General features: G+C 40.3%; 4 protein-coding genes across 12 annotated transcripts; 3 read left to right on the forward strand and 1 right to left on the reverse strand.

Moving 5' to 3' along the window:
- The first annotated feature begins 2,475 nt into the window (after nucleotides 1–2,475).
- On the forward strand, nucleotides 2,476–43,237 carry REL (REL proto-oncogene, NF-kB subunit). 2 transcript variants are annotated; one of them, XM_051612988.1, is made up of 10 exons: nucleotides 2,476–2,494; nucleotides 12,854–12,996; nucleotides 15,844–15,992; nucleotides 20,321–20,412; nucleotides 30,851–30,991; nucleotides 38,440–38,544; nucleotides 38,862–39,074; nucleotides 39,416–39,484; nucleotides 39,598–39,666; nucleotides 40,271–43,237. In XM_051612988.1, the coding sequence occupies exons 2-10, from the start codon at nucleotides 12,904–12,906 to the stop codon at nucleotides 41,020–41,022; spliced, it is 1,683 nt and encodes a 560-aa protein (XP_051468948.1). In that variant the 5' UTR covers nucleotides 2,476–2,494; nucleotides 12,854–12,903; the 3' UTR covers nucleotides 41,023–43,237. The 2 variants fall into 2 exon arrangements, with proteins under 2 accessions (XP_051468948.1, XP_051468947.1); XM_051612987.1 differs by lacking the exon at nucleotides 2,476–2,494 and adding an exon at nucleotides 7,112–7,322.
- Nucleotides 43,238–45,737: 2,500 nt separating this feature from the next.
- Nucleotides 45,738–78,796, reverse strand: PUS10 (pseudouridine synthase 10). Of its 7 annotated transcripts, none has more exons than XM_051612991.1 (19): nucleotides 78,664–78,796; nucleotides 77,701–77,837; nucleotides 76,735–76,877; nucleotides 74,897–75,160; nucleotides 73,108–73,194; nucleotides 66,629–66,663; nucleotides 64,100–64,211; nucleotides 62,322–62,383; nucleotides 59,724–59,769; nucleotides 56,865–56,929; nucleotides 55,745–55,830; nucleotides 52,767–52,892; nucleotides 50,982–51,038; nucleotides 49,981–50,057; nucleotides 49,835–49,890; nucleotides 49,601–49,718; nucleotides 48,328–48,470; nucleotides 47,620–47,719; nucleotides 45,738–45,957 (listed from the first exon to the last, which is right to left on the reverse strand). In XM_051612991.1, the coding sequence occupies exons 3-19, from the start codon at nucleotides 76,858–76,860 to the stop codon at nucleotides 45,919–45,921; spliced, it is 1,599 nt and encodes a 532-aa protein (XP_051468951.1). In that variant the 5' UTR covers nucleotides 76,861–76,877; nucleotides 77,701–77,837; nucleotides 78,664–78,796; the 3' UTR covers nucleotides 45,738–45,918. The 7 variants fall into 7 exon arrangements, with proteins under 7 accessions (XP_051468951.1, XP_051468950.1, XP_051468952.1 ...); XM_051612990.1 differs by having other exon boundaries at nucleotides 77,671–77,837; XM_051612992.1 differs by lacking the exon at nucleotides 78,664–78,796 and adding an exon at nucleotides 78,257–78,456 and having other exon boundaries at nucleotides 77,671–77,837.
- A 143-nt stretch (nucleotides 78,797–78,939) lies between these two features.
- Nucleotides 78,940–85,320, forward strand: PEX13 (peroxisomal biogenesis factor 13). Its single transcript, XM_051612997.1, has 4 exons — nucleotides 78,940–79,110; nucleotides 80,863–81,560; nucleotides 82,001–82,126; nucleotides 82,651–85,320. The coding sequence occupies exons 1-4, from the start codon at nucleotides 79,037–79,039 to the stop codon at nucleotides 82,944–82,946; spliced, it is 1,194 nt and encodes a 397-aa protein (XP_051468957.1). The 5' UTR covers nucleotides 78,940–79,036; the 3' UTR covers nucleotides 82,947–85,320.
- Nucleotides 85,321–88,643: 3,323 nt separating this feature from the next.
- On the forward strand, nucleotides 88,644–113,884 carry SANBR (SANT and BTB domain regulator of CSR). 2 transcript variants are annotated; one of them, XM_051615214.1, is made up of 21 exons: nucleotides 88,644–88,730; nucleotides 91,662–91,827; nucleotides 93,709–93,895; nucleotides 96,950–97,043; nucleotides 98,099–98,337; nucleotides 99,154–99,212; nucleotides 100,027–100,187; nucleotides 101,063–101,149; nucleotides 101,251–101,361; nucleotides 103,334–103,457; nucleotides 103,670–103,822; nucleotides 104,036–104,181; nucleotides 104,536–104,635; nucleotides 105,733–105,765; nucleotides 106,834–106,933; nucleotides 108,623–108,714; nucleotides 108,809–108,837; nucleotides 108,935–109,008; nucleotides 110,045–110,133; nucleotides 110,508–110,599; nucleotides 111,490–113,884. In XM_051615214.1, exons 2-21 carry the CDS (start codon nucleotides 91,678–91,680, stop codon nucleotides 111,524–111,526), a joined length of 2,157 nt encoding a protein of 718 aa, XP_051471174.1. In that variant the 5' UTR covers nucleotides 88,644–88,730; nucleotides 91,662–91,677; the 3' UTR covers nucleotides 111,527–113,884. The 2 variants fall into 2 exon arrangements, with proteins under 2 accessions (XP_051471174.1, XP_051471173.1); XM_051615213.1 differs by having other exon boundaries at nucleotides 88,645–88,730; nucleotides 108,620–108,714.
- Nucleotides 113,885–124,014: the final 10,130 nt, after the last annotated feature.

Here is a 124,014-nt window from a genome sequence, read left to right on the forward strand (position 1 = left end):
CTTGTACCCCAGGGTCTCCTTGGAGACCAAACAAAAGTAGAGCTAGGATATCGGTGGCTTTACTACATATAATTAATCTTTTCTACACCTGCGTGTTAAGGAACCTTTCCAACTTCGTTATCTTTTTTGAATATTCAACTTTATATATGGCATTGCCCTTCTAGCCAACTTTAGTCCTTGTTCTAATAAATTCTTCTTGCCACTGGCTCATTACTGTCATTTCTTTCTTGGGTTAGGCCTTCTCCTTCCTCTAGTTTCTGCACTTACTTGCCAGAATAAGCTTGCGGTGGCAATTTGCTCTTCATGTCCATCTTGTTTCCATTTGACAGGCTATGTGTCTAGATCTGTTTCTTCTGCTGCAGAGGGCAAAGAATCCGTTCAGTTCCTTTCTTTCCCAATGTGTGTATTATGCAATCGCTGTCTTGAAGAATTCTTCTCCCTGGCTTATTGTTTCATTTAATCAAAAATAAAAGCCCAAAGATGGATATGCATATTCTTTACTTGCAGAGAGGAAAGCACTTTTTCCAAGCACCTGAAAGTGTTTTGAGTCTCATGGTGAATGACACACTTACTATACCTAGGGCACAATATTTCAGACTGAAAAGCCAGAGGATTTTGTTTCAATTTTATCAGTGTACAGCATTATGAATGTCAAGTGGAATTTTTAATGAATAATGAATATTTATCAGAAGTATTGTTATAGGAGTGGTTAACCATTATGTTGATTATGAAAAGGATGTTGAACTTTCCCCAAATGTCCTAAAAGCAAAATTGACTGTTCTGTGTGACAAAGCAAGGGGTTTCAACCTTGAAATTAAGAAAGATCAGAATAAAAATTGTAGTCTTACTAGAATGTAAATCTACATTATTTTATTGAAACATAACAGTAAATGGACGCATCTGCACACAAAAAGTCCAAACGGACGCTGTGGAGATTAGCTGTTTGAGTGGGGTGAAGCAGCAGTGTTGATTGTGGGTTACTCACAAGTATTGAGGGTAAAGCTTTTAGTGGTGAGATGGCACTGTGACACACAGCCCCAGGCAATTTGTAAAAAGGGCTAATGTGGGTCCATATAAGGTGAGGAGCTGGCCAGTTTATAAATGGTAGATGTTATTTGCATATGTAGAAGGACTTATGCCTAAACTGGTCCCAACAGGTCTTAAGTTAAAGCTGAAGAGTGGTGTCACTCTGTGAATCCAGGGTGTAATAACTGTACAAGTCAACTACGTGAAATCTTTGGGTTAGAGATTTAAAATTAAGGTGTAAGACTTAAAATTAAAAAGACATATATGTGGTAGAGCTGTACTGAAACAACGTGCCTCTATGTCTTTATTACTGGATGCAGGTATGGTCTTCTGAGACTATTGAAGCTCAAGGTGATGTTAAGTAGCCTAAAATCCTGCAAGCCCTGAGGGAAAAGGGAAGTGTAATAAAAACCCACATGAGCGATTGTTATCCTCTGTAGGTGGATCCAGTGCATAATGGCTGGATGGTATGTGCTGGAGTTTTGGGGAGCAGGAGAATTAATATAAGTGTACATTGCCTGGTTTTTTTCAGTATCCAATTTTCATGTTATGACTAATGGCTTGCTGTTGCCAAAGGGATGAGGGATGATTCCCATGCTTCCTTCTGCCTCCCTATTTTTTTTTTGTTTTGGTTTTTGTTGTTTTGTTTTGTTTTTTTGTGGCTGCACCTAGAGCAATTATATTGCTTCCCTTTGTACCAACAATAGTGATCTGGCTTGGAGAGCTAATCTATTTGAAAAAATCGTTCTGGGCAGAAAAAAAGTTGTTTTCTGCTGATTTTGCTCCTTATGTTCAACCTGAGCTGATCCCTTCCTTACATCCTCTTACTGCAGCACTGCTGCATCAGATGAATCTTCATTGTGCCATAAGGAAGAAGTCTGCAGTTTGTCCATTTCAGGGGTTGCTAGATCAACTTCACTGCAGTATGAAGCTCTTATGTGGAAAAAGGAATCACTCCTCAATTTTTTTCTTTGCCTGCCAACAAACATGCAAGGTTTTTCTCTATTAAAATAATGCAGCAACTCCCAGACTGTGATATGTGTTCATAGGACTGCGATGAGGAGAAGGGAATAGGAAATACTTGAGAGGGCCAAGGGAGAAGGTGCTTGAGAGCTTCTGCTCTGAAAACTAATTCTGGAAGAAAGGATTGTGAATTAGAAATTTCAGAGAGATTTATCAGTTTCTCAAGCTAAAAATCGTGTTATGCTACAGTTCCATGAGGCTAGCCATCTGTTAAGAAGCCAGCACCACTGCCTAAATCAGTCTTCCAGATAGTTGTTTTGGCCTCAGTGCCACCACATTCCTTGCTGTTGGCAGTCATTTCTGTGATTGTACATGGAACTTGGCTCAGTAAAAACTGAACCAGCAGAAAAACCATCTTCTTGTTTCCCACAGGTTACTTTTAAGCAAGCTCCTGTATGGCCAAAGGAGTGCATGAAACAGCATAAGAAGGTGTATGAGTGAGTAGGTAAGAAGTGAAAGGGAAGACTGCCTTTTTCTGACATTACTACAGTCTAAAGTGTTTATGGAACTATCATTTTGTTGTGCTCGGCACTTTCATATAAGGAGCGGTTCATCCCCTGAAGAAGTTGCATCATGAGTGAATAAGGTAGAAGTGTGGGAGCACAGAAGTATCTCCTCTGATTTCTCTTGCGGAAATTGAGGCTCAGAGAATTAAACGACTTGCTTAAGAGTAGAAAGGCTGACTTGCCAACAGCCAAATTCCAGTCTCCTGAGTCACAGCGTTATGCCTTATCCACAAGACCAACCTTTTTCTATTAGCATTTTCTTTCTCTCCGCCCTGTTTTGAGAGGAGGCACGGTGGCATTGTTCTATGTCAAACAAACTCTAAGCTTCCAGCAGAACGGCTTGAACAACCTTTGAGTTTATCATTAATCTGGAAGCCATGACTTTTCTTGTAGTGACTTCTGCATTATAACCTTCCTCAGGACAAATAACCACAAAAGCTTTAACTGTCAGAAGGCCTGGCAGTGTTTAAATAAGATGCCTTTGAGATAAAAAAAATAAACACACTTCAAACAACAAAAGGCTTCTTCAGGCATAGAGGATTGGAAATTACTAATCAGGGAGTGTGTGAGGCTTGAGATACAGTGGGAAAGAAAACAGGACTTCTAACTTAATTCCGTAAGGAGACAAGTAAATTATTTTATAATTATTATATTAATTCCTAGTATGATGTATCTTGTTAGGAGAGCGATATTCTAAAACTACCTCAATGCCTGCTTGGCTGCTTAACCAGGCCAGTGACAAGCGGCTTATCTTTGATCTATGTCAGATAGCTGGGAACAGGAAATCAAGACTTCGCAGTTTGCCTCTGCTGCTTTTGTATCACGGCAGGCTTCAGTAGACTTTATTGGGCAATGCCTCTAAGCTAAGCACCACTAAAGAGCCATCATCCTGGGCTTGACAAATATGTCCTTTTGCTGTAGGAAGTCTTGGTGGTGTGTTTTTACTTTCTTCTGCCACTCTACCTTTTCTCCTCTTTCTTGCGCCATGAAATTCCCTGCTAAAGAGCAGGAAACTGAATTCCTTACAGCAACCTAGGTGTTAACTCTGCTGGTAGAACAGCCAGTGAAAAGCAGGGGTGAGGACCTGTATTTGGACTTGATAACTGGAGAAAAATGGCATCTTAAAACACTTTAACTGGAAGACAGGAAGTGAAGCACTGGATCAAACTGGTCTAAGAATCCTGGTATCTCGCCTCTGGCTATAGTCAAAGTCAGCTGACAAAAATAATAGTGATGCACCTGGCATTCATTATGTAATGCTATGGGAGGGGAATTCCGTCCTGTTTTTTGCAAAGATCTGCATATGCCCAAAGTTATGATATGTTCTTACACTTCATGCCAGCTGCTGACCAGGTTTCTGTAAATACCAGTGCTATGCTGCAATTCTTTAGTTCGCATCACTCTCGAGGCATCATCCTTGTGCCATAGGTTCAAACTGTGGCAAAACAAAATTGCATACAGGGTAGTCACAGGAATAGAGGGAGCTATCTATATGCTTGCATGATTTTGAGTAAGGCCTCATTAATTTGTTTAGGTTTTTGCCTTTTGCTTAGGAAGGCATATTGGTTTCTGTAGAACTTTCCCTTAGTTTAGAAGCATGAATGTATTCTAAACCAGTCACGCTGGGCTTAGACTAAAAGATCACTTTGTCCCACTATTGTGCTTTTCCAGAGGCAACAGCTTATGGATACTGCTGGAGAGAGAAAATATCTCCACTCACATTGTCCTTCCACCAAGAACTGTTCAAGGACTTGCTGAGCCGGACCTGGTCTCTGTGTATTTAGATTATAGGAGTGCATAGATTTTATACAGTGAAACACTTCATAGGGTTGGTTTTCCTCTAGTTTTACTATAGATTGCTTTCATTTTAGGGAAGAGGTAGGGGTAGAGTTGAAGTTTTTGAGGTGCTATAAGAAGTGCAACCCACTCATCTTTTTCTTAAAAAAAAAAATCAAGAGCAGTTTGTACCATAGACCTTGGTGTATATGTGAGATACAATAATATGTAGTCTTAAGGATGATCATCTCTGAGTAGCCTGTTTCTGCAAGCCCTAAGAGTTCAAAAGAGCTGGGAAGAAGTAGGGAATGTTTATTGATGTTTTAGTCATAACATGATATTGGTAGTGCCTGGAATATTGCCCTTAATTTCACATCATTTGAGACTGTATACCCTGCAATAACATTTTCCTTCTGAAGGAATGAGTAGACACTTCTGTTTTGAGCCACAGTTTTCCAGGTTCCTTCATCTGTGCCTATTCAGTAGCATCATGGACTAGAGAAGTCAGTGGGAAACAGGGATATAAACTGCATTTAGGGAAGCACCTAAATTCATTCTTCCTGAAAGGCTACAGTTTACTATCTGAGATTTTGCAAAAGGGTTTGAAGAGAGGAAAAGTGTTTAGTCGCTTCATATGCCTGTACTGACAGCTTGCTTTACATTCAAAACCAAAACTCACATCTACTCTCCAGGGTAATAACTTCCTGAGGCTTCAGCTAGCCAAGAGGCTTTCCCTATTAAAACCCTGTCCAGAGCTCTCCTGTGACCTGCACGGATGCCCACAAATTGGGAGCATTTCTCCAGCTCTTCAGCCTTGTGACTGAAGGCTGTCCAAAACTGTTTGTCACAGCCAGGTAATGAATCAAAAAAAGATGAAGTAGCTTCTAATATTAGATGCTCGTGAGCTAAATGTGTTTGAATGTGGGCACCAAAGGGAGAGAAATCACTTGTGTGTTTTTCGATTTACTGCTTTGATGCTGCCTTTACCAGCAGAAGCAGTGAGATGCTGAGTTCTGAGCACCTTCTGTGTTAACATGCCATCCTCTTGGCTTATTCCAACCCCATCACTGAAAATGCAAGGGAAAAGCATCTACCCTCACCTCATCGCCCAGCTACCATGGTGAGGAATGTTTTGTCTGAGGTCTCTGTCCCTGCATGCTTGGGGGTTCTGTGTGTGTATGTAAAGTCTAGGTTTGATTTAAAATATGAGAACAGCTTTTCTACTCTATTTTACATCATCAGTCATAGGGAATACAAGATATCCCTGAAGACATAAAGATCTACTCCTAATTTCTCACAGTTTTAGGGCACTGCTGATTTGTAACTTTCTTGGGTTTGTTTTTTTTAGTGAGAAAGAAAATGAGAAATCATGTTATTTTGGCAAGAAGCTAACTAACAACTGTACAATTATTTCAGTGTAATATCTAAATAAAATAATTGTTCTTCCCTTTCATCTTCTAGAGCTAATGGCACAGACACCTTGATTATGCTGTGTGCCCTCTAGAATGCTTCTGTTCTGATTTCAATTATAAATTTGACAGGGATGTAACAATCCAACCATATAATGACCCACAAATCTTCAATAAGTAAAGTTTTGCCTGTGGGATAGTGTGGGGAATGGTCCATCTTCTCTCCCCCCACATAAGACTAAAGAAAAAGATAATTTCTGTTTATAGAAAATATTGTAGACTCGTGAATGATGACAGCTGGGCAAAATTAAGATTATAAAGAAAAGTCCTGTTGAGATGGACTACAGAGCAAGAAGAATAACAAGGACTGGGCAGTCTCTTCTGATTAACTACCTGAGTCAGCGTATGGATTTGCAGCTTATAGAATAGTGTTTTCTGCTGTTGTTAGCTCCTATTTGCTTTAAAAAAGAATAGTGAGGAAAAGAAAAGTAAAAAACCTACCAGTTACATACCTTGCTTAAGAGGTTTTTCTTGCTATTTTATTAATGTTTCTTTTTTAAGAACAATAATTCATTTAACTACATTTTCACATGTGACAGTGTATTTTATTCTCAGAGTAAAGATTTAGGAAAAAAAAAAAATTTAAAATGTTGCTAACTGAATGCAGTCTTGTATTACAGCTAGGTGTGGGCTTAGTGTCCCTTTGTGTCCCTCTCTTTACTGGTGTATTTAACCCACCTCCACCTGACCCAAATTTGGGGCTGTGGAGTTGTTCCCACAGCGTTCACCTCCTTCCCTTGATCCAGCTGCAAGATGTGGTTCAGATTCGGGTCTGGAACTCTCTGAAGGTCAAGTAGATTTTAAATTGGCCGTTGTGATTTGGTTGACTTGTTGCTGTTGAGTTTTCCTTACCGTGAATATCAGCCTGTCCTTACTAAGTACAGTTTCAGTCTTCTGTTATTGCTGGCTACTTGCATCCACCAGAAACTATGGAAAACGTGGATAATGAGAGAACCTGGTCTCTTAAGAGGCTTATAGAGAGGGAAAGTGGGGTGTAAGAGGGATGTAGGCTGCTGAAAAGGTGGCGTAGGGGGTATGGGCTAGCCCGCAGAGAGAAGAAAGGACTCTAGGAAATGGAATTAAATATTTTAATTATTTATTTTTTACTTTTTTTTTTTTTTTACTTCTGGCTCCTGAAAAGGAAGGGGGCCTCAGAATAAACCCCTCGCAGCAGGGAGGGGGTAGCTTTCCTCCGCAGGGGCTCCCTGGAGCTGGGGTCTGGGCTGGGCAGGGGTATTCCGGCCCCCGGGCAGGCGGGGCTGGGCCGGGCGGGGCTCGGCGGGGGCGGGCGGAGCCGGGGCGGGGGGCGGCTCCGGGCCTGCCTTCCCGCCCGCTGGCCGGGAAATTCCCCCTGAAAAGGGCGGCGGGCCGGGACCGGCGGTGGAATCAGCCGGGGCGGGCGGCAGGGAGTCGGGCCTGGGGCTTCGTCCATCCGTTCATCTATCTGTCCGTCCGTCCGAGGTGTGCGGGGCCCGGGCGGGGAGCCCCGCGGCGGCAGTGGCCGGAGCTGTCAGCATGGCCGGTGAGCGGCGGGACGGGGTTGCGGGAGGGGTGCGGGAGGGCCGGGGGAGGCGGCCCCGCTGCCGTCCCGCGGGGCTGCTCCAGCCGCCCCGGCCTCGGCGGGGTCCCGGCGGCGGAACGCGGAGCTGCCCCCGCCAGCCTTCCTGCCTGCCCCGCTTGCTTTCGGTATCGAGCTGCGTGGCGGACGGAGGAGGAATCGGTGGCTTAGGGGAAATGCGACGTGTCGGGTGGTGCCTGTTTCTGCGCTCCGAGGGGTGATTTCCTGCTCCTCTTCCACCGTCTGGCCGGGATCGCACGTCTCCTTCTGCTAGGGCCGGATTTTAGGAAACGGCAAGGATCGTAAGGAATTCAGGAGCTCGTGGGGGCGGTGAGACACTGGCGCAGATTACCCGGGGAAGCTGTAGATACCCTTTACCTGGAAGTCTTCAAGGGCAGGTTTGATGGGGCTTGGAGCGAACTGGATGGGCTTTAAGGTTCCTTCCAGCCCGAACCATTCTGTGATCTCCCACGGACTTAAGCAATCGGTGGGAGGTGAGTAACAGTGCGGAAAAGGGTGACGGTGCTCTCGCCCCGTCTGCCCAGCATCTGCTTTTCCACGTTGAATCCAGACCTCGTAGCTTGGTACGGCAGGGAAGAGTTTATGCAGAAGTGTCGTGGGGTTGTTCAGATGAGTTGCGGCAAGACTTTCATGAGGCTGTTAAACGTTTCAGAATGGGTCTTTTAAAGTTGTGTCATTAAAATGTTTAGACTTTAAACAAGCACGTGGGCCTTGTATCTGGGTTCGAGATAGCAGTAGGCCAAAGACTGATGCTCATGAAGATCCTGCTCACATAGGAACTTGCCTGTGAGAATGCAAATTATTAAGAAACAGAGATGTCATAAATGCAAAATAACGTAGATAAGGGGTTGTACACTGAGTAATTACAACACGAGGCACAATTGAGTTTCTTTAGGCTATTATAGTGACTTTGTCGTCCTTTCAGAAGGTGTTTCTCTGGTATCTGAGGGTTTAAAAAAAAAACAAACCACAATAACTTCAGACTTGGTGACCTTAACTACGGTAGCATTCCTAAGGAAAGATGTTCTCCAGCCTCAAAACTTCAGGGGTGTGTGTGTTCAATTGCCACTTACTTAGAGAAGTATGAACTTCCACTCCTGTTAAATACGTGTGTGCTGGGAGAGTGAACAACTGGTTTTGTATGGAGCCATCTTTTAAATGTCATCTTGTATTTTAGAATGGCAAAACTGAAGCAGGAGATAGCTTTTTTTTTTTTTCCCCTTCGTGTATTAATATACTTTCAGTGTAATTAGGAACCAGATAAGGAATTTTTCAGTAGGGGAAGTTCATAACTTCCTGGTACTAGTTAGCTTTTGTAGGTGGTGGTGTGTTGTTTTTTTTTTTTTTTTTTCCTTTTAGTTGCTGTTCTGTAATGTAAGGCCATAGTAAAGAGGAAGTTTGCAAGCAGTTTTGTGTGTCTGTTAGAATCTGTACAGTTTGAAGTCCTAGGTAGATTTCTGCTTTCTAAAATTGTGTTTAGACTTTTTGGTTAGTTTAGATTGAGCCAGAATGTATTGTGAGCAACCGTCCACCATTGTCTCTTTCCCCTGAGCTGTTGCAGGAGGTTATAAGTGTATAGACTGTCTGTTCTTGCTTTTCAGAAACGGCTATTGCCGTGGAGGACGTAGGGTCACCAGTGACCTGTATAGAGCAGTGACATCAAAGTCAAAGGGCAATACTCCTCCCGTCTGTGTCTCACTCTAGTCACCTGGGATCGTTTGGTTTCGGGTGATACTTTCACATCTTCCACAAAGACCCACAGCTACTTTGCTTTCACACACAGATGTTGCTGGAGCCTGTTCATGGGGCGCAGCTAGTTAAGCAAGAAAATTGCAAATTCGGTAATATCTCCAGAGCCTGCTTCTTTTGAGCAAAGGAAAGAGAAAAAACATATGAACCCTTGATGGAGTTGTTGCTTTGCTTGGTGGCAGCGTGTCATGCTTCCTTTCTAATGGCACAGACCAAGAGTGTTAAACTTTAAACCGGCCCAGGTTTCTCATCATGGAGAGGCCTGACAAAAGTATTGTTTTGAGTTTTTGGGGTTGTCCTTTTGTTCCTTATCATATTGCTCAATACAATTGAGAATAAAGCAACCTTCAATTCTAGAATGAGTATAAGCTGGCTGAACTCTTGGAGCTGTTACTGCTTTTACCTCTTTTCCTTGCAGATACAATTGGCACACTTCATCTCCTATGTTCTCTTTTAAATTAGTGTGATGTTCAGGGCATGGGGTGGAGGAATTAATGATTTTGTAACAAAAAGAACAAGAAGCAAGTTGTAATATGTAGCATAAAGTTTCTATTGCTCTGATGTATATAGGCAATTATAATTAATTACAAATACAATTAAACTCTTAAGCACTTAAATGAAGGATTAACTAGATTTTTGCTTTTCTTCCATTTCTAATGCTTTTCTGAATAGTTGTGCGCAGGTAGGTAATATGAGTAGCTGTGAGTTTCTCTTCCAGAATCAGCAAGAGAGTTTGTTTTTTGACATAGCTTCCATTTGTTTGACAAACATAGCAAGACCTGAAGAGGGCAGGTCTTTAGCAACTGTGTGCAAACTGGCAGACCTCTCTGTGTGTGAGAATAGATTGTGAAACAGTTAAGCCGTGCCACCTCATAAGCATGTTGCAGGTTTACAGAAATGGGGAGCACTGAACAGCCCTCTGCTTCGCTGCAGGGTGCTGGTAACACCTTTGGTTTGCGCAAACACTTTTATCTGTTTTCTCTCCACACAAAACATGACACCAATCCTCATGGTAGAGATAATAAAGGGATTCTTAAATAGAGCGAGGGAGAAACAAGGTAAAATGTTGAATCTCTGGAGGCTACCACGTCACTTGGCTTTGCTTTCCCACAAACGCACCTGCTGTGAGCAGTGGGTTTGCCTTCAATGACATTTGTTTCGACCGCAGCCCCGTAAAGATCACTGAGCCCAGAGTTTTGAAATAAAGCACTCAATAGGTGAGAAAAAAAGGCCTCTTAAGCAAGTATTAATAGAGCATTCTTGGTTAAAGCAGAGGGAGTTAAAGACTTGAAGTGATTGTGCTCTATTCTCTAGTAGGTTTGGGCAGCAAGGCTCTAGCTAGGTCTGACAAACACGTAATGTGTGTGGGTGTACTGTGCGGCTGGGTAGCAGCTATGGAAGCACGTACGTATCCAAAGTAAGATGATTAGTAGGCACTTTACTGCAATTTTGTCATTACAACATCTAAAATAGATTTTTAATATAGTATATGGATATGTGTCTGCATTTGTGGCATACGGTGTTACTTGGGAATGGAAAGGTGAGATTCTCTTTTCTCCTTGATTGCGTGATGGAAATGGGAGGCTGACTGATGTGCAGCAGTTGCTCCTTGCTGCTGGCAGAAGTCCTCTGTTACCTGCTTTGCTGGGCTGTCCTGATAAATTTCCTCATGCTCTTGTATTTAAGTGTGAAAGTTAAATTGCCATGCACTGGTGTGTGAGCTTGGTTTTGTAAGAAGCTCAGACCGCTGCTCTCTTTTTGAAATCAGCTTTACATCATTTCTAGACTTTTTTTGTTATCCATGCCTGTTGTCGTCCCGTCCCCTTTGCATGTCTTGCTTATTTTCCATAAAGAGAAAATCTGCAAAGCCTATCTAAAAGAGCATTAGATAAGATCTGGGAAGTATATAGAAAAGTGACCATCATTGTAAGCAGTTGAACCTAGAGTAGTGGCTAATGTGAATTTAATACGATGGTCTATTTTCAGAAAATTATTTGGTCACAGGTGATCAGTTTAGATGTTATATTTTGATAAATTGTTAGACAGGAATACAGACAGTCCTAAACTGTAGTTTTCACAGGTTTGGCACCAAACACATCCTGAAGTTGAAATGCATTTGGCCTTTAAAAAATGCATTCAGGTTTTGAAAACACACATGTTGTTGAGGGCTATTCCAGCATTCTCACGCTGCTATTCTATATTTGTCTGTAGGTGTGTTGCAGTTCAATTGTGCATTCAAGTAAGACCAAGGTGACGTCTCAGAGATGTAGTGCTTGCCATTCCTTCTCTCCTTCTCCTAATTACTTTATCTTTTAGGTTATAACATATTCCTACTTTCAGTAGGAACTGCTGTAGCACTGGAAATATTTTGCAATCAATAAATCCCAGGCATAAAGTTCAAGCCTCGTGTTGGCAGGTATACTTAAGTCCATGTAGGTGCAACCAAAGAGAAGGTTTTATTATGGAGTTAAGACTGGAATCCACTTCTTTGCCAAAACTCGTATGCTATGGACCTGAGGCAGTATAGACCTTGGTCAAAGGGAAGCAGGGGATCTTTTACCCTTTTAGCACTTTCAATATATTTAATAACTATTTTCCTTATTGTGTTGAAGTCCAAGCACTTTTTTTCAGTGTTGTGCCACGGGATATTGCCTGTCATGTTTGTTTGTGATGCTCAGCCTTGCTTGGGTAGGATGCTATTATATGAAGATGACAGAGAGCTCAGTAGACATTTCCATAAGCTATGTTCTTCTGATCATGCAGCACCATGATGATTCAACTTCTACAATATTTACTTACCCTCTGTTATTTGTTTTTCACATGCCATCCCACTGTTGTCACTGTTTGATTGGCTATCCTACTTTATGTTCTCAGCAAGATATATTAAATAGCTGGTTACTGTCTGACAGTAGAACATCACTTGAAAAGTACTTACACTCTTAATAAGTTTACATCTTTTTACTCCCACTCCCCCATTTAAGAGTTCTGTTGCCTCTTACTCTTGTCTATCACTTCTTTTTCCTGAAAGACTTTTTTGAAAGCTGCCAAATAGCTTTTTCTGAGGTTTTGTTGTCTGGGGAGATAATGCAACTGGAAGCTGGCCCTGTGAGAGTTGGGCAGCTGAAGATGTAGAATTCAATACCAGCAATGAGATATTTTCTGAGCCCACTGTGATGGTATTCAACCCAGTAGGGTGTTTTTTGCATAATTTGCATAGTTTCTGCTTCACTATAATAGGAACTAAAGCAATTCTGAGGAAACATCTTTGGTTGTCCTCTCAAAGTACAGGTACTGTCAGTCCTATGGTCTCTTAAATGCCCTCTGAAAGCATTCCTAAGTGTGGAATATGATTAAAAATATCAACCATTCCTTCACAATGATATTTTTTTTTTTTCTCTTGTATAAAATCCTGTTTCATCAGACACATCCTCTCTAGCTAAAAGAAGCTAAGTTGTAGGTGAGATGAAGGGGAGGGCATCCTTTGCTGATTACTTAGAAGGCTTTGGTACCTTAGAAGGCTTTGGTACCTGAGGCTTCATCTTGTCTCTTCCCTTGCTCCCCCCCCTTCAATGTGTGCATGTACATAGAAAGAAGAGTAGATTGTCTGAGAAGGTAGGCCAAGTGGAAAGACGGTGATATCAATCAAAGAGTCTAGATATTCTCATTTCTTACATCTTCTGCTACTTGTCAAGCTGTCCTAAGAGTGAAAATGTTTTGTTTTCAAGGTGGCCCTGAGCCCTACATTGAAATATTTGAACAACCCAGGCAAAGGGGCATGCGTTTCCGATACAAATGTGAGGGAAGATCAGCAGGCAGCATTCCAGGAGAGCACAGTACTGAAAACAATAAGACATTCCCTTCCATACAGGTAAATACTGCTTTTATACATGAATTACTATTGCTCAAAGTAACATTGTGCTGTAGCTATGTGTTGGATTCATTGCAGTAAATAAAATACTTTTCTTTTCATGTTCTGTTATTCTTTCCTTGGCATGCAAATGTTGTTGCAACACAGAGGAAAAAGAGTTCCTTGCTTCTAGTCATTAAAGATTTTGTTTCAAATTTACAACAAAAGAAGTTGTAGAGGTAGTTAGCAAAGTGCTAGTAGAGAGGGAAGTTACTCGTCTGGGAACCATTCATTGTTAGCTTTTTCTGTATGCATATTTGTTCTGGTTTCTTAGTTATGTGACTTGGGTTAGTCTTTACTATGTGAACTGCAGTATGAATTTTGGGAGAGTTTGTGTACAAAATCTGAAAGGGCTTTGAAAAGCTGCTGGGCACAACATGAAAGGTGCTTTGTGCAAGTGAGCAAAGTATGAAAGTGACTTGCAGCCAGTGATTTGGTGATTAGGCTCTGCAAAAGAAACTACCATAAAGCATGTGAAGTCAGAAGGGGATACAGAATTTAAAAATGAGCTGGAAGGGGGGGAATCATGTGGTCAGAGCACCTGCAATGAAGACGTGTTGGGTGGTTGCATTATGGATAGGTTGGGAAATCCAGAATAAAGGGATTCAGAGTAGCCCTAGCAGCTGTGATCAAAGCAGGGGCAAAGATAGATACAGTAGAGGTGAAATGGGAGCACTTTAGCAGTAGCCTTCATATGTGGGACAAGGGAATGTGTCAGAGACCCTGGACAGGTAGGGTTAGGGAGAATATCTGCTCTCCTTTTTGAAGTTTAAGGTGCTAGTGTTTCCTTGACCTCTTCCAATTTGGAGGACATCTTTCAGAGATGGGATTATAAAAGAAAGCTCAAATATAAATGGTAAGTTAGGAGTACTTGCTATCTTGAAGTATGTTACAGTGCCCAGGAACACACAATGTGTATCTATGTTTGTTGTGTGTACAAGTATAAAAAAAGTTGAGTCTCTGGAATCACAGCAGAAAAACAGCAGATACAGAGAATGTGGAATCTGCAAAAATGCAGTGGTTTAGGCTGAATTCTTTAAGAAGAGGGAGAGTCTGAGAAAGATAGCATTGGCAGTCATACGTTGAGCAGCAGAGCGTGAAGCATATAGCAAGTCTGGAAGACACACAAAGCATAAGCAACTGTGGAAGCTGCTCTAGCCCTGAAGCCAAAATTACTAAAGGTAGAAGCAATCAAGGTTTCCCCCTTGACTATCACAGTGCCAGATTTGGTTAAGGAATACAGGAAACTGAGATCTTTCCAGATTGATTTTTTTTTTTTTTAAATTATTATTTTTTTTGTGCTCTACCAATTGAACAAGGAACTAGGCAGGCTGCTGGCAAGAGTAAACACTTTCAAACTCTCAGCCTAAGGCTGTGTCAGGGCACAAGTTGAACTGACAGTATAAACCCTTGGTTCCTCTTAAGCTGGGACTGTGCTGCACATAAAGGCCTGCCAGAATCCAAAGGGAAGATGGGACGTGGTAGGTAACCACACAGTCCTGGCCATAGTTTATTTTTTAAAGGTGACTGTTGATGACAGAACTGATTGTTACCGATAGCAGGTGATTTCTAGGTGAATTCCTGCCTCCCTGAAGCCCGTAGGAGGCTTTGGTGCTGATTAGCTGCTAGGGGAGTCCCCTCTTGAGATGGAAACATCAATGAGGATGAGAACAGAGAGGCCAGGAAGAGATTAAATTTTGTGGTGTGGTTGAGATGAAGACCATCAAGGAGGAACTAGAGCATCAAAAGTGGCTAGATCAGGCTTCAAGTTCAAGGGACTGAGTTTGAAATGAGGGAGAAATTATGTAATAATTGAAGAAGGAGAAGGAGTGGTAGAAGTTTTAAGGGTAAAAAGTAACAGTGGCTTGTATGAAGGTTAAAAAAGAGCCAGATTGGAGACTGCAGAAGCTAACAGATGATGGAAGGTAGAAGAGCACAGTCAAATCAAAGGTTGAGGTGTCAGCCTCAAGGACATATTATCAAAGGATTTTATCAAAGGATATAATGATGGATCCTTGGAGTATTGAGAGGAAGAAGGAAAGGGCTGAAGGAGGAGAGGAACAGTTAGTTATAGGGCAGGGGAAGTGGAGGAGGAGAGCTCGCCTCTGCACAGATGTGTGCCTGAGCAAGTCTTGTACTTGCTTTCAAGTTGTTATGCTTCAAACAATTTAGGCCAAACTGTTCTTCTTTTTTCTTTTCCTTTCCCCCCCCCCCCCCCCATTCACCCACACAACCCTTGGTTACTTTGCTGGTAGCTGTCAGCATGAGGAAGGACTTTTATGCACCTGAGAAATGTGTGTTGAATTAGGCTGATGACTGCTGGGAAGGCTCTAGTAGAACTCCAGTCTCAAAAAAATAAAAATAAAAATAAATTTTAAAAAAAGGGGGGTGGGGGGCGGGAATTCTTTAGAGCCTTTCAGACTTCCTTCACATTTTCATAGCAGGGTGGTTTGAAAACTGAATGGACTGACTGGCACTTACCATTACAAGTAACCAGCTTCTTAAGTAAACCTAGCAGGTGAAGTATGTTGTTTTGCTTTCTGAAATAGATATGAGATATTAAAAAAAAATAAATTCCTTTTTCAAGTATTTTTTTAAAGAGTTATTTTAATTTTGTAAAATGAACTGAAATGGAATGAACAGAACTTCTGAATAGCCCTGGCTTTTATGAAGCAGTAATGCCATTTTCTTAGCTATGGTATTTCTCCCATAGAGTATTTTAGGATAAAACATATTTTCTGTTACATGTAGGGACTTCACTAGCCCCGATATCTAAAAAATCTACAAAATATCCCACATTTCTCATAGATCCTGAACTATTTTGGAAAAGTCAAAATAAGAACAACACTGGTAACGAAGAATGAACCCTACAAGCCACACCCTCACGATCTGGTGGGAAAAGACTGCAGAGATGGCTACTACGAAGCGGAGTTTGGGCCAGAACGGCGAGTCCTGTCGTGAGTAATGGTGTTGCTTAGGATTTCGATTAATTATGCAAGTGATTTGCTAATCTTACGTTTTAAAACTCTTGAGTAGTGACTAAAAGGGCAATTAGTATTCTGTCTTTGCTGAGGTTTGCTAATCCATCTCAGAGACAAGGCAACACCTCTTTGAAGTATTTGATTCTTTTTCAATACTTCGCATGCTGACTTTTGGTCCTGGTTTTTTCCTATTGCCCATTCTTTCCTTTGCTCCTTCTCCCAACATCTGTCTCCTTTTCCTCTCTCCCACTTGTTTGTTTTTTACAGTCTTGTTCAGTAACAGTTACTATTGACTCTGTCCTACATGTGAAAAGGGTGAGTAATAAAATGGGTAGCAACAACATTAGAATTAGTGCTTCATGTTGATAAGAGTAGGGAAGTTCACGTCTTCCATGGGAATTATATTTGGACTTCCTTGAAACTGGTGGAGAAAGTTTGCACTAGCTGAGTATCACATCATTTAGAAGATAAGGGTTGTGACACATCTAGAAAGGCGTTAGTACCTGTCACTGTTGTTGCTATTTGTTTGGATGGGAGGTTGTTTCAGGTTTTTTTTGATGGGAAGATAGATTTTTGCTCATGCCTGGGAAGGATCTACTTGTGGATGTGGTAACAAAAATTCAGGCAGTGTATGAGATGTGTTTTCTCAGTGGTATTCAGAGGTATATTATGAATATCTAAAATACAGTTGTATTTGGTGCCATTTCCTGTAAGTTTACTAAGTCTTATGTATTCAAGTAAAAGCAGAGTAAACTGCAATAAATGTCTAGTGATTCTAGAGGGGAATTTAGAATTGTTAAGCTTTTTTGGTGTCACAGTTTACGATATAGTAAATTTGGAAGTAGGGTATTACTTTGAGGTAAACATAACTGAACTGGGAAGAAAATAAGGTAAATATTTCAGTGTATAAGTAGCTCTTACGCACTGCTCAGGCTGATGTGATTCTGTTGATGTTAGTGAAATTACTCCATATTTATGTGGGTTTAGTCAGTAGAACACCATTAAAGGAGAGAACTGAAGACACAGTCTGTTTGAAGATGATGATTGTCGGATGGTGAAATAAACAGCTGTAATAGTGGAGAAGCTTCTTCAACATATAGCCCTGGCGGAGCGTGCTGCAGTGTGCTCTCGTGGCATGTAGCATGCTGACTGTACCATCTTTTGCTGCAACAGATGCTAACCATTTTGTAAGTTCATTGCAAACAGAGCTAAAAACAATGCTGTTCTTATTGGCAAATGGTAGAAAAGTATTAATAAACGTAATTCTTGTAATTTTTTCCCCACTGTCATACCTCTCTAGAAAGGCAGGGCTGCACTTCATTGTTGTAACCTCATCCTCATTGCCTTCCCTGCAAACAGTTCCCCCTCACCTTGTCTAAAAGGCAGTTGCAAAGATCTTAAACTGTTAAGGGACCTTGCACCTTCCTCTGACCATCCACTCACCAGCTTCTCCTTTTGTCTTCCTAAATAAAAGCTTCTTCACCCGAGGTCAAAGGATGTCTGTTGTTCTAGCCCATCCCACTTCCAGCTCTCAGCTCTGTTCCTTCTGATCCGAAGCAAAAAAGCTGGATTGCTTAACACTTCTTCTGGTTATGTATTACATTCACTGGGTACAGGAAGACACTGATGATGGTTTTTCCTCTTGGCATTTTGTTGCACAAGGTTAAGTGTGTAAGCATGAGGCAGACCTGAAGAGAGGCCTGTACAGGATGCAATGCCAAAAAGCATTGGGATGCTCTGCAAATACTTAGTTGCAAATTTTTATTTCATCTACATTATACCTGTGCATCAAATCCCATTCTTTGATATAGTGCTGGGTCTTCCTTGCATTTAAGGCACTTGTGACTGTTTACTATGTCCATCACTTCTTCTCAGTATCTTTAGGTTATGAGCTTCTCAGTTTGTTACAAAATAGTTAGTGGGCTACTTTCACTTTACTGATAATGAGAAACTGTAAGCTTCAATTGAGCTTGACATGGGAGATGCTGATGGGAGGAGGCTAGAAACATTCTCTTTGAAATGTTTCCAGCATCTGTACACTCATTTTTTTTAATCTTTTTTTTTTTTTTAACAAATCATTGGTTGCTTTGAGATGAAAGAACAGTATGATCCATAATTGGATCTGGATGTTTAAAGTAATTTTCCTTTTTGTGGCTAATGATTCAGTCCTCACATTCTTCTCTTGGAGTCCAGGTTGGAGAAAAACCTCATACAATACTACTGAGTTGATGTCATTTCTTGGTAGTGGTTCTGGCTGTTTGCTCTTGCTGAGCATCCCAAAGATAGCAAAAATCCAATATTTATTTATTTATTTATTCAGTGCAGAAATTACCAATGTCAGATTTTGGGCTGGTCTGAGGAATTAACTCTGCTTTCTGCTTGTTTAAAGTTCCCCATGTATTTCTGGTTGTACAGAGTGTTCTGTTCTGCTTGTGGTATAATAATCTTTGTACTGCCGCCTAAACTTGATCAGAGCCCTCCCTGGCCAAAACATCAAAGCAAAAGTATGAATGTTGGGGTGTGTGTAACTGCCTGTATACTCAGATTTTTACTTCCTAGTTGGTGTCTCTCTAGATGGATGATGTAATAGGTTTTTTTTAAAGTTCTTTCGTTTTTTTTTTCTCTCTTCCTACTTCTCCCTCTCTCTTCTCGGTATCTTGCTTGCTTCCTGTCAGGTAGCATTGATGTGAAACCCCACAGCCTTCCTCAAGTTCTCAGCAAGTTTCTCCTCTGATCTGGTCTTCTATTTAGCTATAGTTAGAGAGAGACTTTCACTGTGACAGCACATCTTTAACTAAATGTTTATAATCTGAGAATTACAGGGTGCTTGAAAGCCCAGTTCCTCTCCATGAGAGGCTTCCTTCTGAATGGTAATGGCTTGTCAGTCCTGGTGGAGCTGTGTAGAGCTGTTCAAGGCTGGTTCTGCAGATGGGCTTGCTAGATACCTGTAACTTATGGTGGATGGCTGGAGAGCCTGGGACTGCTGGATGATGATTTGGGAATATATTATATGGAATCAGGCCTGGTCGTGGACTTGACATGTGCTTCAAACTAAATCTATCAACTACAGTAGGTATTTTTTGGAGAAAAAAAAAAAAAAAAAGTAGTATGTTCTGTGGTCACACCCTAAAAATGGTACTACTTGCAAAGGCAGAAATACAGTTGTTCCTAAATGTGTAGTACACATTTTGAATGTCAGTAGCCACAATACGAAGCCAAATTGCTGTAGTAAGTTATGAGATGCTACTGCATTTTGTTTTCCTCCAGGTCACTGTATCAAGTTCAGGTTCAAAAGGTAGCTTTTGCATTCCTTCAGTGGAAAGGTTCTGGAAGGGGAGCCTGTCTGCAGAGGATTTGGGAACCTCTGAACAGAGATTATTGGGTGCAGGCAAGGGAGTTGGAGGAAATTAAACCTAACAGCATCCTGGGATAGTCTTGTTGAGAGTGGGGAAATGTAGGACTATTCTTGAGGGTGTTGGCAGGAACAAGGAGTATCTTTACGTGCATGAAGGTGTTTTATAGGCATAGCTAAAGCAAATAACTTATGTGAAGTTTCAAAGGAAGGGAAATTGCTGGTACTTCTGGAGAAAGATGCCTGCTGGCATGGCCTGTCTTCTGAGCTTATTGTAACATCATGAAACACGAATTACTTTTTTTTTTTTTTTTTTTTTTTTAAACTTCCTGCTTTACATCCACTCAGCTTTGATGATGTCATGGTTTTTCCATGTGGGAAAGAGTCAGCTCGCCTGGGACTCCCCCCACCTCCTGCATTGGGGTGACCTGTGCTCTTATGCAAATAAGGAAGAGCTGCAGCTCTTCAGAACTTTTCCATAACTACGTGAGATTTGAAAACCTGTTAAGTCTTGTTTAAAAAAAAACATTTAAAATAGTATTTGAAATTTACATTCCCGATAAAAGCAGAAGAGCAAATCCTTAACTAATGCAAATCAGCAAGCTCATTGATAACAAAAATAGTCAACACTTTAAAATACATGAAATTGGCTGTATAACTTCTAATCACTATAGGTTTACTGTGAAGTAACCATTTTTAATATAGAAATATATGTTATTAATGAAGAATATACATTCTTTATACTTTTTTTCTGTATTTTTCACTTCTGTTTCTGCACTTACATTAGACAAAATAGCATTCTTGCTTTTCAGATATTTTACACCCTTCTCAAAATAAGCTTTTTTTTCCCCTTTCTTACACTGCATGTTACCGCACTAGTCAACATAAATTTATTTAATATTTTACACTGAAGACTTTATTAGTTGCTGAAATCCTGCCTCATATGCTTCAGTTTTCAGAATCTGGGCATTCAGTGTGTGAAGAAGAAAGACCTGAAGGAATCTATTTCTTTACGAATCTCAAAGAAGATTAACCCTTTCAATGGTGAGTAGAACTTGGCTAGTTTCGCTTTGGGTGATGGGGGATTGTTTGTCCTGTCTTTGCCTTTGTGGTAGAGCATTATTTTTTCAAAAAAATACTTTTTTTGGGAAACATTCTTCCTCTCCTGTGTCCCTCCTAGCCTTTCCTCACTGTCATCCCACAATTAATCTATTTGGATTATTTCTCCCTTTATTATTACTCTTTTTTTTTAATCTCCAGCAGCAATGTGATTTGCTGCTTGGACAGAAGCAGTGGGGTAGCAGCAGCAACTTCTGCAAGTATCTCAGGAGTCAGATTCCCCACAGTCCACAGCAACACTGACCTCAGTCAAGTCTGAGGCAAGTTGTGCTGCTACAGAACCACACTTGCAAGGGCCTACCCACAGGCCGTAGTTTTTATCACAGATGATCTGACCCAACTGTGGGCTGCTCTTTAGAAGAGTCATCATGCTCTTCCCTCCATCCCTGGTCACACACTCCTACTACTTTTCCTCACACCAGATACCAAAGCTGTGTGGCTGCACAGTGAATGGGCTCAGCAAGTTGCTCCAATGGAAAACCAACCCGCCAATAAAAAAAAAAAAAAGTGGTTTCCCCTCAGATCAACTTGCTAAACCAAATAATCCTGTGGCCATATAATTGCTAAGTTCAATGCACAGAGGGGGTGGGGAACACACAGCAAATTGTAGGGCCAACTGGAGTGGGACCAGCACACTCAGCATGCAGGCACAAGGCAGGGGGATTAGATGAAAAGCATAAACCTTCCTGATCTATTGGCTAAATGTTACTATGAATGCAGTTATGTGTTTAAGTGTGGCAAAAGCTTGGAGACTTTTCAAATACTGTTGTGTTGTTTTTGTTTTTTTTTTAATACCCACAGAAGTCTTGCTAAATGGAGGCAAGATTCTTAGAGAGTCGAGAGCTGGATTTCTGGCTAGCGTCAAAATACCTACTTTGCTTTTTTCCTGAATTGTGACAAAAAGAAGCATGTTGAACTTATTACAGCATTATGAATGTTTTAGATATTTTTCTTAATTTTAGAACAGAAGTTGGGAGTCAGGCTGATGGTCTTAATGGTCCATCTAAACAGTCAACCTGGTTCTGATCATGTGTGCACACAATAGTGTCTGGTTTGACATGAGTTTAGTCCTTCAGCAAAATTTAAAAAGTTTAACTGTTTTAATCATTTTAGCTTCACTCAGCCAGCTCTGTACCTTGATGTCAAACAAAAAAGGGGAACTCCTCTGTCAGCCTTCTTGGCTTGCTTTTACTCAATAAATAAAAAATGAGTTGACGTTTTTCTCTGGGTGTCATGCAGTAAAGGAACATGATAAAATCCCTTATTGTACATGTATTTCACCAAAGAAACATTAGCAAACGCATTGTTAGCTCTGTTCCTAACACTGAGGTGTGTGATAGTGAAGACATGTTTAACTAAAATCCTTCAACAGTAGATTTTTACAGTGGCTGGCACAACTCCAAATTCACTGATGATTTTTGGGAGATTACAACAGGTGGTGCTTGGTAGCATCAGGCCAGGTCCTGGTTTCCACCATTGCAGCAGCAGAGCAGAGCCTTCCTTGGGTGACATACAGGGCAGCACCCTGAGAAGGGGCCGCGGGCAATCCCCAGCCTGCGTAATTGCCTTTCGGCACTTGTTAATGTGTCAGCACAAAGCAGAGCTGCCTGAGAGTGGCCTCCAGCTGCTCCAGGGCAGTCCCACGCTAAGCACAGCCCAGAAAGGCACAGAACCAAGGTCTAATAAAACAGGATGAGTGACAAATATTTTTATATGTGTACTTAGTTGATCAAAACAGGGTTTCATTAGCAGCAGTCACCATAATGTTCACTGCTTGATAAGACTGAAAGTTTTATATGTGAATTTAGTTTGTTTGTTTGCTTTTTAAGGTCAGAAGAGTTATCACTACATTCTCCAAGACTTTTCAGGCCATATTTCATCCATCCTGCATTGTGCTTTATTGATGTGCCTTCAGAAAGGCACCTGCCTTTTCTATTTTTATTGGATGTTTTGGAGTTAGGTGCATCCTCTAAGAAGGCTGCAATTTAGTGTTGCTCATTTCATGTATAAACATCATAAAAGAAATTTCATGCAGCTGAAAACTTGCCTTCAGGGTGTTTGTGAGTTACTTGTTTTTTTTATTGTTTTTTTTTCCTCCACTTTCTTCTGGAACAGTCAAACAGTGCCTGTCCTGAGTCTCCTTTAGGGGCAGAGGTTTGGTATTGACCCTGTTAACAGAGGCAAAATGCCTGCAGTTTATGTATTACCTGTCTTGTCAGTAAGGGATGAAGTAACAGCAAGGCATGGGTCCACAATGTTGCCATCCAGACTTCTTGGTGTAAAGGGGCCATCATCTTCCAGGGTAGCCCAGGAGCCACAAGACGGGAATGGCAAAGGGAGGGTGAACCCTAACACGTGTTCTTTAGTGGCCTTCAAGCACACAGTGTGGATGCACACTGAATAAGGGTGATAATCAGCAACAGTAGAAAGTTGCTTGGTCAAGATTTATGGTTTTTAAAGATAATTTTCTCTAGCAGTCTTGCCTGTACTGTTAAAGCAAGAGATGCCTACCTCCAAATTCTGGGAAGATAAAAATTCAGGGTTTGCAGGTTATGCCCTGTACCTAGCTGGAGCTGCCTGCATCTGAGTCAGTCTGCGAGTGTACCTGCAAGGCTGTTTCACTCCGAGTTCCCCGCTGGTGGCTGGCAGCATTTATCATTTGCTGGGTTCAGTGTGGGCTGTACAAGGGGTGTGCATTCACTGGGGTACACATCTGGTGACTTGCACTCAGGTTGCTCCGCTTGGCTGCTCTGTTTGAGTGAGAATTGCTGTTTCCACACCATCACTAGATGTGTTTATCATCCGCTATGCTCACAAGGGTACCTTCCATGTATTTTTTTGTCCTTTAATAAGCTAAACGATTCTAGAAATCTCTCTTATCCCTGAGCACACCAGGGAAATGGCACTCAGTGGCAGCCTAATGTGTAACTCGGACTCCTTGGCATGATGGTGATATAAATAGCACAGCATCCAAGGAGCAGAGTGACTCCTCCAGTGGAGCTGGTCCATGTCTGCTTTCTAGGGTGTTTGTTTTCTTTTAGTAGCTGTTGAGTTGTGCCATACCCTTGTCTTCCCATGAACTGTCTGATGTACAGCCAACTCAAATTAAAAGAAGAGCCAGTCTTCAGTTAAGAGCTTTTGTGGGTGGGTGTGACTTGACATAGAGACAACAATTGAGTTAATAACAACTCAAGTTAATTATCAATGAGGAAAAGCCCTAAATGTGTTCTTAAAATTTAGGGGGAAACTGTACTTAGCAAAATATTGCTGAGCACTGACCTTTTCCTAGCCGAATGGATGACAGTGTGAAAACCCCTAGACTTAGGAACCCAGAGAACTGCCAAATTTCAAGCCATCGATGAAAAGGGGATTATAAATAACCTTTCCCTGGAGCTTGACACATGCTTAAAGTTCCTGTTCCTTTGTAACTGCTCTCGCTAATAAGCATTTAGCTCATGTTCAGGCTCTCCCCTCCCCGCACCCCGCGACGACTCTCAGCTCCCTTTGCCTCCGCAGTCTGTTCCTGCGCCCTTTCCCCTTTCCGCCCGCCCAGCCGCTGACCCCGCGGTGCCTTCGCACTCGTCACCCTCTCCACGACAGCCCCCGCACGCCCCCACCCCACACCCGGGCTCGTCCCCACGCTGGTCACGCTTGCTTCCTGCCCACGCACGCCCTCAGCCTCTCTCCGCAGCTTCCCTCGCTGCCGGCTGCGCTCCCGAGACGCTTCCCCCCCCCGCCTCTGGCGCGGCTCGCCCACGTCGGCCAAATTCAGCAGGGTCGGCCAAATTCAGCAGGGTCCCCCCTCTCCCCAGCCCCCTCGCTTCGCAGGGGATCTTACCGGGCCGCCGGGTGCTTTGAGTAAACGAGCAAAAAAATGTGATGAACCAGAAGAAGACAGGTTACAAGAATCTGGAAGCTTGAAGGGGTTTGAAGGTGCAGAGCGTCAGTGTCCTCTGTAATGAATGCCTCGGGTGTCAAACCTTAAACTTACTATCCTTAAAACGAATATGCAACCCCCTCCCCCCTCGACTACATTCTCAAGCTGAGAATCTCAGTAAAGCGAGAGTTATCTGCTTTTAAAGAGCAAATCCCCTTGAGGAAAGGTAAAAGTTCTGATCATAACATGACTTTTAGCTTTTATCTTTGGAAAGCCCTTTGTTCTTTCATTCCTCATGCAAATGCTTCTTGCTGTTTTTGCTGAAATTTTTATATTAACCTAAAGGACTACCCCTTTTCAAAATGTTTAAAAATTAAAAAGGAAATTACCAAGCAGAGGCATAAAAAATGCTGAGTTCTTTTTTTGTACTATGAACAGAAACTTCTATAAAATGTCTTGGAAACATACAGGACCTGCTGGATATATTTGCTTAAACCTGTTCAATTTTTGCCTTTTTTTTGTATTGGACTTAAAACAGGAGGAAAACCTAGATTCAGAGAGACATTGTCTAGACAGAGCAAGGACTGAGTTTAGAAAGTTAATTTGCATTCCCAGTTCATCCAGTGGCTTTTGTATCAGGCCATGCCATTCACCTGCCCTGCCTTTCTTTCTTCTGTAAAACAGGGAAATGTAACCGTACTAGTTTGGGCACTTATGACTGTAGGTTAGCATCTGAATTTTACAGTTGTTTGCCCTACTCAACCCCCTGAGTTTTCCTTCTTTAAAGCTGGGTGTTGCTGATGCTGTTGTTCTGTTGATAGGTACATGCAAAGGTTGGTGGTTTTTTTTTTGGTTGTTTTTTTTTGTTTGTTGGTTTGGTTTGGTTTTTTGTTTTTTGATGCAGGATTGATTGAAACTTACCTCTTCCTGGATCATAGAGGTACAGCCAGGCAGGGGTGTATCAGGAGAACAGTACTGCTGCCACGGCCCTTCCCTCCCTTAGTTCCCAGCTTTTGCCACTCAGCAAGTGCTAGTGGATGCTATTTATGCCTCTGCATGTGTAGACAAAAAACCTGGCCCATCATCCAGTACTGTGCATCCAGTTGCTGAAGCCCAGGTAGAAAGAGAGCACAATATTTTGCTTTTGACAGCTAGGGACAAATAGTACACCAGAACTATCTGCTCTTTCCTTTGTACTCGTATGATTGCAATTCACTTAGAAACAGCAAATGTAGCTCTGAACAAGCTGTTGAGGTCCTTTTTAGCTGTATGGAGTTCAGCTACGGGGGACACCAGTCAAACGTGGGCAATTCAGCATGTGCTGTGTTACTTGTCTGCTGTAGCCCTTCCATATAACTATACAGCCACAGCTGTGCCTACAGTGTGGGCATAGACTGGGGGGAGTAAGTTGAATCTGAAATGTGGCACTTAGAGGGACCTGTAACTTGCACCCGATGTCCTTGGCTGGTTGAGCCCACATAAACCAGCACCAGCACTGGAAGAGACAGTCATTCCTTTCACTGCCTGTGTCTGCTTCCACCATTTCCATTGGGCCAGGACTAGTGGTTGAGGGAACTGACTGACCTAGGACAAGCCTTTTCCTCTTTTCTTCTTGCAAGTTATTTTTCAGCCAGACCAGTTGATCTGATTCACCGCATGAGAACTAGTCCCAGCATCAGAGTTGTGCTGGAAATGAAGGTTGGGCAGAACCAGCCTTTTACAGCAAAACGTGTGGCACAGACCAAGTCAAACTGATCGGTCAGTATCAGGACTAAGGGGGGTGTCTTTGTGCTCCAGGAGCAAAATGCTTTGAGGCAAACCACCATTGTGTCATCACTTAAATGAAACTGAGCTCCCAGCATATGCCTAAATTAAACCCCATCATCTGCGTAAGAGAAAAGGCAGAATACACCTCATGGTGGTTATTAATGATGTGTGTTCACCAGCTGTCTCTTTCGTGAAGTGGTTTTTTTTTTGAGAGAGGTCATTCTCTTTGTTGGAGATCTAGTGTGGCCCCTCCTTGAGGAGGGAGGGTCACAAGATGTCCCTTTGCAGGGTAGACTGATACACTCAATGTCACACCACATCATTAGCCCTGGAAGTTTCCATGCAGGTTAAGTTTAGATGCTGAAGTACCTTCAACTCCACCCACTCTAAAGTTTCTGACATCATTTGTCTAGAAGTTGGGTGGAGGGCTGTACGTGAGGAATCTGCTATTTAATCAGGTGTCATGTTGTCAGTCAAAAAACCAAACACTTTATCATTTCTCTTCAGTGTTCAGAATAAACTTTCACTTTCACTGTATGAGTAAATACCAGAGCCCTTAATCCCCCAGTGATTTAATCAGCTAAGTGGAATTTCATTGGCCTTTCTGGATGTTGAAGACTGTTAATATAGTAAAAAAAAAATAAATTATAAATTAATAAACAGGAACAAACAGGAGGCCTGATCTTAATCAGCATCTTTAATTTTATGTGTAAATTTAGAATTGCATTTTGTTTGGGTTGAGCCCAGAAGATCTCCCAAGTTTGTGTAACAGAAGCAAATCCAAGGATTTCTCTGATTCAGTGGAAACCCAGCAAGGCTTCGGTGACATAAATCTCAGACAGGAACAACCCAAACCTGATGCCTGTGGTGCATGAACTGCTCAGATGAGCCAGCTCCAGTTGGAAGGAGTTTGTGGTTTAGCTTGTGTGGGGTGTTTTTGTGCCCACACTGGGATTCTTGTCAGTCTTTTCCCATGAATATCAGTCTCTTCCTGTGATAGTGGATCATGGCTTAGACAATTATTTCAACAGTAACTATTTTTTAAGTTGAGAAATCAACATTTCTTTCAGAAGAGTTGTAAACAGATTTTTAAATAAAAGGTTTACTAGTTATTGTAGCCCTTTTCAGGTTGAATGAGCTAATACTCCCAGTTTTGATTCTAACTCTAGATATTGTTTGTTAAATCCTATTGCTAGAATCTTGGTAAGTGGGGTTAGTTTTCATTTTCCACTATGCTGATGGTGTTTTCTTGCATTTTTTGGCAGCTTGTCCCATAATTAACTTAGAATTTTAATTCTGTTAAAATCTCATGTTGATTTATATGTGTTTGAGTTGCTAAGTGTTACTTTTGAAAGCTCTCCTTCCCCTTGTAAAAGCGCTATGCTTGCAAACATTCTTTCATATGCTCCTCTTTGCACAGATAACTATGGAAAATCAATTTCTAGCAGGTTAAGGCTATTTTTTTTAATTAGATTGGGCCAGCACAGGAACATACCAAGATTGTTGATTGGATTCCAGTTCTTTTGGTTGGCTTCATATGAAGACAGTAAGGCGTGGTGCCACATGGCAAGGAGCAGTCAGAAGGGGAAGGTGAACTCTTGCCAAGAGCAGAGTATGGCTTTCTTTTATTCATGTGTCATGTTCAAGCTTTTTTTACCCTATCTGCTCCCAACATGCTGCATCATGTGATGATTTTTTTTACTCCATGTCTAATGTCTCTGCTTCAGTAGAGCTGCTTGTGTGGAGCTTGCACAGGTCGAGGGAGCAGGCTGCTCGTCTTCAGTCCTTTCTCTTCCCCAAATCTTTAACATCATTTCTTAACTGTAATAACTTCAGGTTTGTCAGGTTTAACCCTGTCTGTTGTCCTTGGGTACAGAAGTCAGTGAAATAACACTGAATGACACGACCATCCTCCACAGGGCCATGCTCCAGGCATGAGTCGGTGTGTTTGTCTGCCCCATTTTTGTTTGCTTTTAATATTCGTAAGATGTAAGCCAGCATCCATTCGAGTTAGTGGCTATTCTCCAGTTGACTTCAGAGGGAGCAAAATTAGATGTTCCTTAAAAATAACAACATTTTATTTTGTTTGGGTGATTATATTTTAGGTGGGAATGAAATATGTTTTGAAATTGTGTGCTTCTTTAGATGACCATGAAATCTAGCCTCTCTATATTTTTGTCATCGCAGGATGGAGTTGCAGCTGCCTTGTTCTCCTTTTTCGCTCTGTTATGTTCTTCTCATCTGATTAAAAATAACGCAACAGGAATCAATCTTGACTGAGCACTTCCTCTTTCAAACTAGAAATTTTTTAAATTGTATTAAATAATTTATAAGAACATGCAAGTTAAGAGCAGTGGTTTTTTGCCTGTAGTACAATGAACCATATACAACAAGTCTGTTTCTTGCCGCTATTGGCATACCCCACCTTTCTTCTGTCAGCTGGTTAAACAGATTTACTGGGAATTTGCAGAAGTTCATAGTATAGGAAATGATGTAATTTAAACATTAGCATTACTAATTTTCTCCGTATCTAGTGTATTTTTGCATTTCTAGAGTTCTCTTGGGCTTTAATTTGGCTGTTATTTGTTTCTGAGGAAGAGGCTGCTGCGCCCATGGAAAATGCAGCCCAGGACGGGTCCTGCTTTAACCAGGGAGAGAGAGACTTGATTGCACAGCCACAAAGTCCTCACTTTTGATTCAGAATCAAAAGCCAGATCCAGATTTTGTGCTTGGCTTCTGCCTAAAATAAGTTGACTTGGACAAAGATATTCAATCTTCGTGCTAAATTTAATTTTTAAGAGGTTTAAAATTTCACTACTGGTCAGGGTCTCTGGCTGGGTCCACAGAGTCACCAATGACTAATACAACACACAAGCATAAGCCTTGATGCCAGAGCATCCTTGGGAGCTAATTGCCTGCTGGCTGTGATGTCAGAGCATGGATTAGAAGAATCAGCTGAGCTACTGGGAGCACAGGAGCATTGCATTATCCCTTCTGCAAGGTGCTATCAAGACAATGCACGTTTCTTATTTTCTGAGTCAGGCTGTATCAAGAAGCAGTTAGGCTGTACAGTCGGTCAAAGCTGAGTTATGATTAACAGCTCTGTGTTCCAAACCTGTTGTCTAAAGATCCTCATTTAAGTTAGCAGGTTAAGTTAGCTAATGAAGTACTTCAAATTACAAAACTTCTCTATATATCTGGTAATACAGTCAGCCACCGTCTTGCAAAGTGCACGCTGGCAGAAATCCCTTGGGCACCAGCATTTCAGATGTTGCATATGTGGTTACTGCTTAGTTTTGTACTCACTGATGTATTTGTCTTGAAATATGGCTGCGCTGGACTTTTAAAAGGGAAGGGTGGTTTGATTTCTTTTTACAGTGGAGACCAGAGAAACAGATATTCAGAACACCAAAAAAAGACATGAAAATGCCAGTGGAAAGTATTCTGAGCTCAGTGTATTTATTATTTCACACTATGAAAAGGTGAAAGGAATAAATCATTCAAGTGGGCATTGTGGGATCCCACTCATGGCAGGGTGGAGACCACCCCTGCAATAAATGTTAAAGGTCAAAGAATTGCAATCTAATCCGTACAGGGTGATCCCCAAACATCTTATCACAGGCACGTTTAATCTTTTATTCTTGCAAGAGGCCTTTGAAAGGGCAGGGGAAAGAGTGAACTTGAGAGGTTGTGATCTGTTGACTTGGCATATGTTCACTTTAGGCAGTGGCAAGGAGTATCTAGTGATGCTGAACTGCTACTTTTAACAGTTTGGAAAAGACAGACATTTTAAAATTACCTTCATTATCACTACTTCTACTTAAATGAAATTAAATAAATTTCTCATTTTTCTAGCACTGAATGTCAACATAATAGTTAATGTTGGACCTTAAAGGAAAGCATGGAATTCAGACAGGGCTACTTTTCCCAGAATCACCTGTTGAGCTAGGAGTACATGAAATGCTCAGAAATTATATCCCAGGCCTGAGGTCTTGAAATTAAAATGAGGCACAGAGGGATCAAAACTGAAATGCTGTGCTTGGTTTATGCATTACACTGGGAGGAATATGTCAGTCCAGCAAGGGTTTTCCTGTTGTATTGCAAAATTGTATCCTAATGGCACCACTACTCACTATTCTCAAAGGTATCCACGTAACGCAGATGTTGATGGGAGGGAAGAGATGGTTTATCTTGTTTTGGCTTAATTCTTGCCCCAAGATCTGCCTTCTCGTAATTTTTCCATCTCAGTTTCTAGGGGAAAATAGAGATACCACATAGCAGAAGTCTGTCAGTGTTGCTGAAAATCTTCATCTATGTCCTAGGGCTTAGCTTGTATTGAAAGATTTCTCTTTGGCAACAGATTCATTTAGTGAATTTTATCATGAGAAACATGTCCAGGGAATGGCTTTGAAACTATAGCTACATGAAAAGTGGTCTGGAAGGCAAGGTGAGGAAACCAGAGGCAAGAAACAGCTGGAGAACTAGGATGGTTTAGCCATGTTTGATGACGGAAAAGCATTAAAGGCTTTTGTATAATTTATTATGTACAAGGAATTAATACATGCAGCCTCTGTAAAGGTAGCAGGAACTATGGGAACATTTTGTTTGCCTTGGCAACACCAACTCTTTTACAAGTGGAGATTCTTCCCTGGTTTGTTAAAGAATTATTGTTGGTTTTGGTGACTAATCCTCAGTCTTGTCTTTCCTTCTGCTGTTCAGTGCCTGAAGAACAGCTGCACAATATCGATGAGTACGACCTCAATGTTGTCCGCCTCTGCTTCCAAGCTTTCCTTCCCGATGAACATGGCAACTACACGTTAGCTCTTCCTCCTTTGATTTCCAACCCCATCTATGATAACAGTAAGTACCACCTCATTCAAATGCATGTGTTTTTTTTTCTCCTTTGCTTTTTCTCTTTTGCTTATGATGAAAAATGCCAGGCCAGTTTCTGAGGTCTGTGCTGGTCTTTTGTGTCACTTCTATGGCTTGGGACTGCTAGATGCATGTCTGACCCATGGCAGGTCAGTGAGCTTAAACCCAAAATATAATCCTGGAGTGAACTGTTGTCCCACAAGAGTAAGAATGGCCCATCACATTTGTGGACTCATGTATTGGTGGTTTCTCAGCCCTTGCTCATGTATCATAGCAATGACTGCAAGGAAATGCTGCTCCTGACGTACCAAGCGATTAAAGTAAATAGCAGTGAGATGGATGGCTGCCATAAGACTGCTCTGTTTTCCAAGAGTGTCCTCTAAAGCCTTTTTGAACCCCTGAGGACTCTTGCCTTTGCCTTGTGAGAGCTCTAGAGCAGGACTTGAGAGAGAAGTTGATACCAGTGACAAACTGTCTTAATGCTTTTATATATGAGCTTTGTATCTCGGTTGCTATTTTCAGTGTATAGGGAGGTAACGGGGGCATGTTTTATCATGCTCTGGAAGGGTGCAGAAGTATGGTCATTACTTTAGGAGAAACTACTGAATGAGGTCTGCATTTTGTAAAGCTGATGTTAGAATTGTGTTGATGTGGCCATAACCCCTATGAAAATGTTGAATATGAACTTGGGTGGTTTTCATATTTTTAGAGCCTCTTCCAGAATTATCTAGAATTTGGAGCTGTGTGCATGGGCTTACTGAGAGCCCTTGTAGTACTAGAGTAATGAGGGTTGAGATAAAACTGATGTACAAGATTTGCAGCTATGTCTCAGATGCCATTTAGAAATGTGCCAAATCATGATTACTCATCTACTTTGATTGACGTCAGTCTTTGCTAAGCTGCTGAAGTGACAGATAGCTGTGTGTGGGGAAGCTTGGCTTTTCAGTGTGGGTGTATGTGGGCAGCTCCTGATATACTGTAGGTATCTCAAATGCTCCATGTAACGTAGCAGCGGTGTAAATAAACCGGTGCATAACTGTAACCACAAATCGTAAAATATTATGCTACTCTTGTCTGGAACAGTGGTTTCAGATCTGAATTTCTTTTTTAAATCTTAGCCTTTTTAAACCTGCTCTGGTTAAACCCAGACAGAACTGGGTAAGGTCAGGTGATGACTTCAAATAAAAGATAAAATTGTAAAGTACAATTGGAGATCCTAGGTTGTTTTGATTTCAAGCTTTCACAGAACTGTCCAGATCAGGAGCAATAAAATTATTCAGAGCTTTTCTGAAGATCAGCTTGCACATTTTAAATCTATTTTCTTCTTTACTTTCTAATACTTTGTAGTCTCTACCTGCTTTGGAGAATAGAAATACACAACAATAATATGAACATAATATTTGGGCAATCACGTTAGCAGAGACCCCAAGCTGATAAAATTCAGTATTCCAGGCAGTTTCTGTTTTCAGTTGTTTATAACATTAACTGTTTTGAACAGAAATTTCCCACGTTGTGAATCATACCATGCTGAAAACTCTTGGGAAGAGTCAGAGCAGCTCACCATTTCTGAGAAATGAGGTTAGGGGAAACATGTTGTTTTGCCCTTGTTGAAAGGGATATGATTTGGGGTAGAAGCTCGTTTTCCTAGGGATTTGTTATCAGAGATGTGCTTCTGGAGAGTGAGGATCAACAGGAACTTGGCAGGAGTTGTGAGGGGCTAACAGGAGAGGGTGGGTCTGCTGGCATCTGTGTTTCTTACCTTCATCCTCCCTTCTAAACTTGCCTTAAAATAAAAGGCAAACCAACAAACTTTGGGCTAGGAGACACTCCCAAAAACCTGTTAAAAGGCCATCGAGTGCCATTCAAGCACAGAGAAGTGAAACAAAGGTAAAATTAGTCTTCTCATTGCAATTCTTAATTTACGCTTCCTGTGAAAAACGCACAATGACACTGTCAATCATATGATCCTGTGCTGTTTCTGGGTTTGTTTTGTTTCCTCTCTCTTCAAAGTTTCTGATTCATTCAGCAAGTGAAGTGGCATGTGTCATGTAGTAAATGAGGCACCCGCTTCTCCTATTAATAATAATAATAGTAATAGCTGCAGATAGTAACTATGTAATTGGGTCTGGCCTCAGGTTACCAGGAGCTCTGTTTTAAGCGTCATGTGTGTTGTGCTACAGCATACCTGTGCAGTACCATGAAAGACTGGGCAGGAATTGACTCAAACTGAGAGTCTAAACTATACATATATAGAGAGAGAGTCTAAAGAGTGTCTAAAGCATGTATGTGTGTGTATATATATATACACATACACTATATATATATACACATGTATATATATATATTTATATACTGGGGGATTGGACTAGATGATCTGATGATATTTTGAGGTCCCTTCCAACTCCTAAGATTCTGTGATTCTGTGATTTATTTATTTATCTTTTTGAGGGTGATACCATGAGTTTTGGTTTTGTATTTCCTCTCAGTGCCTGGATCAGGGAGCCCTTGGTGGTGGGGCCTTGTGTTGCTGTGGCGGTAGAAGGTTCAGTTTTCGAGTAACAAAGCGTCACCAGCCAGGTCTTCCCAGGGGTTTTAAATACATATGGAGTTGATGTAAGAAGATGAGAAAACATCATGGCACAGCATAGTTTTGTTCTGTTAGGATTGGAGAGGTGGAAGAGGGTGCAGTAAACAATGAATATGGTCATAAACAGTAGCAGAGAAATTAGCATCAATTAGTTCATATACTGAGTGAAGACAGGGTCTTGAAATTAGTATATGCTCATGTATTATAGAATCATAGAATGGTTTGGGTTGGAAGGGAATTAAAGATCTTCTAGTTCCAACCCCCCTGCATGGACAGGGACACCTTCCACTAGATCAGGTTGCTCCAAGCCCCATCCAATGACTTTGAACCCTTCCTGGGATGAGGCTTCCACAGCTTCCCTGGGCAACCTGTTCCAGTGTCTCACCACCTTCACACTTGAAGAATTTCTTCCTAATGTCTAACCTAAATCTCCCCTCTTCCAGTTTTAAACCATTACTCTTTGTCCTCTCACTACAAGCCGTTGTAAAAAGTCCCTCCCCAGCTTTCCTGTACCCCTTTCAGGTACTGGAAGGCCGCTATGAAGTCTCTTTGGAGCCTTCTCTTTTCCAGGCTGAACACCCCCAACTCTCTCAGCCTGTCTCCAGAGCAGAGCTGCTCCAGCCTTCTGATAATCTTTGTGGCCCTTCTCTGGACTCTCCAGGAGCTCCCTATCCTTCTTATGTTGGGAGCTCCCGAATTGGACACACTACTCCAAGTGGGGTCTCGTGAGTGCTGAGTAAAGGGGGAGAATCCCCTCCCTTGACCTGCTGGCTATGCTTCTTTTGATGCAGCCCAGGACACGGTTTCTGGTCTCCAGTGCATGTTGCCAGCTCATGTTGAGCTTCTCATCCAACATCACCTCCAAGTCCTTCTCCTCTGGACTGTTTTTGATCCATTCTCCACCCAACCTGTATTTATGCTTGGGATTGCCCCGACCCAGACCGTTACGACAGCAGTGCTCTGAACTCTCAGCACAGCCCCACTTATGTCCCTCCTTTATCCCAGTATCCCATACCCATTGTGTACTGCTCTCCCTCACTTTTCCCTGCCTCCCCCTCCCAGATTTCCCCATTTCACAAAAATACTCCAAATGTCCCCTTCTGATACATACTTTAAAGTATATCTGATGTACTTAAAAGTGTCAACACAGCATATAGGCACAGGAACTGAACTTGAAATTCTAGAGAGTTCTTCCACTCTTTTGTGTTTTTGTTGTTTTTTTGTTCTTTGTTACTTCTGCATCACTATATTGTAGTACAAGTGCCCTTTTAAATAAATTGCAACTATCATGAGTGCTGCCCATGTACAGCCACAGCGTGGAGTTTAATTTTGAGCATTTGAGGATGAAATCTGCTACCCTGAGCAAATGCATGAAGGTTAAACTCCTAGACCTGTTCACAAAGACCTGGAGAAGGAAATAGAGAGGTTTGAAGGCCAAATATGTCTGAGACTCTGAGGGGGGAATTTTCTTGATTTGCTATCTCAGCTTTTTCTAGAGGACCGTGATTGTAACTGGTAATCAGCCCTTCAAAGAACTGCTTTTAATTCTACAGCTCAAAGGGCAGCGTGGTCGAGCAGAATAACATCATCAGGGGAAGTATTTTGAGAACACTCTAGAATCAGGGAGTAAGCGACTTTAAACTAGAGTTGAAAGGGGAAGAGCATGGAGCTTCATGTGCTAAAAAAATGCATAGGTCACTGGTTGGTTAGTTACTGGGGAAGTGCCCGAAAACAGCTAGCTAGGAAATAGGAGTTCTGCTCACAAAGAGAGGGTGGAGTCATCAACCCAACTGAAGTGCATCTACATCAGTGCATGTAGCATGGGCAGCAAACACGAGCAGCTGGAAGCCACTGTGCAGCAGGGTTGCTATGACTTAGTTGCCATCGTGGAAGCATGGTAGGATGACTGTCATGACTGGAATGCTGCAATGGATGGATAGAAGCTCTTCAGAAGGGATAGGCAAGGAAGGAGAGGCAGTGGGTGGCTCTATACATTAGGGAGTGTTTTGATTGATAGAGCTTGACTATAGTGATGATGGAGTTGAGTGTTTATGGGTAAGGATGAAGGGGAAGGTGAGTAAGGCAAATACTGTGCTGGGAGTCTGTTACAGACCACCCAGCCAGGATGAGGAAGCAGATGAAGTATTCTGTAAGTGACTGGCTGAAGTCTCACTATTACCAGCCCTTGTTCTGGCTGGGGACTTCAACCTACCGCACATCTGCTGGAAATGTAACACAGCAGAGAGCAGGCAGGCTGGGAGGTTCCTTGAGTGTGTGGAAGATAACTTCCTGACACAGCTGGTAAGTGAGCCTAGCAGGGGAGGTGCCTTGATGGACCTCCTGTTCACAAACAGAGGAGTGGCAGGAGATGCAGTGGTCGGAGACTGTCTTGGGCTTAGTGGCCACGAAACAGTGAAGTTTTCAATTCTTAGTGATGAAAGGAAGGGGGTTAGCAAAACCTCCACCATGAACTTCCAGAGGACAGACTTTGGCCTGTTCAGGAAATTGGTTGAGAGAGTCCCTTGGGAGACAGTCCTGAAGGTCCAGGAGAGCTGTACACTCTTCAAGAAGAAAATGTAAAGGCCCAGGAGCAGGCTGTCTCCATGTGTGGCAGGATCAACGGGTGGGGAAGATGGCTGGCCTGGCTGAACAGGCAGCTTTTGCTGGGACTTAGGAAAAAAAGGAGGGTTTACCACCTTTGGAAGAAGGGATAGGCAATTCAAGAGGAGTACAGAGATCTCGTTGGTCACACAGGGAGAAAATTAGGAAGGCAAAAGCTCAGCTAGAGTTCAACTTGGCCACCGTCATAGGGGACAACAAAAAAAAGTTTATATAAGTACATGAGCAATAAAAAGAGAGCGAGGGAGAATCTCCATCCTTTACTGGATGTGGGGGGGAACACTGCAACCAAGGATGAGGAAAAATCTGAAATGCTTAATGCCTTCTTTGCCTCCATCTTTAATAGTCAGACCAGCTTCCCTGAAGGTATTCAGCCTCCTGAGCTGGAAGATAAGGATGAAGAGCAGAACAACCCCCCCCACATAATCTGGGAGGAAGTAGTTAATGATCTGCTTCTGCACCTGGACAGGCACAAGTCTATGGGGCTGGATGGGATCCACCCTAGAGTGCTGAGGGAGCTGGCTGGGTAGCTCGCCAAGTCTCTCTCCATCATTTATCAACAGTTCTGGTCAACAGGGAAGGTCCCAGATGACTGGAGGCTGGCTAATGTGACACCCACCTACAGGAAGGGCCGGAAGGAGAATTCGGGAAACTACAGGCCTGTCAGCCTGACCTTGATACTAGGAAAGATCATGGAGAGGCTTGAGTGAGCTCTTGTGGCAAGTACAAGGCAGCCAGGGGATCAGGTCCAGCCAGCATGGGTTTATGAAAGGGAGGTCTTGCTTAACCAACCTCATCTCTTTCTGTGACCATGTGACCTGCCTCTTGAATGAGAGGAAGGCTGTGGATGTTGTCTGCCTAGACTTTGGAAAGGCCTTTGACACCATCTCCCACAGCATTCCCCTGGAGAAGCTGGCAGATCATGGCATAGACAAGTCTACTCTTCACTGGGTAAAAAACTGGCTGGATGACTGGGCCCAGAGAGTTGTGGTAAATGGGGCCAAGTCTAGTTGGCAGCCAGTGACCAGTGGTGTCCTGTCAGGGCTCAGTTTTGGGGCCAGTCGTCTTCAGTATCTTTATCAATTATCTGGATGAAGGGATTTAGTGAACCCTCAGTAAGTTTGAAGACAGCATCAAATTGGGTGGGAGTGTTGATCTGCTCAAGGCTAGGAAGGCTCTGCAGAGGAACCTGGACAGGCTGGATCGATGAGCCAAAGCCAGTTGTATGAGGTTGAACACGGCCAAGTGCCAGGTCCTGCATTTCAGTCACAACCCCAGGCAACGCTACAGGCTTGGGGAAGAGTGGCTGGAAAGCTGCCCAGCAGAAAAGGACTTGAGGGTGCTGGTTGACAGCAGCATGCCCAGGTGGCCAAGAAGGCCAGTAGCCTCCTGGCCTGCATCAGGAACAGCATGGCCAGCAGGAGTAGGGAAGTGATTGTGCCCCTGTACTCCACACTGGTGAAGCTGCACCTCGAGTGCTGTGTGCAGTTCTGGGCCCCCCACTATAAGAAGGCCATTGAGGTGCTGGAGTGTGTTCAGAGAAGAGCTACCAAGCTGGTGAAGGGTCTAGAGAACAAATCATATGAGGAGCGGCTGCAGAAACTAGGGATGTTTAGTCTGAAGAGGAGGCTGAGGGGAGACCTCATTGCCCTCTACAACTACCTGAAAGGAGGTTGTAGTGAGGTGGGTGTTGGCCTCTTTTCCCAAGTGAATAATGACAAGGCCAGAGGAAATGGCCTGAAGTTGCAGGAGGGGAGGTTTAGATTAGATATTAGGCAGAATTTCTATACTGAAAGAGTGGTCAGGCACTGGAACAGCCTGCCCAGGGAGGTGGTTGAGTCACCATCCCTGGGGGTATTCAAAAGCCATGTAGATTTGGTACTTCAGGACATGCTCTAGTGCCCAAGGTTGTGGGGGTTTTTTGTGTTGACAGTTGGACTTGGTGATCTTACAGATCCTTTCCAACCTTAATCATTCTGTGATTTGGTGGCAGAGCTGCACTGGTATGTTGTGCTTGGAGATGAGCAGCCAAGAGCTGATGGGATGATGGAACATCAAGCCTTACTTCTGAATTTCCTGTATGGAGTGACTTGTTTAGTGTGGATTTTGGGGTGTCACACTCCTCCAGCTGTTGCCTTTCCTTCTCATGCCTTAGCTTCCAGCAACTCATCTTCAATAGTGACAAAGTTACAGTAAGTCTTTCTCATAAAATTTTCCTGTTCCTTTTCAGGAGCCCCCAACACGGCAGAATTGAGAATTTGTCGTGTGAACAAGAACTGCGGAAGTGTAAAAGGAGGAGACGAAATATTTCTGCTGTGTGACAAAGTCCAGAAAGGTAACCTTGACTTGTTTTTTAATTTCCCTTCACCCCAGATGGTGGACACTACCACTTTATAGCTGGGGAACTAAAGCCTTTCATCACACTCCTGTGTAAGTGATCTGGTTTGAGAGCTGGGCAGAACAGCTCTCAGGTTCGAGAGCTCTCAGCACCTCTGAATGATACTCAGTACCTTTAAGGTGGAACCACTTGCTTTCCATCTGAATTTTGAGTCCAAGTCCCTTCTTTGTTCCCCCCCCCCTTTTTTTTTTCTGCTGCAAGTTCTCAGTTTTCTTCTTCAGTTTAACAAGCATCTTCTGTTTCTCATGGACTAGATGATATCGAAGTCAGATTTGTCTTGGACAACTGGGAGGCTAAAGGTTCCTTCTCACAAGCTGATGTTCACCGCCAAGTTGCAATTGTGTTCAGAACACCACCATTTCAGAGAGACATCACTGAGCCCATCACGGTGAAGATGCAGCTGAGAAGACCTTCAGACCAGGAAGTCAGTGAACCTATGGATTTCCGATACCTACCAGATGAAAAGGGTATGGCTCCAATTAGCTGAGTTTCTGAAAAGCCATCATTAGTGCAGAACTCGTGTTGATAAGAAACAGTAGTTTAAGTAGTAAAAATTCTACAACACGGCTTCTACAAAATAATTTGTGTTTTTAAAAAGTAACAAGTTAGTTTGATCCCTCTTTCAATGAAAACATCAAGAATCACTGTTAATGACATTGTCTTTGTTAGTGCTGTTACATCTGAAATATTTTCCTTTAAATATATTTTGCTACAATTAGAGGCCACTAGTAGAAGTTCTAGAAACTTCCTTTACTAATTATATCAAAGAGAAATGTAACACTTTTCCCTGCCATGCCTTTCTCTGTAGATCCCTATGGAAACAAAGCAAAAAGGCAAAGATCAACGTTGGCTTGGCAAAAGCTCATACAGGACTGTGGTAAGGAAAATATTTGTCTTCTTCTTGTTTGAGCGGACTTGCATTTAGATGGAGTTACTTTCTATAAAAGCAAACATCCAGTATATGTAGACTCATGCTTGCTTCTGTTGCAGGATCAAATGCAACAGAGAGGCCCAAAGTACCACCATTCCCTGCTCCTGAAGGGAAGCCGATTAAGAAAGGTAGGGTTTTTTTGCATGCAAGTCCCAATCTGACAGCTGTTTGAAATAGTTAATGGCATTTTTCAGGGGGTACTGAAGTTCCCAAGGCAGCTTTTCTTCTTCCTTTTCCTCCAGATGCTTCTCAAAGCCTCAGACATGCTGCAACACCCCCTTTGCACAGGAGGGGGCTACACCTTCTTCATCTTTAAGCACTGTCTGCTTTCAGCCTTAATTTAGATAACTACTGGTTTTCCTCTGTTTTCAGATACTCAGCCCTTCAAACCTTTGCTTGGTTCCTTGGCCTTCCCTCCTCTTTGCTTGAAATTCTAATATTCTTTTCAGGGTTTCTTCCTGAAAGGTACCAGTACTTTTACTGTACAAATGAAAGCAATCAGGTTTATACTTAAATGTAGCTGTCACATTCAGCATTTGCTCTAGAGGTGGATAGCTGTCTTGCTGTTCTCCAGAAATTCAGGGTCCACCCTGGGGAGCAGTTTAGCAAGTGCAAATGCATATATATTCTTAATAAAATAGCACTGTTTCTGCTTTGCATTTTACAGTTTGTAATTGAAAAATAATATTAAAAAATGGCATTAAAATGCAGTCTCCTCTTTCCTTTCCATAGAACCGAAAATGTTTTCATCCCCACTGATGATGCCAGGGTTCCTAACCAACACCAGTCAGATCTACCCTCTCTGCAACCAGATCCAGGCGGCGCCAGGGGGGCCAGGGAAGCCGGACTCACTGTCCTCAAGCTGGCAGCAGATGTTCAGCCCCTCTCCTTCTGCCAGCAGTCTGCTGGGCACCCACCCGCAGAACAGCTTTGGGGCAGACATGTCGCAGTCCAATGTTACTCAGGGCAGCAGCTCTCTCCCAGCTTTCCACGACAACACTCTGACCTGGCCTGATGAGAAAGATTCAGGCTTCTACCAGAATTTCGGCACTGCAAACGGGGTGGGACCGGTGTCGACTACAGATGTGCGGAGCATGCCTAGTAACAGCATTGGGCACCAGGCGCATCCCACCAGCATGGAGACTGATGACATGAACTGCACCAGTATCAACTTTGAGAAGTTTAATCCAGTGTTAAACACGAGCAATCACAGGCAGCAGCTCCAGCAGGTGCCTGCACCTTGCCCGCCTTTTGCAGCCCTGGGCAGTACACCTTTCAACCCACAGTCTAACTTAGCTGATCCGACAGTTTATGGTTATTTAGACCAAGAAGTTTTAAGCCAATCGAGACTATCCACCAACCCCATCCCAACCCATCCAAATAGCATTGCAGATAACCAGTTCTATGACACCGATGGTGTCCACACTGATGAGCTCTATCAGTCTCTGCAGTTGGATAGCATTTTACAAAACTATAACCACTGAGCCAGCAGTGTCAGGCTGGCCGCAGGTACGTAGCGCTTTTCAAGCTGTGTGAAGAGGAGGAACTTACCCTTCTGGAGTCCCTTCTTTCTCTTTCAGAATGTTACTATACAAGTTTCACCTTATAACTTCAGGTTATATATTACAGCCCAAAGACTGGTGCCCATAAAGAAGAGAGGTGGGAGTAGGGTTTAGGGTTCTATACCTTAAAAGTACATTGTGTGCATATTTTTCCGCTGTTGGAAAAGGGAACTGCTAACACTTAAATCTTCCTTACCTGTGAGGACTGTAAATGCTGGCATCTTCAGAAGGGTTAAAATTTCAAATACTTCACAGGTTTAAACTTGTTTGAAAAATAACTATTTTTGCTATGGAAATTAAATTTGATAAGACAGAAATTAGGAAAAAATCCCGGCACGTGGGCACTCTAGTTCAGATGCACTTAACAATGTTAAGGTTTTACTCCACTTACTTGAAAGGTTTAGGTTTCTTATCTTCTTTCATATAAAATATTCTCCTAAAACAAGACCACACATCGATTTTCCGCATTTTTACCACACTCCATTTGCTTTGAAGGCAAATTTACTCTAAAATTTTTTTAATGACTATGTCATTGTTAGATGTATTTTAAAAGACCGGAAGGTTTGAGTTTTTAAATAGTCCAGCTCTGTTGTACATGAATCACTGCACAAAAGGACGAACAGAAAGTGAGGACTTCTCTGCACTGGATCCCAAGAGCACTATATTAAATGACAAACCCCTGTTGCTTTAGGAATGGAGCACACTCTTACTTCTCTGAAAGTTGGGGGTTTTTTGTGTATGTAGCTGTGATGTGTATGTGATTTTGAGCAGCAGAAATATGCTGAGCCGAAGCATCTTCCCACCCTCTCCTCAGGTATCCCAGCAGTTTCCTGCTATGCAAGTGACTGCTCAAAAGGCGGCTCAGATCTTGCCTCCCCACTGTCCCCTCCCAAGAGAGCTTTGGGGCAAACCTGGAGGCAGTTTTAGCACAGGCTCATCTAGATGCACCCTGTTAACAACATAAGGCCTTTTCAGCCAGTACTAACCAAAAATAGCATGCTATAATCTGTACCAGAAACCAGAACTTCCTTCCACTTGCTTCCCAGTCTTTGTTCTTAGCCTGAGTTGCGAGATATTCACAGAATCACAGAATCCTTCTGGTTGGAAACAACCTTTAAGATCATCGAGTCCAACCATAACCTAACTCTACCAAACATTACCAAATCCCATCCTTAAATCGTGTCCCTGAGCACCACATCTACACGTCTTTTAAATGCCTCCAGGGATGGTGGTTCTACCATCTCTCTGGGCAGCCTATTCCAGTGTTTAATTACCCTTTCAGTGAAGAAGTTTCTTCTAATATCCAATCTGAACCTCCCCTGTGACAGCTCGTGACAAAAACCTCCCCAGTGACAGCTCATATGGATGTAACTGGCTGGGTAAGACACTTTACTCTGCGTTATAGGGCTTTGCTATTTTATTATTATTATTATTTTTAAGAAGCAACACAGCAAGAAATAGATGAGTATTTCTTAAGTTTACAGCTGGTGTGTATAGCAGATAAGGCTTAAGAATCTAATAATTACTGTTAGCCAACATAAAACTGCACCATGGAAAGAAGCAACAAAATAACATACTTGTATATATAAAAACCAAAAAAGCACAACCCCAAATAAAAAAAAGCCACGTGAGATGTTTAGTTGTATGGAAGGTAGAAAGGAGCTCCAACAAACCTCCGTGGTTCGTAGGAAAGCAATGACTTTCTAACTGCAGTAATTAACAGGGTTCAAAGCGATAAGGTGGTGCTGCTCTCACGCATTACATGAGTTACCTTCAGCAGCATGTAGGATCTAGGATATTTGAAGTTTGGAAAACTGCTTCCCCTCACTCCAAGTACACAGCGCATTGAATTAACTCGCACCATTTTAAAGTGGTTTTTCCTCACTTCTGTGTAGCTCCTCTGCAGTCTTAAGAAATAGAAGGACGAAAGAAATACAAAGAAAGCTTGAAATGTGTTGTTTATTCAGTTCTTTTTTTTGAAGTTCTCAATTTTCAGTATATTAAATGTAAACATTTTACTCACTTAATCGAAAGCTCTTTATAGTACATGTTTTTACTGTATAATTAAATATTTTCAAAGTTCTGTTTTCCTTTGTAAACAAGTTCGTTTGGTAATTAAAAAAACTGGTTATACTAAGTACTCAGCTTCTGCAACCTTCTCAGAGTCCTGATGTCCCTCACTGCAGGAAAGCCAGATAAATGGAAGAAGGTAGGATATGAGTTGCTTCTCTGGGGGCTTTTTACAGTATTTTCTGCTCAGTTACCACTGGGCACCACAAAACCTGAAGCAACGTGTGCAGTAAGGGTTCACCTGCACACAGCAATTTTTTGTGGCAGAGCAATTGACTATTGAGTCAGGGGGGACAAATTACAGGTGACCAATGGTTTAGAGAAATACTATGGCTTTATTTTGAGTCCTTCCAGTGCAAAGAAGGATGATGCTAAGGAACACAACCTTATTTTTTAGTATTTTTCACATAATATGCTAGAAAATACATACTTTTTCCACACAGACCTTGTGAACGAGATTAAATCTTACTCTCACAAACCATCCTATTTGCGTACTCACAAGCAGGTATTTTCCTTTTAAAAATAAGGTAAAGGCTGAAGTACAAGGTTAATATTGCTGCAATATTAATTACAGATTACGATAGTTCAAAGTGTTACCTTGCATTAGAAACTGCAGACTTTAAACAGAGTTCAAGAAACCAGTTTACATCTCTCACTTTCAAATTTTCACATGATCACTGAACAATAATGAGCTAAAGAGCTGTAGAGATAGTTGCATCATCAGCAACTCACTCCTCACTTGGATACTTCACATTTATGATAAAAATAAGCAATTTGGGATTTTTTTGTGGACCTCTCTACATTGTATGGAGAACAGATTAGATTCGGCACATTTTGTCTAATCCTTGTAGCCTTGTTTAGCTGCACTTCAACTTGTAACGTGCTCTCCACCGTCACCATGATAACGTAGAGCAGAGTGCAGAAAGAGCTGGGGACAGGAGAACCTCGAGTGTCTTTGGCAGGAGCTCTCTCTGATTCTGCTTCCTTAGCTCTACTTCCCCTTGGAACAGCTCCTCTCGTGCCTGGCATGTCCATAGTGCTGTCTTGTTTATGTTTTTTACCTTGTAGTTTGTGGAATTTATAAATCATATTTTGGCTTGCTTTTGAGTTTCAAGAAATCACATCGATACAAGACTGAAATTCTCTTTTGCTTGTTTTCTGAATTCAGTGTCTTAAGTTTTCCATCATTCACGACACTTCCTTCCTGGGTACAGATTATTATCTGAGACGACTACTCCTGGAATCTGTTGCGCATAACAGCTTTCAGATTAAAAAAAAATAATAAATTGCTGTCTGAATCATGTTCCTATTGTTCTTATGTCAGAAAAAACAGGAGCTTCTGAACTACTGCCATACTTAACGTTACAGTGGACTAGGAAAACAACTGATGAGACAAGTTTTGGCAGCTCGTCACAGGCAGTGTGCATAAGAGTTAGACTCATTTTTCAAGATCAGTTTTTAGGACCTCTTTTTAAAAATGTATTTATTAATGCCTTTTTGAGACTTCAGCTGAAGCTGTCACGCAGCTATTATGAGGTCCTGGCACTACTGAAATTAAGGTAAGACATCTCAGTAATCTTTCCTGTCCCCAAGCAGTGGTTTGTCTTAGCAGCTATTGCTCTCTTGATTTCTGAAATGTTAATTAATGAAAAGCCCTTAAATTCCCAACGTTAATTTCTTGTTTATAGTTTAACTCTCTTCTATACTTCAGGTAAGCAGAAGCATCTTCCTAATGGACTAACATGACAGAGGCTTAGAAGTGGCTCTTCCTAAAGATGTAGGGGGATGCTTTGTATGAAACATTTTAAATCACTGGAGCAAAGAGAGAAACTCAGGTGTTCTCTATTCCAGGGAAGTTCCTAGGCAATGTTCAACTCTTCCAGGCATCCATCCAGGGCTCAGTATTACAAAACATGTTTTAATGCTACAAACCAAAGCTTTTTATCTCTTGGTCTCTTAACAACAACATTCTTCGGAACATTTTCTATTTGCCTGCACTTTGAAGTTGTTGGTATTCCTATTGTTCTTCAGATTTCCATCATGCACCACTGCCAGGAGTTCCCAATCTTTTTATACAGTGACTTAACTGGGGAAATCCTATGCCTGAACAGGACTGTAACCAAGCCAGAGAGCTCAAGTGCCTCAACTGTGGTTTCTAGTAAGCATGGCTGATATTTTTAAATGAGAAAAACTTGGTTTGAAATACAAGGTTTCCTCTGAAAACTTTTTCCCTTTGAAAAGTACTTTGGCTGGGAGACATATTTACCAATCTTGAAAACTGACAATAGAAAGCAGTGAGCAGAGAGTGCAGAATTGCCTTTTTCCAGGCACTATCCTACTGGCTTCAGAATCTCCCTGACTTCTGGGATTTCCTGCATGCCCAGAAAAAGTTAGGTTTAATTAAAAAATTCTAAACTACTGCAGAAAACATATTTGATGTAATTGCTCAGTACACCATTTGCACTTTACATCATTTGTGTGTTCCCTAATAGTTATTTTAAAAAAAGACTTAAGAGTCAATACCACAATCTCTTTATGCACAGAAGAAATTAAAAGAAGACTACAAATTGAAGGGATACTACCTGTTCCAGAGTGTTTAAAGTTTATTCAAGTATCAGTATCCTTTGGTGGATCAATATGATCCAAACGTCAACAGAAATACTTCGCAACCAAGCTGCAATACTGTGCAGTGCTCAGTAACCAGCTGCTGATAGAGCTGCTGCTTCTTCCTCGTCCCAACTTGAAAAGTTAATTATCCAGGGCTGGAGGCCAGTCAACATCAACAGACTAGAAGAACAGGGGGGAAAAAAAAGGCAAAAATCAGCAGACTTGGTATTTTACATGTACAGAGAGAGCTGGTATTAGAACTCTGTGCTTGTCAGGCATAGGCTGAGAGTGGAAAGAATAAAGGACACAAAGATAAAAGACATGGGACAAGACAAGCAGGACACAGTGGCATGAAACAGCCACCTGGTCCTAGTGGCTCCACATATGTCTGGGGAGAGCTCTCTGGGAGCTGGGCTTGCTGTATAAAACAGAGCCACAACTCCTTGTACTGTGACTTGCCAGCAGCATTTGATGTTGGGCCACACTTACAGAGTGTCCAGAACTGTCAATTAAAAACATGAACCATCTCCATCTTCTACCCATCCTGCAGGTGGGCCAATACAATGTGAAAAAAAAAAAAAACACCTGTTGGTTGTTGCCACAGAAATATTCAGATATCGGGCAGTGCAGACAAGGCTCAAGTAGAAAACCATGACCTGTCCCCAAATCTGCCTCCTGAGTGCAGCAAACTAGACTAAAAGAATAAGCTGTCAAGCATTATGCACAAGAATTACCTAAGCAACATCAAGAGCAGTCATCCTGACTGTTAGTCAAAAGGACAAAGCATGCCTGACACTTTATTGGAAGCAAACGTTGTAATTAGTACAACTTGGATTACATCTGTCTTTCCCTCCTCCCTGGGGCCACGTCTCTGGTTCCCCTGGGGCATGCACTTGTTGCTTGCCCTCTCCCACAGGCAGCACGCCCTGCGCTGCCGGAGGATCCCCACCTGCAATCACAACGCCGGGATCGCACCGCAGCGCCTTCAATGCCTTGGCTTCAAGACTGCTGACATTAATCATGCCTGCTCCTTGCATCATCTCCAACTTCGTCAAAGGATTAGGCTCTTAGGCTGAGCTAAAATGCATGACTAGCAAGATGACTAATTATTTTTAAGTCCCGACACATCTTTCAGAGTTACATCCAGAAACTGTGGTGACACTGATCCAGCCAAGAGCGATGCCTATCAGCCTGAACTCAGAGCCAGGTGTTCCTGTGTTCAGAAGTTAACTAAAGTACAGTCTGCAAGCTCTCCTTCTGGAGTATCCTACAAAAATTACGCAAAAAAGCTGCAAGGCTCTTCTCCAAAATGTAACAGTTTCCCAGAAATACTTGAGAACAAGCATGCTGATGATTGGCTACTTGAAATGAAACCCCATGTTCTAAATAAACCGTGCCAAAACACTAGGTTAAATGTTAAATTCATATCTTTACATACATTCTTTTAACCAAAACAAATTTTGTTTTTCATCTGACTCCAGCAAGTGAACAGATAAAATTTCTTACTGTGTTTGAACCTGCACTGAAAGAGGAAGTCAAGCACCTCCTATTTTTCACCAAACCCAGTTTTGAAGAGATTATGTGGTAGATGTAACATTGCTAAGCTCTATTCCAGTGGGTGCCAATAATTGTCACCATTTCATTTTATATTCTCCCATCTGTCCCAGAGAAAGCCTGTCACATGTGGCAGCATGGTACAAACCACAGTTTTTGCATTAACATCCATTTTTCTATTTACTGTGGTAAGAAGCGTTAACTGGGTTAGAGCAATTCCACTGAAACCATCTCACAAATGCAACGATGTTACTAATTGCTCAGAAAGATAAATAGCAGACAACTTACTTCTACATCCAACTCCAGAATGTCAGCAGTTCTATTCAGAAGGGAGCCAATATTGGGCTTTGTTCTTCCAAAGTCTCCGTGCACAAACTCTTTAATGTAGCTAGAAATACTGGCTAAGGAAAGGTGTATTTAACCACAAAGAAATCAAAAGGAAATTAAAAGAGTATGGTAAAAAACACTCAAAGCAAAAAAGTGTCTTTTTCTTTTTCTAAGCCAATTTGCAATGCACATCCTGTTAAGCCCGTACCCACCTCTAAAAGACTTCCCAACTCTTGGCTTCTGACTGGAATGCCAAAAACTGCACTATCAACCTGTATGTTCTGTTTTATTCCAAAGTCAGTGTTGACTTTATGGCAAGATTGGTAACTTGCAGTCCACTAAATATTGCGGAAAAGCTTATTTTCTAAGGCGAAAAGTTTTCAGTGTAATTAGAAAGAGCCTAGTGTCTCTTTAACCAATTCCTTTTTAAAGTTATAATTCACCTTAAAACTATCACAGTGGTCATCAGAGAAAAGCAGACATACATGAGCAGCATTTTTGAATGAAAGCCTGAATGTGAAATTCTGACAAAAAAGCAAACATTATGCAGCAACATATGACTGCTGAAGAGCAAGGATTTAGAAACACCGCAGCCATAAAAGAGGGAAACTTCCCATTACCCAAATTACTCTAATCAGCAACCTGCTTTGTAAATGCATCTAAGGATACGTTCCTGCTTGAGTCTTCAGATGCAGGCGAAAATGATGCTCGTCTATGTACTCTGACTTCATGGTGTGAATGATCCGACATCTTACAGCTAGAGGCCTTCTGTGAAGAACCCGCAGAGGTGTCTTCTGGTCAAGTTTCAATTCCTGTTACAAGAGGTAACAAAATAAATGAGGAAGGAAATGTGCAACACACTGCACAGATTTTAAGAGTCGTACGTACTGTAAACCAATCACATCTTTTTTTTGGTACTGTATGATGGTATCCAAGTCATCATGAGGCAAAACTGATTTTTTTCTGTGTTTATGAAAGGAAACAAAGACAGCCATCTCAAAGGCTAAATGAGAAGGCCTCATATGAACACAAACTAATGGAATCACAAATACAAAGGAATAACCTTGAAATCTCCATAGTCCTTTGCTGGAATGACTCCAGGATTTAGAAGCTCACTGAGAGCCTCAGGGCAATCAAAGAAATAAAAAAAATCCCACCCACAAAATGCTTTTTCTAAACTCCAGCCAACCCCCTAGAATGAAAAGTGAGGAAAAAAAAAAACACCAAAATGAGATTAGATCTCATAACAGTCTTCTAAGAAGTTAATTCCCCACCCCCTTCCCCAAATGAGATGCGGCAGTTTGAAAGGCAACTCTTCAGGAAGTGAGTGGCCATGCTAAAACCCAGCTTCACGACACTTGTCTCTCTGAAGGGTAATGGCTCCAGCCCTTGCTTTGAGAATGGCTTCATGGCCAAGGTCTGTAAGAAACAGTACCACACAAAAAAACCTGAACACAGTTCTCCATCAGCAGCATCTTCCTGACCAACATTTGGAGAAAGTTCTCATTAACACAGCATGCTTGTTCTGTCAAGCACTTCATAAGACCTCTTTGCATTATTTTCCATTGATATTTCAAACCCCTGGAGCTGTGGAAGAATGGGTTTAGAGCTTGCCAAACAAAAGACACTATCTAAGGTAAAGAAAAGGGTGCAGGTGCCAGATTTCCTCCTCTCCCATTCCTTACTTTTTATTATTTGGTCTACTAGAAGGTTGGCATCATACAGTAATTTGTTGACTTGGCTAGGAGCCAGCCAGCTATATTGCTAGCATGACAGTGGTGATGCAAGGAAGGGCAGGAAGGGAGGTATGGAACTCCCTGCAGCAAGAGGAACCCCTATCAGAAAAAAATCAAACCTCAGAAAAAGAGTCCATGGCTGTACATATATAAACTGCCCCTAGGACACCAGCACAATATAAATTAGCAGAAAGAGAGACAGATACCTTGATATCATCTAGAAATGCAATATCTTCTTTCTGTATTGCTTTGTCTGTCCATATTAAGGCACTATAGGTCTTTGTCTTTTCCTCTTCTCCTTCCTTCATACGACCAATTGCCTCTCTAAATAAAATAAATTAATTACTCACATAACATAAGCATAATTATATAACGCTGTGAGCCAGAATGCTTCCAAAGCCCCAAAGCATGGCTTTGAAATCCTGATGAGAAATACTGACCTGGTGACAAGCTGTAAATCTCGAACCTGTATTTTGTCTGAAGAGTTATTAATTGTCTGCGATATTTAAAAAAGAATCCGTTAGCAAAACTGCTCACTTAGAGAAGAAACACGTTTTATGAGTTCCATGAGGTGCAAATGATTTACCTGCTGAAGTTCCTTCATTTCCTCAGCAGTAAAACGTATTCTACGAGGATTCACAAGCTCAATTGCAAAGGGCCTTCCTGGCAACATGCACAGTCATAAAACATAAAAACATGTTGTTCTAAATTAACGTTTGAATTTATGCAGTAAGGTTGGAAGGTGTGAAGATTGTCTGCTGTTATGCAAACAGGGACAGGACTTGCGGGTTTAGGGATGTGGCATCAGACGAAAGGAAAGAAACAAGGGACTTTTTTTGGCTACTAAACCCCAGTATCAGCAATAAGTGCAAATTACGACTTCCCAGAAGACATCTTGTACAAGTCTGTGCTAATTAAAAAATAAAATAAGAAAAAAAAAGTTAATTAGCTTATTTTCTGTCACCTACAGCAATGCCCAGGTGCAAGAATGCATGATGTTAAATCCCGCTCCCTCAGCTAAACATCTGTTGCAATAGCTGCACTTTCTGTGCTCAGGGCCGGGGATGATCCCCAGCATAGGCACTGCCAAGAACTACACCACAAATCAGATAGCAACTGGAAGACATCAGTGTTCATTTTTACTTTTTCTTTCCCCTTCTGCTTTGGCTAAATTAGCTTCAGCATACTGGGAAGCAACTGATCTTTTTATAAAAGACCCAAGTTCACAAAGAAGATAAGGCTTCCCCGTTCCTCAGTGACCGTGAAGCAAGGTAGAAGGACCCAAGAGAAAACAGGACAGGAACCAGTGACTAAATGGCTTAAGAAAAGGAAGTGGATTTTAAAAAATGCGGTTCCATGCATCTGGGCAGCCATGGACACTGAAAAGGGGCTGCTCTTTCAGCTGGTTTTATGAAACTGTTTGATCTTTGGGAATAAATACATAAATATCACCAAAATGTTTTAAAGAGAAAACTTCCAAGCACGCCCAATCACACACTGATGCACTTAGCATTCAGCAAGATCTACTAGGGGAGCTTCAGACACACATTTTGTTTGTGCTTCACAAGGGATGTTCCCAAGACTTACCATTGCCTAGTGTTCTTACATCCACATCTTCTCTTCCAGAGGAAGAAAAATTAAAGCCTGTAACAGATTTGAACAAGGGAGGTGAGATTTTATTTTACATTTTTTAATACTCTACAGCTTTTAAAAGTCGAACTATTTTCTTTCTAAACTTGCTTGCAAATACGCTTCAAAGGGCAATCTTTATAAAATGAAGCCTGTGCTACATTTAAACAAATCTGGGATAGTTACTGTTTATTTCATCAAGTTCACAAGTTTTTTTAAAGAGCACTTTTAGTTCTTTGGCCCGAATGAAACCGCTGTAACCCTGAAAACATTAAAAAAAAGTAGTACTGTCCTGAAGGAATTCCACTAATTAATGGTGTTCGTTTCTTAACCAGCTAATTTAACTCTATGAATAAAATCAAAGTGAACTGCCTGCCTCCAAAACACAACTTTTTATCCTAAATGCACTCAATGGTTTCCACACATTTCAGAGAAATTCTGGCTGGTCACACAGGCCTGGACAAAAGAGGAAGAAAATTTGAGTCAAAACTGAAAAGTAACCTCTGTGTATTTGGTGGGTTTTTTTCATCTTTCAGCTACAAAAACGTACTGCTGGGTATTTAGTTTCCTTCATCATACCCTTTCAGTCTTTAAGCTGTGCCTGAAGGAGGAACAGGAGACCAAAACCAGTACTGGAAGTAACTTTGCTGCTCTATTTCAAAGGGCATCTGAAAAACTGATGGTTTCAAAATTTTTCCTCCCTAGGGAACATACAGATTTCCTCCCTTTTTATTATCTCTCATTTCTCTGGTCATATTATGGCATCTACAGAACGATATTCCATGGTCATGACGAAATATTTTGGTCGTACTATCAGAATATTCTCAGTTAGGAATGCTCCAGACCCTTAATCATCTTCACAGCCCTTTGCTGGACTAGTTCTGGTATGTGCATGTCTTTCTTGTACAGGCAAGCCCACAACTGGACCCAGTACTCCAGATGTGCCTTCCCAATGCTGAGAAAAGGGGAAGGATCACCTCCCTTGACCTATTAGCAATGGTCTTTCTATTAGTTTAATATCTCTTCTCAACATTACTGCACAGGCACTTCTGGTAGCCTAATTCTGCAGGCTGAAATAAGGGGTTACATAATTCCTGTCCTAAAGATATGGTTTGAGGATTTTTTTGGTGTTCAGACTAACATATCCACTGGCAGAAGGGAGGAGATGAGGGGAAAGTAGCTGCTTTTTTCCAAACTAATATTTATTGAGATCTTTCCTTGGGCCCTCTACATCTCTAGTTCCATGCCCAGTAGATGACAAATGATTATGTGTGAGTATTTCATCTGGATAATCCCTGGAGAAGCATTTAGCTTGTGGAACTCCATGCACTGAAGAAAATAAATTACTCAAGGTCAGAGACACAAAGGTGTTGGAAAGATCGGCAGATACTATGGAATGCTGATGGCAAAACCCTTCTTGTTACAAGTTGTTTTATGAATGACCAACTGTTAAGAAGTATAGCTAGGCAAAAATACTACCACATAAAACCATAATATTTGCATCATCAGATCAATTCAGGAGGTATTTTAGAAGGATAAAAGATACTGCATAAAACAAACCAGTCATCTAATTACTTGCAGAATATAACTAAAAAAATTTAACAAGCTTTGACTTGGAAGGATAAGAGAGGGGTAAAGCATAATGTTTTCCATTACACTCTGTATTAACTGAGTAGCTACTATGAAACAATATTCTAGTAATGATGAAAAATAAATATGGTAAAAGAACTCCTAGATACTTACTATCTGCTTTGAATCCTGCCATTAGATGCTCTGAAATCAGTTCTTCCACTGAAGATTCCAGCTTCCGCTCCCCATCAATAATCCAGGGAGTCTGAGGTAAATTCCTTGAGTATTTATTGTACCTTCCTGTAAAAAACAACTGTCACCTGTAATAATCCTAAAGCAATGGACAAAAGCTCTATTATTTCACAGCACAACATACTGCACATTCATCAAAGCCTGGCAAAAAAAGATTTACAGGCTTAAACTTGTTTTATGGCAAAAGCATTACAACTGCAGTAGGAAATACATGCTGCTGCACCTACGAGTTTCAGTATCTGAGATGACCAGCTTAAAGGCAGGCTTGGAGAGCCTGTTGTCTCACTCATACCTGCAGGCATTACCATAGAAACAAAACTGCGTATAGCCTGACACACCTAGGAATGAAAACCCAGGGGTTCAAGTGCCTAGTCTGAGTCAACTTAATTTCAAATGGAATTTTTTAATTATTTTTTTTTTAAATCAGACTATAGTCTTTAACCAGCCTCACTGGTGCTATACATATGCCTGCCCAACAATGTATAGATGTCCCAAGTGAAGATGTTTCCACACCCCCTGGATCAAATACTTCAGGTTTCAATCCAAGTTCTGCCGCTGTCTGAAATTTAACATAATAAACCCAAAGTAAAATGCTTTGGCTCATTACAAGGAAAACCATGCGAGCAAAATGTCTCAGTAATAAACTAGTACAAATTTCAAGAACCTTGAAAAGTTGCCATGTGAAGAGATTGCCATCCTCTGACTGACTGCAGTCACAGTCTCGTGATATGTCACACTAGCATGCGTATCCCGTGACACAACCAAAGAACAATTCTGACCTGGATGACCAAGATGAGCTTTCTTATTGACAGGTTTTATAAGAAGTGAAAATATGCACAAACCAAGGAACTCATTAATAAAGAACAACAAATAACTCTCCTGCACAAACAAGTTTCAATCTGAAACCGTGCATATAGACAATAAAAAAGGAGTTCAAAGTAGCTATGCACATTATACTGTGCCTCTCTCATCTCTGATTTTTTGTTTTCAGTATCATATTTTCCTATTTCCAACAACGTTTCCTTCTTGCACTTTGATCTGCAGAAAAACCCACACAAACAAGTGGGGGAACTGACTAATACTGTTTCAGTCAAGCAAATAATGAAAGGACTATGACTAATCATTCAGCAGTCAACTTCACACTGCTAAATTCTCTGTCCATAAAATGGAAAAAGGAAAATTATTTTGTTTTTCCTCTCAACTTTCCATTCTAAAAATTGTAGCTTTTGATCTGAACAAAAGTGGGGTAAAAAAACCCCAACAAAACAAACAGGTGTTTCTTGGTTTGACAGCTTCTCCTGAACGTTTAAAATAAAATTAGGGAGGAAGTGTTCAGTGAACACCAAAGATAGAATCAAGAGGGCAATATCACCTCCAAAACAGTGCTTACAAGTTAAAATCCTGTTTCATTTAAACTGCTGTAGTAACAAAATAACTGCACTCTACTCAATAAATTATTTTACTCTGCATTTAATTATTCAAAAACTAAAGACAACATCCTGCCTCGGATTTTTTTGGTTTTGGCTGTAATAAGTTATGACCTATAAATTGCAAAACCAGTATTAAACCACATGCAGAAAGCTAATCCTCTCTCTCTTTTTCTATACCTATGAATTGTGATAAAGCCATCCAACAAAACAACTTAAAATAAAACACTGTATATGGAAAAGGCTGGATTCAAGAAAATGTCCATCTAACTGTCTAATCAGTAATTAAAAATAAAAAACTGGTATATATAGAACACCAACTAGCTTGCCATGAGAACATTCATTTTTGCATTTTTTATTTTCATTTTATGTTTTCCTTTATTCAGGATTTATACCATCCTTTTAAACTTTGTATCCTGGATTAACATTGTAGTTTTGGTTTGTTTTTTTGTAAATCATAGGTTTTCCTACATTTAAATAAGTGGTTGTTTATACACAGGACTGGGGGAAGGGCAAATCCCCTTGCAGGCAGGCGATTAAAAAGTTGAATCATCGCAGCTCCGGGATGCCAAGTGTTGTTGTCTTGTCTGTCTCACCCAGTTATTTCAGATGCTATCTTGGTTTGGAAGGGGAAACTGGAAAGAGCTAAGCTTTCAAAAATTTATCCTTTATTAATTACATTAAGATTGGCAGTTTTGGATGGAGTCATGCGCTGACAAAACCAGACGGTGAAAACCTCTGGAACCAAATCAAAATCCAAGGAAGAGAACAGCACTGCCAGGAGTTTATTTAGTGCAGAAGTGCCTTTCCCAAACCATGTGCTTATCATGAGGGGACATGATACAACTGCAGGATTTGCAGAGATAAAGGTTTTTCAAAGGAGAGAGCAAGCTTTGGTAACTAGGCAAAATTCTTTGTTTCACCAACTGCTTCTGGATAAGCCCCCTTAATGAGCAGGGGCACAAAGCTGTTTTAAATCTTTACATCACCCTATGCTGTCTCCAGAAGAGAGAATTCTTCTATCTCTCAAAGCAAAACAACAGCAAGGAGAAGCAGTATCTTCCAAAATATCCAGAAGGGAGGTGTGTATGCACACTGGGAGCAGCCAGAGTGACGTGCTCCCCTCCTGCAGCCAGACACAGCTGCCTGCAGATCCCACTCCTCTTCACCCACATTCCACCACACAAGTCTCCAAGTTTAAATTCACCCAATAAAAGTAGGCAAATAGTTTTGAGTTTAGCATGCTGATCTGTAATTTCTAACTTTTGACAAAATCATGTCTTCAGCAAAGGCAAGTTTAATTCCTTCCCTCTTCAAACAAAGTCCACTCTTGGATAGAGCTAGATTTTTTTTTCTTTGCTACTTATACTTAATTACAGGAATCAATAAATAGCAAGCATCTTCTCAGTCTTGCAGCAGTATTAAAAAATTACATTTAAGACAACACAGCAGCAATTAAATGGATCATTTTACCTGCCACAAAAACTGCACCATTATTACATTGAATATCCAGAGCAATACAGAGGTCTTTCGGTGAACTTGGGGGACATGGAAAATGCCTGTATAAAAAAAGATTAAAAAATACTAGTAAAGCCAGAATGTAATAGAGCATCACCATAGCAATGACGGCATGAAAGGTGATGACTTCACTTACACAAAGCACAGCTACAGTATAAACTGAGTAATCACATTAATAAGCTGGAACACCAAGAGATGGATAAACATGAAGCAAATCAAAAACACCCCTAACAATCTGTCATCAAACATGATCAAAGTGTGCTAATACACTCCCAAGTGTGCTAGTAAGATGTACCACACTATAGCTATAATGAAACTAAATACTCCACAAAAACTGTCTTCAGAATCTATTACTAAATTTTTGGTGGGATTCAAAGAAAAGAGCTGTGAAGACTTAGTGCAAATAAGCACAGTGAACTACAGAGAAAGTGTTTATCAGTGTCTTCCCCCTGCTTGTGATTTCTATCATATTACAGCACTTAGTGTTTTCTTAAAACTTAAGACTCCTAACATTTTGGAAAGATGGGAAAAAATATTTCTTGTAAAGAGGTTTGCCTTACAGACTCTAAGGTTCAAAATACAGAAGTTCCGTGATTTCTAAATCTCTTCTGTGTCTTTGGGGATGTACATAAATATTTTTTAATGTAAATGACTGGCAATATGACAACAAACTGTTTTCACTTCTAACTGCTCTCAATCCCATGCCAGCCCAGAGGTTTGCAGTGACGAACTGCTAAAAGCACAGAGCAGAATTGCAGCTCTCTCATCCATGATTTCTCCAGTGTGCAGCTCCTCAGGTGATCAATCCATGAAGCACTCTTACTAATGTGAAAAAGACCATCATTTGTGTCATGTCCAGTTTTCCATCCTCTGTGGCTTAATTAAAGCATTTTAAGATTACTCCTTAAATAACAGATCTGTAATGACATTTTATCACCAAAAGAACTGAAAACACATTTTAAACAATAAACTAGCAGAATTTAAACCACCAATACTTACCCACCTAATATTTTCCTCTCCATCCTAATTCTATACAGAAGCACAATACTAAGAACTAGTTTCAGTATATACTTACTTGAGAAAATCCTCTTCTTTGATCTTCTCTAGGGCTTTTATAACTGCCATTCTAGTGAAAACAGACTGCACAGTGAAATAAAAAAATGAGTCAAGAAGCTAAGATGATATGCCTAATAAGAAAAAGAATCCTAAAATATTTACACCATACACTTCTTCCAGTGTAGTTTTTTCACTTGTTTTGTGTTTTCTTATACCTAAAAGCAACGCTGTATCAGCTAGAACCCACTCTGATCTTAACCCCAACTTTAATAGGGCAGCAAAGAGCAACAAGTAATTTTGCCAAAATCTATTCAAGTAACTTCACTCACAACACGAAAGCAATACTAATAAAGCTAACAGATCAGAACACAACAGTTCTTTAGCTGTAGAACTAGGATTTGCCCTTTTGTTTCTAGAAGACAGGTACCGACAACAGCATATGTTTCCTCACTCTGTTTTTACACAGAAAAAAAAAATAACAATTGCCACTGACTTGCAGAAGGTCTACAGTTACTGTCACAGTTCCAAATAAACCTACTCCAGCTCCTTAGAATATTCAATTGCTAACCCTGCCCTTTGGTTAGCTGAAAGAAATGCTAAGAATACCTTTGGAAATTACCTTATTTCAGATGACATACAAAAGTGTGCAAAAGTAAGAACAAAAAAAAAGTAGTGCTTGGGAGCTCATGTCCACATTTGCAAAAGAGATTAAAAACAGAATCCTAAATCCGTAGGCAGAAATCAAAACCAGGTTCCTTATTTTCAAGAGTAAAGTATACCCAAGCCCCACTTTCATCTCAGTGACAGTAGGCAGGTAGTTCTTCCAAAAATAATACCGTTGAGGAGATACCTGTTTAGAAAGTTCAAAAGTTCATTCATACTCAGACGTAAGGGCTCTGAATGGTTGGGCTTGGCAGTTCCCCACCTGTAGAAGGCAAGCCTCTTGGGCTGCATCAATTCAGAAGGGTGAAGTGATAATAAAAGCTGTAATGATGTTACGATAGTGGCAGGAGCCATGACTACCATCCTCTATGCATAGCCAGGTAGGTATTGCTGCTGCTAACTCAAGTGAGGCTAAGGCAGAAAATGCAGAATTTAGGTTCCTAGAACAGGAGAAACAAGTGTTTTAACAGGTGAGGTGGAATTCTACTTTAGGAAGACTGAGGACAGTAGAAGGTCTCTAAATTAACCTTCTAATCAAAGCCTGGTCAGTTATGAGATCAAGCCATATTGCCCAGGGTTTTATCCAGTCAGGTCCTGAAATTCTCCAAGAATGGAACCTGCACACCCTCTTTGCTTACCCTGCTCCACTGTCTGACTGGTCCTCATGGTAAAAAGATTTTCTTGTATCTACTCTGAAGCTCTCAATTCAACTTACATCTGCTGTCTCTCATCCTTCCACCACAGACCACGATGAACAGCCTGGCTCCCTGTTCTCAGTGACCTCTGTGCTGATACTAAGCGGAGATTCACTTGGGTCCTCCACAAAGACTTCTCTTCTCCAGGCTGAACAAGCCCAGGTTACTCAGCCTCTCCTTCTAGGGCATGTGTTCCGGCCCCCTGACTGTCCTGGTGGCAGTCTGCTGAACTTCCTATTTAATTATGTCTTTTTTGCAAACTGGATTGGGGTTTTGGAAAAAAACAGTGAAAAATACCAAGTCACTGTTTGGGACAATTTGCTCTAACACAGAGTTCCTAGATGCCCTCAAGAAAGCTGTACATCCTCCTTCTGAGCATAAACTAGAGATAATAGCACTTCCCTTCCTCACAGAACAGATGAGCTGGAAAACCCTTAAACTAGCAGCAGGTTTAAATATCTACAGTAGGTAAGTATCTACAGCAGATGACTCAGAATTTTCACTCAGAACCCAGTTTTTATACCACTTCTCTGATTGACACAGCCCTTGGAGCTAGCTTCAAGCACAGCTGCTTTGTAAGGATGAACCTCTGATGGCTCTTCAAAACCAGTATTTTTTCCTTTAGATTCCCCTACATCTTGTTGCCTCTGTGGTTTTAGCAACCAGGCCCTTCTGGTTTAACTCGATATGGGGGATTTCCCCCTTTTAAAGGAAAGGAATGCAGCAAGCAGTGAGTTATTAAAATACAAACCTTCTAAAAAAAGACTTGCATTTATTGGTCAGGTGGAGTAGAGTAGGCAGAATTCCTGGGTGAGCCAAATTTCAGTAAACTCTTCACCAGAAAGAATAAAAGGCCTTGCATAGGCTTCTGATAGACATTACTCATTCTCCTGATCACACCCACTGTGTCCTACTTGTATCAGTTTCTCTCCAACTGTTTTTTTTATTCTTACATGTCCTCTTTTCCATCAATGATTGTGTGTGTGCTCAGGGCCTGCAACAAGTGGCAAAGTCCCTTTTCTTTCCTGCTCCACTCCAGAGGTAGATAGGATAAAACCATCCTGCGTGCATTTTGTCTTTCATTCAGATCAGAGGAGATGAAAAATGCAGTGAGAACGTTCTCTTTTGGCTGCGGAGTCTCATCTTCACAATGTGACTTATCTGAACTGTTTCACCCACAGAGAGCTTGAGGATAATCTTTTATGCTACTTTTAATGCATGACAATCAAATTCCTAGAGTTTAAGAGAGGTATTGACAGACAACATTCCTAAAAATTATGGCCTTCAGGCAGTCTGGGAAAATGAGTGTCCTAAAGAGAAGCTCTAAGTGGTTAGTTTTCCTAAGCACAGAAATGTTAATTGAATAAACGAGATAACTTTATATCCAGACAACTGAAAACTGGAGAGATTTCTGACAAAGGAAAACCAAATTGAAATACTGACTAAATACCCAAATAAGTTCTTCACTGTAGCTATAGTTGTGAAACTCTGAAAAGAAATGCTACAATTTGAGATCCTACCTGTTTGTTCTTCGCTGGTTTGAAACAGTCTGGACAGGCTGTGGCTCTAAATATAGAAATTAAAATTAGCTGCTACTATTACAGGAAAAGAAACAAATAAATAAACAACACAGACTGAATTTAACAACATGACAGTTCAACAGTAAAGCACTCATATATGCCCAATATCTCTTGCCCACAGCTGAGCACAGAGCAGGTTTGAAAATTAACTGTATCCTAACCCACAACTGGTGGAAGGTATGTGTTGCTTGACTTAAAGAGAAATCATGGACAAGTCTGTATAAGCCTTTTTTGCTCTGACCAACGCAAATGTGTCTCAGTGTTGAGATAGGATGAAAATGCACATGAGAAGTTTAGCTTTCTATCCTTTCCAATCCTTCTCAATAAAGGTAATGATTAATGTTTAAGTTCTGTGCAATATTTGGTGACATCTTGATATCTCAACTTGCTGTTCTTAGACAATGCACACTGCAAACTAGAGATTCAAATTGCTGCTTCTCGATAGGAAAAATAAATTTACTAGAGAAAAAGCAACCCCAGGTGTTTGATACCATTTATGCTTTGCCTCTTCAAAAGGAAACTATTGGTTGTTTCATGAAAGTGAAAGCCAAGTCAGTGAGACACTTTTTCTGAGTACTGTAGAGGAAGTTGTTGTTCCTATTAGTGGATTTCTATGTATGCAGTTAGAGGTGATTCCTAGCCTATAACACAATTTATTATTTCATACTGGTGCTTTTCAACACTTCTATAACGACTTCAGACTACAAGGAAGCAGGTTTGACCTCTTGCTGTTTCTACACAAGCAACTTGCCTGGCCAGTTTGTTATAGAAAGCATGAAAACTTCCCTCTTGCAGAATCTAAGTATCACCTTACTTCTAAACATAAATCTCCATATATAAACTAACAAGAGCCAATTCAACCTTCTGTGTCAAACCCAGGGTCATTTTAGCACACCTGCCCACACATAACTGTGTAAGAACAGCCTGAGAGATAAGAAACTGCAGATGCCATACCCAAAAGTATACCTGGAGGAGTTGACACAAGGTCCTACTTTGCTTCCACAAAGTCATTACTAATGCTGTGACAATCATCAAATTTACTGTATTTACATCAAAACCAAACCATTGCCCCAGAATATGCCCCCAGCCAGCCATTCACACGCGCAGAATGCCTTGATGCCTGAGAAACTGCTGTGTCACTTCAGAAAAATGTCTAAAACCTTAATTGCTGTTTAAGAATGCTACAAAGAGAAGGCAAATGAAGGGATATTGTCAAATCACATGGAATAAACCTGAGTAGTTGGAACATGGAATGGAACTTCTTTACACTTTTCACCTCTATAGTTATTCTGCTTGGAGTGCTGACATTGGCACCATAACATGCTTGGCATCGAGATTTTTAAAAGGTCACAGAAAGGATGGAAGGATGAGCTTAAAGTAAGAGCTGCCAGGTTTCACAGAAAGGAAAACTACAGGGAAAAAGAACCCATCAAGTAAAATTAAATAAATAAGCAAGCACAAAAGGTTGCAGGATCCAGAAACTTTTGTGTTTTTACAGGATTAGAGGTAACATTATTTAGAACTGTAGTTTGGCCCTAGTACTTTTTCACCCTTTTGCCCAGCCTTGAAGAAGCTGGACAGGGAAGAAGTTCAGCAAAGACTGGCAATTAGTTCTTCCTAATACCAGGTATGTCACCAAGCATGCACAACCCCCCCTCCAAGACATACGAAGGATGCAGTTGTTGAAAACAAGAAGGTGGCAGATTGGGCATTCAAAGTTCAGAGACTGCCAGAAGGGACAAAAATCAGGGAAATATATAAAAGCTGCAAAGGAAATCTCGTGACTCAAGAGATGAAGTCACCAGGGAACAGGGAAGTCAGAAATTCTATGCTGAGACACCTTCTAGGCTAAGATTTAACTTGCACTAGGAGCACAAGTGATGAAACTAATCGAAACTTAAGCTTAACAGGAAGCATCAGCAAACAGGAAGAGTGAGCCTACTTATCCAGAATATACTACTGCTAGATTTTGAGAAATCAGATTCAATTGTAGCTAAATTCACAGAAATATTTTGCTTCTTTGTGTACAGGACATGCTCTACTGAGCCAGGCCAAAAACTATGTGTAATGGCCAGGAAACTTCTGTTTGTTCCAATCAACCAGTTCAGTTGGATTAGCTTACTTCAAAGCCTTCTGCCCCATCCATGACTCTAATAAGAGCAGTAAAACGAAGGAATGACTTCAAAAGATTCCCCCACCTGCAGATATGTGGTTTTAATATATTTTTAAAAATTATATGGCTACATTGAAGACAGTAATGACTTTGAAAACGGCTGAAATTGAACAACTTACCCGAGTGTTCTTCCAGTACAAATAAAAATTCTGGATTATTTTGTTTATTGGCTTTAAAGCACAGAATTAACCAGACAGAGGTGGTGTAACTTTAAGCTCTGCAACACTCTCTGAATATGAGGAAGTTTAGATGCAGGCCCCATTCTATTTTATAAACACTGCATACTCTCATCCGTAGCAAATCCAAACCAACAATGTTGCACAATGTTTAGATAAAGATCTTTCGTTATTTATATAAAAACTTACAGGAAATGGCACTCCTCCTCTGTTTCTGGGTGCGCAAAGACCACGCTAACTTCAAACAAACTCTAAATTAAAAAAAAAAAAAAAAGAAGAAAAAAAGAAGATAATACTTTGTTAAACAAACAGGCAGGATGTTCTCAAGCATTCTTACTGTAATATTAGGAACCCTGTAAAGAGGTAGACAAAAGAGAAAGTAACTCATTTATTATATAAATCATCTAAAGATACTAAAACGTGTGCCATAATAGCATTCACGTTTCTGAAGTAACCAAAGATGATCTGAGAGCACTTAAAAAATGTGAGTGACCTACACATCATAGACACCAGCCCCACGTTGCACAGGGGGAACTGAGACAGAGACAGTGTATGCTCAAAGCCTATTACGGTCACTAAACTTCACAAACCTCCTGGGAGAGCAGTGAAGAGCATGGAACAAAGACAAAAAACCCCGTAGTAGTCACCACTGTAAAATTTGTCAGGGGCTTAGTTTGCAGAGACTGGATGGCCTTGGGGCAAAGAGAGGCAACATGTCCTAGTGGATTGACAGCTAGACCAGAAACTCTAGTGTAATCTCAATTCTACCCCCAATTCCCTCTTTGGCCTTGGGCAAACAACACTCATTACTTCTGTTATTCAGATACCAGAATACCTCAAGAGGGCTATTCAAAAGATTGGCTAATATTCAAGTGCTTTGCAGATAAAGAGCACTAGACAAGTAACTTTTATAGTACAGTGATGTCTGGAGTGGCTCAGTGCCCAAGTGTTGCAGAGGTTTTGCTAACTTGGTACATCAGAAGTTTGCTGCTTCTTGGATCATCTTCAGAGTAACTGTTTCTTTCTTAACTAAGACAAAAGGGATGCTCTCAATTAGCACTCTTGGGAAAAGACAATCTGTAATTATTATAGAAGCAGAAAAAATCAACATAAAACCTAAGTGGGTCTAGTCCTAGGGTCAGTCCTATGGCTGATGACAAAGAAAAAAGGCAATGCTTTATTCTCAGCAGGAATTTTAGCTATGTTTGCAGAAATTTTAGGTTCAAGATGATCGTGTTTCTGAATTTGCCCAGCAACATCTGAATGTCACGTTCAGTAAATGGATTTCAGAAACATTCTAAGAATGTTAGTCAGAACCTGAAAGTTGAAAACCAGGTTTGCAAAAAACATTTCTATTGCCTACTTACAGGTATTGCAGGTTTCAAGGTGCCTATCTCTAGCATTGGCTAAAGTGAACAAGGACCAGTCTTTCTTCTTTTAGAATGTTTCAGAATTATATTTTATCCATAGAATTTAACATGCTAACAACCTGAACTATTCAACTGACAGAGCAGTAATATTTTTGGCAGTAACTGCAGAGCAAAGAAGGAATGTGTGGGCATTCCTTAGCCTCTGGAAAACACAGATCCTAGAGAATGAGAAAACTGAAAAAGTCTCATTGATAAAGGGAGGATGGCAGCCTAAGAGCAAGACATATGGCAAAAGACTACGATGGTTTCAGAATATGCAATGATCTATGTGTACAAAAATGAACGTTGGACCCCTCAGTATTAAGACTTGGAGATCTTTGGTTAAAATAACTTCCCTCCTCTTTCCCCCTACAGTAAACATAAGAACAGTGCAACTTGTTTATCTGCTAGTGAGGGAAAAAAGGTTTGTATTTTAATTTTTCCCCTCATATATAAGTGTATAAATACACACACACACAAACACATATGAAAAAAATAATAATTAAAAAAAAAAACCAAACCAGAGAGAGAAAAACTGTTTTCTTATTTATACAACACCTTTCCATCAGCAGGAACACCCAACTCTTCTGACAGTTGGGGATGAATGATCCACTTATAAGCTTCTTTTAGCTGAACAATGTCATCCTTTGCCAAGGAAAGGCCCAGTTTTCTGGATCACATACACAAAGAAATAATAACTTGCACAGGAGTCTATCAAAGATCGATACATGGCATACAGTATTTCAGGAAAAACTTAAGTAACTAGTCCCAAGCAAACAAGCAATGCACAAATAGGAAAGGACATAAGCACTAAGCATACAGACCACAGCATGGAAGACTGAAAGGCTGTTCCAAGAGCTCCTACAATGGCACTGAATCTTTGTAGTGAACTAACAAAGTGTTGAGGAAACATTAAGGCCAGACCAGGATTCCAGGTAAGATGCTTCGCAATAAACACAGAACTTTGGGAGGAGTAGCTAAAGGTAGCTACAGTCAGCTCAAGCTACGTCAGGACTAAATTGCCTCCTGCCTGCCTCTGGTCATGCATTCCTGACTGAACTTGCCTGGTGACACTACACAGCATGGTAATACCAGATTTAAAGTAAACCCTAATCCACCAAAAAAAGTCTTGGTTTTCCACCAGATTAGTGAGATGATCAGCTGAGTGGTCACATAAGCACTTACGTTAACACAAGAAAGACAGAAGGCACAGGCAGATAACAGCAAGATCCATCAACATCTAGTTCAGCTAAAGTAAACTGAGTGTCTGGATCCTGCATGGCAGCATCTGTGCTACTTGCTTAGGAGCTTCCAGCCTAATTTTATTTTTTCCATGTTTCTATCTGCTAGTGATTTTTTCACTGACATTTAAAAATAGATTCTTTTTTATTTTTCTCTGTGTAAAAGAACATGCACTGAGGAAACTCATGCCATAGCTTCATGGTAGATCAAAAGTTGCAAAAGTCTGTCCAGAGCATACCTAGAGAAGAGCTGAGAAAGAGACAGACACAAAAATCCTTTGGGCTTTTTGTGTTTTTGTTTGTTTTGTTTTTTTAAAAAGTAAAAAAAAAAAGTTAGACTTATTTTTATTGTCTAAAGGGTGACCTAGTCCTTCATTAAAGGAGAGTATGAACTCCAGTGAGCACAAATTCCTAAAAGGAAAAGACCAGATAACAACCTCAGTTGACCATGTTGGGACAGACTCAACTACCACTCCAGGTACAGTGACCAGGCATTGACTCCTGTATCTGTGCTTGTGGAGACAGAAATTAAAAGGAGCAGATGCCTGTAAGAAAACCAGCATATGATTTCAAACCACTTGTTTAGGAAATAACAAATTTAAAAGCATGTTGTCCTAGACAAACAGCACCCATGGTAGGCTATGTGGGCAATATTTGCCTTACAGGGTCTCATACTCTCTAGAGCACTTTAATGAAACAATTGCTTTTAAATTAGTCTCAAAGTGGAAAGTGATTCATCACCTCTTAATCCGTCTTTCTATGAATATCTTGAAATGGTATTTCCAGCCAAGATGGCTTTCACCAAAGACTAGATCAGCGTCCTCAAGTAACTTTGAGACAATTTGTTTCTTCTCCTTTTGCTCACAAAAGCAATTTATTTGTTCAAAATTACTGTGTTCTCTTTTGGCCAGGAATAGGAGTATGCCGGAGCAGAACAAAGAATCAAGCATTTAAATTTATTTCAAAACACTGAGGTATAAAAAAAGAATAAAAACATACTTGCACCCACTGCACTGATATCTTTCTTGCTACACTACTGATTTTTCACCATTAACTGACTAACAGTTTTCAGTCACTATTAATGTAAGCTAAATCTGAAGAGGTTGTATTTCATTATGTCTTTCAGGTTCAAGAAGATTCTGGCTCAGAGATGGCATCATGACACCTCTCAGGACCATTAAGCTAACTCAAAGCTGTATAGTTGGACAGACAGCCTGCACTCCAAGTTGAAATGCCATGTCCTCGCTATAATCACACTATGAAGCAAAAGAGATAAAAAACCCCAATTAAGGTCAAACCAGGTAAATAAGAACAAAAACAAAACAACCAAAACCAACAAACTATCTGTCATCTTATCCTTAATAAGCATCAAGGCAACTGGACAATAGTATAATAAGACTATAAAATCAGCTTCTTCCCTGCTGATAAACACACAAATGGTGTCTGTAGAAAGGAGTTACTCTCAGACATACAGCAAAAGCTATAACAATTGTAATAGAAAAATAAAATGGCACCACATCCCAATTATTAATTTCCTTATGATTAATTTTGAAGATACCAAGTAAGTTAAAAACTTGGCCAAGGACACAGGGGGTCTACATATTTGACAACTATTAGCCCAAGTACCTTTATATGAAAGCAGCTATCTTGACCTTGAAAATACAGCATTAATTGCTTGGTTAAATTTTTTTCTTAACATACATGTCTCAGTAGGTCCACTGCATTAAATGGTTTCTCACTTCTACTGTGCTGGAAAAAAGTTATAGTAAAAACTTCTCTCCTTTCTCTAAATCTGGAGGACTCTCTAATAGAAGTGGTGTGAGAGTTGCCAAAATAAATTACTCACCCCATTTCCTGTTTTACCAGCAGCCAAGCAGCACGCTATAGGTCCCCAGCCATGCCCAGGAAGAAGAGAGAAAAAAAACAACATTAAAAAAACAAGTGAAATTAAAGCTCAAAACTCCCAACAATTTGAAGGACTGTTAGTAGAAGGAAAAATGTTTCAAAATCTCAGGACAAAAAGGAAGTATTAGGACTTTAATTCAGGTTTTGCTTTAGAAGTGGAAAGATAGAATTGTTGTTTGCTTTTATTTCTAAGACATCACTTTGCAATTCACCTCAAATCCTATCTGGCTTTAAATAGAAAAAGGACCAGGCTGCATTAAACACACTTTGAAACTTGCTATTAACATTGTAACTAGACAGACTCTGACATCCAAGTCAAGTGCAACCAGCAGTTATCTACTGCAGAGAGAAATGGAAAAAAAAATAAAATGTCTAAACGGATGGTATATGAAAACTGATTTACATACAAATTAAAAAAATATATAATCAAATTCAGTTATCATCCCTTATAAAAAAATATGAATAAAAGACTTAGTCTTATGGTACTCATGAACCTTCTCCCTAGAGATTGCCCCCTTATTTAAAGCACACCACTTAGGCTGAATATGAGAAAGCTGACAAACAGAAGCAATAATTCTGTAACTCAGAGGGAGCTTTTTTCAAGCACAAACACTTGAGTTCACTTACAATTATTTATCACACAGCATACGTAGGAATGGCTAGAAGATGTGATTTGAGAATCACGGGCAGATTCAACCCTAAGTTCTACTTTTTCATTTCCCAGTTGCCCCTCCTACTTTATGCAGATCCTCTCTGAATGCCACCTTCAGCAGCTCCTGGCACACTTCTTTGAGCAGAGGTTCCAAGAAGAAACATCTGCTTTACCTTTGTGATCACAGGATAATTCAGGGTCCTCAGGAGCTCTCCACCAATGTTGTGCTTATAGCAGGACTGGCTGGGAAACCAGACAAGGCTGCTCAGGGCTCTATGCAATGAGTTCTTGAAAATCTCTTGAAAATGGAGACGGCAGCACCTCTCTGGACAACTTCTAATGCTTGCTTGCTCTCAATCCATGCACTGAAAATACTTCCTCAAACTCTGTTCCTCACCTCTACCAGCCTTATATATGTAAAGAAACATAATGTAGCAGGCCCTTACACTGCCCAGGAAAGCAGACCATGAACTGTCACTTAGGTGTCACAGTCAACAAATGGAACTCAGCAGAATAGAAATTAATTGTTACAACAAAGGTCAAAAGCAAAATTAAAATTACCAGTGGTATGAAAGGACAATAGAAAAATGCAAAAGTAAACACAGAGGAGCAACAGCCATCAAATCAGTGCAACACTAACCTGCTTGAACAAATTTAAAAATCATGAAGAAATGTAAGACTTCCAAACAACATTGCTTATGCCAAAAGCTTCCAAAAGTACATCTTTCCCAATCTCAGCTCTGGGAGCCAAACATTTTAGAGGTGCATCTCTTTGCAGTCTCACTCCCTTCTCTTTGTAATGACATATTGATTCTACAAGATGATCTACTACTTCAGTCTAGTAATTGCTCAGTGCTTAAGGTTTTAAAGTCTTCCCCTGCATGGGCCAAGAGTGACTGCCATTCTCTGCACCACAATGAAAACATACTTTACTACAGTGAAATGCATTACTGTTAACCAGAATTTTAACTATGACATCAAATGGCCTTTCTAACAGGTTTTTAATTAAGTGGGAAAAAAATCTGATGTTGGACACAGGTATTCAGAAGGCATGTACAATGTTTCCATGTCAACAGAACACTCATCAGTGCAAAAGCAATTAATAAGAAGATAAAAACTCCCCTCCAAGCTTCCTACAACAAAGCAGCAACATTTACCATTCTTCCTCTACTAACAACAACAAATACATTAAGACTGGTAAGATGCCACCTAACTAATATAACCTGTACTGTCAATACACAGTCTGGACACATAGTCTAACCATCCTAACTGAAGATTAATTCCAAAAACTAAATAGTTTGACTCAAAACAACTCAAATTAAAATAATCCAAATTAGTAGTTTTCAATCTGTGGACAACTAGTAAAGTGTCAGAGAAAGGTGACTCCATACACTTGTCATATAACCATATATACACATGCTAGGTCCAAAAGAGCTGGTATCTGAAAAGCAGTGAACACCACTGATTTAAATTCTTCAGAATTTTAGATCCCTTCCCTGTCTTTCATTCTTCATCTATGGTGCTTTGAGAATAACCTCCCCCCAAACCCTGTTGAAAGAACTACTGTCTATTTTCAAGGAAATAATTCCAATGAAGAGGTGAGAAAACAAGTATCGAACTTAAGGGAGCAAAGCTAGGATCACATCTTCTTTTCATTGATATCAGAAGAAACCACACCATAGATCTCTTTTACATGCGGATAGAGGAACTCAATAAAAAAATGTCTATTATCTTCCTTGGGAAAAAACAAAAGTACAAGGAAATCCTAAAAACAGTGCTAGAATACGAAGGGGAAAGAGGGGTGGTGGAAAGAGGACACAAACTTTGTTAGATACACAAAACTGCACACTACTGAACAAAATAAATATAGTTGTACTGATGGAATACTCTACTCAAATTCATGGTGATTCATTATCCTGCATGTGTGGAGAGTACGAGCAAGACTGCTTCACAAAACACCATGAAGTATATTGTAATCTTGTTTGCAATAATAACCCAGGTAAAATAATACTTTAAAATAGTTTCCAATTGAAATTCCTTGAACATAATTCTGAACTAGAGAATATGACAACCCTAGAACTCGGGCTAGAAATCTGCATTTGACAAATGCCAGTTTAAAAAAATCTCATATGCCTTGATTTAAAGCACATGTAGGTTTGGTACCCAGGAGGTGGCTGATCTCACTCCTTTTCCCTGTTTTATGGGGTTACAATACAAAACAGAGAAAACTTCCATATGTAAATAGCTATGCTAAAATAACACCAAAGGTAGAACTTAATCTCCTCTCTCTTGGCTTCAAAATTTAAAAAGAATGAAAGAAATTACTTTCCCACTTCAATTAAGAGGAAACAATAGAGTACTGTGAGCACAGAAGCCAAAAGATCCCAAACTCCAAATCACATTCAACCACCAAGCCAGCCAAACCCCTCTACTCCTATGCCTTCATTCCTCTGCCCTGCTCTCTCCCAGCTGCAAAAGAAGCAGGGGATCAGATCCCTCTACTTCATAATTACTTTATGTTTGTGAAGTGGTTTGAAAATGAAAAATGCTCATTACAGAGCTCAAGCCTGCAGGGCAATGCTTAACAGCAAATATATTTCTGAAATACACTAGCTCAGGCACTATATTGATTACAAGCTGCAGGATATTATTCTAATGCTATCTGAGGGATCACAGCGGCAACAGTTGAAATACCATGTGCAATCCCAGCCACAGCATTTTTTCACTGTCTTAGAAAAGAGCTTCGAGATGGGAAATTCCATGGTGAGGTACACAGTCCTACAGGGAGTAATGACTACAGATGCTATTTGCATCCATGTCCTTGTAGCAAGTACCAAGATGATGGATCACAACTGAGTCTACAGACATAGCTAACAGTCACCCTTTTGAAGGGCATGACTCACTTCATATTCTAATATAGTTGTCTGACATAAACTTGGGACTCCTGTATTTATGATTTATTTCAATCAAATATCCTACTTGTAGGAAGAAGTGACAGCTTCTTTGCATTACAGATACAAATACTATGCAAATGTACATTTTATGTCCCACTCTCCATCAGCTCCTATCGTACATTTTAGACTTGGCAGGATGACAACTGTCATAATTAAATTAGTTGAAGGTAGTACTAAAAGGCAGTTCCTGTTATTTTGTTAAAAAGAAGTCAGAGAAAATCTGTCTGTCACACAAAAGGTCAATGGGGGGGGAGGCTGTCTTTGGGGTGTTCTTTTATGATAAAATTACATATGTTCATGAACAGTGCAGTTCAAAGAATTAAACGCAGAATTTAAGGAAAGACCTCTTTTGAACATAAAGCACTTTGAGATATTTGAGATATTCTATTACTTGCCGCTTTTCTGTAACTGTAAAATAAAACAGCAATTGTTTTTAACAATTATTTTTTGAAATTATAAATGGGTATGTAGTAAATAAACTCTCATGATTTTAAAGAGCTTCCTTCTCCACCATCACCCATTTTTACTCCTTCAGTTAGAGCACAGCTACTTTCACAGCTGGTTTAGCATTTGACAAGACTGAAGGGATGGAATAGAAAGGACGGCAGGAACTTCCTAATAAAGACCTGCTCCCAGACAAACCAAACTGCTTCCAAAGACAATAGATCTGGTTTTGGAGCTTCCCCCTCACTTATCTCACTCTCACTATTCATTTCTGGACCTACACAACAACTTTTATTCCTTGGTTTCTACCAAGCACTGTAGTATTGTTTGTTTGCTTGAACATAAGGACAAGATACCTTGAATGAAGCAGATGGACATGTTGAAAATTACATCTCATCCCTGTTTATCGCACTAATAATTTATTGCACTTAGAAGACAGTGATTATAAAGTACTAAATCCGGGTTTCTACCAACTGCACTTGCCAAGTCAGTTTTCCCAGTCCACACATTCTCAGTATTATCATCCACATTTCAATCAGCAAGAGGAATGCTCTGAAGCAAACTATTATTTTTGGCTGCTGTTCGCAGCCAAGGCTGCCTCAAAAGCAGACAGAAACACTAGCCCTGCTTGTTCAGATGAGTGTGAGAACATCCCTGAGCCAGAACTGCAATACAATAACACCCTCTGCTGAGGCATGCTGGCAAAGATCCACCAGGAGGGTGAGGAAGAAGTGTAGCATCAGATTTTTCTTTCCCTGCCTCCATCAATACATAGCTACACTACTAAAAAAAAAAAACCCAAACAAGAGAAGTTATTTTTAACCTAGATAAATGATAACTGTCAAGCTAAAGACGCATAATGGAAATGTATTAAGAACTTGATAACATGGGAATTGCAGCTGGGACTCTAGCCAAAGATTCTGTGCATCACTTTGTTTTTTGCTTATTGAGGCTATAATGAATAGAGTATGGATGGCCTCAGTAATCAGTAGCAAAGGCAGACTGCAAATGGAAAAGACCTGATAAATAATACCCTGAAAAATAATAAGGCTCTTCTATTTTAAAACACCTTAGCTTACACCAGGCATAAAATCGGAGTAAGTCTGACCTACATTTGGAGTTTTACAGAGAATCATGGGCACAGATGTATCCATATACTCACCTAGCCTGGAAGTGCTTTTTTTGACATATTTCATTTTTTGGTTGATCATAAAATCAAATGGGAATAAAGGCAGTTCATCCAGCCAGAAAGCACAAAGTGATTAATTCTGGCATTACTTTACCAGACAGTGTCAGCTGAAGTAAACACACCAACTATGCTTAATTTCAGATGGGAAGCAGAGAATCTTATGTTCCAGAAGACTTAGAAGTAAAATATATGTTAGTCCAACACAGCTACTGCACCGGCATTTTGACTGAGATGCCAGAACTAACAGTATAAATCAACACTAAAAGTGTAGTAAATTATTCAACAATCAAACTGTGAGGGATAAGAACAGACTTCACCACAGGTTTACATATAAAACCAGGAAGACCTACACTTCTTTCTGCCACATTCACTGACACTTCTACATCTTACCACACCAGGCATCTACCAAAGATTTACATCTTGCCCTTTAAAATACTATTTTTGCAGCATTTTTTATCGGAAATCAAGGGAACATCATACAACAGCTCACAACTAAGCAAAAATTGGCATCTTATTGATCAAGCTATACTATGCTTAGCTTTCTCCCTCAATTAAAAAAAAAAAATTACCTAGGGTTATACACCTTTCCATGTTATCATTATCTTCTGTAATAGAATGACTGAAATGTAAACAACTGAAGTTTGCTTAAAATTGCCATAAAAATAAGTAGTTCTACAACTGCTATAAACTGTAGTTTTGCAACAATAGACTTTCAACAATGACCAAGACAGGTGACTATTAAAATGTGCATTTTGACATCATTTAAAATGCTGAACAGTCACAGAGTTCATCTTCAAATTCCTTCATTTGTATTCTGCACTTCCAATTATAATTTATTTCAGGAAAGGCACCAGCTGTGCAGTTCCTTCTCTGAGAAAACCCACAAAGCAGAGCTGGCATCTGTATTAAAGGGAACAATACACCAAGGGTTTAAAGAAACTCCTTTTAGATTTTCAGATGTAAAGTAACTCCTGGGCTAACTGAAAACTGAAGTGACTCGGACACTTTATTAATTAAAATAATACTCATCAAAAAGGGAGAGCAGACTTCACTTCCAGCATGTGTTTTTGTTTTTTTTAAACAATAGCAATTAAAAATCAAAACAGCTCCAGCTTGTACATTTCACAGTTACTTTATTTATTATGCATTTACGTTATGGAGATGTATCTGTAAACACTTACCTCCCTGACAGACAGCTGTGGGGGTAGAGAGACAGAAAATACAAAACTAGTGAACTGGTAGTCAGCGGAATTAACCTTCTGGCACACCTGCAAGAGAAGGATTGTAGTATTAAACCACATCAATGAAACTGAGTTGATAATCTTTTAGGATATTCTTTATTCTAGTGTAATCACTGTAAATCCACATTAATACACATTCAGATAGATGCCGAACATACAAACCAGAGTAATCCCTAACAACTTATTGAAATGTCAGCTTTTTTGTTTAGTTCAAAAAAAGAATCATAGAATCAGAGGGTTTGGAAAGGACGTCTGAAGATCATTGAGTCCAACCCCCCTACTGCAGCAGAATAAAAGAAGATATTATTAAACTGTATCCTTATTGCTGTGGCATTATGAAACAACCTAACTCACTATTTTAAGTCTAAGACCAACTGTCTAGAAAATCTTGCTGTAACACCTTACACCACAGTGACCAAACACTAGAACAGCTGACTTAAAATGTTTTTCTCCATGGAACTGATACAATTCTACAATAAAAATGTTTAAGGTCCTGGGATTATACAGAAATAAACAGGTATCCTCAGTATTAATTCATAGTCACTCCTCAAGGTAAAAAATCATTGTTTGTCACTGGAAATAAAATGAGAACCCAAACACAAATCAAACATTTTGAAGTAGGCTAGCAAGAGCTGATGGCTAGGTGTCCATACTGGAAGTAAGCTTTAACACACATGGAGGAGTTGTCCAAAATGTCAGCGATTTTAGTGAATGTTAAAGTTGAATTCTGAGCTTTCAAAGTTAAATCATCATCATCTCAGATAAGGAAATTTCCTTAGAAAGTAATCAGGTTTTGTGATGCCTTAACAAATGCTGTCAGATTTTCCATTGCTACGTAAGAAAGTAACTCTGAAACAAGTCTTAGAAGTATACTTTTTAGTATTAGAACAAGTCTTAGAAGTATATATACTCTGCCAACAGAAACAAAAAAGAAACATTATGCACTGCAACAACAGAAAATACTCACTATGCTTTCTGTTTAGTCTCAGTTTTAGATATATTCATGCTATTAACTGAATTATTTTCTAGTTAAACATTTTTAAACATCTCAAATGCAAGTGTGATTTTTCTAGCTGATATTTCAGTTTGTCACATAAGCCATTTTACGGCTCAGAGGTGATGTCTGCAACAGTCACTATGCCTATATTCTCTCCCAACTCATATTTTCTCCCTTATCTACAATCTGTTTTATCCCCACACCATTTTCTTCCTCTGTGGCTTTCTAAATAGTAGTACATTCTAAAGACAGAGTCCTGCTATACTAGGAACATGTAGTTAAACTGAATAACAGTTGATGCCTCCTCATTTTCCCTTGTAGTCTAAGCAGCTGAACCTCAGGTTGTCTCCTAAATTAATGTAACTACATTATCTGTAAGCCCTTTTCTTAGGAAAATATGCTCCTAGCAGTCATTCCATTGCACCTGCACTGCTATTTTTAAAAAAAAAAGTTACATTGTGGCAAGGCCTGGGTAAAATACGGTCACACAGATAGATTTTATTTCCCAGCTGCACAGGAGGGATGCAAACACTGACAAGAAGCAGAATATAGTTGAACGGCGCCATCTACACTTCAAATACTTGAAGCAGTTAAATGCTCCAGTTTGTTCTCTGGTTATTTTTCAATTGTTTAACTGCATGGTATTTTTAATCACCAGCTCTATACTACAGATCACACCACACACAAGCTCCAATAAAGGTACACATAAGAGGTTAAATACTGTTTATTTACCATCTTAACAAAGTCAGCCTCGCAGAACTCCTGAAGAATTCCCAAACACACATTGCAAACCTTCACAGCAGAGTTCTCCACTGCAGTATTTTCATCATTAACCGAAGGAATCTGCTGGAGTGCTCCATTGTGGTTCACATCATCAGGCCCTTCTTCTGTGTGTTCAAGTCTGATTCTCTTACAAGGTGGATCCACTACGTCACAACAAACGGTATCTTCCTTTTCTTGATTTTTCAGAAATTCTTCTAAATCCTTCATCAAATCCTAACACAAACAAAGGCATCATGTTGTTGTTTGTTGTGTTTGGTTTTTTTCTCATTTCTCCGGTGCTGTAAACAAGCACTTACAAACACAATTCTAGAAGGCAGTACCAAACCTTCCAGTTTAGCCTTAGTGCATGTAATTACTAACTTGGAATTTATACCAAGACATCTATACAATCAAAAAGCTCCAAGCTGCATTTCGTTCAAAATGTTATTAAACTGAATTTTGCTGAGCAGATTTATTTATCAGCCAAGAATAGTGAAAACATTTTACAGGACTGACTTGCAGAAACACATTTATCTTTGATCCCATCACTATTCAATGAAAACAGATGTTTATTGCCTTTTTTGGCATTTATATTATGTTAGAATTTAATTCCTACAACTCTGTTAGTCTAGATGGCTAGGGAGAGAGTTGCCTAGCATAGTATGAGAAGAAAATGAGAGGAGACACAGGTGAGGGTGACACTAGATACATAGAGGGTGATATTAAATACATACTCATATAAAGAGAGAAGCCTACATAAATTAAAAGATGTGCTGGTGAGGAGGGAGAAGAATTAACTGCATGTCTGTGAATTTTAGGAAGGATGAGAGATAGAGGCAAGACAGTTCAGAAAGAAAGACTTATTAAAAGGTCTTCGGTAACAAGGACAGCAGTCACTGTGTTGTTGCAACTCAGAGGAAAATTAGGTAGAGATGCAAAAGAATAAAACACGGCATATAGAATGAAGACTTCTCAAATGACTGAGAAAAAATGTAAAAGGATAAGGAAGACAGACGTTAAAAAATGAATTCTGGAGAGTCTAAACTTGAACGAAGAATCAAGCCAGACACCAGAAGATGCAAGCATAAAGACAAGGCATTAGACCAGGCAAATGGACATGTTTCCTTGGCCTATACAATGAGAGAGGTCTCAAAGAACCAACATAGAAGAGAATAGCCAAAACCAAGTTGAGAAGTATCAAATACAAGAAAGGCAAGAATTATTGTGCACAGCTAGGAAAAATGTGAATAACACTGAATTTCAGCACTAAGGTCAGCTAAAAAGGATGCCTAGTAACACTGTCTGATTGACACAGATTTTTCCTTAACCTGCTCTCTGCAATTCTTCAGTTACCTCCCCCTAACCAATTCTACTGAAAGAAGAAGGAAGTAGAGGCAAAAAAAGTTTGGAGTTCCTCCTCTGCATCAGCTGCACTGTCCAGTTCCTTTACTACTTATTAAAGTAAAAAGAATGGAGGGAACTGTCAAGGTTGCTCTGCTTCAAAAGTGTGAGCACCATGTCCTGCAGAAGCTAACACGCCCTGTTTTCTGGTGCTTTCACAAATACATAGTTACTTTCACAGTCAAACTTAACATCATTTAACACAAAAAAATTGTTACATTCTATGATTCTTGTAATTTCTCAAAACTGCACAGTGTAGCAGCAGTCATTTTTCATAACTCATTTTGCAAAGCATTTTCATCTCAGGCAAAGAGCCCAAGAATGCAACACCCTTCTCCTGTAAGGTAGCGCAAAGAAGACCACATTCCTATGTTGACACATCCTAATTAGGAATGCAAAGAACAAACCCTGTATGGACGTCTATAAATTGTCTGTGATCCCACGCAGCGGAACCTCAAAACACATCGTGGGCAAGTCCCAGTGTTCAGTAACAGCTGAACAATTGGCCTGTCCTTTTCTGTTAGTGAAAACATCCTGGGTAATTCTAAAACTAAAAAAAAAAAAAAAAAAGCTTAGAATAAACACAATTAAGCAATTCAACAATAAAAAAAGGACTCACTTAACTGCACCATATTTAGAATCAGTAGTTGGTTGTTTTTGTCCTCTGTTGAAAGTTTAGGGTATGTGCTGGTCTTAAACGAAAGGCACAAGATAACTGGAAGATCAACCCAAAAAGACCACTTACTTGGGGAAAAAGCTTCTGTACTTCCTAGGAAAACCTGAAGTCAAGAGTCCTGGCAAAAGTACACTGAGCTTTTGCCCAAAGTTTTATCCTTGATAAAGTGTGTTATGTGAGAAGTTATTCTTTACCGAATGGAGAAGACCGGTGGAGCTAAGGGGTATTAAGGCAAACATAACATGGAAATTCCTCCTAAAATTGTAGCAACTAAAAAATCAAACTGTTAAAATCAAAGAAAAAACAACAACAACCCCCAAACAGATGCCACCTCATTTTGTCATACAAAGCCCTAAAGTCAAAAGAAGTCTTTCCTACCCATTAGCTCCTTCAATTTTTTTGTCACGCTCTCTTCCCAGAACTTCTGAACAGACTAATTTATTTGGTTGAAATTAAACAGTGGGATAGAACGCTCAGCTTAAAAAAAATAAATACAGAAAAAGAGAGATTTCCAGTGAGGTGCTCCCCCTTACTGGCTATCTAGGAAACTTTAGGAAGTGTGTAAGAATAACCACAGTAGTTCAGATCAAAGGTTCAGTTAGTTTACTGTCATCCAAAGTAGGGACAAACAGATGCAACAGAAAATAAATGCGTGCATGGCACACACCTCTACCAAGTGCTCTCTGCCTCCAGTTACCTCTGGCTTGGGGGATTTCTTTGACCTGGCGTGGTCTGCCTGTCGGCAAACCTTAATGGATCTTCTCCAGTGTCTCTCTCAAATTCTTTTGCCTCTACAGCCTTCAGCAAGGAATTCTACAAGCAATTCCACACCACCTGTGGAGACAGATACATAGACGTGGATAAAGATATACACATCTCCTGAGAGGTTATATATTTTTTTTCTGTATATATACTGACAGATGAATCACCTGATTTTGTCTGTGGCTTAGGTCCTGTATGCAATGTTTGCTATCCCCATAGTTTTTGTATTGCAAGAGACAGCGTAAAAGCAGGATATAACGACGTTCTCCCTACCAGCCACAGCCTGCTTCACCTCTGATGTCCTACCCTACTCAGGAGCACCTCGCACAGAAATACCTCAACATGGAAAACCTTCACAGCACGGGAGAAGTTACTGATTCAGTTACTACAGCTGCCCATGGATTTGGGCTCGTTATGGCAAGCTGTAAAAACGAAGGACTTAGCCAGAATAAGTAAAGAAAGAAAGAAAGAATCAAACCCCAAACCCGTACTTTTATGCGAGTGTTCATCAGACGGAACTCCGGACACCACGGTGGCCGCGCTACCAGGGCCTGAACCGAGAGGCGAGCGAAGAGCCCCGAAAAGCTCCCCAGGGGCTCGGCCGCGGCCCGGGCGGGCTCCGCGCCGGCCCCGCAGCGCTGCACCCGCGCCGCGAGGGCAGACACCGGGCCCAGGGAGCCGCCCCGCCCCGCCCCGCCGGGACCCGGAGCCCGCCTCTCCCCTCACCGCGGAACGGCGAAGCTGAGCGCGACCGGGCCAGCCCAGCCCTGCCCTGCCCGGGGCCGGCCGCCCAGGGGGAACCCCCGCACCCCCCCTCGGGCCTCCGGGCAGGGAACCCCCCCCGCCCCCCGCCCGCCGCCGCTACACCGGGACGGGCGCCTCGCCCAGGGCCGCCCACCTCGCAGGAGGCCGGAGGCACCGGGGATGGGCTCCGGCCCGTCGCCGCCGCTGCCCGCCCCGCGCCCGGGGAGCGGCGACCGCCTCACGGCAGCCCTCGCCCCGCTCCACGCCGCGGCCTCGCCGCCCCGCCCCCCCACGCCGCTCTCCCCGCCTTCCCGGGGCGGCCGAGGCCGCCGGCGGCAGGCATGCGCGGAGGCGAGGCGGAGCGCGTCGATGGGCCGGCGCGGCGGGAGGCCGTGCCCGGGCGGGCGGCTGGTGGATTGCTCGGCGCTCCCGCGTGGCGCCTGCCGGTGGGCGGGCAGGGGAGCGCGGCGGGCCGGGCCGGGCCGGGCCGGGCCCGGGGGCAGAGCGGGGCCCGCGGCCAGGCGGAGATGGCGTCGCAGCCGCCGCCTCCCAAGCCCTGGGAGAACCGGCGGCTGGCGGGCACGGTGGCACCGGCCTTCCAGTGAGTGTGTGCGCCGGGTCTCGCTGGCCCGTGGCGGGGGGGGGGTGTTGGTGCCGGCGGGGCGGCTGCGTCTCCGCCTCCCTCCCCCCGCCCCAGGCCTCCCGCCTCGGCCTTCTCCCCTGAAGCGAGCGCAAAGGTCGGGCCGTGCCCCCGCCGGCCGGTGGCTGGGCAGAGCTCTGAGGGGGCTGGTCGGTTTGGGCGGCCCGAGGGGGGTGGGTTGTCTCCTGGGGTGGCTCGGGGTCGTTCGCCCTCTCTTGCTGAGGGGTCGTGTGCCCGGCGGGGAGGGGGGGTTTCGTTTTGTACCAGCGATTGCAGGCACAGCGAGCGGATGCTGGGCAAAAGGTTGGCCCAAGACTGAACATTCCACAGAGACCTTGCTCTTTCGGTGCAAGCTAGAGCTTGCTCAGCGAGAAATCGGGTGTTAATTTTCCTTGGTGGAGTCACCTCGCTCATTTTAAATTGCTTCAAGCAGCTGAAAACGAGGGGTCCTCAATGCGCTGTTGGGGAGGGGAACGTGGTGTAACCTCGTGAGTTGCAATACCTCTATGGTAGTAACTTATGTTTGCTCCTGATTTTAACTGCTGAGAGAGTTATAGTCTTATGATGGAAAAAGCAAACGGTGTAAAAAAAAAATAAAATAAAAATTGCTGTGGAAACACGCAAGTTTGGCTGAGAGAAGGCTGTTCCCTACCAAGCATGCTTCACACAGAAAGCAGTGCAGAAAGAAGCAGCTCCCTTGCCATTCAGACTTGACTTTTCTTCTTATGTTGTTTGTTTGGCTTGCTTGTTTTGTTTTTCCTGTGAATTTAATGGACTACAGAAGTGGGAAGTCATGGGATGAGGCTGTAAACATGGGAAATGACCACGGTGTTTGACTTTTAGATGACGATATGTGATTGGCTTTTCAATGAAGCAGCAAAAGTTGGACAGCTACTTGACAGAATTCAAGTACCAGTCTAGTACACATATGGTCTTATTACGAAGAGCAAAGATAAAATTATTTAAACTTACGGGCATACAAAGGAACAAAAGTTTACTAAATTAAAAGCGAATAACTCATAATACCTCTTTCTGCCAACAGTTAACAGTAATAGATAGAATCCCTTGACATGCTCCATAAAGGTGATTAGGTAGTTTGGGTAGAGGGGGAAGCTGGGGACCCAAAGCCATTGCATATGTTGTTGTGTCATTACTGGGATTCTCAATTAGGTCACACCACCCTTTTCTCTAAGGGTGGTTTTAAAGGAGCTCTCAAACTTTCTGCTGTATCATTGGCTCATAGTATATGAGAGCTGGGAACAAGTATTAGAAATAAAGCTTTCAGATTGAAAAATTTGTAACTATTCTTGGTAGTGCATATGAGAGGCTTTTGTGTGCAGTAAAATGGCACAGGTGTTACAGCATCAGGTTTGATGGACATAGATGCAGCATTTCATGCTTTCTTAGTCACACAATAAATAGGCTGAAAGTTTTTCTATGTGGACGTTTCAGATATGTCATCATTTTAGATATTCAGTGGTTCCACATTTACACTTAATATCTCATTATGTTTGATAGACCTGTATTTCCTGACTAGAATTTTTACTCCCCACAAAACATTGTGCAATGTACTGAGTGTTTGGCTACCAGGTTCCCTTGCCTAGCACTGCTGAAATGCACTGACATATTTATACAGTTAGTCAATAACCCTTGGGAAATGAAAATAGAAACTTAAACTCTGAGTCCTGATCTTGCTTCTCTGTATTTGTTTAGGTCTCCTGACTTGGGTGACAATGTGCTGACCAGACCTGGACAACCCACGGTTGCACGAATACCTCCACCTATTTTGCCAAGACCATCACAGCAAGTGGGGAGCAGTAGTCTGACCGCTTTCAGGCCAGCATATAGTAGTTCTTTTTCTCCAGGCTATGGTTCATACGGAACCTCGTTTTATGGAAGCTATAGTCCTTACAGTTATGGATATGGTGGTCTGGGTTATAACCGCTTTCGTGCTGATGATATTCCTCCCAGCAGGTTTGTTCAGCAGGCTGAAGAGAGCAGCAGAGGTGCATTTCAGTCCATTGAAAGCATTGTGCATGCGTTTGCCTCTGTCAGCATGATGATGGATGCCACCTTTTCAGCTGTGTACAACAGTTTCCGAGCTGTGCTGGATGTCGCCAATCACTTCTCGCGCCTCAAAGTACACTTCACAAAGGTGTTTTCAGCTTTCGCTTTGGTGAGAACTATAAGATACCTCTACCAACGTCTACAACGTTTACTAGGTCTGCGGACAAGCTCGGAGAACGAGGATTTGTGGGCTGAAAGTCAGGGGACAGTAGCTCGCGTTGGGCTTGAAGACAAGGCAACTAACTCTGCAAAATCCTGGCCCATTTTCTTGTTCTTTGCTGTGATAATGGGAGGTCCCTATCTGATTTGGAAGCTGCTTTCTACATACAGTGATGAAGAAACAGGTAAAGCTGATCTTCAGCAAAAGGGGAATGCAGCATATATTGTTCCTTTTGTTATCATGTGTGTAGTGATTAATCTTATACCACAGTAATAAAGATTAACAGATACTGGGGTACAATACTGACTTTTATGCACATGATACAAGTAACAACCTGTTTCAGCAGACTTTTATTGAGTTAGGATGCAATTTCATGGTGAGTTCTGTGCGATTCCAAAACTGTGGTTCCTGTTTGTTTCCTTTCTATTAGATGTGGCAGTTGGGGCAGGGGGAAAAGTATTGATTGGATTAACTCAGCAAATCACACTTAGTTTATTACTCCTGTCAGTTGTCTGTTAGAAAAGTTTTATCAAAGAAGTTAAGGTGCTTTCTTCATTCTCCTTTAAAAAACACTGAACTTTATAATTTAAGGCAGATAAACTTTTCATTTATTCTTGGAAACAGTGTCTAGCAACTGGGCAAGTGGAGAAGATGATCATGTAGTTGGAAGAGCAGAATATGATTTTAGTGCCCTCTCAGAAGAAGAAATTTCTTTCCGTGCTGGTGACATGCTAAAATTAGCACCCAAAGGTAAAGTTTTCATTTGGTATGTAGTTTTTCAATCACATGTGAAGTAACATCTGAGAGCCTGAAAATTAAAACAAAAAAAAAATTATGTGACCAAACTCTTCATCCACACTGATTTTTGTCCTTTGATAAGTTATTACTTGCTTTTTAATAAAACTTATTGAGTAGTTTTATTCAATTTTCCTAAGAGATGACACAGTCTGAACTTACTTGCTTTGTGGTTACCCCTGTGGTTACCTTTTCCTCACATGTGCTGCACAGCTGTGAAAATCCCTGGACATGTGCAGCACAGTGTGTCATCAATTTCAGAACAACTTGCACTTCACAGTCTGCTTCAGCTCACCTCACCAGTGCAGATCCCGGTCATTTCTGTTGTAAAGTAATTTGTATTCACCTTTTGTCACAGATACTTTCTCTGCATGATGAGTTAGTTGTTCGTGTCATCTACTTTCTGGTGTATTTGTGCCTCAGTTGCCATGTATTTTGAATTGTTTTGTGACTTGACATATTTGCGTTTTCTTCTTCAGAACAACAACCCAAAATCCGTGGTTGGCTTTTGGCTAGTTGTGATGGCCAAACAACAGGACTTGTGCCAGCTAATTACATCAAAATCCTGGGCAAAAGAAGAGGTAGGAGAAGAGTTGACATGGGAGGGATTACAGAGCAACGACCAGCCTTTACCAACACATCTGTTAGAGGATCCACTGCTACTGTGACTTCACAGGAGCAGGAAGCTGCTTTTGATGCTGTTTTTGCTGGAAGTAGTAAGGTTCCTGTTGCGTCTGACTCCACTGTTGTTAGTGGAGAGAAACAGGAACTCTAATGCACTTTCATCAACAAAGCAAGTGAACTGTGCTTTATTGATAAAACTTAGTGTTTGTTGAAAATCTGTACTGTAGTGGAACATTGATGGGTCTGTATCAGTTGTTGCTGCTACTGACTGGTGAAGGGATGGAGAAATGACTGCTCAAACTTGTAGTATTTATTTTTTACTTGCCTAAGGCTGTACGTTAGTGACTCTGCCCAACCACTGGGCAGCAGTTCTAAGATCTGGAGACGAGGAGAACTGAGACATTTACAACAAAGCAAACAACCAAAAAAAATAATAGAGGGACTGCCAGCCTATTCTTGCTAAGGAGACAAACTCTTGGTAAAATCTGAAGATCCAATCTTCATTGGAATGTCAGCTTGACAAGTGGCCTCTTCAGTAGCTATGCAAAGAGAAGGTAGATTTCTGTAAGATGTCCTCTAAAACTGGACACTGAGAATCATCAGACATTAATAGTGCATTGTTTCCCCCTGAAGGGAGAGAGAATTGCAAGACATTTAGGTGACACAATCAAATAATTTAAGTTTTAAGTTGCTTGCTTTTGTAAGAAGTAGGGCTTCTGTCATAAAGACCTTATTGCTTAGAAAAAAGGAACTTGTGAGAAAGGAGAGAGAAATACAGTTACAAAGGAAGAGCAGTGGGGCTTCAGCAGCAGTTCTAACCTTTTTTTTATAAAAGTAACATAATAAAGGGTATCCTGCAGTCAGGTGCTTTCCAGTGCACTTGTTAATTGTTCCTTTCTCCAGTGAGCTAATTTTGCATTACTCCTAGCCATGTTGTGTTGCAGCCTGTTAACTGCCTATCAGTCGAGCAAATTCCATCTGCATCTCAACTTCTTTATTGTTTTTATATGAACATCAAAATATCTATCCTGCCTTTCAGAGCAGTAGGAAAGCATGGGGTTGGGGGAGTGGCAAAGAAAATCTTAACACTTCTTGTTTAATTGTCTCAGTTATCCTGCCTTTCAGATAGTAAATTTTGTGTCTGCCCATACAATTTGAGAGCTGTGGTTTATTAAAAGCCATAAAAACATTAAGACTGTTCAAAGTATTTAGTATTTTCTTCATATTGATATTGAGAATTGTATTGAAATACTGGCTTGGGTATTTTTAACAATGCAAAGATAATTAAAACTTTTTTTCTTGTAGTATAAATGTATAACATGTTGGGCTTCTGAAGGTTAGCACAATGGATGAAGTAACTAAAGCTTGTCTTAATCATTAAAATAGCTTTTTCTTATTTTAAAGGTACTCAAAAACATTAGTAAAAGTAGGGCATGTGCCTTTGCTAAATGAATCTAGTAGTTTCAGTTTTACTGTTCCTACACAGATCTTCAACACCCATTGTTTGTTAGCAAAGCTTTCAGTATTTATACTTTTAATTGCATTTGCTGGCCTTGAGTTCTTAGAACTCTATTCACCACAACAAAACCCTGCCGAGAAAAATTGAAGTGAGCACAGTTTTAATTCAGGTAGAGCAGCTGAGAAGATGGATGCTATGCTGGAGCTTGTATAAGTAATTTCTGAATGCCTGTTGTTGATAACTAGAACAAGAATTTAAGCCGTTGTCCTCAGGTATTAGGAGGTGGTGTGAAGAATCTTTTTTTACTAGATTGTTAGAGGAAAAGAGTAGTTAAAAGGCAACTGAGAAACTTGAAACTAGATTTAAAACAGCACCTTCCCGAGACATTTCCCTGTGTACCAGGGCCTTGAAGAAAATTACGTGTTTGGAAATGACATCTGTTGTTGAAATAAAACTAGCTAACTGTCCTGAAATATAAAATATAGAGAGGAAAACAAGGGGGCAGAGGGGTGTCAAGTGTACAGTTCTGCTTACAGTGTGTATTCATTAAGGGAGTTAATTCAGTGTTGTGCGATTTAATTAGTGGACTGTCAGCCTCCCTTGTGTCAGTGAAATATTTAAATCAGAGGAAGGGTCTTTTAAATATATGGATTAAAAAACTCCAAACTTTTTGTAGTGTATCCATTCAAGTAGACTTCTGTTTTCCTGCTCAGAACAAGTTGGGAAGACAGGGCCATGATGTTTGCTGGACTCTTTAAATCCTACTGATTTTTAGAAAGATGAGTTGAATTTCACTTTGAGGTCATACTGTTTCGAAAACAATTCTTTTAGTAGGAGGATAGGTTATTAATAACTCAACTGACTTGTCATTTTAGTAGTTTGACTTAGTCTACCAATTGCTAATGTATCTGCTGAACCTTGACAAGAATTTTGGTCCTTTTAATCTTGCGATTAATGGGAAAAGAAGGCTCTGAGAAAATGAAGTAAGTTATTTAACTCACAATTAATTGTACTGATTGATGAAGGGTATTAAAATACATTGAAGTAAAATATATACTGTGCTCAAGATTTAGATTTTATGTTGTTTTTTTTTAAATGCATGAACTAGCATCAGGAAAAAATATGAGTTCTACAAATGTCATCATCTGTGTTTCTGCCCATATGTCAGGCTACAGAAAAAACATCTCTGTGAGTGCTGATGAAAAAGGGAGGCTAGTTGGCAAGGGTGTTCAAGACTTGCCCAACCTTAGGAAGGTGAGAAGGCTAAAAGGAGCAGGTGTGGCTGCAACAAGAGTGCGTAGAAGAGTAGATCAGAAAAGCAGTGCTGTTGAAATCTTGCTAAATGCACGCATTAGGCAATTGACTTTTATTTTCAGGTCTGTACATCCCAACTTAGCTTTATTTTTTTCTTTGGAACTGTTTATGTAACTAGCAGACCCAGAGGTGTCTAACAGACCTCAGACATTTGCTTAGATAAGGCTTTAGTTTAATCTTGCTTTAACCTTATTGATGCTGTTAAGTATATCAACCATTTTACGCTTGAATACTGTCTGAACTGATGACAGACGCTAGTTTTGACTGGTTCTCTGGATGCCAGCAGTACTTGAACATGCACACATTTAGGTTTCTGAATAATAAAAATACTCTTCATGTCTAGTAGAACTTAATAAAATTGACCACTATTTTTGCACAGTTTAAAATACTCTTCCTTCTGCGGAGCTAGACTGCAGCCGAGTTATCAAGTTTTGACGTCTTTGGCGACCTTGGTGAAGTTAGCTAGTCAGGTAAATACAAAGAAAAGATGGTTTCTTATGAATTTGATATGTTTGCAGTGGAATTTTTCCAGAAGTAGTACAAACTCAGAAGCCAACAGAGTGATTTGCTTGACACAGCTATAGAAATATTCTTGTCTGCAACAGTAGTGGAACTACATTTGCTTTACAAAATTGAGATAACACAAAAGCATATGCTTTTAAGTAGCTTCTTCCAGATGTTTGGGTTTTTTTTAATCCATACAGGTGCAGCTGTGTTGGGATTGGTGAACATTTTTGGCCTATAATGGCAGGTAGGAATTGTGTGAATCCACATGTGGTGATACTTCCCCCCCACACCCCCCCTTGTGTGCTGAGACTGGTTCTTCCATAGACCGATTTGAAGCAGGTTTGGGATGATAAATCTGCTTCCTGGATTCTGTGGCCATACTGAACCCAGCCTGTAAGCAGCTGGATAATATCTCCTTGGAACAATGTTACCTGAATAACCAGTTTAACCAGTTAACATAGGCATGACAGTCAATGCAGGGCACCCCTGGAATTTTCTTTCCTGTAGATTTTAATGCTACTTTGAGATACTGAAGTTCCCTAAATTTCACAGTAGGCACAAAACTGTAAGACTCGAGCATATTACATGGATTATTTATGCTGTCTGAGGCGATCTTTACAGTTGTGTGGGTTTAGAAATGAAAACTTTAAATGCAAACAGCTAGTTCCACTAACTTGGAATTATTTGCAATTGAACAAACATAGTTTCTAGACTATCAAATGAGGAAAACTTGACATATTGAGGGTTGTGGTTTTTTTTTTTCTCAAATATTGAAGCTGGTAATGTTTTTTCCTGTCAAAAGAAAAAAAAGGTGAGGAACTTCTGCCTAAAAGCACAGGTTAATTAAAAAACTTCTGCTAGTTCTCTGACATACCATCAAGCCTGCACTTATAGAGTAATGAAGTAATTTCATAACAATATAGCAATATTACAGCATTAGCTTGTTCTGTGGATTGCTGTGGGATGGTAGGAAATCGGGCGTGTTTTCTTCTTTAGCTGAAATCCAAAGGAAGTTCTCTTACTTTTTTAAGAATTCAGATTTCATATACTTTTATAGAATGGTGCAATCCTTTTTCTGAGCCTTTCCAGCATTGTGTCCCTATTGTTTTGGATTTAGGAGTGGTGGACTTTTTGAAGAAAATGTTTAATATCCACATGGCCATGATTCACTCATAGTGATTGCTGTCAAAACACCAAGGAGGAACAGAAATTGCATTACATGGTACGGTGGGATTTAGCCAGAGGTGGGGCAGAAGAATGGGATTGGGAAGGACTGTTGTATGTTGCACGCAGGAAAACGAGATCTGGGGTGATCCTTAGCAGGCACGGATGGCCTCCTGAGGGAAGTAATTTAAAAATGTCTGGGAAGAATTGATGTAGTGGGGAAATAGCAGAGAACAAACCAACACTAGGAGTAGCAGGATTGGGACTTGCTGTTGGCTGAACTAATTTGTCTGAGGGGAGAGGAGCCTTTCACGGGCTTCTGGCGCCCGGGCTGTCCCGTGGAACTAGCAGGAAGTTCGATCTGTTACTGCTTTTATAGTTTTGCGTGTATCAAATATGTAATAGCTGAAAACCTGGGAGCAGCTTGATTTAAGGCCCCTTGTCCCAGCCGTTTGGCGGGTACAACGCAGCCTTTGGTAGAGCGCTGGTAACACGGACTCCTGCTTCATTTATTTGCTGTGCTTGCATCGCGGGCCTTCCTGCATCCCGTGAGTTCGTTCGGCAAGACCTTTCCAAGCTAGGGCTGTCCAGGTTTTCCCTTCGTATTAACACATTTGCGCGAGGGGAACGTAATAATGGCTCTTTACTGAAAAAAAAAATAATGATAAAATGCGGCGCCAGCCTTGTTCCCGCGGGGGCTCAGAGGGCCTGAGCTGGGCGCGGCCACCCGCACGGAGCAGGGGGGCGCTGAGGCGTCAGGCCCCGCGCTGCAGCCCGCAGCCGTGTCGCGGGGCCTGTCGGCGCCAACCGAGCGGGGCGCGGGGCGGGAGCCGCGCGCTCTGCCGTCACGCAGCGGCGGGGCGGGGGGGGGGGGGGGGGGGGCCGGCGCCGCGCGGCCTGGCGTTGCTGGGCAACCGGACGCGGGGCGCGCGGGGGGGGCGCCGCCGCTGCTGCAGTGCGACAGGGCGGGGCCGCCGCCGCAGCACGGCGCGCGCCGGGGCTCCCGTGCGGCCGCATCCTCCCTTCCCCCGCCCTCTTCCCATTGGCTGTGCCCGGCGGGAGGGGGCGGGGCCTGGCCCGCCGGGCGCCCATTGGCCGCCCCGGTTCCCCCCGCGGCGGCGGGTCCCGCCCCTGCGCTCCCGCCCCGGAGGGTGGGGCGGGCGGTGCCGGCGTGTGAGGGCGCGCGGCTCCGGCGCCGCGGGCACCGCCGGGGGGGCGGGACGGGACGGGGCGGCCGCGGGCCCCGCAGCGTCGCTGATCGGCCTCGGGCTGGCTCTGCCCGCCTCCTCAGCCGGCCCCGGCCGTGCCGGGCTGCGCGCTGCCGGCTCGGCTCCGCCGGGCGCCCGGCGCGGAGCGTCTCTCCTCAGGGGAGCGGCGGCGGCGCGTCCCGCTGTCCGTCCCGCTGTCTGTCCCGCCGGCCCGTGGCTGCTCCAGGAGGCGCTGTGGGCCGTCCCGCCGCCACCGCCGAGCCCTTGTCTGGGAGCCCGCCAGGTAACCCCCGCCCCGCCCCGCCCCGCCCTGGCCTGCCCCGCGCAGCCCGGGGGGCCCGCAGAGCCTCCGGCCCGCCCCGGAGCTCCGCCGGTGGGTGCCCTTCCTGCCCCCGGCCCCCGGCGGGGGGCCCGGCGGCGGCGGGAGGCTTCCGCGTCGGAGCGGGTTGGTCCGGGGTGGCCGGCGGAGGTTCCCGCTGCTGCGGGCGGGTCCCGCGCGGCGCGGGGAGGCTGGCTGCGCTCCTGGGGTCTCGCCCCAGAAGCCGAGACTAGTTCTCCTGTTTGTTTTTTTTTCATGCATGTACCTTATTTCGGTTTTTATCCTGACTGATACGTGGGCAAACTTCAACCGAAGTTGCTGCTGTTTCTCTCCCTCCGCTCGTTCTGCACCGTCGCTTGGCTGCACGCGGGGGTTCTGCGTGAAACCTCGTTCCCATCCCGCCGTCTTTACCTTCCTGCAGGTCGCTCCCCTGTGAGGGGACAGGTCTTCGTTCTTAGATTGGTTCTTCGCTTTAATTAAAACAGATAAATTTTAAACAAGGCGGTGCATTTCCATAGTGTAAGCCAGCTTCCTGTACGATGACTTCACTCTCCACTCCAAAAGATAGCGGTTTGGTGAGATATTAAAGCGTTGGGAATCTTTTGCACTACTTAATTTAGAATTCTAAGCATCAAGAACAATTCCTGCTGCCAACATGCCTTTCTGTGTTGTGCATACTGAATGAGTTGAGAGTTAAACAATTCTGAAACTTTTTTCCTCCCATTTCAGTAGTTGAGGAGAGGCTTAACTTGAGGTTTACTTCCAGCAACAGACCAGAGAGAATCTGTAGAAGTTGCCTTCTATTTGTTGAGGGTGTGATTTACAACAGGCTTTTTGCTGCTCTTACAGAGTGCACCACTCTTGTGTGAGAGAGGATCTTGTGCGTGTCCTTAGCTGTGCTTCTGACAGAATTTCCTAAAGGACAAAAAGGCCAATGTTAAATATAACGTATGAAGCCACAAAGGGGAGTCCCATGCCTTTTCTAGGATAGAAATAAAGACTTAACTTCTGTCTGGTTGTAATTAAGTATTCTCCTTCGTTTATTTTTGCAGTAATAAGCATGTCTAAAGCTGTATTTTAATGTGCAGCGTAAGTGAATTAAAAAATGTCAGAGGCCAAGTCTTCATCCCCTCTGAACATGTCATTGCGTTTCCAAGTAGCTGTCGTTCCTTCACGGTCAAGTGTTCCCCAGTGCTGATGCATCAGAAACTTGTTACCAGCAAGGCAGTCAAAACACACTGTGTTTTTTCCTTTGAATTGTAGACTTAAATACTGCAAAATAACTGCTTTTCTTTCTTTGATTACGCAGTATAATCATAGCACAGTCCTTAAAGCGGTGATTTATGCAATGTTGACATTGCAAGTAATTTTACTTTCATTAAGTGTATTTTATGGTGCAAGACCAGAGGATGCTAATGGTCCATCATTTACTTACCTTCTCCAAACATTTTAAATCAGCCGCTACAAAGCGTGCAAGTTACCACAAGAAGTTGGCTTCATGTTTTATAACCACTTAGGTTTGCCACTGCTGCTGACCTGTTCTGACCCAGTTATTTCTTTTCATAACAGCAGATATAGTAGATATTCAGTGGCTTAAATATAATTTATAGTGACATCTGCCTGTGCACTGACAGTGAGAAATCTCCACCATGGAGTTACCACAGTGACACACTGCTTGATAGCTAAGGACTCTGTGACTACAAGGACTGATCTGCCTTCACCTCACAGTGACATCTGTTTCAGTTGGAATTTTTGTACCTTTTAAGCATCTTTTCTTTTACCTGCCTGTAAAGAGGGTGATACAAAAGAAACATGCACATGCAGTGTACTTTTAGTAACAAGTGATCAGTTGAATCTGCTGTTATCTAAGTGTATTTTCCTTGGAATTCTCTATAATCTTTGTCAAAATTCTGCATGTGACTTTTATGTTCTGTTATTCATGTGATCTGTTTAAGGTGTTTTTGAAAAGGTCCAAAGTGCTTTCCTATGTGAGTCTTTACTTTGGCTTGAATATGAAAGTCTCAGTTAGTGCTTGCAGTTTTTTTCCCAGCATATGCTAAAACAGTACTTTGAATGTTCACTGTGTTCACTGGTGCTATACATAGAATTCATTTGGGGAAAAAGAAAGAAAACCTTAAGTAAACACTTTTTTCCGATTAGGATAACTGCATTTTTAATGTGTTCACTGTTTTCCTTATATGCTTTGTTCTGGTGTTCAGCTTGAAGCTAGAGGAACAGAGTTTCTTGGCCCTGATTATCACAGCTAGTCAGGAGATTTGTGTGCCTTAGTACAGCTCAAAAGTCAGGCCTTCAGGATGGGAGCTGAAAGACATCCAGGAGTCCTGTTCCCTGGCTCTGAAGTGTTATTGATTGCCCTTAGGTGGGTGCCCTGGTTTGGCTCCCGTATGATGGAATTCAGCTGTGCAAAATAAGCACAGCAAGGGGAGACCAAAGTTGAGCAGTAGAAAGTTTGGGGGAGCAGACAAGTGTATTTGAATGTAAGTACATTTAAATTAAAATGTCCCTGTGTAGCTTAGGCTGTTTATTCTGAGATTGTGGGAGGTTTTTTTGGTTTTGTTTGGTTTTTTGTTTTTGTTTTTTTTTTAATTGGAGGGATGAGTGGTATGAATCCCTCCTGGAAAGAGACAACTCAAAGGAATGGCAGGTAGTGCCTACTGTTGAGTTAGTTTTGGTGTGTTTTGCCCATCTGCTTCTTCCCCCAGGATTTCGAGAATGCAGATATGAATATGTAAATTTTCTCAGATAAAGCATTAATACTTGACTGTAATGCTGTCGTAAATATTTACCATAGTAATTTATGGAGTGCTGTAGTTAATGGAGATCAAGCTTTAGCAAGCCATGCTAGAGTCTTGCTAATAACATTTTCTCTTCTAGGCCTAAGTAGACAAAGATGAGTCGTGGATTTTCAGAAAACAATAACTTTCCATATGACAACAATCAAATGGTTTTGGATATGATCCTGTGTTCACTAATTGGTGTTCCTCAACCTATCAACTGGGAGAGTGTGGCAAGGCTAGTTCCAGGATATACATCCAAAGAGGTAAATTTACTGATAAAAGAATTAATATACTTCAAGCAGTACTTAATGAAAAAGAAAACATCAGGGGGTGGGGGGAGAGATAAGTTAAGGGATTGGTTTTTTTCTGAAGTAATTTATACTTAAAGAATCAAAAAATTAACTGAGCAGTAGATTGAAGGAAAAAAAGTATTTCTAGAAAATCTAAACATTGAAATTTAGAAATACATTCTGCATTTCATTTCATTAGAACTGATGTGGAATAAGAACAGAAACCACTGGCAAGTAAAAATTAAAATGTGGAATGGAAAAAAAGTAGTTGGGCTAACAGATTTCAAATTCCATAACTGAGATTTTAATGGAAAGGATGCCAGCACCCACTAACCTTATGTGGATTGTAGTATAGTTATTAGCATACCTGATAACATTTTATGCTTGTTATTATAATTTTAAAGAGTTAAAGATCAGCATTAGGTAGTTAAGAGTGCAGTTACCTCTTGCTTGATCCTACAAGGTGTGGATTTTTCTTTCCTTGGTAGAAGTAGAGTTGGAAGAATCTATTACCTCCATATACTGAATCGTTCTGAATTTCCTGTCAAAATGCTTATGTTTTTGTTAATAATGATTTTGAATTTTTAGTTTCTGAGGTAACGTTAGCTAAGAAAGGAAAATGTCTTTTGCCCTCGTGATTCAGCAAAGCTGGAAGAAAACAAGCCAGTGATGTTTATTTTCTTGCAAACTTAATCCAATGTGTCAGCTCACATTTATAGCATTGCTATTGGGCATTGCTGCAACCTTGTATTTAGGCCATTAAAACGAATGATTGGGAGTAGAAGCTTCTGTGGAATGTTACTGCCTTTCAGGTGCTTGGCAAAGTGCTTCAGGAAGTCTCTACTGTTTGCCTTTCAATTTGCAGACAGTACTGTGCACATTAAGCAAATAAAATAATTATAAAGGTATTGGTGAGCTCTCTTCTCATATTAATTAAGGTAATATTATTGATTAGTAAATGTTTGATTACTTTGTTTGAAAATAACAAAGTGTCTCAGGTATGTGGAGTCCCTGTTCAAGGCAATGAAATAAATGCACACCTGTGCTTTTATATATCTGTTGTATAGAGGAGACTGCTATCATTACAGTTTGAGACTGTCATGAATATGAGGAGAATGTCACTGTGTGCTCCTCTCCCAAACGGGAAGGTGACATCCGGCAATGTCAGTTAGCTAAATTCAAAGTAAATACATAAAAACAACTGCTTGAATGGGGCCTCATGAGCTGTGTCACAGGAGGATCACCTCCTGTAAAATTAAGTAGATTTTCTTGTACATGTAAATTAGCTGTTTGTCGGATTTTGCTGAGCCAAACCTATAATCATTGTTATATCAGTACAAATTTACAAAATGGGAAGACTTTCTAGTTCATCAAAACAAGGAATGGAGAGTAAATAGAACTGCAGTGGAAATCACCAGTCCCTTTTGTCCAAAATGGAATGGAAGTAAAGTAAAAGAACAATAATTATGAAGCAATTACTACAGCTACTTGTAATCATATTTTATGATGTTTAGGGTAAAATAAGTAGTTACAAAATGATAATTTAAATTCTTATAATGTTCGTTTTTGAAGATCAGGCTTAAAATCACAGGGCTTAAGGAAATAGAAGTTGAAACAGGTTCCATCTTATTTTTTCTCTTTCTGTTAGAGTGTTTAATTTTGGTAAATCTGAAGTATTTTACTATATATTTATGTCCTTTCCTGATACCACTAACTAAATAGGAAGCATTATGAGTTTAGTATCAGTATCATGCATAAGATGCCATGAAATACAGTATTCATCTTAAAGTTACAGTTATTGAAGATGTACTGAAAGCCTCTGCTTCATTGTCCTATCATTTAATCTTGTGACAGTGTGCAAAAAGGTTTGATGAACTAAAAAGCAGTGGAAGTTCACCTGTTGACAACCAGTATAATCCCCTGATGGCTGCTGGTGGGAGTCCTGTGGAAACTTTAGCTACATACATCAAATCCTCCTTGCTTGATACACAGACAGAGTTTCAGGAGCCTGCTATTGGGCAGGATTCCATTACTATAACTGGTATGTTTTTAGTCATTCTGAAATGTATTGGCTTTCAATGTTATCAGTATGTGCATGCTTTTTTTCCTGAGCAGTATGTTCACCCAGAAATATTATTTATTCATCTTTGAAAAAGAATGTTAAGTATAAATCTAATGCATACGTGAAGTCACTTTCAGTTCGTTTAGATGAAGAGTCGCGCTTGGATATTTTTAATAGCTTGTCCTTCCAAAAGGCATAAATCCTTATGCTAAATTATCTGTTTAGGACGAGGGATTACACTCCTGTTTTTTATCCCTAGTGTTGTACTGTTAAACCTACAGCCACTTGCTGTCACATTGAGCTATGTTACTAAATGGCTATGTAGGAGTTGGAGCATAGTCCAGCTACTTCTTGATGCAACACAGTCTTACAGTGACACATAATGTGTTTTAGTCAATTGTGTGTCCCACTAATAATTTGGCAGAAGAGGACTGTTGTATTTCACTCTCAGCACAATTAAATATTGTTAACACCATACGTATTTCTTCTGTAAGAAGTTGTAATTAATGGTGTGGTAGTTCCTGTGTAGTTTTCACTGTAGACTGCAATGTTATCAGTGCCTTGTAGGACTTGGTAAATGTGTTGCATGAAAAACGTGCTTCAGTAATGGGTAAACAATTTCTGTGATAAAAATTAAGGCAACAGGAAAGTGTTTCAACAAAATCTTAGTTGTTAAAGTGTCCCTCTCAGTGCTGCAGTTTTCTGATCCCTGTTCTCTTTGAAAGAGAAAAGCAGTTGTTTGGTGTTTGCTGGAGAACAAAGAAAGTGTTTTTAACATCTCTGATCAAGCGATTATATTTGAAAGCTGGATGTGGGGTATCTAGACTGAAAATGCTTCCAATTGGCTTTCAATTTTTTACTTGTTACTTGCATGATGTGGAATAAATGCTTTTTGCACCCACGAGTGGCTACTTAAAAGATTAGTAGCTTCCCAGTAGGAAGTTAACAAGCTGACTCTGCTCCTAGAACTCTTTAGATAATTAGTGCGTGTTTTCTTTTTAGCAATGTAACGCATGTAATAAGTATTAATGCAGTTAAGTGCCTTAATGTTTCCTATTGAATGAGATCCTAGTCTGAGATTCTTGTGTTTTCTTTGTGACTTTGGATAAGTTATTTTCCCTGTTTGTATGCTATTTGTTGGTATGAAATTGGGATAATTAATCTTTTTCTCACAGGCTTGAGTGAACTCACCTTCTTAATATTTGTGAGACACTTGATTTGAGAAAAGCCAATTTGTAAATGTTTTTTATTTAATCAGTGACTTCCTAGTGGATTTATTCACATCTGCTTATTGTTAGGATCAAGAATTTTGAGCCTGTTTGAATTTGTTTATAGACATGAGTAACAGCAAATAACAGCAATCAGACCAAATTAATTTTGAACTGAATTCAGTTTTTGGCTGAGTTACAAAAATTCATTTATTACTTGCCAATTATAAAGCAAAGTCCTGTTAAGTCCCTCTGAATGCACATTATGGCAGTTAACAAACGTATAGGATAGCCTTTAATTCCTAACTTCCAGAAGTCAAACTATATGCTTTTTGAGGAAGAAAAAGAAAATAGGAAGAAACATATGGTGAAGTTCAGACGTCCCCATTAATTTGGCTGTGTTGCATATTTTTGTCAGCATTATTTTCTTTTCTTTAATAAACAACTTCACTGTGTTCAAAAGAAATTTTAATATTTGGAGACAGAACTCTTCTATGTAATTTTTTTCCACAGGCCCTTCCTTTAAAACACTCACCTTACCTTGCATTCAAAATCTAGAAATCAAGGTTTTACTGGGATCTGTCTAGTAAATCTTTCCCTTTTTCTGTGTTCCCTCCAGTATGACCTTACTGAGGCTTAACTGTTCAAGGCCTTAGGCTAAGTTTTTGGAGAAAGGTTTGTTTCTTCTGCCTCTGGTGTGATATCTTTACTTTCCTGAAGGGCATAACTTCTGTGTTCTGAACTGTATAAAACTTGCAGATGTTTGGTGTCAGTCTGCTATGGTTACTTAGCCATAAGATGAAGAGGTTTTATTGTAGTGTTTTTCAGAAGAGTAGAGCCTCTTACATCACATAGCAAGGAGGACATGCTTCTGGAACTCTTTTTCCTAGAAATCTGAGAGTAGAGACTGATTTTGGAAAATCAGGACCTTATGGGTTTTCATCAGTGAAAGACAGATATGTGCCCTTCCGTTATTTAAAAAAAAAAAAAGTAATGATTTTTCTGACTTATAAGCAAGATTATTGAACTTTCAGTTTGCAGTGATCTGTTCCTCACAGTTGGAAAAGTTACTCAGTGTCTGAATGTGCTGGGGTTGTCCTGACCCTTGACTTAGAACCCACTGGACTAGGTGACTAGCTCTTCTCAACTGCTCTGGGTTTTTGTGTCCAGGTTCCATTGCTTGTAGTATGTTTGTGAAGATAAAGCATAGCTTGTGGTTCCTGGAATAAGCTATGTGATGTAGTTCTAGAACTAGACAAATCTGTATAAAACAGTGCTCAAAGAAATCAGGCCATCAATCTGCTGCTTTAAGCCACGTGTGAGAAACTTAGCAAAAGCGCATCTTAAGGGACTTCTGTGCTTCTGTTATGAAACAACTTATATCCAGAGCTAACATGTTATGGATAAGAAGTGGAGTTAGCCAGAAGTTGTCATATTCTGGCAGCAAAGCTTCCTGGAAATAGAAGTTTTGATGTGACAGTGTCTTAAGACCCACATCCCGCAAAACAGATAAGGAGAACTGAAGGAATGGATTGCATTCCCAGAAGCAAACATCGAAGACTCCGCATGAATCTTACTGCTCTGTATTGAGACAGGACAGATCTGGGTTTGCAGCCAAGCATCTGGGCGACACAGCAATGCTGCTGGTCTGACTTGCCAGTGCATGGCATTCAGAGCAGGAATTTGGATTATCTAGTACCCCTTATGGTAGAACATATTTGTTGGTCCACTGTTAGAGCTGTACTTCATTTGTGTGTCCAAGATGCTGACCAGCAAAAGGTGAGGTGTTGTTGTCCTAATTCAGCCTTTTCTTCTTATGTTTCAGGAAGGCCTAGCACAACCTCCACAAGGAATTGTTCTTCAGAATCTGAGAAAGGTGCTGTGCATAAAGGTGGAGAAAGCACTGATGAAAGCCAGGGGTAAGATGATCTTTGTGTGTTTGTTACCTATGTGATTACAGAACTGACAGAAGGATGTCTAAATTGCTCATAGTTTTCTACTGTCAGAAAGAAAATAGCTGGGAACATCCTAATAAATGCTGTAAGAAATTTTGCTACAGAAGTACTAGTTTGTTTTCAGAATTTATTATGTGCAATAGAGCTGGCTTATAAATCTGACTATAGTGTTCCTCTGAGGGGCTGATTGCTGCTGTGGTGAGAGTGGGAAACAAACTGATTTTAAAAAGGAATGTAACAAGGTTAATACTCAATAACATTTTAATTAAAAGTAAACTGTTCTGCAAACAGATTTGTCCTATTTAAGAGTGGGAAGAAAACTGTAAATTGAAAGTGCAAATGAAAAATTTTACTATTAATTCAAATAGCCACAGAAGTAATTGTTTTTCACATTAATCACATCCCTGTTTTCCATACTATACAAGTACACTTGAATAGAATATGTTTGAATCATGACTGTAACCATCTTTCTGTAGAGACATCATTTGCTGACTCTAGCTTTGGCCTTTTCTTAAGAAATAGACAGTTTAATATAAAGTAAAACCATTTTAATTTCCACAGATTAAAATTGCTATTGTGTGCTGTTACTGTCCTTGGTGCCTCAGTAAATTAGGCATTTATATCTCTCTATTTTTTCAGTACAATTAAAAAGGCAGAACAAATAAGTTCTCTATGTCATTCTGGTGGCATTCATTAACAAACTGGTAACAAAATTGGGAACTGGAGCTGTAAGTTTTCTTTTTCTGGTCCCTTAACAATTAAATCTCACAGATTATGTGTCAGAGACTGTGCATTTGTGTTCTCCACCTGACTACACTGTCTGACAATGGTTTCTATTAATAGTCTGTATTAGTAGTTAATAACCGCAATTTGTTTTCCTTCTGTTAATTAAAGCCTATTATTGACAGCAGTGTTGCAGTGCGTGATCCAGATTTGGAGATGAGATCTTTGTTGATCTGCTTTAGTCTTCTAATTGGCTTATGGTCCTAATTTGGTTTGTGGCTTGTTTTCTTTTTGAGGCCAAATATGGTGATCCATGTGTGCGATGAAGCTAAAAACCTCAAAGAAGATTTTATTTGTCCTCGAGACCTTTTGATTTCAGAAATGAAATACTTTGCTGAATATCTGTCAGTGGATGCCCAGCGCTGGGAAGAAGTGGACATTTCAGTGCACTGTGATGTTCACATCTTCGACTGGTTGATTAGATACGTTAAAAGGAACAGTAAAGATTCTGAAGCTAATGAAATGCCCACCTTAGGTAAAAGAAAGCATGTTGTTCATTCGTCTTAAGTTCATTGTATTCTGTACTAGTGGAAGATAAATGTTTTTGATACAGTTCACCCCCAGTCTCTTTGTTTCTGACTGTTCCACTGAAACTTGTCAGTTGTTAGAAAAGTCAGTGTAATGGGTGTCTCGGATTTGTCAGCTCTGACAGTCTTGGGAGAACATCCTGATAGTTAAAGCAGTGAAAAAGATCTAATATATTTTGATATCTGATGTTTCTAATTCAGAATCTTCAGATCTCTTCTGAGCAAGAGCAGAGTGATAGTTTTAAAATACTGATGCGTGTTGGTTTTGGTTTTGTTTCCTGTCTGCTCCCCATCAGTACAATTGCAATATTTTCTAAAATGTCAATGCAGTCTGATACAATGGTAGAAGAACTTTCGCCTTTGTGCATTTGAGGCAAGTTTTTAGTCTTTTTATGAGCTTTCACTACCATTTTAAAAAAACAACTAACAAACTAAGAGTATAGAGCTATAACTTGCAATGCAAAAGTTATGTTAAGCAAAATCTCACCTGGGTATGATGGCAACTGATGGAAGTTAATCCTGTTGTGCAATTGCTTAGTCATTGTATCCACCTTTTCCAGTTTTTATAAGTTCCAGTTTGTTATAGTTGTACTCTGGCCACCTGAATGATAAACCAAAGCTTTGTTTCTTAAGATGTAGAAAAACTACATGACAAGTTGATTGGTTAAAATAATATTTAAAACATACTAAATATGCAGAGGAAGGGGTGTGATATAAAATTATGAAAATAATTAATGTAAAAACCACCCTTTTTTGTCTTTTAGAACCATCAAATGTCATATCAATTCTTATTTCTTCTGAGTTTTTGAAGATGGATTCATTAGTAAGTATTAGGAAATAAAGATTCTCTACCGTAAGGACACAGCTAATTACCAGGTGCAGCAGCATGTTTCTTATGCTTTAGCTGTTACATAAACAGTTTTTTTCAGATGTTCAGATTTTTTTTACATTATTTTTACTTTTTCAGGCTTTTACCACCTTTCTTATTCAGTGCAGTAATCTAATATTTGCAGAATCTCAATGCAAGAAAACTTACAGATTAACTTCATTCTAAATGTGATTGTGGGGTCTTAGATTTGTCTTTGATGGCTGATCTAGAATAACATCAGTGGCTTACTTCTGATGGGTTTTATCAAAAAATATTATTAAATCAATGAATGTATTTGTTCTATATCCTTTTTACATGCATAACACTTCTGCAATTTAGGATCTGGTTCTTCAGCTCTCTATAAGTACTAACTACTGGCTTGTTTGTTAAAATGTTTGTCAAAAGTTCTGACGTTGGGATGACCCACAATTAAATACACAGTGAACATGCCTGGATCTCAATTTCACTAGCTAACAGTGTGTATAATGTGTACTGTGGTGCTCTTTTTGCAACCAATCAGAAGGTACCAATTATTAAAGCATTTGTGGAGTTGTTTTTTGGTCTGTAGAAACCTTTTAGATAAGAACACAAACTAACTCAGAGTCATATTAATTCAGTCTCCTTTAGACAAATCCAAGACTTGTTTTTTATTAAGCTAAACTGAAATAGTTTTCCAAAACACCACACTTGAAAAAATAAAAGTCTTGAAGCAATTAGTACCTCTTTTGAGATAGCTTTGTCTAGAATTCTGTGTTTCTGTTTTTCCTAGGTAGAAAAATGTATTCATTATTGCCACAAAAACATGAATGCTATTGTAGCCACACCATGTAACATGAATTGTATCAATGCTAATCTGGTCACACACATTGCTGATCTCTTCACTCACAATGAAGTGGAAGAGCTGAAGGACAAGAGAGACAAATTTAAGAGGTAACTTTTTTCCCTGCAGTACACTACTGAAGTGCTGTAGGGGTTTTGTATTATGTTTCAGAGCAGCTAAGGAACTGGTGTTTTGAGGTGATATACACTGACAATTTATATTCTCATATAATGTATCTTTAACAGAGAATATAATTAACTGACTTCAGAATTTTATGTTAAAATTATGAGCAAAGGGAAGGAGCTTTATGTAGGAGATGAGCAAAAGGAAAGGCCACATTAAGAATATAACATGGACAAATTATTAATGAATTCTCACATGGGAGCCAGGATTAGGGTAAGGAACCTTTTATGGGATGACATGCTCCTAATTTGTAGAGAATGGTTGGCTTCAGCATCCTGTGAACTCTGATGTTTGCACATAGAACTTAGGGTGGCTGGAAGGCTGAATAGTTGTGATGGAATACTGTTTAATACATAAGGTCTCCAGCTTAGTATCAAGATAAGGGCCTATTATTAGAGGGCAGACTGACAGACAAGCAAGGTGAAATTAAGACAGTATTTTAATCACTAGAGATTAAGATATTAAAACTTTTAGAATTAAAGTAGTTTCATTTCACAGAAGTATACATTAATAGTGTTGTTTAGTCAAGGTAGAAGCTGGCAGTTTACATTGGCAAAAAAAAGAATGTAATAGAGGAAAAGGATTAAGGAATCTCCTTGCATCTTTGTAACAATAATAGATGACCAGGTCAGGAACCATTCATCCAAACACTATTTCGAAGGAAAATCACATTAAAATCTAGATTCTGAAAGAAATATGGTGACTTTGCTTATAATCAGAATATCATTGTTAGTCTCGCTGTACCTAAAGCAGCAATTTTCAGTTTTTTCTAATGGGTAAGCTATGTTGCTGTCATTAATAGTAAACTTTTCTGCAAGAAGATTGAGAGGCTGTTTGATCCAGAGTATCTAAATCCAGATTCTCGAGGAAATGCAGCAACATTATACAGGTATGGTCTTTTTCTAACACTACTTCAGTTGCAAGGGCAAGCTGTGTTTTAAAGCCCTGCTCTTACTCCATCCAGTACTTTAATTTTCTTCTTTAATCTAGGTGTTGTTTATGTAAAAAGCTGCTAACTAAAGAAACTGAAAGAAGAATTCCTTGTGTACCGGGAAAAATCAACATAGATCAACATGGAAATATTGTCTATGTTCATATAAGGTAGTGAATATATATATAATTTTTCTTCAACTATATGAGTTTGGGTGATTTTTTTTTTTAACACTACATGTTTAGGAATTATCAGATGCTTACATTACAAAATGAAGTCGCAATACATGAAGAGCAGCATGAAACATTTCAACTTCTTATATTACCTAGCAAAAAAAAAAAGGGGAGGGACAATTATGCTGTACTTTAGAAATTCATTCAGGAGTGCTGCTGCTGAATGGAACTGGACAACCTACAGTAAGGATCACTGGGAGAGCTATTTTGGATTGCACTGCCTTAAATAGAAAATACTCAGCTAATTCTTTCGTTGAAGGGTTTTAAGATATGCGTAGTTGATGACAAATTAAATGAAAGGCTGCATTTCTACAGCGTTTGTTATTGAATGGTAGATCCACCTCTGCCAGCAAAGAAATGCTAAAGAGTATTTTCTAGACTGACTTTATACTGCCAAATCAAATACCCAGCCTGCTCAGAGACTACTATAAATAAACTTTGCCAGTTGTTTTTCTGTTCGAAAGTATTTGTCAGAGAAGCTTCCAGGACCAATTCTGTGTCTAGACCTTATTCATTTGGCACAAGTGTTTAATTCAGTTCTGTCTGGCCCATGTTTGTGGACAGCTGGATTCTCTTTTTAATGAAGATCGGTACATCATCAGCTGCTGTTCCCTCCCGCCCCAAATGTCTCCTTTAAGCAAGATGGTGGGAAATTAATAACAGGGGACCTTTCTCAACAGATGTGTCTTGTTCACAACAATGAAAACACAGTTCAGTGTCAGCTCCCAAAGTAACACGTATTTGGTGTTACCTCCCACCATTAATTCCAAGATGTGGATTAAGTTCGGCCTGACAGTCTAAATAGAACTGAATCTTGCAACCCTGTCCTGACCTATTAGGATCATTGGTGATTAACCACATAAAATTAATGAATAGTATTACTTAATTTAATCTGACTATATGTAGCTGCTATGCAATCCCTAGTATATAAATGAGGATTATTTAGGTTCTGATTATTTGCCTTGTGGTACTTGTGACTGCTTTTCTGCACAGAGTCCATTTACCATTCCTGAGGTGAAGTGATGTTGGCCACTAATTATTTCAGGCTTATGAGCTAGTACAAGCATATCTTTAAGACTTAAAAATAGATTTCTATTTATTGGTCCTATAGTGGTGCCTATAAGTAACTTCCAGTTGGAAGTACTGCTTGCTTAGTCTAGGTTAGATGTATACTGAATAAAAAACTATTCAGGCCAGCACTTAAAATTATGAGAAAACAGTATCTGCTCTTTCTGAAGATAACATGCACCAGTGCAGGTTGTGTATTCTCCTTTGAATTCTGAAGCGGTGTGTATAATTTTATCACTGGGAAGGATGCGAGGATGCGTTTTTAAGACCAGATGTCTCAGGTAAATATATTAATCAAAAAGATGTGGTCTTATATTTTCAAACTTTAATTCTTAAATGAGTTGCATTGCAGGTGCGTAGAAACTTGTTATGTTGGCTTTAAATGAAATAAAATAGAGTAGCAGTACTTCACTTCTGTTGCACAATGTATTACTTTAAAAAGAGAAAGCTGCAATATAGCTGAACTTGTTTGTATGTGCACATTTTAGTTTCTTGTAGTCCGTGTATTGGGTTTTCCTCTATTTTATGGTTCTTCTGATTTCCAAAAGGCTTGATATTTATCTTAGCTTATAAATTTGCAGTATATGGTGCTTGAGATGAATAAAGCTGCAATTCTTTATTTTTAATAAGTTTAGGATACTGTGAAAGATAATAGGCTCTTCTGCCATGGACTGAATTTAATTATGATTGTCCCCGTGTTGTGTCCTTCCTGTTCTAAATTCTTCTGTAGGCTTCTCACCAGTGGATTGTGTTACTGTGCTGCTTCTCCACCTCACCTTTCTGGTGGCAGAATCAAAACAGTTAAGACTCTGCAGGCAACCTGACCTTTTGCTTTTTTCAGAGACAAAACCTGGGAAGTCCATGAGTACTTAATTAGCCTTCATGAGGAACTGAAATCTTGGCGGGATGTTTATTGGCGTCTTTGGGGGACCATCAACTGGTTGACCTGCTCGAGATGTAACCAGGTTAGTGTATTTTCACTTTCACTTGTTTGTCTGTGGATGGCTTTTGGGGGTGAGGAAGGGATTATAGCAAGTATCTATTGGGAGAATATATGACGGTAAAGCTTGGTATATGTCCTTTTTAAGTGTGATATATTGAATTGACATAGGTAATCTTATGTCTTGTTATCTATCTCTTTTTTAATGTGTTTTGTTGTTTTTTTTTCCTAATGTAGTCTTTCCTGTGCACTGAATTCTCCCATTGCCAGTACCATTCGCAGCCAGTTCTTTATCCAGGTGTAGCCAGTGCTCTGGGCTCAAGTGGGACAGGAGTATATCCCTGTTGTAACAAAAAAGTACTTCGATTTGATCCTACAACCCTCCCAAAGGTACTTCAACACTACCCGGCTTTTAAAAGAACATAACAGGTGGCAGGGGGGTGACAGTGTAGCTCTTTTCCAAAATAAGCATTGTAAATTGTTGCAGTGTCCCAAGGCAAGTGAGGGCCTGCGGACACAAAGGTTCAAGAGTTATTGCACTTAACTGAAGTCAGGTCTTCCCATTAACTTCAGTGTTTGATCTTGTGTGTATATTTATCACAGGGCTGCAAAGTGAGGGATCACATGGTTGATTTACCTTCAGGAGATGAAGATGTGGATGCTTTGCCATCTCAGACTGCTAAAATATTGAATGATCTGCTCCATCATAGAGATATTATTGTTGTTCCTTTCACTAAGGATGAGAATAGGTAAGAACTTTGTGTTACTGGAATAACTTTGCCTTCAACGCTTAGCACATGTGCATACTATGATTTCTCTCTCATTTTAAAATGGCTGACAGGCTTTTTTAAAGGTAACTTACTTTTTGTTGTCTTTTTAGAAATTGTGAAGTTAAGAACAAGTACTTTTTTATTTTATATTTCAAGCAGACATCTAGTCATTCAATCCCCATAAGCATTCACTCTATATTTTAATGGACTGTTATTAAAATATTACGTGGCTGACTCGGAGGTCTGTCCTTGGTACATGATGAGTAAAAATTAGCTGATTCTAAAGTTGTGAAATGAAAATTTATGTTTCTATTGCACACCTTTCTCTTTAAGTGATTCTGGTATTGGGCTCTGTGATGAAAAAGGCATTGAATGTGATGTGCTTGTAGAACCAAATACACCGTGGGGTCCCAGAACTGGAGAAATCAATGCTGTGAGTGACTGATGTTTTTTCCCTGCTTCTTTCTGATAATGAAGATACTTACAAGGGTACTTTGAAGAATTAATAAGACAACTTTTAATAAAAACAAAACCCAGGTGTTGTTGGAGGAAGAAGTGCACAGCTGAGCATTGCAGGGATAGCAAAGGCTAGCATCGGTACAAAGTATCTGGTCAGTGAAAAAGCAAACCTTCTACCATGTCTGCTAGAAGTATTTCTGTATATCAGAGGCAATTCCCCATATATCTGTGGTTTCCACCCTGTTCTGAAACTGCTGATGTTTAAGGATCCAATTGTAGTTTAAAATGCATCACATGGTGAATATTTACGTAATTGCTGTCTTCATTTCATCTGCTGATGTATTTGGGTATGTCCACATGACTTTTGCAAACCCATGAATGAGGAAACATAGGTTGGGTTGTGGTTTTGGGTTTCTTGGGGTTTTTTGGATGGGTGAGGCGTTTGGGTTTTCAGTTTTGTTGTTTGTGTTTGGTTTTTTTTCTCTTAAAATCTGGAAGTTTTTACTTTTCTAGACTATGATGCCTGCATGTTACGATGTTTATGTCAGGTCAACAGAGACAATTTCTAAGCCAAGTTTAAGGAGACTGCTTATAATGCTACCTTGGGTAGCTAAGTTCTTGCAGAGATAAGTTTATGAAGTTCTGCATCATTGTAGAGCTTCTGGTAACTCAGTGATCCTGATAGTAGTGTGATGATGGCTATTCTGTGAGAATTTCAAGCAGAGTGTCAGACGCTCCCCCACAACAAACACGGGAGGCTATTAAACTGAAACTCCATAACAATCTGGTAAATAACTGCCCCCACTGCCCTGGACTGTTTTTATGGTTAAAATCATCAGGTTTTTGTAATGCTAATGTTAGTCAAATTAAAACATGATTAGTTGTTCACAGTCTGTTTGCACACTTAGTCGTGCCACCAAAATTTCTAGTTAAAAATGGGAGTAGGCCTTCTAGGGGTTACCAGTGTAGGTTGCTGTATGCCACTTCTATTTTTAGAATTCCACTCACATTACTTTCTTCTGATTTTATCAGTTCTTTAACTTCTATGCCTTTCTCTTTTTGTGACTACAGTTTCTTTCTCTGAAGAACTGGACTTTACAGCTGGTTAGTAAAATACTTTGTTTGTAATTTTAAATACTTGCTCTGAACACTGGCAGGTACTTAGCTTTGATTTCTGTCTTATTTTCTAATTAATTTGCAGGGGAATGTTTTCTTTTGCTTTAATTTGGAGGTTGCAGTATAGCAACAATTTTTACAAGAAAATATAAAGGATGTGTGAAGTGCTACTTTGACTTGAATAAACATTAAAAATTCCTTTTAAATATTTAAATAACAAACAGATCAGCAATGCACTCTCCAGTTCTTAATAGCTCTGTAGGCTGATAGAAATGTTAATTATCAAATCATAGTTTTTTAGTGTCTGTCTCTTTTTGGTGGCTTGTCTGAGATACTGAGATGTCTTTATGCTGCTGCTTCATTGCAATAAGCTTTTATCAGGGTTGAAGATGTGGTTAAATGCAGAGCTTGTGCAGTTGTTTGTCCAGCAGAATAAGATGTCACATGATTTAGTATTTTTTTAAAATGTAAATGCTAGAGAGCAGTAATTTCCTTTGTCACTGGATGATTTGTGTTGGAGTCTGATGTTCCTAGTGTCCTATGATGAGACTGTTCCTGTTGCAAACTTTTTGAACCTGCAGTCCATTTTGGCCTTCTAATTTCTAATGGATCACTAGGCACTCCTCACTTACTTCCAAAGATATATGTGTATATTCAAACAAAGTAACCATCACATTCCTTAGTATTTTCTTTATTCTGTGCTGTCAGGAACTATTCACTGTGACCCCACCTATTACAGTATTGGAGCCAGTGACTTATTTATTATGTACAAGAGACAGAAAAGGGAAAAAAAAATTAGGTATAAGGGCAAGTTCCCAAAAAAATGCTGACCAGATATTCCAGACCCATGTACAATTATTTATCAGTGTAGTTAGCTCTGATGTACCAAACCTATGTGTATTGGTAATGCACTACCAAATGCATACTTTGTGGTATTTAGTGAGAATCTCAGCAACTTCGGGCAGTTTGCAAAATGTAGCAAGGATAGATTGAATGTATCATTTAATAGGAATTAAGCCTCATTTATAATCTGTGGCACTCTCATCCTTTGATTAGAAACAGCAGTCATTGTTATCTGAAGAAGAGGAGTATACCACTGGCTCAGAAGTCACTGAGGATGAAGTGGGGGATGAAGAAGAAGTATGCAGGAAACCAGGTACAACAAGTCTAGAATAATCTTTCCTGGAATTTAGAGATAGGGATTCAAGGCAGCAGAACTATTCTGTAAGCAAATTTTAAACTTTAGGAATTTTAAACATAAAAATTAGTGTTACTTGAATTTAATTGCTTGTTTTTCTGTGTTTAGATACAAATTAACCCACTGCTCAGTGGGAAGCTGCAACTAATAAAGTCTGAGATGTCCTCACATTTGATCAGGGATGTATTTTGCAGGAAAGACTGTGAAATTACTTTTATGAAGTTTCTTGTAGATAAATGCTAGAAAAAAATGCGTAGCTACACAACTATATTTTTGCATGCTTTTTTTTTTTTTGCAGAATATTTTTCTAGTTACATAGTGAAATGACTTGTGACCGTGGACAGAGTTGTCTACATAGAAATTAAGATCTATATGGTCAATAAGATTTCTGTTTGTTTTTAATATGATAAGAGGTTTAGGAAAACAGCCAAAAAGCAGCTTCTCCTTTCCACCCTAGTAATGAGCTATTAGAACAGAGGAAGTTCTTTCTTATAGAATCATAAAATCATCCTGGTTGGAAAGGACCTTGAAGATCATAGAATCATAGAATCATAGAATCCTAGGGGTTGGAAGGGACCTCGAAAGATCATCTAGTCCAACCCCCCTGCCAGAGATCATCAAGTCCAACCATAACCTAAACCCACCAACCATAATCTGCCCATTCAGTGCTTAAATCATGTTCCTAAGCGCTATACCTATATTTCTTTTAAACACTTCCAGGGGTGGTGACTCCATCACCTCCCTGGGCAGCCTGTTCCACTGTCCAACCACTCCTTCAGTAAAGAAATTCTTTCTGATATCCAGTCTAAACCTCCCCTGGTGCAGCTTCAGGCCATTTCCTCTCATCCTGTCGTTATTCACTTGGAGAAGAGGCCAACTCCCACCTCCCTACAACCTGCTTTCAGGTGGTTGTAGAGAGCGAGGAGGTCTCCCCCCTCAGCCTCCTCTTCTTCAAACTAAACAATCCCAGTTCCCTCAGCATCTCCTCATAGGGCTTATTCTCCAGACTTTTCACCAGCTTGGTAGCTCTTCTCTGGACACACTCCAGCACCTTAATGTCCTTCCTGTAGTGAGGGGCCCAGAACTGCACACAGCACTTGAGGTGTGGTCCCACCAGGGCTGAGTCCAGGGGAACGATCACCTCTCTACTCCTGCTGGTCACACTATTCCTGTTGCAGGCCAGGAGGCTACTGGCCTTCTTGGCCATCTGGGCACACTTCATTCTGTCTTCCCTCAGAGGTATGGAAGTGCCCTAGTACATTTAAAAAAAAAAAAAAAAAAGTGGCTGAAAATTTTTGTAGTTTGACTTTAAACTCGTTTGGTCTGATACCAGAGCTTGGTGTTCAAACCAATACGGTCAAAGGTGTTGCTTGTATGTGCACTTGCATTTCATTTTACAAGAGAAAATTTGTGCAGTTACATGTAACCACTCTGCATTTTAAATATGTACTTGAGTTCCTGTATGTGTGTAATAGAAAAGCATTTGAGTAATCAGTGTGTATTATCATGCCTTTAACATTAATAAAGGTAAAATAGCCTGTTCAATTACTCTGTTTGCAAAAGAATAAAGAAAAAAAAACCTGTTGCAGTGGTGTAAAAATTCCAAATATCTCTGAAGGTGTTAGTAGATGTGTCTTTAATCAGCAGGGAGAAAGGAGAAATTAAAGAAGTCCTACAAGCACCCAAAGAAAATGGTTTCTTCACCTAGTGTTCAGAAAAAGGAGAAGCCATCTGACAAGGTAAGCCTTTCTGGCTGGGTTGAATAGTGTGGAATTCTCTTGGTTTTGAACTAGATCTTAAAGCATACTCAATGTGGTTTTCTTTCTTTGATAGTCAAGTTCCCGAGATGCTTCTCCATTCATGTACGTAGTTTTTGAAGTCTTTGAGAATCTATTGTAGCATATCCCTTTTTGTAATTGGATACTGATAACATTGTGTGCATTTTTCTTTTCTAACCAGTGTGAGTATACAGCAGAACAAATGGGATGCCTCCAGGTCACTAAGATACAACCAAGATGCTCAAAGAGAAGATGGTCTGTTCTTGCATGAGTTTTAGCTTTCACAAAGTTAATATTATGCAAAGAAAAATATTATTTGATATAAGAAATGGCTGATTTCCTAAATATAGCTACTTAGAAACCTTCAGGTTTAATTTAATCTCAAATATAGCAATGGAGGTTTTGTGGAGACTCTTTTTTAGTTGCTCCTCATTTGAAAGAGAACAGGTTTTCAACTAGGCTAATCATTAATAATCGGCTGCATCCAAACCACACAGCAATCTCCGACTCTTCCAAACTGTACAAAAGTATTCATGCAGACAGGAACTCCTGCTTAAAATGATACTTTAGGATTTGGTTTATTAGCAATCTCATCTACAGGAGAAAAAAAAATGTTTGTGGTAGGAAAATGGAAAGAAAACCAACCATATAAAACCTATAGGTTGTAGTCATGCACATAGATTGAAAAATAAGTGGGCAGCATTGGGCCTACTGTCTTGGAAAATATTGGAAAGGATGTCAAAGTTTGCAGGAGAAAAAGAAAAAATACCTTAGTGAGGATTATGTTCTTTGCTTGGAATGTCAGCTCATAACCTACAGAGATTATAGTTGCATCATCTGATGACTATAAGTGTGCAACTAATTTTTCCTGCATCCCTCTGCCATTTGCTGTCAGTGCAGATAAGCAGAGATAAGCATTTACTTCTATCTCTTTTCCAGTCTTTCTGACTTAAAAATATTCAGAAATCCACTTGTTTGTTCCACTTTTCTTAATCTCTTCTCCGACTCCTGTGCATTTTTGCTGTTTTGAAAACCTCTGCCTCAAAACCATTCCCATAGATTCTGATCTCAGCGTAATGCCTCAGGCTGATTCTGGTACCTGCCAAGAATGCTGCTGAAGCTACCTAATGTATCAGGATCTAGGATCTTGGTTGTTCAAGATTTTTATATGAGCTGCAAAGAAAGCTAATTTTACAGATAGCGTCACTAAAACGTGCATCTTACTCTTCTCTCTTTGTATTCAGTAGCAAGGAAAACCTCTTTTCTAAATAATCTTTCTTATTTCTGACAGATCAGAGAAGAATGTCTGAGATTACAGGGCACTTAATAAAAATGAGGCTGGGAGACCTTGATCGAGTCAAGTCAAAAGACAGTAAAGAAGTAAGATTTGTCCTGTCTCAATGTGGCGTTTACAGAATTGAAGTGGGCCTTGGTAAAAAAAAATGTAACGCAAATAAAAATGCCATCTATTCAATACTTAAGCTAAAGAACTGAATTTTATCAATCTTAATTTTGTTTGATATTTTTTTTTTAATAGTTTAAAATAATATTTAAAGTTCACTGCCTTTAAAAACTGGACATAGAAAATTGAATGGGTTTTAAAGGTTTTAGTACTGGGTTGTGTTAAGGAAATTACATAAGCCGTAGGTTCTGCTGAATATGTCTTGAAGTATCTGTTGAATCGTGATTTTTATGAGAAGTCACTGATTAAATGGGAATCATGACAAAACTTGTTTATTTTTTCTGGATTCCAGTATGCAGGAGGCATTTATTCTAGACTTGAAGCTCAGATAAAGGCCTCAGCACAGGTCAGTGCACGACAAAACAATGCCGAGAAGAATGCCAGGTAAGATTTTACGGTAAAAGGAAAAAGCAGAACATGGATTTCAGGTTGGGGGGTGGTGGGTGTTTGTAGGAAAACATGCCAAGTCTCAAACTTGAGTCAGCATCCCTTCCAGAGTGTTAACCATATGTGGTGTGAAAGCTTCCTTTTTGAATGAAACTAGAGCTAAGATAATGAAACTCTTGTACCCATGCTGGAAGAGCTGATTTATAGCTTCTGTGTTGGAAAGCTGGTCCGGTAGAATTTTTTGCAGAATTTATGGATAACTGGAAGATTCCTTAGCCTATTCTTTGACCTCCTTCTGAAAACATAACCAAACCCAAAAATCCCTACACACCAAAAACCCTATGTATCAGTACTTTATATTGGTCTTCTGTGCCTTAAGTGGATAAAACACAAATGAACCGAGCAACTGGCACACTGTGTGCTTCTTTTTAAAACAGCACAAACTGGTTCTAAAACTGATCATAATTTGACCAGCAGGTGAGCTTCTGGAGCTGAAGCTTATAGTGGAGTTGCTGACCACCTTTTAAGGGGTGGGCTGGAAGCTTCAAATACGTCATAAGAGGATTTCTCACAGGTCTTATTTCTGTAAAAAAAAAAAAAAAATCAAATAAAATATATGTGACTTTTTCTCTGTAGAATTAGTGCTTTCAAAATAAGATGTTTGACACCACAGTTCTTTCAACTGTGTACTTTTGTATGAATGTCATTTGTGGGTACAGGTATCCTGGCAGAAAGGCAGCTTTCTCAAGAGTAGTTTGAAAAACTCTCAGAAAACACTTTAACGTTAATGTAATTTCAAACAGATACTGTACCTAAGAGCTGACTGGACAATAATTTAAAATTCTAGCAGTAATCGTGTATGTGTTTCTTATGTGTTCTTAATCCAGGTCAAAATCCCGTTTTGGTCAAGGCCGTCCCACATAAGGACTCAAGAAAAAACTTTAGTCAGAATTCATTACTGCTTCCTGAAATTGTACTGCACTCTGATCTACAGAGAATGCACATCTCTGAAAGCTTTCCAGTGACTTATTTATTACTTTATGCCTTGTAAATTATTTTGTGCGATATATGAATGCAAATCCAATAAGGTCTGTACTTATTTTAACTGTAAATATATTCTTTCATAATTGCTTTTTTAGGCTATTGTGTTAAGTTGCATAGAAAATATTTTATAAATCTACAAAGTTAAATTATTAGACTAGCTTTATTTAAGGGGGGAGATGTAATTATGCCTTTTAGTATGCTAGAAATACTGAAAAGGAAAAAGCAAGACTACTGAATTGCGGATACAGTCAGCAGCATTAACACAGGCCACCTCGAGTATTTATTTTGTGTGGTATTTGATGGTATGGTTTAGACCAGTCCTCTGGGGATTTGCATTTAAAGTCTGTGACAATACCTGTGACTTAAACTAGTTTCAGCAAGATTTTCATGCAGTTCTGAGGCTTCCTTCTGTGTATCACACAACTCCTGTTGGTGTGAAGGTGGGTAGCAGGTAGAGACTAGACCTCCAAAGATGATGTAAATGCCATGATGATGCAGTATTGCATCTTGCATGTGAAACACTTGCTTTACTTGTATGTGAAATCAATATTCCCATTTCCGTATCTGACTCCTTTTGCACAGTTAGTGTTTTGCTCCCTTCTAATATCCGGACCTTAGGATGCAAAGCAGTTCTGTCTCTTAATGATGCTATACCACTAAATTTCTGAGTATAGGTAAGATATTAATTCTGTGTCTTTCAACAGAGTCAAATCATTATGAAGATTTGTGCATGTCGATCTTTTGGGTCTAGTTACTTTCTGAAACCTGCCTGAATAATACTGTTTAGAGGTCAGATGCACTTTCAAGTTCTGTATGTGGAGCAATAGAATACAAGTTTGTCTATGTATAAAATCCAGGACTACCAAAATCAGATAACTCTCTTACAAGACATGTCGCATATTAGCAAAGAAAATGGCAATAATGGCAATAATAATGGCTGAATTAAATTAAACACATTCTGACTTTTTGAAACAGGTAGAAAGAGCACTCAGGGAAAGCTTATTCTGGGCCACAGCTGTACAATAAATTGTGAGTTTGGAATTAAGTCAGCAAGATCCTGGGTGGGAGGGTGGGGAGAGAGACCATTGTCCATATGCAGTCTTCTCTCCATTCATGCTTTGTCTTGTTTCTTGAGGATTTTCAATAGGCTTTAGAAAACTAGGATAGCAATATTGAAAATATTGCTTTCAAGCTGAAAGATTTTTTATTGGAACAATTAAAATTCATGTTGTTTATTGTGTGTTTTGTCCAATGCTATAGCAAACATGAAGTTCAATGAAACCAACAAGCAAAGCTGTGGATTTCTCAATGGCTTTGGTTTTGGGCAGGAATGGTAATTTTGCAGAAGTGCTTTAATCTGTATCAAATAAATAAGGCTTTATTGATGCCTCAGGCCTGTTTACAAGTAGTAATGGCTATCAAAGTTGCAGGCTGCATGGTTGTGTGTTTCGTTTTCATAGAACTACTGACTAGAAGAGAAGGGGAAATTCCACCAGTTTTGTTCTGTGCCAGTTCTACATGCCAGTATTCTTTTATTTAAAATATTTTTGAGCATATAAGAATAACATACATGATGTGCAGTCTAGTTTTTCCCCCTCACCAACCACCCTGAATTTTTACTTTGAATTAATTTTGAAAATTTGTCTTGGAAATAATTAATGGAAATAAATGTTATTAATTTAAGAAGTGTCTGGGGTTTTTTGTAGATATCTGTAAGAACTAAGTTTGCAGGTGTTGTCTGATGGTCTCAATCATGCATGTGTATTTATGATTAAATTGCAGCACCGTGGTACAGACTTTTTATCTGTCATGAATGGTGTATCATTGAATGCAGAGCTGTTCCAAATCTACAAGAAACTAAAAGACTTTTTATCTGCATTGAGTTTTGAAGCTGGATTAAAAGTTCATTATTTTGTAGTGCCCTAAAAATGACCCAAGTATGCAAAATGTCAAATTAAGGTATGTTAAAAACATGTTTAACTTTGCATTCCACTGTCACAGTGCTGATCATACAATTTTAAAAGGCTGTTAAATCTATGAATAGGATTAGTTTCCATGATTCTGTTTCTAGAATGGATAATTTTTTATATGTGCAGTTGGTGTACTGGGAAGGCTATGGTGTATGTCTTACATATCTGTGTTTAAACTAACCTGCTGCACTGTGGAGCTGTGCCTGGTTGCTTGATGTCCAGAAATCTTGAAGAAAGGGTCAGATTTTTAAATTCAGTAGTGGCTCCAAGAGAATGTGTTAGAAGATATATGGACATATGGTTGTCCCAGTCTTTACACACAGAACTATTAATAGCATGGGTATATTTGATGTGACTGAGAGGACATGTCTTTTTGCCAGAAGGAAACTGATTTTTTTTTTTTAAAACTGCTGCTTCATGTTCTTGTTGAGTGTGGGGACATACTGTGTTGTGTTCAGAAGCTGTGCTTGCTTGAGCCATTACCTGAAGGTCCCTGCTTCTGTTTAGCCACCTCTCTCTCGACTCTAGGCTAATGTAAAATCTTAACTTGTTCCCGATATCCAAAAGAGCAGCACACATAGATGAATACCAAAGATGTTTCTCTTGCAGCTGTTCCTGGTGAAATCTTATCTGTATGAACTGTACCACTGTGTTCTGAGTTTGCTTTCTATTTTCTTGTAATTAGAAAGTAAAGAAGACTGCACTCAAATTTGTCTTACTGCAAAAACAGATTTACTGTTGAATCCCCTCTTGGCTAGATCTATAAATAAAAACAGCCAACTGCTTTTGCAGGCTGGAGCCAAGTGGCAGCACAGAATGGCTGTGTTCCTGAGGTTACTGTCTCCTGTCTTTGAGCATCATGGTGGTGGAGGTTGATGCCAGTCTGAAGGCTACAGCAACTGACAAAATTGCACAGGACTGCATGAGCTCCTCTACTTTGGGAATCAGAAGGGCTTTGGATGACAATTTGATAGGTGCTGCTGCTGTTGAAAGCAAGGGGCGTCCTCAGTTTGGGTAGGACTCTGCTCTCGCACTGAGCCCTTAGTGGATGCCTGTCTCTTGTCAGTCTGATGTGGGAGAAGTGTGTGTCCTGCTGTTTTCCATTGCTGTGCCATGCAGGCTCAGCAAGCAGTGCTGACCTCAGTGACATGGATGCTGAGCTGATATATTCTGATTAATGGTGTTAAATGTCTGATAAAAAATTATGGTTTCCACCACCCTAAACAGACCCCTTGCCTGGCTGTATTCCTGCCTCTCCTCTATCTTGCTTGGTATTATGAAGCATCCCACTTCAGATGTCTCCATCCTCCTCCTTTCTTGTGTGTTAAGTATAGAAAACAAACAGACTTTATCTAGACTCTGTTCTGGGCCTGATTCTCTTTGGGATGTGGGTATCAATGGCTTATCTTTGGGCTTTGAGTAGTGATCACTGAGTGTAACAACTGACCAGAAAGGAAGAATCCTACATGGCAGCCTTGCAGTAGGACCCCCCCAGTTAAAGAGCTGTTGCAGCTGCTTATAAAGAGTAGGTAACAGCATCGCTCTGCAGCTGGGCTGCAGGTTTCATTCTACACCTGCCTGTGTAGGTCCCCTTTAACTTAGAACTTTTTGGTACAAATAGCAGTTTACGTAGCCTCTGGCCTGGCTATGAAAAGGGATGTGATGCTGTTCAGTGAACAAGATCAGGAAACTTTTTTTCTCAGGAGGGATTTTGCACACAGATTTGTGTTCCGTATTCTGCCAGATAATCTTGCTGAGGCCTGGTCACCGTGGACACAGGGAACAATCAGGCAGGGGAGGAAAAATAACTGCCTGAAATTGGCTCTAGTAATGCTGCCACTGAATGCATGATTATGGATGTATGTGGCCTTTGTTCAGAAGAGATGGTGCCCATGACTGAACTTCTTTTAAAGTATTTTAATCACTTCTGCTTGAATTTATCCCATAATTATATTTAACTTATTTAAGGTTAGGAAAGCACAATGATAATTTTTAGTTAATATATGCAATTTTATTATTTTTTGTGTTTTCAGTCAAACTATAGTAATTGCTTTAGTATCCATGGTGACAAAACATGCTCACATAAACATGAGAAGACCTTGGTTTGGCAGCAGTTTCCTTACTGCTTAACAAGTTGCTCCTTTGAATTAAAGGTATATTTACCATCAAATGATTGAAACAAACTACATGATTAGCTGTATCATTTGTCTTCTTTGGAAGTTCTCTGCAAGTTTTTTGTGTCCTTTTCCTTTCTTTCTTTTTGCAGGAAACGTCATTGAAGTAAACTTTTTAACTGCCTGCTAAACCTATTCTCAGTGTAAAATACTAGGCACACTTCAGAGGTGTCTGCTTTCATCGCATCAAATAGTAACTCCTGTTTTTGCAACAGGAATTCTGTACTTACTCCTCGTGGAACAAAGTTAGAAGATACTCTGCCATCGTTATGAGAGCAAAAGGGGCAATGCTGGTCCCTTTGCCTCTTGACAACCTCATCTAGTTTATTTTCCAAGGGAATATGTAGGTTTCTCTCATACTGGTCAGAACATCTTACTGTTTTGTGGGTTGTTGTTTTGGTTTTTTTTTTTTTCTCTATGTTGAGTTTTAAAATAAAAATAAACTTTGTTATTTGTGCTGTAACACAAAAAGAGATATTTCCTGGTTGGTTTATTTTATTGCCCAAAAGGGACTTTGATCTCACAAGCTGAAGATGATAAGCATGTTATATAGGTTGTGGATTGCTCTCAAAGTCTTATTCCAGTCTTTTGCCTCATTCTCACTGAAGCCTTTGTCAAGATAACCAACTTACGGCAAATGAAATGAACCTTTGCAAATATTTTATATGAAAAACAACCATCAGTTTTTGCCTTCAGTGGGTTGTTTTTTTCTGCTGTGCTCATGGCACTTTCAAGATCTCTGTTTTTTGCCTTGGTGACCGGGGTTACGTTCATCTGTCTCGATGCACAAAGTAAGTAGTGTTTATTTTTCTTAAAGACTTGTTAGTCTGTTCCTGCTTTTATTGAAACTGAAAAAATTAAATATTAAAAGAATATAAATCAAAATCCTAGAAGTTCAAAATACATTGATTTTGTGGACTAATAGAATACCAACATCCAAACAAGCAACTTCCTTGGTGCCCTTGTTCTGTGGACTTTCAGGGGCTCAGAGAGCACAAGTTGAAAACCACTGCTCTTTGTATATACAGTGGGTTCTTATAAGTTCTCTGAGCATTTTTGGATTTTGTCTATAGCAGACATTAAACAAAATACCTAGGCTGAAGCTGAGTCTGAGGATGTCTAATTTGAAGTTGGGAATAGCTGAATTCTTTGCTGTTTTTTTTTTCTGCTAAATTAGTTTGGACTAGGTAGCATTTTTACATCTGGTATTTGTTGTCGTGGTAAGGACTCCATCAGAAGTTCTCTTTGATGTATTGATGAGAAAGAGAAAGTAAAAGCTATAGCATCCGTTACTGAATGTGGGAGTAGAAACCATGTATATGTGCCTAAACTTGAGGTCTTTATATAATTTTGGTCCTTCTACCTAGTCAGAGAATCTTCATAACAGTGAAAACGCTCGAGTGTCTTTTCTCCGTTTCTGATAGCTCCAGAGACTCACCAGGAATCACTGAGGGAATTTTTTTCTTCGTGAAAAATGCACGAAGAGTTTTTAATTACTTTGATGTAACATTCCAACCACTTCCAAGCTTCCATTTTTAAAAATCTTTTTTCGTTATTCCAGAGCCCTGCTTTCCAAAGTAGGTTTTTGAATACTTGGAGGTGAAGGCAATGAATTAGGCCTATAACCATCAGCTGCTAACTGTAGAAATACTCTAGGGCTTGTTCAGTTACATGTGTAGAAATCTGTTCAGTGCTCACTTATAAAGGAGATCCTGCAGAGTGGTGCAAATATGAAGACATCTGCCCAGCCTTGCAAAAATAGCCCACTGCTTCTTTTACCAACTATCAATTTGAATATACTGTAAGACTGGCAAGGAGAGGAGTGGGGACACTCTTAGCATTGGTGCAAACAACAGAAGTTGCACAGGTATCCATAAGAGCATATATTGCACTGTGGCAGCTTTGCTGGGTACTTCTGATTGGGAAAAGAGGAAAAAAATACTGGTGGATTTCTGTGTGTATAGTTTGCAGATTTAGGAAGAAATTCTGCTGGTTTTTATCATGCAGAGAAAATGTAAAGAGATAGCACTGAGGCACAATAAAAAACTTCTCAAAAGTGTACTTCAAAAGTGCCAATTTGCCAATTGCTGTAAAATTTAAGAAGAATAATTTTCAGGTAAATCCATCCATGTGCCTTTATCCTAAACTCTTGGATTCTTGCTGATGTTTCAGTGGTAAATAGCTTTGTGTTTAAAGTTTCCTTGAGAGTAGAAAACTTATTGCAAGGCCAGGGTACAAAAGTACTTTCGATTATGATTTCAACAAGAGTTTCAGCAGGATATAAACAGATAGTGATTAATTACTGTCAGGCAATAAAGCCCAAGTTTCAATCTGGTCAGGGTACAAAGGAAGGACAATTCTATAGCTAGACATTTTCACATCTGTTTTTGATAATTGCTTTTTAAGTTAAGTCCTCATTTGTGTAATTTTTTTAGGCAAGGATAGATTGGGTCCAAGGCATCAATGTTTATCTACTCAGTGTAACGTTGAGTTGTTTTAAACCCTGAAAATTACGGCAAGGTGCCACCATAGTATCTTTCAGCTTAATATGAACTATAGTGTGTATCTCTTTTTATATAGTATAAACTTTTTTTACCTTATAGTATTTCTGGAAGTACTAGCTACTTGTCATTTGTACATGACTCTTCCTTTTCTTTTTAGAAATCACAAGTATAAATTGTGACACAACACCCAACCCACTCATGCTGTCAGGCTTTTTGGATGAATATGAAGGTAAAATAATTATTCTGTCTTAGAACTGTCTGATTTGCTCCCTAATATGCATAGTACTTTTGTGCTTCACTAAGCAGTGTATTTTATAATGATCTGTATTATTAATTGATTTACAAGAGTCTTCATGTCTGGATGCAGCAGCTGCCTACGTGGCATAGTGCTTAGTGGAATAAATAAATATAAAACCCCAAGTGATCCAAGGATCTTGCTGGCTGAACAGACATAACAGGCAAATTAAAAGAAACAAGTACAGAAAAATTGATTTTTCCAGTTCACCTTGTCCAGTCAGCCCACAAGAGCTGATCTCATCCTTCCCTCCTGTGTCAGAGGGAACCACTGCCACAACAGCCCTGCTCTGCTTCAGGGGCTCTGCTGTGTTTCAGACTGGAGCCTCTCTGAAACCTCATTTTTCCCAATAGGGAGAGCAGGTGGGGTGCAAAGGAACAAGCAGGGGAAATACGGGTTGATGCGGGCAACTTGATGTATTTGCATTTCCTATTCTAGTTTTCTTTGTTACTGTGGCAGACTCTGCATTATTTTTGTGATTATTTCATCAGTGCAGCCTGACAGGGTTAACGTGAATTTATCTCTGCATTTTCTCTGTGTCCTTATCCTGGCTGGCAAAGTGTGACTGTGACTCGGAGACAAAATCCCAACACTGGGAAAGAGCAGCAAGAGAGCACAGTGCAGAAGAGGAGTAGACAGTGCTGCTTTTTTAAAAAATATATATTTATATTGCAAATGCTGTACAGACTATAACTCCTTCCTCTGCTTCTCTCACCAATACCCAGAGAAGTTACTGTTGTTGTCTAAAGGGTGGGGTTGTTGTTTGTCACTAGGCTGTCGGTGAGGATGTTGAGTTGCTGGAGTGTGTCCAGAGAAGAGCTACCAAGCTGGTGAAAAGTCTGGAGAATAAGCCCTATGAGGAGAGGCTGAGGGAACGGGGATTGTTTAGTTTGAAGAAGAGGAGGCTGAGGGGGGAGACCTCCTCGCTCTCTACAACCACCTGAAAGCAGGTTGTAGGGAGGTGGGAGTTGGCCTCTTCTCCAAGTGAATAATGACAGGATGAGAGGAAATGGCCTGAAGCTGCACCAGGGGAGGTTTAGACTGGATATCAGAAAGAATTTCTTTACTGAAGGAGTGGTTGGACAGTGGAACAGGCTGCCCAGGGAGGTGATGGAGTCACCACCCCTGGAAGTGTTTAAAAGAAATACAGGTATAGTGCTTAGGGACATGATTTAAGCACTGAACAGGTAGGTTAGGTTATGGTTGGTGGGTTTAGGTTATGGTTGGACTTCATGATCTTCAAGGTCCTTTCCAACCAGGATGATTCTGTTCTTGTGAGAGTTGATTTGCCTAATGGGTATACAGCAATCTCACAAGGCAAAGCATTAGGTTATGGTCAAATTGTTCCCTTCAGGATATTTCATACCCTTTAGGATGTCAGGGAAGCACACATCAGACCAATTAGGATTGTCCACATGTAATCTCCATTGCTTCTGGCTTTCAGCAGGCTACAGAAAACATGTATGATACAGATCAGTGTGTTTTTTTCTAGTCCTTGTTGAAATATCCTTTTCAAATCCGTAAGAGCATAGGTGCTGTGTCTGACTCTTGCATGAAGATAGAAAGGAATCACCTTTCACCCTGATTCCTCTTGATTTTTAAGCAGCTAGCAAGAAGTTTGGCCTGTGTTGGTGTACCTACTGACATACCTGTAAAGAATAAGCAAGAGGGACAACCAGCTTCAGTTTTTCCAAGCACCTCCTATTTGTTAGGCTTTCTCCACTACATGGAATGATATTCCTTAGCCACCCACGTGCTGCTGCTTGTCTGAGCACATCCATCTCTGGATGGAGGTTTAGACACTGTATCAGCAGGCAAAGATAAATTTTGTTTTCTTGGAGTGTTTTCTGCCACCAGTTTCAACATTGCCCAATAAATACTGTGTTCCCATACAACACTGTGCCCCTGGGACACAGCCTGTTTGTTCTGTGCTTATTGCCATCTGCCTGGACTTTCTCCTTACAGGCAATTTTGGTGCATTGCTTTGGGCTGGTAGCTGACAGCATTCAAGACACTCCCTACTGCTGAAGAAGACAAGGTTCCCTTCCATTAAGAACTTGGAGACCAAGACCACAAGTCTGCATGTGTAGATGAGAGATGAGGCTGTTACAGAAAAGGTTTACCAGCCTAAATTACTAATGATGGATTTTAAAAAGCAATAAAGTAAGAAACACAGCTAGCAAGTTTCCTGAAAATCATGGAAAATATTTGTGATGTGCAGGAAAGATTCTGGAGAGGAGAGGGGATTATGGGTTTGCAATCCAGAGAATATGATCACAGAAACAGAATAGTCATGGTTAGAAAGGACCTCTGAGATCACAGAGTCCAACCATAAAAGAAAAAAAAACACATAAAAAACAAAGAAACAAAAACCCAAACCAACAAACAAACCACACCCCAAAGAAACCCACAACACACAACCTACATTCTCGGCCACTAGAGCATGCCCTGAAGTTCCTCATCTACATGTTTCTTGAATACATCCAAGGATGGTGACTCCACCACCTCTCTGGGCAGCCTGTTTCAGTGCCTGATCATTCTTTCAGTAAAGAAATTCTTCCTAATATTGAATCTAAACCTCCCCTGCTGCAATATCAGACCATTTCCTCTGGTCCTGTCATTATATAAGTTCCATGATAAGTCTATACTGGGTGCAGTGTTGTTTAATCTCTTCATTAATAATATTGACAGTGGCACTGAGAGCACCACCAGGAAGTTTGCTGATGACACCAAGCTGGGTGGTACAGTCAATATGCCAGAGGGAAGGGACACCATCCAGAGGGACCTGGACAAGCTGGAGAAGTGGGCCCAGGTGAACCTCATGAGGTTCAACAAGGCCAAGTGCAGGGTCCTGCTCCTGGGCCAGGGCAACAAGAGATATGAATACAGGCTGGTGAAAGACATGCTAGAGAGCAGCCTTGTGGAAAAAGATCTGGGGGCACTAGTGGACCAAAAGCTGGACATGAGCCACCAATGTGCAATTACAGCACAGAAGGCCAACTGCATCCTGGCCTGCATCAAAAGAAGGGTGGCCAGCAGATGTGAAGTGCCCTTGTGTGTGGGAAATACTGCATCTTCTCCCACTGAGCCCCAAATCAGTCTATCGCTGGTTTTGACTACAGACCCTTAGTTTGATTACATTTTCACATTGTTCACAGTACATGTGAACAAAATTTTGCAGTGTAAAGTTATTTCTAAAAAAAGGTGGAAATTTAGGTGTAAAATATGCTAAGTTTTTTTTTAATTCTGGACATGTTGTTACAAAGTGTGAATATATTGGTAAAGTGAGTTTGTGTGGGTTTTAAAAACATATCAATACACTGTGCACAGTAGTAGGAGATTTTAATAGAGCTCATTATTTGGCTGAAAATGCCAAAATACTGTAAAACTTAACCAGTAATCTAGTTGTCAGTACATATGAAATGAATCTAAGGGTTTCTTTGCCATAAAGTAATCTAATTTGTGATACTTTCTCTTACAGGTGATATAGAATGGATTACAAATATCCCACCCAATGTGAATTTGAGATTAAAAGAGCATGTGTTCCCTGAACACTTATCCTACGTGGAGCTGAAGTATAATTCTGAATTTAATAATGCAACAGTGAAGACTTCTAGGCCACTGGATGTTGATTCTATTGAGGTATTCTTGCCACTCATGTAAGACCTAGATATTGAGGTTTTATTGACAGGTGAAAAAATGTAGCATGAAGCCATACATTTTAATTGTTCATTCCCTCACGATCCAGGTTGGTATCCCAAAAAAGAGACTCATCAGGCAGAGCAGCAGAGACTTCAGTCTCTAGCTCTCAGTAATACCTGTTAAATGTCTCCAGTTTCCTGTAACTGTGAACGTACCTGGCAGCTGACAGTCAGACAGGATCTTTCCTCATCATGTATTGTCACTTGTAACGAAATGACACAGTTGTGATAGGTGTCACTGTTCTTAAAACTCATCTCTCAGTAACATTAATTATTTAATCAAAGTGAGATTGAGCAGATGTAATTTGGTAGAAGGCAATTCTTCATCATACGAATATTTTTACAACTTCACACATTGATATATCCACTGGCCTCGGCTGGTGCACAGAAGGTCTTTTCTCCTAGGTCATTCTTGCTCTGTAGGGCCAACAGGAACCTAAGAAGCATTATTAATATTTTTCCTGCCTGAAGGTTGCTTCTGAATATGAAAATGGTGGAGTTCTGTAGAGTAAGTGGAGGCTATTTTTTTTATACAATACTATTTCAGAGTAGCACTGTACTTGACAGATTTGAACCATACATATTTTAAAAACCATGGTCACAATCAAGACTTCTAATTGATGAAAATTTATTTACAACTTTTATGTTCACATTTCTCGTTTGAATATTTTTCAAATGGCTTAAAACACCTCTTATGCTTCTTTACGCATGTTCTCCCGTCCTCTGTCAGTTTTCTATGGGAAGAATAGTCAAGTAGGTGGATGGTGGGATCTAGGTGGGTAGATACCAGTAGTAGATAAATGGCAGCCAAATAAACTTCACAATTAATAATCTGTAATGACATTACTATGAATTATAAGCAGTGTATTTTGGTACAACATATTGAAATTACAAAAATAGTTGGAGTAGGATCCTGGAACTGAGTCAGATGAATAATTTTCTGTCAACTCAGCATGACACACCTGAGGATTCAAGCTCCAGAAGTTGTTTTGTATGATTTTGACATAAACATTCTTTGACAATCACATTAGGAGTTCATCAATAGTATTGTTTATTTGCTTGTTTTTTTTTTAATTTTTAGTTTGACCATCTCTTTTATGCTGTTGTTTGCCAAAGGAGTGGAACAGTAAGTTAAAGACATATTTTATCAACTGTGGTTTTTGTCTAAGTTTAATGCAAATTATTGTTTTATGAAATACTATTTCATTTAAAGATATGATGGAGGGGCTTGAGAGTATCTTGTAGAAGATATATTTGTTTAAATGTGCCAATTGGAATGAGTATTTTTGTTCACAGAAAAACTGTGGTAATTTTTTTAAAGTTAATTAGAAAATATTTTCACAAACTTTCTACTCCATTATTAGACATGGTAGTCTAACTCTTTCACTATGATTTTTATAACTGAAGGGGTGTCTCTTTGAAGCTCTCATTTTACATGACGAAATGAAAAGTTAGCAGTATGCTGCTACATCACTGCTGTCATTTCTAACATCTTTTGCTTCCATTACAAAGATTAATGAAGTCGAGAATATGAGGGAGTTAGCCTTGGAAGATGTAAATGACAATTCTCCAAAATTTCTACAAAGTCACTACAGTGCTTCAGTATCAGAGGTGAGTTGTGGCAAGTGTCAGAATATTTTTTTTGTTGAATTTTAAAATTGTTTTCTGGGGCCAAAACATATGAGGTGGTAACATGATCACACTCAGATGGTTACGTGCACCCT

The sequence above is a fragment of the Apus apus genome, chromosome 3, assembly GCF_020740795.1.
Source record: "Apus apus isolate bApuApu2 chromosome 3, bApuApu2.pri.cur, whole genome shotgun sequence".
Taxonomy (NCBI): domain Eukaryota; kingdom Metazoa; phylum Chordata; class Aves; order Apodiformes; family Apodidae; genus Apus; species Apus apus.

What these genes read in the sequence shown, in the direction of transcription:
- PUS10 (XM_051612993.1), bottom strand. Translation starts at nt 76,860, where the DNA reads ATGTTTTCACTAACAGAAAAGGACAGGCCAATTGTTCAGCTGTTACTG. An exon ending in TTTATAGACGTCCATACAGG is followed by an intron (nt 75,161 to 76,734) that starts GTTTGTTCTTTG and finishes TGTTTGTGTTAG; the next exon opens with GATTTGATGAAGGATTTAGA. An exon ending in GAGGAGGAGTGCCATTTCCT is followed by an intron (nt 59,770 to 62,321) that starts GTAAGTTTTTAT and finishes TTCTATATTTAG; the next exon opens with AGCCACAGCCTGTCCAGACT.
- SANBR (XM_051615213.1), top strand. Translation starts at nt 91,678, where the DNA reads ATGAGTCGTGGATTTTCAGAAAACAATAACTTTCCATATGACAACAAT. An exon ending in AATGCAGCAACATTATACAG is followed by an intron (nt 101,150 to 101,250) that starts GTATGGTCTTTT and finishes TCTTTAATCTAG; the next exon opens with GTGTTGTTTATGTAAAAAGC. An exon ending in AATGCCGAGAAGAATGCCAG is followed by an intron (nt 110,600 to 111,489) that starts GTAAGATTTTAC and finishes TTCTTAATCCAG; the next exon opens with GTCAAAATCCCGTTTTGGTC.
- PEX13 (XM_051612997.1), top strand. Translation starts at nt 79,037, where the DNA reads ATGGCGTCGCAGCCGCCGCCTCCCAAGCCCTGGGAGAACCGGCGGCTG. An exon ending in ATACAGTGATGAAGAAACAG is followed by an intron (nt 81,561 to 82,000) that starts GTAAAGCTGATC and finishes TCTTGGAAACAG; the next exon opens with TGTCTAGCAACTGGGCAAGT. An exon ending in GCTAAAATTAGCACCCAAAG is followed by an intron (nt 82,127 to 82,650) that starts GTAAAGTTTTCA and finishes TTTCTTCTTCAG; the next exon opens with AACAACAACCCAAAATCCGT.
- REL (XM_051612987.1), top strand. An exon ending in CCAGAACGGCGAGTCCTGTC is followed by an intron (nt 15,993 to 20,320) that starts GTGAGTAATGGT and finishes CATATGCTTCAG; the next exon opens with TTTTCAGAATCTGGGCATTC. An exon ending in GAAGATTAACCCTTTCAATG is followed by an intron (nt 20,413 to 30,850) that starts GTGAGTAGAACT and finishes TCTGCTGTTCAG; the next exon opens with TGCCTGAAGAACAGCTGCAC.